Source organism: Chionomys nivalis, chromosome X (genome assembly GCF_950005125.1).
Source record: "Chionomys nivalis chromosome X, mChiNiv1.1, whole genome shotgun sequence".
In the NCBI taxonomy this organism is placed as follows: Eukaryota; Metazoa; Chordata; class Mammalia; order Rodentia; family Cricetidae; genus Chionomys; species Chionomys nivalis.
In genome coordinates, this window is record NC_080112.1 from 19,409,950 (window position 1) to 19,542,058 (window position 132,109).

Here is a 132,109-nt window from a genome sequence, read left to right on the forward strand (position 1 = left end):
TTCGGGCTGTACAAGAACAAGCAATTGATGTCCCTTCAGAGATACCAACAGCCTTGCCTTTAAAATGGTTGACTGAGAAACCAATATGGACAAAGCAATGGCCTTTAGCTGAGGAAAAGTTACAGGCTTTAGAACAGTTGGTACAAGAGCAATTAGATGCTGGACATATAGAAGAATCTACCAGCCCTTGGAATTCTCCTGTATTTGTGGTTAAGAAAAAATCAGGTAAATGGAGAATGGTGACAGATCTCAGGGCTATCAACAAGGTTATTCAACCTATGGGCCCTCTGCAATCTGGAATTCCTTTGCCCTCTTTATTGCCAAAAGGATGGCCTCTCATAGTTATTGATTTAAAGGATTGTTTTTTCACTATACCTTTACAAAAAGAAGATAGAGAAAAATTTGCCTTCACAGTGCCTACTTATAATAATTCTCAACCTTCGAGGAGGTACCACTGGACCGTCCTCCCCCAGGGTATGTTAAATAGCCCCTCCCTGTGCCAATATTTTGTGAATCAACCATTGCAAATAATACGCAAGAAATTTCCCAAATCGATAGTATATCACTACATGGACGACATTTTGTTATCCGATTCAAACATGGATACCTTGAACAGACTGTTTGAAGAAATAAAAATACTTTTACCAAAATGGGGATTGCAAATTGCTCCTGAAAAGATTCAGAAGGGAGATTCTGTTAATTATTTAGGTTATAAAATAGGTTTACAAAAAATTAAGACACAAAAGGCACAAATTCGGAGAGATCGCCTACGGACTCTTAATGACTTTCAAAGACTATTAGGGGACATTTCCAGTCTACGGCCAGCTATTGGGATAACACCTGATCTAATAATTCATTTGAACAAAACCTTGGATGGTGACAAGGATTTAAACAGTCCCAGAGAATTAACAGCTGAAGCAGAAAAGGAACTGACAATGATTGAGGAAAAATTACAACAGGCGCATGTGGACAGGGTAAATCCAGAGCTCGACTGTATTCTCGTCATACTACCATCAAAAATTTCCCCTACAGGAATTTTAATGCAGAGAGATGATATTATCTTGGAATGGATCTTTTTACCACATAAACCAAGTAAGAAACTGAAAACTTATGTAGAAAAAGTCTCTGAGTTAATTATAAAAGGCAAGTTGAGACTTCGTCAACTAGCAGGCATAGACCCAGCAGAAATTATAGTGCCTTTCACTGCTGATGAACTAAAGAAATTATGGGAAGATAATGAACCATGGCAAAGAGCTTGTGCTAATTTCTTGGGAGACATTAATAACAACTATCCAAAAAGCAAGAGGCTTAACTTCATAAAGAGAACTTCTTGGATCCTTCCTCGAATCGTCCGTGATACTCCAATAACTGGAGCCCGTACGTTCTATACTGATGCCAATAAATCAGGGAAGGCAGGTTACAAATCAGAAGACTTGGGTAAGGTGGAACAAAGTCCTTATGATTCTGTCCAGAAGGCAGAATTATATGCCATTCTTATGGTGCTAAGGGATTTTAAAGAACCTATTAATATAGTTACTGATTCACAATATGCAGAAAGAGTTATTTTACATATTGAAACTGCTGAATTTATACCTGATGATACAGAACTAACCTCTTTGTTTATCCAGGTGCAAGATTTGATTAGGAACAGGCTTTGCCCTATGTACATAACACACATCCGATCCCATACGGGTCTGCCAGGTCCTCTAGCACAAGGTAACGCAGAAATTGATCAATTATTGATTGGTAGTGTGCTACAAGCCTCTGAATTTCATAAAAAACATCATGTTAATAGCAAAGGTTTGAAGAAAGAGTTTTCTATTACATGGCAACAAGCTAGGGAGATTGTAAAGAAATGCCCTACTTGCTCTTTCTATAACCAAACGCCACTGCCTGCAGGGGCTAATCCAAAGGGCACCCAAAGGAATGAAATCTGGCAGATGGATGTGTTCCACTTTGCAGAATTTGGCAAATTAAAATATGTTCATCACACCATTGACACGTATTCAGGCTTTCAGTGGGCAACGGCTTTAAGTTCAGAAAAAGCTGATTCAGTTATCACTCATTTATTAGAAGTCATGGCTATTATGGGTATACCTACACAAATAAAGACAGATAATGGTCCTGCTTATGTCTCTAGAAAAATGAAACGGTTTTTTGATTATTACAATATCAAGCATGTTACAGGTATACCATACAATCCTACAGGTCAAGCAGTCATAGAAAGATCAAATCGAACTATAAAGGATATGTTGAACAAACAGAAAGGGGTGGAAAACACCCCCAGAAATAGGTTACATAATGCTTTGTTAACCTTGAATTTCCTCAACGCTAATGAGAAGGGAACATCGGCTGCAGAAAGACATTGGATAATGGAAAAGTCTACTGAACTAAATCAACCAGTTTATTTCAAGGATGTGCTGACCTCACAATGGAAGCCAGGAGATGTGCTGCGTTGGGGAAGGGGATTTGCTCTTGTCTCCACAGGTGAGGAAAAATTGTGGATTCCAACAAAATTGATAAAGGTTCGTTTTGATGAAGAGAAGCCAGTTGGGAAAGATAAATAACAATTCAATCACATGGATGGCAAACATACTGATGGTAAGTAATACAAATAGGTTGGGGGCAGGGTTCTCTTCTTATCTCCACAGGAAAATACCCATCTTCAAAGAATTTAAGGTACCCCTAATATTTAATTACTGATGGAGGGACTTGTTCTGTAAGTATTAATTTATATATATATATATATATATATATATATATATATGTCTTAAACTTTCTTTGCTTTTCCTCATATCTGTGTCTTTCTTTATATGTCAGTATATGTCCTTGTTGTTAATGTTTAAATTTCCCATAACAAGCAACAAATTTTCCTACAGTAATCTTTGAAGTTTCCAGGATGAAGATGGGGCCCCACAACATCAACTCCATCTGGTTTTTATGACGTCATGATTTTTTTTTTAAAAAAAGCGCTAATATTAGACCTGTTTTTTGGTACCAACTACAAGAGACAATTTCGAATGGTGCACATTTTTGACAACACTCTGGTCGGACCTTCTCAAAATGCTCTGAGACTAGTTACAATTTTCTTAGGTCAAAGGTTAATTTGGGAATTTTACCATCATTTGCTTTCACAGAACCCCCTAAGAAGAACGTCGCCCCCATGTCAGCTAGAAGCAATCTTAGAGGACGACGTCCCCTCTCCCAACAGAGTTTGCCCTCAGGGTTGGGGACATCTTTTAGTGGTTGGTTTAGGGTTGAGGGGATGGGGTGATAATTTTTTGGAAAAAAAAAAAAAAAAAAAAAAAAAAAAAAAAGAGAGAAGAGGAAGAAGAAGGGGGATTAACTGGTTTTTTGGGATGATTGGTATTTGTGAATTACTGTTTATAGAAAATTGTACTGGTACTGTTTCTTGTATACTAGAAGAAGGGGGATTAACTGGTTTTTTGGGATGATTGGTATTTGTGAATTACTGTTTATAGAAAATTGTACTGGTACTGTTTCTTGTATACTGATATGTTGAATATTGAATGTGAGTGTTCCTACCTCTATTTTTGTATGAGTATGCTTATAACTTTGTCTATATTGTATTGATACTTCTACCATATTACATTGTACATTTCTACCTCTGATACTATGACATTGTTTACAGTTGAAGATCATTGTCTTCATATATTGCACAGTTGTTTATTCTTTTAGTCTTCAAAGTTAGATAGGTATTGAGAATTATATGTTTGTCATATTTATTTTTAAGTTTATCAGGTCTTTTAGTTACATAGAGATTATATTTAGTATAGATAGTATGATCTTCAGCCTCTTCGAAGAGCTGTAGAAAATGGCCTTTAATCTAACCTAAAATTTCTATGCCAAAGAGACACAATTACTCCTGGCAACACCACTCTACTCCCGAGAGAACGTTGAGCACCAAAGACACTCCACTGGGAGTTTGTCTTCTTGGCAGAACTGGCCTTTGGGTTAAGAAAAGCCCATACCTCAACTTCTGACAAAGATACAGAATATCCCTAAGTGGATGAAACAGGATTGTCTTATCTTGCCAAGACAGGGTAGGATAGTCCTAAGAAAGTTCCTTGCCTTTAATAATGGTATGCCAGTTATGTTAGGCCTTAGCCAAATTTGGTTGACTCAACATTGCAAACGAGACTTTGGGTGATTGCCCAGGTAGTCAGTTGTCTCTGTCAATTGTTGCACATTTTGGATATCTCTCGATTGTTAAGTAATCTTTATTCCCTTCTCAGATCTTTGACGGAGTTGAAGATTATATAATTGTAGTTACTCTCTATGTTATTTAGACTCCTTGAGATAGAATGTTTAGCAAAAGTTTTGTTCTCAATATTGTTTGTTATATTTATTATTTGTTATTATTGTATATAGTTGTATTTGGTTTGGTTCTATCTTATTTAGACAAAAGGGGGAGATGTAGGGACATAGCCCCACCCATTGGGGGCGTGTTCGCCTCGGGCTAATGTTTACGGATAAATCTGCCGGGCCGGAGCCCAGCAGCCCTTTTTGTCTTTTGCTCCGCCGCGGGAACCTGTGGTCCTGTAAGTCTATTTCCTTATTAAAGCTGTATATATCTATATAATCTGTCTACATTCATTTGCTCCGCCACAGCAGATGATATGATAGTATACATAAGCGACCCCAAAAACTCTACCAAAGAACTCCTACAGCTGATAAACACCTTTGGTAATGTGGCCGGATACAAAATCAACTCCAAAAAATCAGTTGCCTTCCTATACACCAAGGATAAGGAAGCAGAGAGGGAAATCAGAGAAGCATCACCTTTCATGATAGCCACAAATAGCATAAAATATCTTGGAGTAACTCTGACCAAGGAAGTGAAAGATCTATTTGGCAAGAACTTTAATCTTTGAAGAAAGAAACTGAAGAGGACACCAGAAAATGGAATGATCTCCCTTGCTCTTGGATTGGGAGGATCAACATAGTAAAAATAGCAATTCTACCAAAAGCAATCTATAGATTCAATGCAATCCCCATCAAAATCCCATCAAAATTCTTCACAGATCTGGAGAAGACAATAATCAACTTTATATGGAAAAACAAAAATCCCAGGATAGCCAAAACAATCTTATACAATAAAGTTTCGTCTGGAGGCATTACCATCCCTGACTTCAAACTCTATTACAGAGCTACAGTATTGAAAACAGCTTGGTACTGGCATAAAAACAGAGAAGTCGACCAATGGAATCGAATAGAAGACCCTGACTTTAGCCCACAAACCTATGAACACCTGATTTTCGATAAAGGAGCTAAAAGTATACAATGGAAAAAAGAGAGCATCTTCAACAAATTGGGCTGGCAAAACTGGGTGACAATCTGTAGAAGAATGAAAATAGATCCATATCTATCACCATGCACAAAACTCAAGTCCAAATGGATTAAAGACCTCAATATCAGTCCAAACACACTGAACCTGATAGAAGAGAAAGTCGAAGTACTCTACAACACATGGGCACAGGAGAACACTTCCTACGTATAACCCCAGCAGCACAAACACTAAGGACGTCATTGAATAAATGGGACCTTCTGAGACTGAGAAGCTTCTGTAAAGCAAAGGACACTGTCACTAAGACAGAAAGGCAACCCACTGACTGGGAGAAGATCTTCACCAACCCCGCAACTGACAAAGGTCTGATATCCAAAATATACAAAGAACTCAAGAAATTAGACCGTAAAAGGTTAATCAATCCAATTATAAAATGGGGCACTGAGCTGAACAGAGACTTTTCAACAGAAGAAGTTCAAATGGCCAAAAGACACTTAAGATCGTGCTCAACTTCCTTAGCAATCAGGGAAATGCAAATCAAGACAACATTAAGATACCATCTTACACCTGTCAGAATGGCTAAAATCAAAAACACCAATGATAGCCTCTGCTGGAGAGGTTGTGGAGAAAGGGGCACACTCATCCATTGCTGGTGGGAATGCAAACTTGTGCAACTACTTTGGAAAACAGTGTGGCAGTTTCTCAGGAAAGTCGGGTTCAACCTACCTCTCGACCCAGCAATACCACTATTGGGAATATACCCAAGAGATGTCCTAACATACAACAAAAGTATATGCTCAACTATGTTCATAGCAGCATTGTTTGTAATAGCCAGAACCTGGAAACAACCTAGATGCCCTTCAATGGAAGAATGGATGAAGAAAGTATGGAATATATACATATTAGAGTACTACTCAGCAGTAAAACCAATGACTTCTTGAATTTTGCATACAAATGGACGGAAATTGAAAACACTATCCTTAGTGAGTTAAGGCAGACCCAAAAAGAGGAACATGGGATGTACTTACTCATATTTGGTTTCTAGCCATAAATAAAGGACATTGAGACTATAATTCGTGATTCTAGAGAAGCTAAATAAGAAGGTGAACCCAAAGAAAAATATATAAGCATCCTCCTGAATATTAACCTTCATCAGGCAATGAAAGAAGACAGAGACAGAGACCAACATTGGAGCACTGGACTGAAGTCTCACGATCCAAAGGAGGAGCAGAAGGAGAGAGAGCACGAGCAAGGAACTCAGAACCGCGAGGGGTGCACCCACACACTGAGGCAATGGGGATGTTCTATGGGGAACTCACCAAGGCCAGCTGGCCGGGGTCTGAAAAAGCATGGGACAAAACCGGACTCGCTGAACATAACGGACAATGAGGACTACTGAGAACTGAAGAACAATGGCAATGGGTTCTTGATCCTATTGCACGTAATGGCTTTGTGGGAGCCTAGGTAGTTTGGATGCTCACCTTACTAGACCTGGATGGAGGTGGGTGGTCCTTGGACCTCCCACAGGGCAGGGAAACCTGCTTGCTCTTTGGGCTGAGGAGGGAGGAAGACTTGTTTCGGGGAGGGGGGGGAATGGGAGGTGGTGGTGGGGAAGAGGCAGAAATCTTTAATAATTAAATAAATTAATTAATTAATTAAAAAAATGAGAGAATATGGAAACTGATTGTGGTGTTTATGGAGTTTCTTAGTTAGAGCCGTGAATATTCTAAAACATTTCATCACAATTATAATAGTTTTTATAATGTTAAAAGAAATACTGTATTGTTAGTTCTTGGAATGAAAATTTTGTTATGACCTTAGTAAATTTAATGTAAACTTCTGTTCTAATTGTACACATTGTTTGTGGGGTAGGGGTGTTCTGAAGTGTTTCCTTCTCTGTCCTCTACATTTTACTAACCGTAATTTACTATATTAGGATCCTAAAGGGCATTTGTCAAAGAGTTTCAAGTCATTGTATTATTCATTATTAGTTCCATAGTCTCAATTTACAGGAACACTATCTTATTGAAAAAAAATATTTTCCTTTTAAGAAAAAGCTGTGACTTCTTCACTTCTATTTGCTGATTCTTCTTTTTAACACAGACACCAAAGGAACTCCCTCAGAATTAATTTCACAAGTTATTACATTTTCAGATTGACTAGCATTCTCGTTTACCTTGGAAGGTAAGGGAGCACTACCAGATTTCATTGATTTGTCATTTTTGTAACTGAACACATGGAGTGCTGATTTCTTTAGCGGGATGTATTTGGAAGTATAGTCCACAGGAAACTGGGTGCTATTTAATTCATTTTTCTTTGTCAAAGCTGGCAAAACCTTGCTAAAATTACAAGGCGTGTTTTCCTCTGAGGTTTCAGATATTATTATAGGTTCTCCAGAGGAAACGCTGGAAAAACTCCAAATAAGGGTATCTTTTCCCTGTTTTTGTGTGAAGGACTTTTCTTTTCCGTTAGAGAGGCTTGAGATACTAATCGCACTATCTTTCTTTGGGGTTTCCAATGTAGTTGGTAAAGAATAAACTGTACATGAGGGTATGACATTGGCCTCTTTAGCAAGATTATCCTTAACAGAGACAGAGTCCACAAGAGGGGTCTCTGGCACCTGGATGGTTGCTCCCTGACTGCTGAGTAGAACTAGATCCTCATCTGGACTTGGTTCTATGTCCAGAATACATAAAGATCTTGTCTGTTCCCTACGTGGTTCCATAACCTGTCTAGCAGGCAACTGTACTGGATGGGAAGGCTCCTTTACTGTATAAACCCGGCTCCTCTCAAACTCAATACCAGGCATGAAATCTTCATCATCACTATCCAAAAAACACAGAGGAGTACCTGGCCGCTTTGCTTTGAGTTTATCAGAAAGCTTTCTATTTTCTTCTTTTAATTTGTTATTTTCTACAGTGAGCTCAGCAATCTGCACTAGACTTTTTTTTTTTTTTTTTTTTTTTTTTTGGTTTTTTGAGACAGGGTTTCTCTGTGGCTTTGGAGCCTGTCCTGGAACTAGCTCTGTAGACCAGGCTGGTCTCGAACTCACAGAGATCCGCCTGCCTCTGCCTCCCGAGTGCTGGGATTAAAGGCGTGCGCCACCATCGCCCGGCGGAGCTGCACTAGACTTTTTTGGTGCACGTTACTAAATTCTTGCTGTAGCATATTGCTGTATGTTTCGTTTATTAAACAGCGCTCACACAATTCTGAATCAGGGGCATTCTGTGTCTCTGTCACTCGTTTATTCTTTGCTACAGGGTCATGCTACCTTCCCTCCGTCAACCTGGCTTTCCTCATACTGCCCAATTTCATCTGTAAATGGTGAAGCTCTTTATCGTCGATGTCTTTCAGTGATAACCACGCCTTTTTAAAATCATCAGACATCACATCTCTTACACTAAGCTTAGCTTTGTCTGCCCTTGAGGCTCTCCTACCACCTCCCCCCGTCTTCGCTGCTGCTACTGACAGCCTGCATCTCCTTTCATTTACTGGGAACCAAGCGAGAAGTCTTTGGGCTTGACGGTGCCACGGACAGATTGACCAAAGAGGGAACACTTATCACTGCCTAGCGACCCGCAGCCCCACTGGCCGATCTCTTACTATGGAGCCTGGGCCAGTGGCCCCACGGTGCCGCTGACTAAATGGCAGAGGAGCCAGGCTCTGAGAGGACAGGTCCACTGACCAGAACACTAGCTCCTGAGGCCCTGCCCAGAGGCGACAGGCACGGCCGGCCTGCCCCTTTACAGACCTGCCCAGAAGTCCAGAGGAGCCAGGAGCCGGTGGAGTGGAAGACGAACAGAATGGCCCAATTTCTTTTTCCTAGAAAAAAAGTCAAAACATCTTTGTTAGGGGTGAAAGAAAAACAGAGCATGAAGGCCACCGCCTTCCAAAATGGCACCACCACCCTCTGAGGACAGGCCGAAAAGCCCGAGACTGCTGAGGAAGCCTGCACATGAGACTGCTGAGGAAGCCTGCGCATGTGCGATCACACTCCTGCTGGTTTAGGAAGCCTGTACATGCGCGACCACGCCCCCTACAGGATCAGGGGGTTTGCGCATGCGTCACCACACCCCCTACTGGTTTACTTTTTTTCCAGGAGATACCAAAAGGCCAGGTATAACAGGGGAGGATAGAATTTGCTGTCAGCTTAATCTTTTAAAATGAATCGTATTTTAGAACAAATCGTATTTTAGAACAAAACCATTTTGATGATTGATGATTAATAGTTGAGAATCATTGAAACTGTTAATATTTGTGCTTTTATAAAAAAAAAAAAACTTGGGAGTAACCTCAGGGCCATGACTCATGCTGTATTCCCAGTTACTCCGGAAGACTGACATAAGAATATTGTGGGTTTGAGACATACTATTAAAATTTCCTGGGACCCCTAGACTCCAGTTTAAAAATAAAATTTAGAAAATGCTTTATAACCTCAGCAATTGGGAGGCAGAGGCAAAGGAATTGAGAGCTTAAGGCCAACCTGAGCTACATACCAGCACCCCACCTTCACTCTGGGCCAGAGAGCTAGCTGGCAGTGACAACGACAACTGTATAACTCTAATTCGATCCCCGAAGCCTATATGTGGAAACAGAGCACTCAACTTGTAAGTTGTCCTCAAATTTCTACAAGTGTTGCAGCTCAAATATGCTCCCACACCATAAATTAGATTACTATCATACTGTACCTTTTCCGAAAATATATCAATTGACTGAGTCCTGTTAAGCAACGTCCTAGTATCTTCCATGAGATGTGCAATCCTTTTTTTGAAAAGTTCGGTATCAGTCCGGATCACTTCCAAAAGCACCTCATTCGACTGAGCTTTAGTATTCAAAGTGTTTGTATTCTCCTTCAGATATATGACCTCCTCTTTAAGAATTTTGGTACTAGTCTGTACTGTGCTTAAAAGTACCTCAGCTGACTGAAAATTGTTAGTCCTTCTTTAGGTTACCAACTTCATTTCTAAGAAGCCGGGATTCAGTCTGTAAAGACTGCATCATTTTTCTATTGTCAAACCATACTTTTAAGAAAAAATACATAGGACAAAACCAAACCCTAGGAATAGCAGTGTAGGAGGGACTTCATATGCACCTTGTAAGACCTCACACATGGTGTAAGTGAAAAGGCTATTGAAGCCTAGGACGATTAGATTGTCTGACATATTGCCATTTTTAAATCAATTATGTATTAATTATATTTAAAAATAATATCGCTTAATATCAATGGAATCAATTCACCTATAAAAAGGCACAGGTTAAGAGAATGGATAATAAAACAGAATCCAACATTCTGCTGTTTACAAGAAACACACCTCAACCTCAAAGACAGACACTACCTCAGAGTAAAGGGTTGGGAAAAGGTTTTCCAATCAAATGGACCAAAGAAGCAAGAGGGTATGGCTATACTAATATCTAACAAATATGATTTCAAACTAAAATCAATCGAAGAGATGGAGAAAGATACTTTATACTCATAACAGGAACAATTCATCTAGGTGAAGTCTCAATCCTGAATATCTGTGCCCCTAATATAAAAACACCCATATATCTAAAAGAAACATTACTAGAACTCAAAGCACACATCAAACCCCACACAATAATAGGAAATTTCAATGCTCCTCTTTCACCAATGGACATGTCAAACAGACAGAAATATAACAGAGAAATAAGAGAACTAACAGATGTAATGAATCAAATGGACCTAGCAGAAATCTATAGAACATCCACCCAAACAGGGAGGAATATATCTTCTTCTCAGCATCTCATGGAACCTTCTCAAAATTGATCACATACTCAGTAACAAAGGAAACATTCACAGATAAAAAAAAAACGTGGAATAACCACCTGCGTCTTATCAGATCACCATGGAGTAAAGTTAGAATTTAACAACAGTTTTTACCCCAGAAAGTCTAAAAACTCATGGAAACTGAAGAGACTCCTCCTGAACCACCCCTCAGTCAATGAAGAAATAAAGAAAAAAATTAAAGTCTTCCTTGAATTCAATAAAAATGAAGATACAACATACCCAAACCTATGGGACAGTATGAAAGCAGTGCTAAGAGAAAAATTTATAGTATTGAGTGACCATATAAAGAAAATGGAGAAAGCTCAAATTAATGACTTAACAGCACACCTGAAAGCTCTAGAGAAATAAACAAGCAGACTCATCCAGGTGGAATAGAAGACTGGAAATATTAAAAACTGAGGGCTGAAATCAACAAAATTGAAACACAAAAAACAATTCAAAGAATCATTGAAACAAAAAGTTGGTTCTTTGAGAAAATCAACAAGATTGACAAGCCCCTATTCAAACTAATCAAAAGGCAGAGAGAACTAAAATTAACAAAATCAGAAATGAAAAGGGGGACATAACAAAAGACACAGAAAAATTCAGAGAATCATTAAATTTTACTAAAAAAAGCATATATGACAAAAATTGAAAAATGTAAAAGAAATGGACATATTTTTAGATAAATACCATATACCAAAATTAAATCAAGACCAGGTGAACAAATAAAATAGACCTGTAAGTCACGAGGAAATAAACACTGTCATCAAAAACCTCCCAACCAAAAAAAAAAAAAGGAGAGGGCTAGATGTTTTTAGTGCAGAATTCTGCCAGAAATTCCAAGAAGAGCTAATATCTATACTAATTAATGTGTTCCACATAATGGAAACAGAAGAATCATTGCCAACCCCTTTTTATAAAGCTATAGTTACCCTGATACCAAAACCACACAAAGACTTAACCAAGAAAGAGAATTACAGATGAATTTCACTCATGAACATCAATGCAAAAATTCTCAATAAAATACTGGCAAACAGAATCCAAGAACACATCAAAAAAATTATCCATTATGATCAAGTAGGTTTCATCCCAGAGATGCGGGACAGGCACAACACATAAAAAATTTATCAATGTAATCTATCATATAAATAAACTGAAAGAAAAAATCCATATAATCATTTCATTTGAGACTGAAAATGCATTTGACAAAATTCAATACCCCTTCATGATAAAGGTCTCAGAGAGATTAGGAGTGCAAGGATCATATCTAAATATAATAAAGCAATATACAGCAAGCTGACAGCTAACATCAAATTAAATGGAGAGAAGCTCAAAGTGATGTCACTAAAATCAGGAACAAGACAAGGCTGTTCACTCTCTCCATATCTCTTCAAAATAGTGCTTGAAGTTGTAGCAATAGCAATAAAACAGCATAAGGAGATCACGGGTATTTGATCTGAAAAGGAAGTAGTCAAATTTTCCTTATTCACAGAATATATGATAGTGTATATAAGTGACCCCAAAACCTCTACCAGAGAAGTTCTACAGTTGATAAATACCTTCAGTGATATAGCAGGATACAAGATCAACTGAAAAAAAAAAAATCAGTAGCCCTCCTATACACAAATAATAAAGCAGCTGAGAGAGAAACCAGAGAAACATCACCTTTCATGATAGCCACAAATAGCATAAATTATCTTGGGGTAACACTAACCAAGGAAGTGAAGGATCTATTCAACAAGAACTTTAAGTCTTTGAAGAAAGAAATTGAAAAGGATACCAGAATATGGAAGGATCTCCCATGTTCTTGGATTGGGAGGGTCAACATAGTAAAAATGGCAATTCAAAACAATACCCATCAAAATCCCAACAAAATTCTTCACATACCTTGAGAGAACAATAATCAACTTTATATGGAAAAACAAAAAAACCTAGGATAGCCAAACAATCCTATATATAAAGGAACTTCACGAGGCATTACCACTCGTGACATCAAACTCTATTACAGAGCTACAGTAATGCGAACAGCTTGGTACTGGCATAAAAACAGAGACATTGAACAATGGAATTGAATTGAAGGCACAAATATTAATCCACAAAATTATGAACACCTTATTTTTGAGAAAGAAGCTAAAATTATACAATGGGAGAAAGAAAGCATCTTTAACAAATGGCACTGGCATGACTCAATGTCAACCTGTAGAAGAATGAAAATAGATGCATATCTATTGCCATGCATGAAACTCAAGTCCAAATGGATTAAAGACCTCAATATATATCCGTCCACACTGAACCTGATAGAAGAGAAAGTGGGAAATAGCCTGCAATGCATGAGCACAGGAGAACACTTCCTATGTATAAACCCAGTAGCACAGACAATAAGAACAAAAAATGAATAAATGGGACCTCCTGAAACAGAAGTTTCTGTAAAGCACAGGACACAGTCATTAAGAAAAAAAGCAACCTACTGATAGGAGAACATCTTCACTATCACCACATCAGACAAATGTCTGATCTCCAAAATACATAAAGAACTCAAGAAATTAGACATTAAATTTCTAAATAACTTGATTAAAAATGGGGTACTGAACTAAACAGAGAATCCTCAACAGAAGAATTTTAAATGGCCAAATGATACTTAAGGACATGTTCTATTTCCTTAGCTATCAGGGAAATGCAAATCAAAACAACTTTGAAATACCATTTACAACTGTCAGAATGGCAAAAATCAGAAACTCCAATGATAGCTTATGCTCGAGAAGATGTGGAGTAAGGTAAACACTCATCCATTGCTGGTGGAAATGCAAACTTGTGCAATCACTTTGTAAATCAGTGTGGCAGTTTCTCAGAAAATTGGGAGTCAACCTACCTCAGGATCCAACAATACCACTCTTGGGACTATACCCAAAAGATGCCCAATCATACTACAAAAGTATTTGTTCAACTCTGTTCATAACAGCATTATTTGTAATAGCCAAAACTTGGTAACAACCTAGATGTCCCTCAATGGAAGAATGGATAAAGAAAGTGTGGCATATCTACACTTTAAATTCCTACTCAGTGGTAAAAAATAATGACATCTTGAATTTTTCATGCACGTGGATGGAAATAGAAAACACTCTCCTGAGTGAGATAACCTGGACCCAAAAATATGAATATGGTATGTACTCATAAGTGCATTCTAGCCATAAACAAAGGACACTGAGGCTATAGTTCATGATCTTAGAGAAGCTAAGTAATAAGGTAGACCCAAAGAAAAACATACATAGATTCACCCAGAAACTGGAAGCAGACAAGATCGCCTGGCAAAAGTTGGGAGCATGGGGGTGGGAGTGAGGGTGGGGTGGGGGGAAGGGAAAACAGGAAGAGAGAAGGGAGAAGGGAAAGATTGCGAAGTGCTTGGTGGAGTGGGATGGTTGAGATTGAGGAAGGACAAATATGGGAGCAAAGGAGATATTTTAATTGAGGGAGCCATTTTGGGGTTGACAAGAGGCCTGGTTCTGGAGGGGTTCCCAGGAGTCCATGGGGATGACCCCAGCTAGGACCCTGGGCAGTGGAGGAGAGGGTGCCTGAACTGTCCTCTTCTTATATTCAGACTGATGACTATCATGAATATCACCATAGAACCTTCGTCCACCTATGGATGGAGACAGAGACAGAGACCCACATCAAAGGACTGGACTGAACTCCCAAAGTCCAGTTGAAGAGCAGAAAGGGAGAGAATATGAGCAAGGAAGTCAGGACCATGAGGGGTTGGTTTACCCACTGAGACATTGTGCCTGATCTAATGGGAGCTCACCAAATCCAGCTGGACTGGGACTGAACAAGCATGGGATCAAACTGGACCCTCTCAATGTGGTTGACAATTGGAGCATACTGTGGGGCCAATGATAATAGCACTGGGATTTTTTGCTACTGCAGGTACTGGCTCTTTGGCATCCTATTCTCTTTTGATTCATACCTTCCTAAGCTTGGATGTAGGATAGAGGGGCTTGGACTTCCCCCAGGGCAGGGTGCCTTTTCCTCTCTTAGGACTTGAGGGGAATGTGTAGAAAGATGTGTAGGGGAGCATGAGGGAAGTGGGAGGAGTGGAGAAAGTGGGACTTTTGATTGGTATTATTTATAAAGTAATAAAAAAGAGGAAAAAAAGAAAACATAATATGTACATAGATGAATATCATGCCCAGCAAGTTAAATGTGGGGTAGCTTCATGTCCACGATTCACTACATAATTCCAACCATAGTTCCTTTACATTTTTAGAGAAAGTTTAACATTTTTCAAATGATGTGATTATATTCCATTTATTATGGGAATGATGCTTACTGTTTGCCTAATCTATCTTTACTTTGGATTTCTTTACAACAAATGCCAGCTCTCCAAACATTTATTCATGACATTGTTTGAATGTGATTATGGCTAGTAGATTCTTATTTGCATATGAAACTTTAATTCCTACTCTAAGATTTCAAACAGATGTTCCTTTTCTTTCTTAAATTCCATTATATCATGCCTCCATCCATACTGTGATAGCCTACAAGCTCATGCCAGCACTAAATCACATAGCTGAGGATATTTCTACCAGTTCTGGTTGCCTAAGCAGAAGATTGGATGAACCACACTTCTACCTTGATGTTGTTGTTTAGAGCAGTAGTAAAACGAGGATCATGCATTGGACACTGCCAAGTTCTGCTCATCAGTGTCCTATTTCCTTTCAAAAAGCCTGTAGTACATGGACTGTTGAGGTTTTGCAGGTCTTGCACAAACCATCTTCCCCTCATGCCCCTGTGGTCAGAGCAGATGACTAGGGGAGAGATCATGTCTTCTGAGACTGCCATAGCTCTGGACCCCAGGACATTCAGTGCTGAGACTGGGAATTAGAAGCTGCTGGGGACGGGGTTTGTCATTTCTCAGTACCATTCTGTTAGGATGACTCAAGAATCACTGGTCCAGGTCTTAAATCTGCCATCTTCATGGCCCCAGTCTCATCCTTTCCCTTTCTCTTTGCTGTTATCTGTCCCCATAGCTCCCTAAGATAGCCTTCCCTCTTCTGCTCAAACTGAATTCCAGAAATGCTCACTATTGCTTGTGCTAAAGGATTCTAATTGCTACAGATTATCAAGTGAAAGAAATGTCATCAATTCCCATTTGTTTTTGGGAATAAGCAAAGTACAGAGAAGACTAAGAATTATGGAACATTAATTCATTTGTGATAGTATTCTTCCTTTCAAAAATACGTCTAGGATATGTTTAGGTCAATTATGCCTAAAACAAGTAAAATAAAATGACTCTCAATGTATGTATTCAACAAATGGAAAAACATAAGGCCTATATGTTTTAAAAAACAACTAAAAGGTATGGTTTAGAAGCTTCTATTGAACACAAAATAATTCTTAAACATCTTGACATCTATGAGGTTCATATAAATATTTGCCTAATGGCCTGAAAGGCACCAGAATGTAACAAAATCCCTGTGGATTGAAACCTTATAGTTTACAGTTGGTGGCTCCAAAGTACTCGAGGTTAAGAGGATTTATGATTTATAAATTCTTATATTGTTACCTTTTACATAAAACAGCTACACCTCACAGACTTGGTTTTAATAGGAGCTGTTCACTAGAGCCAAGTTGATACACAGAACAGAATGCCTGCTTCTATACTTTGTTCAAACTCTTTTGCCTTTCAAGCTAAGCTATCTGAAGTGGAAAAAAAAGTCAGAAATTTGGGAAATAAATTGGTCTTTAGTACATTTCCACCAGCTTGTTTTCTCCTCCTCATCCCAAAGTCCCAGTCACTGTAGAAATCTTAAGAAAGCAGAGAAAACTAATCAAGTGTATTTGTGACGTATTCCATATTTGACAGACCATTTGAATCTTGTTTTCACTTTAAAGGCACAGTGGGGTCTGGCCTGGTATGAAGTTTGACAGAGGTCTGAAACCATCATGACAGAATCATGGATACTGTCTTTTAAAAACTCTCAGTGCTCTCATTGTAGGTCAGGTTTCTTTCAAGTTCCCAGTGGTATGGGAGGCATGGCCAATATAAATCTTGTCACAAAAGAATCAGTTATAGTATATATTCAACTGCACAATACAAAACCTTTCAAATGACATTAACTTAATCCCACAAAACCAAGGAGAATCTGAGGCAAAGTCAGAGCTCTGTCCTCAAGCCACCCCCATGTGTTTAGATCTTGGATACCAAGGTCATCATATGCTTTCCAGGACTGAATATTAACAATATTAACACATATGTTAGATGAGCTAAAATATAAAGGAGAAATGAGAAGAGAGGAAAGAAACTAGCACAACATAAGTCTGGCTGATGAAAAATAGACCAGATTCCTGTCATAATTTTCCTTTTTATGTCACTGTGTAGATAGATGCCCACACCTCCTGATTCTCTTACACCACCAAGTGCTGAGAGTAATTGAAAGGGGACAATGCCTGAAGCAAGCTGGAGACTTTGCCCCTAGTACAATGGGTTCTAAGCAATGACTTTAGATGTACCCTTTGGATCATCAATGTGTAACCTCTTGAGATTTATTCATGAATAAGTCTCTAATGTTTTTACAGCATCATTAGATTTAAATGGTTAAAACAACAAGATGTCATTGGAAATCTAGTCCACAGGTAGTGCCAAATCTGTGGCAGGAAGAGTGCAGAGGAAGTTCAGTCTAGATGATTTAAGCCCTGTGATTTATAATCAGAAAGATTGTTATGGTGTATTTCTTTTAACTTTTATTCTTTCTCTGTGGGTTTCACATTTTTACATCATCTGTCCTTATTGTGCTTATCTGCATCCTCCCTTGCTTCCACTCTCTGTCCTTGCAACCTAACGCATAAAATTTAAGAGAAAAACCAAAACCAAACAAACAAACAACACCTCCCCCCAGAAAAGGAAAAGACTCTCATACTAGAAGCTGTAGTGCAGCCTGTTCAGTCACACAGTTTACAGTGTAGTCCACATATCTTTACTTGTCAGTGCTCATTGCTATTCTAGAGTCATTGGTCTTGCTTGAGGCCCCTGATATCTGCTACACTGCTGTGGGATTCTACTCTGTTTGCTGTGAATATGTTTTATTACCATTGGTTAATAAAGAAGCTGTTTTGACCTATAGCAGGGCAGAATATAGCCAGGCAGGAAATCTGAACAGAGATATAGACAGAAAAAAGATGGAGTCAAGGAGATGCCATGTAGCTGCCAAAGGATAAGGACACCAGAAACTTACCAGTAGGCCACAACCTAGTGGTAATACACAGATTAATAGAAATGCATTAATTTAAGACATAAGAGATAATTTGGAAAGAAGCTTGAACTAATAGGCCAAATAGTGCTGTAATTGATAGAAAAAAAGAAATACAGGGTAATAGATAGTCATTTATAATAGTCAAAATAGTCAAGCTTGTAGTCATGTTAGTTAGGTTTTCTAAATATATGGAGATATATTTCAGTTAGATAGATAATCTTCAAACCTTTCAAAGACTTGTGGAATGTGGCATTTAAAATGTTTTAAGAGCTTAAGACTTTTCATGACAGTGAGACACACCTGCTCCTGGCAGCACCAACTTACTTCACAAGGAAGGTGGACATCAAGCAGGCTCATCTTGGAGTTTGTTAACAATTTGGACAAGAAACTGCCCTTGCCTGAACTATTTGACTGGAATTTCAGGATCCACAGAAACATTACTGCCTAAGGTGCCTAAGGGTGAGACAGTCCATTGGGGTTCTTGCTTCATGAAAGAGTCTGTCAGACATTCTGCTGGACACAGAAGAAAGCAACTGATGAACTTTGCCAATATAAAGCATAGGAAATCTTCAGATTTCCTGCTTCATGGAAAACTCTGCCAGATACTATGGGCCTGTAGGCTGAAGATGGCTGCCCCAGTGTTACAGGAAAACTTTGGGTGACTGTCCAGGTAGTGAGATGTCTCTATCATTTCTAGAGTTTTTGAAGTTGCTTACAATGTACTTCCTGTTAACTTTGGTAATATTATATCCTTCTGCCATCTTTTATGGAGTTGAAAAATAGACAGTTCTCCTTAGTTATAAAAAATAAAATAGATATAAATATTGTAACTGTAATTCTTCTGCTTGATACCTGTTTTGTTCTATGTAAATTTACTATGTTAAAGTTAAAAACCTTTCTTTTTATTTAAGCAGAAAATGGGAAATGGTTTGGTAAGTTCTTCTGTATATGTTTTGCTTTTATTGGTTAATAAGGAAGCTGCTTTCAGCAAATGGCTTAACAGAATATAGTCAGTCTGGAAGAGATATAGATAGAGTAGGCAGAGTCAGGGAAATTTCTTGTAGCCACCCACGAGAGATAGATGCCTCCACTGAAGTCCACCAGAGCCTTGCCAGTAAGTCACAACTATGTGGAAATCTACAGATTAATAGAAATGGGTTAATTTAAGATATAATAGTTAGCCAGAAATATATTTAATCTACTGGCCAATCAGTATTGTAATTAATACAGATTTCTATGTGATTATTTCAAGTGTCTGGGCAGCCAGGGAATGAATGAGTGGCCTTCACCAACATAATATATTCTGTTTATGAGCTCTTCTTACTCTATTTCTCCAAACCTATGCCTCCATTTAAATTCAGTCCTTTTCTGTCCCTCAGTAGAAAACAAATCATCTTCTAAGGAACAATAATAAACTAAGGTAACATAAAATAAAGTAAAACAAAAGCAAATAGGAACCAGAAAATACAAACAGAAGGAAAAGAGCTCAAGAAGGGACACAAGAAACATATATTGATGCAGAAACTCTTTAGCATACTCAGAGATCCCACAAAACAGAAAACCATAAGACATAATTTATATTCTAAGGAACTGTAGCATTAAAAGAGGGAGGAAAAATTAAAAAGATAAAAGTTTTTTAAAGAAAGAAAAAGAAAATTCCCTAACATCACATTATGAGTCAAGAAACCTCCAAAGGTGATGCTGAGGTGGTTTTCCTGTTGACAATTTACTGTTTTCCATGAAGCATACTCTTAAGAGTAGTTTCTCTCCTCAGTGAGACTTCACTAGAGAAAAATAAGTTTTCATGTGTAAGTGGTTATTAATTACATAATGTTTCTGGATTAGGAATAGGGGCATCTGTCCTCTTGTCCTTTAGCTATAGAACTCATTCTGATGTGGTCCTCTTCAGGCCCTGTACATGCTGCCTCCAAATCTCTAAAATTAAATGTATCTCATTCCTGATACCTTGTTTCCTTGGTATTTCCCATCCTCTCTGAGTCTTATATTCTTTCTGCTCCTTCTTTTATAGAGTTCTTTGAGCCCTGAGGGAAGGAACTTGATGGAGACATTCCATGTGTAGCTGAGTGTCTCAAGTCTCTCCCACTCTTTACATTGTCTTGCTGTACATCTCTATACTTATTTCCATCTACTGCAGGAGAAAAGGTCTATGCTGATGGCTGAACAAGGAAGGCACTGATTTATGAGTATAAGAGAATTTCATTAGGATATATTTCATTGCTACATACTTTTAAAGAACAATATAATTTGGTTTTACCTACATACCTGAGCTATCTTGTCCCAGGTTTTTGGTCATGTGACCAGATTCATTTATATGCTGCATCTTGTGAAGTGATTGTTAAATCAAATCAGATATCACATGCTTACTCCCACAAGATTGGTGTAACCATTGTAATAGCATATCTCCCAGGCAGGACATTATTGTAGATCAAAGGTTTTGTAGCTGTTTTAGTGTTTATGTTTCTCCTTTGGTAGTAGTGTGTAGAGTACCTCCTATATCAAGAACACTAGTCCATAGGGTGAAGGCTCCAAGTTGGCACCAGCTCAACTTCTCCATGTTCAACCAGTTGTGTAAGTGATGTCTTCAGTAAAAGTATATTGCAATTAGTTTGTGGAGAGCAACCTATAGTCTTGGCAAAAGCCTGGGTAGTTTTGGTTTTCCCTTGGGACCCCTTTGGCAAACAACTTAATTAAATGTAACCTATTCTTAGTACTGGAAGCTTCATTTGTTCACAAGAGATGTTCATTGTTTCTATCTTCCCCATTATTTGACAATTTCATTTAAAACATCTTCATATATGTATATAATTTAGCAAGCTTCTACTGCATTAGGTTTCCATGTTACCTCTAAGTGACTCTTAATTCTAGTTGTTTTTTCCCATAGTCCTTCCCTCATACTACTCTTCTCTCCTTCTCCCTACTTGATCCTCCCATTCCTGGCCCATATCCATTAAATGACTATCTATCTATTTTATATTTTTTCTTAGTGAAGTTTGTTACCCCAAGCTTCTTACTGCATACTCAACTTTTGAGGTTTTAAGGACTGTAGTTAGTTTATCATTCAATGAACTAATAATTTCACATAAAAGCAAATATATCCCAAACTGTGTTTCTAGGTATGGGTTATCTCAGTTAAAATATTTTTTTCTAGTTTCAGATCTCCACCTCAGGCTAGAATAAGATTGAGGCAACAAATTTCACAGGAGTGGGACTGAACCAGCTACCTACATATGTGTGGGCCTTAGGAAGCAAGCTCCACTGGAGTGGGAGCCAGGAGCCAATCCACTCCTGGAACACTGTCAGACCAAGATTGAGCCAGTGAGTCTGGGACCTCAGAGGGAGTAGGCTTGAGCCAGGCCCTCAGTGGGTCTAGACATTGGTCTGGAACATCAAAAGGAATAGGCAGGAATCTGAAACCTCTGCATATATGAGCATGAGTCTGGGACCTCTGAGGGTGTAAGCCTGAGCCAGGTCCTCTGTAGTTCTGACCGCACTCGAGCCTGGGAAGTCAAAGACAGTAGTCTGGAACTAGAGACAATTGCAGGACCAAGTCCAAGCCAGAGACTTCAGCAGGAGGGGATCTAGACCAGGATTTACAGAAACAGATCAAAGCCAGTAACCTAGGCAAAAGTAGGCCTGAGACAACAAACTCCAAGAGAGCAGAGCAAAGCACAGGAACACTGAGCTATCTCCAGGAACACAGAGTAACCAACAGGGTAACTAGAACTGTGGCACTGAATTGCTGTGTGGAATGACCATCTGAGCTTTGGATTCATTGGCCACTAGAAGATTAATCAACAGAATCTCAGGCAGCCTCAACCACACCTATCAGAGGAAAAGATGAGTAGAAAAGGTAAGAACACATGAAACATAACAAAGAGCAACACCAGTAAAACTTAAAAACCTTACAATAGCAAGACTTGATCAACCAAATATAGATGAAGCAGAAGAAATTGACCTAAAAATAACTTTAGGAGAATGTTTGAAACTCTTATAGAGGAAATGAGAAATTCCCTCAAAGAAATGGAAGAAAAGACAAACAAAATATTGGAAGACCTCAGCAAATCCCTTAAAAGAAACCAAGAAAAACAAATCAAACATATGAAAGAAACTATTCAAGACATGAAAACTAAGAGACAATAAAAAATAAGCCAATGGAATTATGGAAACAGAAATTATGAGAAAACTAGCAGGACCCACAAACGCAAGCATGAAGAGCAGAATACAAGAGATGGAAGACAGATTCTCAAGCACCAAACATACAATGGAGGAAATAGACTCATAAGTTAAAGAAAACATTAAATCTAACAAAAACTTAACCCCAAATAACCAGGAAACATGGGACACCATGAAAAGGCCAACTATAAGAAAAATATGTATGAAAGAAGGAGAAAAAGTTCAACTCAAAAACACAGAAAATATATATAACAAAATCATAAAAGAAAACTTTCCCAACCTAAAGAAAGATATGCCTATGAAGATACAAGAAGCTTACAGAACAACAAATATACTGGATCATAAAAAAAAACCTTTTGCCACATAATAATCAAAACTCTAAACATACATAGTAAATAACATATATTAAGAGCTGCAAAGGAAAAAAGCCAAGTAGTATATAAAGGTAGACCTATCAGAATTACACATGACTTCTCATTGGAGACAAAAACAGCCAGAAGGATGTGGTAAAGTGTTATGCAGACTTTAAGAGACCATGGATGACAGCACAGACTACTATAACCAGCAAAACTGTCAATCACCATAGAAGGACAAAACAAGATATTCTATGATAAAACTAGATTTCACCAATACCTAGCCACAAAACCTAGCCCTATGCAAAATACTAGAAGGAAAACTCCAACCCAAGGAATTTGGCTACACCAACAAAAACACAGACAATTGATGATCTCATAGCAGCAAATCCAAAAGAATGGAAAAACACATAAATTAACATCACCAACAATGACAACTAAATTAACAGGAGATAGCAATCACTGGTCATTTATATCCCTTAATGTAAATGAACTCAACTCCCCTATAAAAAGGCACAGGCTAACTGATGGAGGATGGTCATCTTTCTATCTGTTGCTTTCATTGGTTAATTAATAAAGAGACTGCCTTGGCCCTTTAATAGGACAGAAAATTAGGTAGGCGGAGTAGACAGAACAGAATGCTGGGAGAAAGAAGCTGAGTCAGAGTCGCCATGATTCTCCCACTCCAGACAGATCTTTCCTGGTAAGCCAGCTTGTGGTGCTACACAAAATATTAGAAATGGGTTATATCAATATGTAAGAGCTAGCCAATAAGAGGCTGGAACTAATGGGCCAGGCAGTGTTTAAAAGAATACAGTTTCTGTGTAATTATTTCGGGTAAAGCTAGCCGGGTGGCAGGACACAGCCCCACCGCAGCCCCACACAACAGCTAACAGATTGGATACAAAAACAGAAAGCATCCTTCTTCTGCATACAAGAAATGCACCCCAACCTCAATGAAAGACATTGTCTCAGAGAAAAGGGTTTGGAAATATATTCCAATAAAATGGAGATAAGAAAAAAAAGCAGGTGTAACTATCACAATATCTAACAAAATAAACTTCAAGCTAAAATCAATCAAAAGAGACAAAGAAGGTCATTTCATATTAGTCACAGGAAAAATCCATCAAGAGGAAATCTCAACACTGAACATTTATGCCCCAAATACAAATACAACGGCACTGTCATATGTAAAAGGAACACTTCTAAAGCTTAAGTTATATATTATATCCCACAAACTAATAGTGGGAGACTTTAACACTCCCCTCTCACCACTGGACAGGTCAGTCAAACAAAAAATGAACAGAAGTAAGGGAACTAAAAGAGGTTATGACTCGAATGGATTTAACAGACATATATGGAATATTCCATTGAAACAGAAAAGAATATACCTTCTTCTCAGCACCTCATGGAACCTTCTCAAAAATTAACCACATATTTGGTAACAAAGCAAACCTTAACAATACAAAAAAATTAGAAAATCCCAATGTATCTTACCAGATCATCATGGTTTAAAACTAGAAGTCAATAGCAATACTAATTCCAGAAAACCCACAAACGCATGGAAATTAAACAATGCTCACCTGAATCATCAATGGTTCAAGGAAGAAATAAAGGGAAAAATTAAAGACTTCCTAAAATTTAATGAAAATGACCACAGAACATACCCAAATTTATGGGAACCAATGATAGCAGTAATAAGAGGAATGTTCATAGCACTAAATACCTACATAAAGAAGCTGGGAAAATCCCACATTAGTGAATTAACATAACATTTGAAAACTTTAGAACAAAAAGAAGCAAACTTACCTAAGAGAACTAGACAGCATGAAATAATCAAAGTGAGAGCTGAAATAAGCAAAATAGAAGAAAAGAAAACAACAAATCAATGAGACGAAGAGTTGGTTCTTTGAGAAAATCAACAAAACAAACAAACCTTTATCCAAACTAACCAAGAGGCAGAGAGAGAATATCCAAATTAACAGAATCAGAAATGACAAGGGGGACATAACAACAGACATGGATAAAATACAGAGAATCATCAAGTCATATTTCAAAAACCTGCACTCCACAAAATTGGAAGATTTAAAGGAAATAGACAACTTTCTGAATAAATATCATTTACAAAAATTAAAACAAGACCAGATAAGCAAATTAAACAGACCTGTAACTGCTGAAGAAATAGAAACAGTCATCAAAAGTCTCCCAACCAAAAAAAAGCCGAGGACCAGATGGTTTTAGCTCAAAATTGCACAAGGGTTTCAAAGAAGAACTAATAAAATACTGCTCAAATTATTCCACACAATAGAAACAGAAAAACATTGCCAAACTCTTTTTATGAGGCTAAAATTACCCTGATATGAAAACCATAGAAAGTCATTACTGATGGAGGAAGGTCATTGGCTAATAAAGAAACTGCCTTGGCCCATTTGATTGGCCAGCCTTTAGGTGGGTGGAGTAAACAGAATAGAATGCTGGGAGGAAGAGGAAGTGAGCTCAGATGCAGGGCAGCTCCTCTGAGAGACAGATGCCATGCTCCCCTCTCCCTGGTAGATGCGATGAAGCTCTGACCCAGGATGGACGTAGGCTAGAATCTTCCCGGTAAGCACACCTTGGGGTGCTACACACATGAATAGAAATGGGCCAAGCAGTGTTTAAAAGAATACAATTTGTGTGTTTTTATTTCGGGGCATAAGCTAGCTAGGCAGCCATGAGCCAGGCTGTGGGAAGAGGCCCACAGCTCCTACTACACATTACTAGGAAGGAGAAATACAGACCAATCTCACTCTTGAACATCGATGCAAAAATACTCAATAAAATACTGGCAAATGAAATCCGAGAACACATCAGAACCATCATCCACCATAATCAAGTCCATAATCAAGGAATGGTTCAACATATGAAAATCTGTCAATGTAATCCACCATATAAACAAACTGAAAAATAAAAATCACATGATCATCTCATTAGATGCTGAAAAAGCTTTTGACAAAATACAACATCCCTTTATGATAAATGTCTTGGAGAGAGTAGGGTTACAAGGAGAATACCGAAACCTAATAAAGGCAATATACAGCAAACCAACAGCCAATGTCAAACTAAATGAAGAGAAACTCCCAGTGATACCACTGAAATCTGGAACAAGACAAGATTGTCGACTCTCTTCATATCTAGTCAATATAGTTCTTGAGGTCCTAGACAGAACAATAAGATATCAAAAGTAGATCAAGGGGATGCAAATCAGAAAAAAAGAATCAAACTTTCACTGTTTGCTGATGAAATAATAGTTTATGTAAACGAACCCAAAAATTCTGCCAAGGAACTTCTACAACTCATAAACACTTTCAGTAATGTAGCAGGATACAAGATTGACTCAAAAAAATTAGTAGTCCTCCTGTACATAGATGATAAAAGGGCTAGGGAAGAAATCAGAGAAACAATACCCTTTGCAATAGCCACATGGAGCATAAAATATCTCTGAATAACTCTAACCAAACAAATGGAAGACTTGTATAACAAGAACTTTAAATCTTTGAAGAAAGAAATTGAAGAAGACACCAGAAAGTATAAACATCTCCCATGCTCTTGGGTAGGTAGAATTAATATAGTAAAAAAATCAATCTTACCAAAAGTAATCTATAGATTCAATGCAATGTCCATGAAAATCCCGGCAAAATTCTTCCCAGACCTCAAAAAAAAATGGTACTCAACTTCATATGGAAAAGCAAAAAATCCAGGATAGACAAAACAATCCTGTTCAATAAAAGAACTTCTGGAGGCATCACAATCCCTGACTTCAAACACTACTACAGAGCTAAAGTACTGAAAACAGCTTAATATTGGCATAAGAACAGACAGGAGGACCAATAGAACCAAATAGAAGACCCAGATATTAATTCACATACCTTCAAACACCTGACTTTTTACAGAAAGCAAAAAATATCAAATGGGAAAAAAGAAAGCATATTTAACAAGTGGTGCTGGCATAACTGGATATCAACATATAGAAGAATGAAAAGAGACCCATATCTACCACCATGCAAAAAGCTCATGTCCAAATGGATTAAAGATTTCAACATAAAACACTGAACCTTATAGAAGAAAAAGTGGGAACTACACTTGAACACATTGGTACAGGAGACCACTTCCTAAATATAACCCCAGCAGCACAAACACTGAAAGAAAAAATTAATAAATGGGACCTCATGAAACTGAAAATCTTCTGTAAAACAAAGGACACGGTCAACAAGCCAAAACGACAGCCTACAGAATGAGAAAAGATCTTCACTAACCCCACATCAGAGGTCTGATCTTCAAAATATAAAAAGAATTCAAGAAATTGGTGACCAAAAGAACACATAGTATAATAAAATAAATGGAGTACAGATATAATCAGAGAACTCTCAACAGATGAATCTAAAATGGCTGAAAGACACTTAAGGACATGTTCAGCATCCTTATTCATCAGAGAAATGCAAACCAAAACAACTCTGAGATTTCCTCTTACACCTATAAGAAAGGCTAAGATCAAAAACACTGATAACAAATTATGTTGGAGAGGTTGTGGGGGGAATAAGGAACACTTCTGCATTGCTAGTGGGAATACAAGCCGGTAAAGCCACTTTGGATGTCAGTGTAGCAATTTCTCAGAAAATTAATAGGAAAAAACCTTCCTCAAGACCCTGTAATACCACTTTTGTGTATATATCCAAAGAATGCTCAGTCGTGCCACAAGGACATGTGCTCAACTATGTTCATAGCAGCATTGTTTGTCATATCCAGAACCTGGAAACAACCTAAAGGCCCTTCGATCAAAGAATGGATGAGGAAAATGTGATACAGTTTCACAATGGAGTACTACACAATAGAAAAAAATAGCGACATCTTGAATTTCGCAGGAAAATCGATGGAACTAGAAAACATTACTTTGAGTGAGGTAACCCAAACCCAGAAAGTCAGTTATCACATGTACTCTCTCGTAAGTGGTTTTTAAACATAAAGCAAAGAAAACCAGCTTACAAATCACAACCACAAAGAACTTAGACAACAATGAGGACACTAAGAGAGACTTATATAGATCTTATCTACATGAGAAGTAGAAAAAAAAACAAGATCTCCTGAGTAACTTGGGAGCATGGGGACCTTGTGGGACGATTGAATGGGGGAGGGTTGAGGCAGAGGGGGGAGCAGAAAAAAAAATGTAGAGCTCAATAAAAATGAATGAAAGTTTTTTTCTTGTTTTATCCATTCTCTTGTGAATTCAATGATTTCGGTTTTTTTGTAAATCGTGGACTCCACTGTGCAAAAGTAGCCCATTCTCTTTATACATTAATCTGTTGAGGATATGTAGGTTTTTTTCAATTCCTGGATATTATAAACAAAGCAGCAATGAACATTGTTGCATAAATGTCTCTGTTTTAGGATGAAGTATCCTTTGGATGTGTGTCTAAGAGTAGTATAAATGGATCTTGAGGTAGATTGATTCACCCTCTTCATAAGGAACTGCCACACTGATTTTCATCATGGATGTATAAGGTTGCACTTCCACCATCAATGGATGAGTGTACCCCTTATTTCACATCTTCATTCACATGAGCTGTAGTTTCTTTTTTATTAATCTTAACCATTTTGACAAATATAAAATGAAATCTCAAAGTAGTTTGATTTTCATCTCCCTGATAACTAAGGACACTGAACATTTCTTTAAGTGTTTCTCAGCCACTGAGTTTCCTTTTTGATAATTCTTTATTCATATCTGTACCCCTTTTAACTGGATTATTTGCTTTTCTTATACAAAATTTTTTAGGTTTTTGTATATTTTGGATATTAACTCTCTACAGAATGTGTAGTTGGTTAAAAAAAAATTGCCATTATGTAGGATGTCACATTATCACAAGGATGGTGTAATTTGCCATGCAGAAGCTTTTCAGTTTCATGAGGTCTCATTTATTAATTTTTATCTTAATGCCTGTGATAACAATGCTATGTTCAGAAATTCTTTTCCTAGATGAATGAGTTTAAGCTGATTCCTGAATTTCTCTTCTACCGACTTCAGTTTATTTGTTTTTCAGTTGAGGTGTTTGATCCATCTGGAGTTGAGTTTTATGCATAATGATAAATATGTACCTATTTAGATGCTTCCTAATGAAGCCATCAAATTTGACCAGCACCATTTTATGAAAGATCCTACCTTTTTCCCAGTGTGTATATCTGGATACTTTAAATCAAAAATTAGATGTTCATAGAAGTATGGATTTATGTCTGGGTCTTCAATTCTATTCTAATGATCAACATATCTGCTTTTGTCTCAATACCATGCTGTTTTAAACACTATATCACTATTGTAAAACTTGAAACTGGGGATAGTGGATCCTTCTGTCATTCTTTTATTATTCAGTGTTGTTTTACTTAGCCTCAGTTATTTGTACTTCCATATAAAACTGAAAATGTTCTTTAAAGTGCTGTAGGAAGTCCTTTTGTTTGTGTGTTGCTTTCATTGGGTAATGAATAAAGAAACAGCCTTGGCCTAGAAGATAGGATAGAACTTAGGTAGGCAGACTAGACAGAACTGAATGCTGGGAAGAAGGGCAGAGGGGCAGATACCATGGATCTCCTGCCTGAGACAGACACTGGTTAGAATCTTGCCTGTAAGCCATAGTCACATGGAGATACACAGATTAATATAAATGAGTAAAATTAAGATGTAAAAATAGCCAATAAGAAGTTGAACTAATGGGCCAGGCAGTGTTTAAATGAATACAGTTTCTGTGTGATTATTTTGGGTGTAAGCTAGCTGGTTCCCGCTCTTACAACATTAAAGATCTGTGAAGAACGTGGTAGAATGTTGATAAGAATTGTACTGTATACATAGATTGTTTTCACAGTATGGCAATTTTTACTCTATTAATGCTATAGATCCATGATAATAGAAGGTCTTTATATCTTTTTATATCTTCTTCAATAACTTAAAATTTTAATAATACAATCTTTCACTTGCTTAGTTAGAGTTAAGTCAAGATATTTTCTATGTTTCAGTGATATCATGAGAGGTGCTTTTTTTCCCCCAGATTTCTTTATTAGTCTATTTGCGATTTGTATGTAGGAGGGCTACTGATTTTTCTGAAATAACTTTGTATCCATCTACGCAACTGAGAGTATTTATTACCTGTAGGGGTTTTCTGGTGGAATATTTAAGATTGCTTATATTATATAGATTATAATATCAGCAAGTAAAAATACTTTGACTTCTTATTTTCAAATGTGTATTTCAAACTTGTAATTCATTAGTTGCCTTATTGCTTTAGCTAAGATATCCAGTAATATGTTGACTAGGTATGGAGAAATTGGAAAACTTTGTTCTGTGTCTGATTTTCGTAGAATTGCTTTGAATTTCTCTCCATTTCAGATGATGATGGCTATAGACTTGCTGTAATAAATAAATATTGCCTTTATTATGTTGAAGTATGGTCGTGTATTCCTAATATTTCCAGGACTGTTATTTAAAAGGATATTTTCAAAGTCTTTTCTGCATCTAATTAGATAATCATAAGGTTTTTTATTTTCAGTTTATTTATATGATGGGTTACATTTATCGATTTATGTATGTTGAACATGCCCTGCATCAATTGGGTAAACCCTAGTTGATTATGGTGAATGATCTTTATGATGTATTCTTGGATTTGATTGGTAAATATTACACTGAAAATTTTTGCATCATGTTCATAAGGGAAACTGGTCTGTAAGTCTTTCTTTGTTGAGTCTATATGCAGTTTGTTTTCAGGGAAACTGTGGCCTCCAAAACTGAGCAATGTTTCTCCTTTTCCTATTTCATGCAATAATTTGAGGAGCATGGACATTGACTTCTTTTTGAAAGTTTGATCAAATTTTTGCTAAAACCATGTAGCTCTAGTGTGCTTTGGTTGGAAGACTTTTATTGAGTATTTCTATGTAGGGAACCATCAAGTTGGCCTGGCCTAGCTGCTTTGAGAGGCATTCATCATAAAATTTTCAGGTTTGAGTTTATGGCTGCTGGGACACAATGTACCTTGCATCTTCCAATTACTGAGAGACTGATGCACTCTCATAGGCAGGAAACATTCAGGTTGCTTTGTGTTTCTCTTTATGTTTCCTTAGTACTCAAGGAAGCATGAAGACTGGACAGGACAATTGGTCTTAGACATTAATCTTGTTTACCCTGTATGGCTTGAAAACTTCATTGTTTTCTGACAACTATAATTTTATTGATCATGGCAATTGACATTGTATTCTACATTTGATGAAGGTATCAAAAGTCTGATAGCTCTCAATAAAAGTGTCACAGCCTGAGTTGTGCTGTAGTCTCTCCTACACATCATCATCATTTATGCACTAGCAATACTTAAGTAAGCATAGGCATCCCATTTATGGAAGTTCTTCAGTTGTTTCTATCATGGGCAGTCCTAGTTGCTTTTCTTATTGTTACACCCAAGGTTCCACAGTCTTCCTCTATGTTATCTATCCAGTGTTTTTTGGGGTGTTACTCTTCACCTTATGCTGTGTACTCCTCCAAGCAGTGTTACCTTCAGGTATCTGCCATCATTCATTCTCATAACATGACTGAAGTATTTCAAGAACCATTGTCATATCCTGTAGTTTACTTCTTTCTGTAGGTTAAGATGTTTCTTAATGACATCATTGTGTAGCCTATTTCTTTGTGGAACACCTAGAATCCTCCTGAGACACGTCATCTCAAACACATTCAGCTACTGTTCTGAGAAGCATTTCATTGTCCAGGTTTTGGAGTTGTAAAGAAAGCAGCTCAAGATTACAAGTGTTTGAGACACTCGTCTGAGAGTCCCCTCTTATTAACCTGGTTTAATTTTGTGAGGCCATACCAGGTGACCTTGTCCAATTAAGTAGGCAGGGGCACTTACATTTCTATTTCATTAGGGGTTATAGGTCTTTTAAAATTGTTTACCTGATTCTGGTTTAACTTTGGTAGCTGGTATATATATTGAGAAAATCACCAAATTATTTTAGACTTTCTAATTTGATGAAGTACAGATTTTTAAAATATGTCCTTATGATTCTCTGGATTTTCTTATTATTTGTTCTTATATCCCCTTTCATTTATAATTTTGTTAATTTGAATAATTTCTCTCCATTTTTCATTAATTGAGCTAACCATTCATCAATCTTAGTAATTTTCTCAAAGAACTAACTGTGTTTTATTGATTCTTTGTATTGTTTTGTTTGTTTTATTTTATTTATTTTATCCCTCGGATTTTTTATGCAGTCTACTCCTTTTGACTGTAATGTCAGAGACCAGCTTCAAAAAGAATCCCACTTACTAGGATAGGAGCATGGGAATTAAAAAAGTAAGTAAGGAGAATGATGATACAAGTGAAAATATTAATTAGAAACACAAGATAATATTGGGAAGGAATTCTAGTGAATACTGAAACTTGCTCATGTTTAATTTCCATTTGCTTAAATACACTAACCCCAAAAGGAAATATAGCATACAATCTGCAAATCCAGAGCTAAAACATTCAGGAAGAGGATATGACAGCCTCTGGATAGTTCCATCAGGCACAGCCAATATTCATGCTGTGCATCTGGAAGTAGGCATTGGATAGTAGAGATGGACTTCTTTCTGTAAAACTCAGCAAGAAAATCTTTTGCAAAAGCAGCATCACCACAGCTAGACCTGAGAGTGTAGGGAGTGTGGTGGTTCACAAGGCCTGAAAGAGCACACCAGGTCAATCATGTGCTAGATCTTGGAAAACAGTGTGGAATTGAAATGTGGAGATGAATCAAGTGGGCTTGAATTTGGTTAAACTCAGCAGTGAAATCTAGTGTAGGAGTTGCCTGACTAGATGTATGTAGTACTGAAATTGTAGTTTTGAGGTCAAAGCATGACATTCCTGGGAAATACCCAAGGCAATACTATTGTACAGTTTGCCTATTTAAAGGTGGCAGAGTTTCAGAGGAGTGTCGTGAGGAGAGCTGATGTCTGATTCTGCATTCAGGTCTAGAAACTGGACTGTGGAGATTATACAGGTGTATGTGGTTCAGGGATACTTACCAGACAAAGCAACTCCATATAACTGTGTGATCACAAATAGGTCTGTGAGCACAGAGCTAGTTCTGACAGCTGAGGGTCTTGAAGCAAGTAAATCAGCTAAGTAATATGTGCATCCAGAGGTAGGTATCAGCATATTCAGGGCACTGGGCAAAACCAGTTCACATGGTACACAACAGACAATATCAGTGAATGAACTTGTGTCACCAGAGCAAAGCCAGGTAGTACGTGAATGACATAGGGCAGAAGAGGTTAAGGGAAACATCATCATGCAAATGACTGTTTGATCTGTGTTCCCACAGAGAGCACTAGGGATTATGGTGACAACACAGACATGCTTGTTTCTGATGGATCCACAGGAAAAGCTGGTGTGGGAACAATATCACCAGAGCTACTACTGGGAGTGTTAGGACTGAAATGTAGGTAACATATGGTTAAGAGCATCAGAAATATCTGATGATTGATCTGTTCATCCACAGTTAAGCCTTGCAGTGTTCATATTATTCTGATAGGCCTGAATTTAAAGGGATTTAGTGGAGAGTCCATATAGAAGTGACACAGAAGATATGTCTTTGTGTGTAAGAAGGTCCATGGAGGATAAAGTTTTGTTTGCCTAAACAGGAAAAAAAACATGGTCATAGCCATAACTACACATAATAGTACGGAGATAGCTCATGTAGTATGTGTTCCATGAGAACTCATTAGGAAAATCTTTTGTCTGCAATAAGTAAAGCCAAACTTGAGAAGGCAGAGAAGGAACATGGATGGATAGGTGGGGGTACCTGGATCTGAAGGCCTGAGAGTGTGAAAACTGGCCAAGCTCCACAATGTAGGCTGCCTTGGGTGAGCTCCCTCTCTTCTTAATTAACCATTTTTACATTATCTGTTCAAATTTCTGTTATGGCATCACATTTCTAGAGATGAGATCACCCACACCCTGGCTCATTATATGGCTTAATATGAATCTCCCTCTTTAAAATGGAGTTTGCAGTCAGGTCCTCATACATGATCATAGCCTTAAGAGTTCAGAGTGTGAAAACAAAGAAAGGAACATTTTAGAAAGATAGAGGAGGAAGTCATTTATATGGACCCAGAAAACCAAGTGATTTATTTAGAATAAATTAATGACTACATGAGTTTTGTGTATGAATAAGAAGTTTCTTCTAGGAACTTTCTGACGGATGTTGCAAATGTAGGAGTCCTCACTTCAAGCCTCTTGATAGGTCATTATGCAAGCACACTTGGCCTTCATCTGCCTCTGTAGTTTCAAAGAAATTATCTCAGAGAGAAAAATGTCACTAAAGACTGACATTATGACTGTAAGGACCCCCATTGGAAACACAGAAGTATAATGTTTGTTTATCAGGGCTTCTATTTTAACCAGAAAGTCAGGTGGAAAATCAAGAGTGATTTGGCCATAATCTATGAAGTGGTTCCAGCTCACAGAAACAGATGTGAAAAGGCAGCTAACACACAAAACTAAGACAGCGATCTTGTACCAATATATGTACATCTCAACAAATGGATCTTTCATGGAGCTAACATTAAAGAGCATTGCAGTTGAAACCGTTACTAGAGGACTTATCAAAATGGCACATAAAAAGTGATTCTCTGCCTACTGAAATTCAGGTGAAAGGGTCCAGGTAGAATTTATAGGGGTGTGCACAAATATCTTGATTATAGTCCTTGAGTCATTAAACTTTTGAGGGCAATAAGCTTCCCATAATCCAAAGGACATAAATTGCACAATGATGTCATTAAATTCCCACAGATGCTAGCACTAACTGACTGCAATAACTATTTCAAAGCAATGCTGATAGGCCAGTAAGGAGGCCACTCAACTTAAAGATGAACTTCTTCACATTGGCAAAAATGAAGATGAGATTAAACAAGTATATAGTTGAGCCAGGAACACAGGGAATGGTTGGAAATCAAAATGAATCATGCTTTGCAAAGCACTAAACTCTAAAATCTTGTCCTTGTTATCATATAGTTTCATTTAGGAAGTCTGTGTATTAAGGTCTACAGTACTACATGTAAGAGTGTAGGATGTCTTAAATTCCATGACTATGGCAAAAGTTACCTTTATAAGAGGTTTGGGTTAACAATTTCACTGAATCTGTCAAATGCTAAATTGTGCATATTTGTTAGCTAAGAATTTTTTCTTGTTTTACATATCAATTTATTTAAAATTAGGAATTATAAATTAAATGGAAAATGAATAAGACCTCTGAAATTTTTCATCCGTACTTCTGATAGGCTTCACTTCTTTTTTATTTTAATTTTTAATCTGTGATGAGCTTTTCTTTCCCATTATGAACTAAATATGTAAATACAAAAGAATTAGCAGAGTTGTTTTGAGAGGATTTAACTCTTAGGGCTCCCTATGCTGTTGGAGAAAGGTGACAAATTAGCAAAGAGCTCAAAAAATGAGGGTTATGCTGTTATTACCATGATGTTGCTTTTTATATTAAAGTCAAAATTACCATTGGACATTCAAACAATCAAACCAAATGTTTTGGTTTAAAAAAAGTTAGTTTTTCCACTAAAGGTTAAATGATATTCTTTTTTATTATTGCTTATTATTGAGCTTTACATTTTTCTCTGCTCCCCTCCCTGTTTCTTCCCTCCCAACTTCAACCATCCCCAAAGGTCTGCATGCTCACAATTTACTTAGGAGATCTTGTATTTTTTAACTTTCTACTTCCCATGTAGATTAGATCCTTGGGAAGTCTCTCTTAGTATTCTCATTGTTGTCTAATTTCTCTGGGATTGTGGTTTGTAGGCTGGTTTTCCTTGCTTTATGTTTTCAAACCACTTCTGAGTGATTACATGTGATAATTGTCTTTCTGGGTTTGGGTTACCTCACACAAAGTAATGTTCTCTAGCTCTATCCTTTTTCCTGCAAAATTAAAGATGTCATTATTTTTTTCTGCTGTGTAGTACTACACTGTATATATGTGCTGTAGTGAAGTTGGCAGGCTGCGTCCCTGACACCTGGCTAGTTTATAGCCAAAATAACAACACACAAATTGGATTCATTTAAACACTGCCTGGCGCATTAGTTTCAGCCTCTTATTGGCTAATTCTCACATCTTGCTTAACCCATTTCTAATAATCTGTGGAGCACCACAAGGTGGTGGCTTACCAGGAAAGATTCAGCATGTCTGACCTGGCGGCTGACTCCATGGTGTCTGCCTCACTTCCCTTCTTCCCAGCATTCTGTTCTGTCTACTCCACCCACCAAATTTTCTGACCTATCAAAAGGCCAAGGCAGTCTATTAACCAATGAAAGTAACACATAGACAGAAGGCCTACCTATATCATATATGTATCACATTTTCCTTATCGATTCTTCAGTCAAGGGACATTTAGGTTGTTTCCAGGTTCTGGCTATGACAAACAAAGCTGCTTTGAACCTAGTTGAGCACATGACCTTATGGCACGATTTGAGCATCCTTTGGATATATACCCAAAAGTGGTATTACTGGGTCTTGACAAAGGTTGTTTCCTAATTTTCTGAGAAATTGCCACACTGACATCCAAAGGGATTGTATCAGCTTGCGTTCCCACCAGAAATGCAGAAGTGCTCCCTTTCCTCACAACTTCTTCAGCATAAGTTGTTATCAGTGTTTTTGATCTTAGCCATTCTTGAAGGTGTAAGATGGAATTTCAGAGTTGTTTTGATTTGAAATTCTCTGCTGACTAAGGATGCTAAACATTTCCTTAAGTGTCTTTCAGTCATTTTAGATTCATCTGATGAGAGTTCTCTGTTTAGATCTGATGGAGGAAGGTCTTTGGTTAATTAATAAAGAAACTGCTTGGCCTGATAGGTTAGAACATAGGTGGGTGGAGTAAACAGAACAGAATACTGGGAGGAAGAGGAAGTGAACTCAGACACCATGCTGCTGCTCTCCAGGGCAGATGCGATGGAGCAAGCCACCAGGTCAGACATGCTGAATCTTTCCCAGTAAGACTAGTGCCAAACAGATTACTAAATATGGGTTAGGCAAGATAAGTCACTACCTCATGGTGCTACAAACATTAATAGAAATGGGCCAAGCAGTGTTTAAAAGAATACAATTTGTGTGTTGTTATTTCAGGTGTAAAGCTAACCATGTGGGAGCTGGGCCAGATGAAAAGCAGGCCTGCCCGCTGCTCTGTCAACAGAATGGCGCTCAACTGAATCCACAGAAAGCTTGAGAAAGCTTGGAAAAGAATAGAGTAAAGCATGTTTTCTTGGTAGCAGTAATTTCTTGGGTCTGCTCTGCTTGCCAGTGGCAAGCAAGCACTCTCATCTAAGAGAGGCTTCCTGACTCAGCTTTAGCTGAAAAACCCTGCAGCTCTTTTAAGAGGTTCTGCCACAAAACACTTAAACGGTGTTGATGAAAAGCTGACTGCATGCTTGTTTGTTTTCAGCCATAGCAGGAAAAAAGTTGTGCCATTTTAAAATGCCATTTTTCTGGGCCGTCCTACCTGGACAGACTCCGACTATTTTAGGCAGTCCGAATGAGTGTGGTCTGTGAGCAGAGTGCTGCAGCTTGCTTGCTGATGGGGACCTTGAAACGCCATAGACTTGTGGCAATAAACATGGCTACAGTTGGTACCTCAGCTGTGAGGCTGGAAACCTAACGAATGGGCTGGATCCAGCTGTCAAAGCCACGGTTTTAATCCTCTCTATAAACACACATGTGGTCATAAAAAGAGAGAGAGATACAGTAAAGAGAGATTCAAAAACAAAAAAAAACCTTTAAATTATTTACAGTGTGTTAAAAATATATGTAGGCTAAAAATTAAAGTTCTTAAAGTAAAAAACAAAAAAAGGAAGAGAGTAGTTGGGTGTGGTAGGACACACCTTTAATCCCAACACTTGGAAGGCAGAGGGAGATTGACCTCTGAGACTTCAAGGTGTGGTAGCACACGCCTTAAATCCCAATGCCTAGGAGGCAGAGACAGGCAGATCTCTGAGAGTTCAAGGACAGCCTGATCTACAGAGTTATTCCAGGATAAAGATATACAGAAAATCTGTCTCAAAAAGGAAAAATAAACAAAATAGAGTTAAAGTCACACAAAGATGGAAATTTTGATACTGTATGCTATTATACTCTCTTTGAATTGTTTTAATGGTGAGGAAGGAGCAACAGCTGCTAAAGGATATTTGTATATAAATGCTGCTGAACTAATCCAACACAGACATTTTGAAAATACCTTGACTTTAAAATTTGGATCTAAGGACATGATGCTTTGGAAAGGAGTTTCTTCTTTTGTTTTCACAGAGGATGAGACCCTGTGGATTGTTTCTATCCCAATATGGTGTGAAGGACCACGCCCTCCTGAAGGGTTGATGTGAACACCTTCAAAAAATTACTTCACTCGACTGCTGACTGAGATGAATCTAGCACACAGGTTATACCATGAAAGACCTGATTAACAGCGCCCCTATACAGCAGGAAGCAGTTTGGAGAGAAATAACTGCGCCCATATTCCCAAATATTGTTTATAAATGTTCTTTTACATTTAAAGGGGGATATGATATAGATATGGATAATTTACATTGGTATAAGTTTTGTTTCGTTGATATAAATTTAAGGTCAATTTTGTTATATGTATATATATATATATATTTCTGATAGTGATTAGGGTATTTTGATTGTGTAGTTCATGTAAAAATCTAATGTATATAGGTTGTTAATGGATAATAATTAATAATAATCAAGCTTATAGTCATGTTAGTTAGATTTTTCTGGATGTACATAGATATATTTCAGATAGGCAATCTTCATATCTTTCAAAGACTACAGAATATGGCATTTAATGTTTTAATAACTTAGAGTTTTTCATGACAATGAGACATGTCTGCTCCTGGCAGCACCAATCTACTTCAAGAGGAAGATGGGCATCAAAGAGGCTCCTTAGGGAATTTGATAGCCATTTGGGCAAGAAACTGCTCTTGCCTGGACTGTTGCATAAACTAGACACAAAGAACCCTCAGAAAGAGGACTGCTGAACTTGCCTAAAGGTGAGATGATCCTTTGGGGTTACTGATTCATGAAAGAGTCTGCGAGACATTCTGCATGACACAGCAGATAGTGACTAAACTTTCTTTGAAATTTCCTGCTTCATGGAAAAAGTCTGCTGGATACTATGGGCCTGTAGGCCAAAGATGGATGCCCCAATGGTACAAAAAATCTTTGGGTAACTGTCCAGGCAGTGAGATGTCTCTGTGATTTCTAGAGTTTTAAAGTTGCTTATTTCTTGTTTACTTAGGTAACATTATATCCTTCTGGAGTCTTTGATAGAGTTGAATGGATAATTATAGTTTTCCATTATTATGATAAAAGATAAAATAGATGTAAATATTGTAACTGTAATTCTTGCTTGATAAAGGTTTTGTTATATGTAATTTTACAATTTTAAAGTTAAAGACTTCTTTTTTTGTTTGTTTAAACAAAAAAGGGGTAAAGATGGAGGAATGCCATTGCATAATTAATAAAGAAACTGTTTGGCCTGATAGGTTAGAACATAGGTGGGTGGAGTAAACAGAACAGAATGCTGGGAGGAAGAGGAAGTGAACTCAGACACCATGCCGCTGCTCTCCAGGGCAGATGTGATGGAGCAAGCCACCAGGTCAGACATGCTGAATCTTTCCCAGTAAGACTGTTGCTAAACATATTACTAAATATGGGTTAGGCAAGATAAGTCACCACCTCGTGGTGCTACACACATTAATAGAAATGGGCCAAGCAGTGTTTAAAAGAATACAATTTGTGTGTTGTTATTTCGGATGTAAAGCTAACCATGTGGGAGCCGGACCGGACGAAGAGCAGGCCTGCCCGCAGCTCCTTCAACATAGGTCTGTACTCCATTTTTTTTATTGGGTTAAGTCTTCTTTTTCTGACCAATTCCTTGACTTCTTTTCATATTTTGGAGATCAGACTTCTGTCTGATATGGGGTTAGTGAAGATCTTTTTCTATTCTGTAGGCTGTTTTGTCTTGTTGATCATGTCATTTACTTTAGAGAAGCTTTTCACTTTCAGGAGGTCCTGTTTATTAATTGTTTTTGTCAGTGTTTGTGCTGATGGGGTTATATTTAGGAAGTGGTCTCCAGTGCCAATACATTCAAGTGTACTTCCCACTTTCTCTTCTATAAGGTTCAGTGTGGCTGGCTTTATGTCGAGGTCATTTATCCATTTGGTTTTGATCCATTTGAGTTTTGTGCATGGTGATAGATAAGGCTCTATTTTCATTTTTTACATGTTGATATGCAGTTATGCCAGCACCAATTGTTAAATATACTTTCTTTTTTCCATTTAATATTTTTTTTTGCTTCTTTGTCAAAAATCAGGTGTTTGAAGATGTGTGGATTGATGTCCGGGTCTACTATTTAGTTCCATTGGTCCTCTTGCCTGTTCTTATGCCAGTAACAAGCTGTTTTCATTTCTGTAGCTTTGTAGTAGAGTTTGAAGTCAGGTATTGTGATGCCTCCAGAAGACCTTTTATTGGACAGGATTGTTTTGGCTATTCTGGGTTTTTTGCTTTTCCTCATGCAGTTGAGTACCGATCTTTCCAGTTCTTTGAAGAATTTTGCTGGGATTTTGATGGGCATTACATTGAATCTGAATGATATTCTTTTTTAAGTTTATTATTTTTTATTATTTTATAAATAATACCAAAAAAAATTTCCACTTCCTGACCTCCTCCCACTCATAATCCCCCCTCACCCTCCAGTCCTAAGTGAGGGCAGGGTACCCTTACCTGGGGCAAGTTCAAGACCTACCCTTCTCCATAAAGGCTTAGGAAGGTATGCATCTAAATAGTTGGGATCCCAAAAAGCCAGTATATGCAGTAGAGACAAATGTCAGTGCCATTATCATTGGCTTCTCAGTCTGCTCCAATTTTCAGCCACCTTCAGGTGGTCCAGTTTGATCCCATGCTCATTCAGTCCCAGTCCAGCTGGATTTGGTGAGCTCCTGTTAGATCAGACACACTCTCTCAGTGGATGGACCAACCCCTCATGGTCTTGACTTCCTTGTTCATATTCTCCTTCCTTCTGCTCTTCAACTGGACCTCGGGAGCTCAGTCCAGTGCTCTGATCTGGGCTTCTGTCTCTATCTCCGTCTGTCCCTGGACAAAGGTTCTATGGTGATATTCAAGATAGTCATCAGTCTGAATATAGGACAAGGTTGGTTCAGGTACGCTCTCCTCCACTGCTCTGGGTCCTAGCTATGGTAATCCCAGTGGACTCCTGGAAAGCCCTCTAGAGCCAAGCCTCTTGACAACTCTAAAATAAGATATCTTAACGCTTAATTAAGATATCTTCTTCCCTAAATAAGAAAGTGAACCCAAAGAAAATCATATAGTCATCCGCATGGAGAGGGGGAAGTAGACAAGATTCCAGGGCAAAAACTGGGAACTTGCGGGTGAGGTGGCATGGGGCAAAGGGGAAATGGGATGAGAAATATGAGAAGGGGAGGATGGGAGGAGCTCGGAGGATTGGGATGGTTGGGATATAGGAAGGATGGATACGGGAGCAGCGAAGTATATATCCTATCTAAGGGAGCCATCTTAGGGTTGGCAAGAGACTTGACTCTTGAGGGGTTCGCAGGTGTCCAGGAATATGTCCCCAGCTGGTACCTTGGGCAACTAAGGAGAGGGAACCTGAAATGACCCTATCCTATACTGATGAATATCTTGCATATCACCTTAGAACCTTCATCTGGCGATGGATCGAGGTAGAGACAGAGTCTCAATTGGGAGCAACGGTCTGAGCTCTTAAGGTCCAAATGAGGAGCAGAAGGAGGGAGAACATGAGCAAAAAATCAGGACCACGAGGAATGCACCCACCCACTGTGACAGTGGAACTGATTTATTGGGAGCCCACCAAGGCCAGCTGGTCTGGGACTGAATAAGCATGGGTTGATTCCGGACTCTCTGAGCATGGCGGTCAATGAAGACTGATGAGAAGCCAAGGACAATGGCACTAGGTTTCGATCCTAATACATGAACTGGCTTTGTGGGAGCTTAGCCTGTTTGGACGCTCACCTTTCTGGACGTAGATAGAAGGACCTTGGTCTTCCCGCAGGGCAGGGAATTTGGACTGCTCTTCAGTATCGAGAGGGAGGGGGAATGGAGTGGGGGGAAGAGAAGAGGAGTGGGGATAGGGGGAGGGAAGTGGGGGGAGGGCAATATTTGGGAGGAGGGGAGGGAAATGGGAAATGGGGAGCAGGTGGAAATTTTAATTAAAAAAGAATAAAAATAAATAAATAAGTAAAAAAAAAAAAAGATATCTTCTTCCATGCTCCCATATCCATCCTTCCTCCATCTCAACCATCCCACTACCCCAAGCTCTCCCCAACCCTCCTTTTCTCCCTTCTCTCCCTCCCTCTCCCCTTCCCCCATCCTACCCCAACCCCCATGCTCCCAACGTTTGCCTGGAGATTTTGTCTGCTTCCAATGCCCCAGAAGATCTATATATATTTTTCTTTGGGTTCACCTTATTACTTAGGTTCTCTAGGATCATGAACTATACCCTCAATGTCCTTTGTTTATGGCTAGAATCCACTAATGAGTGAGTACATACCATATTCATATTTTTTAATTGGAGTTATGTCATTCAGCATAGTGTTTTCTATTTCTATCCATTTGCATGCAAAATGCACGATGTCATTGTTTTTACCGCTGAGTACTACTCTAATGTGTAGATGTGCCACACTTTCTTTATCCATTCTTCCATTGAGGGGTATCTAGGTTGTTTCCAGGTTCTGGCTATTACAAATAATGCTGCTATAAACATAATTGAACAAATGCTTTCGTAGTGTGATTGGACACCTTTTGTGTATATTCCCAAGAGTGGTATTGCTAAATCCTGAGGTAGGTCGAATCCCAGTTTTCTGAGAAACTACCACAATGATTTCCAAAGTGGTCACACAAGTTTGCATTCCTACCAACAATGGAATGTTACTCCACATCCTCTCCGGCATAGGTTATCATTTGATTTTAGTCATCTGACCTGTGTAAGACAGTATCTCAAAGTTGTTTTGATTTGCATTTTCCTGATAGCTAAGGAAGTTGAACATGTCCTTAAGTATCTTTTAAATTTTTATGTTAAGAATTCTCTGTTCAGTTCAGGACCCCATTTTTAAATTGAGTTGTTTAGATTTTTAATGTCTACTTTCTTGAGTTCTTTATATATTTTGAAATCAGAGCTTTGTCTGATGTTGGGTTAGTAAAGATCTTCCTCCATTCAGTAGATTGCCTTTTTCCCTTAATGACTGTGTCCTTAGCTTATAGAAGCTTCTCAGTTTCAGGAGGTCCCATTTATTCATTTTTGCTTTTATTGTCTGTGCTACTGTGGTGATACATAAAAAATGGTCTTCTGTGCCCATGTATTGAAGGCTACTTCCCATTTTCTCTTCTATCAGGTTCAGTGTGGTTGGATTTATATTGAGGTCTTTAATCCATTTGGACTTGAGTTTTGTGCATGGTGATAGATATGGATCTATTATCATTCTTCTACAGGTTGACATCCAGTTATGCCACCACAATTTGTTGAAGATTCTTTCTTCCTTCCATAGTATAATTTTAGCTTCTTTGTCAAAAATCAGATGTCCATAAGTTTGTGTATTATTATCCGGCTCCTCAGTTCAATTCCATTGGTCAACTCTTTGTTTTTATGCCAATACCAAACTGTTTGAATTACTATGGATCTGTGGTCGAATTTGATACCTCCAAAAGTTCCTGCATTATACAGGATTGTTCTGGCTATCCTGGGTTTTTTATTTTACCATATCAAGTTGATTATTGTTTTCTCATGGTCTTTGAAGAATTTTGTTGGAATTTTGATGGGGATTTCATTGAATCTATAGATTGTGTTTGGTAGAATTGCCATTTTTACTTTGTTGATTCTACCAATCCAAGAGCATGGGAGATTCTTCCATTTTCTGGTATACTCTTCAATTTCTTTCTTCAAAGACTTAAAGTTCTTGTCAAATAGATCTTTCACTTCCTTTGTTAGTGTTACCTCAAGGTACTTTATGCTATTTGAGGCTGTCATGAAAGGTGATGTTTCTCTGATTTCCCTCTCAGCTTCTTTATCCTTTGTGTTTAGGAAGGATACTGATTTTTTAATTGATCTTCTATCCTGTCACATCGCCGAATGTATTTATCAGCTATAGGAATTCTGTGGTAGAGTTTTTTTTGGGTCACTTATGTACACAATCATATAATCTGCAAATAACAATAGTTTGACTTCTTCCTTTCCAATTCAAATCCCTTTGATCTCCTTAAGTTGTCCTATTGCTGTTGCTAGAACTTCAGGCACTATGGTGAAGAGATATGCAGAGAGTAGGCAGCCTTGTCTTATTCCTGATTTTAGTGAAATTGCTTTGAGTTTCTCTCCATTTAATTTGTTGTTCAGTGTTGGCTTGCTTTAAATAGCTTGTATTATATTGAGATATGATCTTTATATCCCTAATCTCTCCAATACCTTTATCATAAAGAGATGTTGAATTTTGTCAAATGCTTTTTTAGCATCTAATGAGATGATCACGTTTTTTTTCTTTAAATTTATTTATATGATATATTACATTGATAGATTTTCATATGTTGAACCAGCTCTGCATCTCTGGGGTGAAGACTACTTGATAATATGGGATGATTTTTTTATGTGTTCTTAGATTTGGTTTGCCAGTATTTTATTGAGAATTTTTGCATTGATGTTCATGAGTGAGATTGGTCTGTAATCCTCTTTCTTGATTGAGTCTTTGTGTGGTTTTGGTATCAGGGTAACTATAGCTTCTTAAAAAGATTTGGCAATGACTTCTGTTTCTATTATGTGGAACACATTAAGAAGTATAGGTACTAGCTCTTCTTGGAACTTCTGGTAAAATTCTGCACAAAACCACATGATCCTGGGCTTTTATTTTTGGTTGGGAGGTTTTTGATGACAGGTTCAATTTCCTCATGACTTATAGGTCTATTTAAATTGCTCACCTAGTCTTGATTTAATTTTGGTATATGGTACTTATCTAAAAAATGTCCATTTCTTTTACATTTTCCAATTTTGAGGCATACAGGCTTTCGTAGAAAGACAATAATTCTCTGAATTTCCTCAGTGTCTGTTGTTATGTCCCCTTTTTTATTTCTGATCTTGTTAATTTTCCTGTTCTCTCACTGCCTTTTGATTTGTTTGGATAGGGGTTTTCCAATTTGCTGATTTTCTCAAAGAACCAGCTTTTTGTTTCATTAATTCTTTGGATTGTTTACTGTGTTTCTATTTTGTTGATTTCAGCCCTCAGCTTGATTATTTTCAGTTTTCTACTCCTCCTGTGTGAGTCTGCTTCTTTTTTTCTAGAGCTTTCACATGTGCTGTTAAATCTTTAATGTGAGCTTTCTGCATTTTCTTTATGTGGGTACTTATTGCTATAAATTTTCCTCTTAGCACTGCTTTCATAGTGTTCCATAGGTTTGGGTATGTCGTGTCTTCATTTTTGTTGAATTCAAGGAAGACCTTAATTTCTTTATTTTTTCTTTGACCCAAAGGTAGTTCACTAGTTGCCTGTTTAATTTTTATAAGTTTTTAGGCTTTCTGGGGATAGTATTGTTGTTAAATTCTAACTTTATTCCATGGCGATCCAATAAGACACAAGTGGTTATTCCAATTTTTTTCATATCTGTAGATGTTTGCTTTGTTACTGAGTATGTGATTAATTTTCGAGAAGGTTCCATGAGATGCTGAGAAGAAGGTATGTATATTCTTTCCTTTTTGGGTATAATGTTCCATAGATTTCTGTTAAGTCCATTTGATTCATTACATCTGATAGTTCTCTTATTTCTCTGTTAAGTTTCTGACAGTTTGACCTGTCCATTGGTGAGAGAGGGGTGTTGAAATCTCCTACTGTTAGCGTGTAGGGTTTGGTGTGTGATTTGTGTTCTAGTAATGTTTCTTTTACATAGGTGGGTGCTTGTATATTAGGGGCATAGATATTCAGGACTGAGACTTCACCTAGATGAAATGTTCCTGTTATGAGTATAAAGTGTCCTCCATCTCTTCTGACTAATTTTAGTTTAAAATCAATTTTGTTAGGTATCAGTATAGCCACATCTGCTTGTTTCTTAGGTCTGTTTGCTTGGAAACACTTTTCCCAACAATTTACACTGAGATACTGTCTGTCTCTGAGGTTGAGGTGTATTTCTTGTAAACAGCAAAATGTTAGATCCTGTTTTTGTATCCATTCCCTTAACCTGTGTTTTTTTATATGTGAATTGAATCCATTGATTTTAAGTGATATTAATATCCAGTGGTTGTTAATTCCAGTTATTTTTGTGGTAGTATTTGTATGTTTCCATTCTTTGAGTTGTATTGGTGGAGAGTTGCCAGATGTCTGTGCAATTGTGGGTGTTGTTGGATTTTTTGGGTTGAGGTTTTCCTTCTAGTACGTTCTGTAATGCTGGGTTTGTGGATACGTATTGCTTAAATCTGTTTTTGTCATGGAATATCTTGTTTTCTCCATCAATGGTGAAAGAAAGCTTTGCAGGGTAGAGTAGTATGGGCTTGCATCCATGGTCTCTTAGTGCCTGATTTCATGGTTTTCATTTCTGGATTTCATGGTTTCCATTGAGAAGTCAAGTGTAATTCTGATAGAATTACCTTTATATGTTACTTGACCTATTTCCTTTGCAGCTCTTCTTTCTTTATTCTGTATGTTTTGTGTTTTGGTTATTACATTGTGAGGGGATATTTCTTTTGGTCCAGTCTATTTGGTGTTCTGTAAGCTTCTACCTTCATAGGAATATCCTTCTTTAGGTTGGGAAAGTTTTCTTGTATAATTTTGTTGAATATATTTTCTGGGTCTTTGAGCCGTAATTCTTCTCCTTCTTCTACCCCTATTATTCTTAGATTTGATCTTTTCATGGTGTCTCATCTTTCCTGGATGTTTTGTGTTAAGAATTTGTTGGATTTGCTGTTTTCTTTGATCAATGAGTCTATTTCCTCTATTGAATCCTTAGCACCTGAGATTATTTCTTTTATTTCTTGTATTCTGTTGGTTATATTTGTCTCTGTAGTTCCTGTTTATTTACCCAGATTTTCTATATCCAGCCATCCCTTGGTTTGTGTTTTCTTCATTACCTCCATTTCGGTCTTCAAGACTTGAACTGTTTCCTTTACCTGTTTGATTGCTTTTTCTTGGTTTTCTTGGGTATCTTTGAGGGATTGATTACTTTCTTCTAACATTTCTTTAAGAGAGTTTTTCACTTATTGTTTAAGGATTTCCATCATTTTCATAAGGTTACATTTACAGTTGAATTTTTCTACTTCTTCTGGGTTAGGATGTTCAAGTCTTTTTGTGTGTTTGCTGGATTCTGGTGTCATCATGTTTCTTTTTAGAATGTTGGAGTAATTCTTGCATTGGTTCGTGCCCATCTCTTCCTTCAAATGAGGCCAGCAGAGACTTGGGGTCTTAGTCCAATCTTTGCTGTGGCTGACTGTGTACTTGAGAGTTTTTCTTGGTCTGCCCTTTCTTAGGTCCCCACAGCACTGGAGCAGGCTCTCAGATTGCCTCCCTCATGAAGCAGGCTGTTCTGGGGGATCCACGGACCTGCAGAAGAAAAGACAGGCTTGGGGGTAGGGTGGAATGTGATAAAGAAAGCTAGTACCCAGGAACACACCCCACTGGATGGCCAAAAAATCTTAAGGAGTTGGAAGGGGCCTGTACTCAGTTTCCTGGGACTGTCCAGCTGCACGGCCACTCATTCACCTCTCTGGATGCTCTCAGTACAGGAGCAGGACATTTTGCTAGGCTCCAAGGTCCTTATAGACACTAAGGCAGGCTTGGGAGGCAGGATGAAATGAAACAAAGAAGCCTCAGAGGCAATATACTCCTGGCTGTCTCCTTGGACCCTTCAACCCCAAAGCAGGCTGAATTGGGGGATCCAAGGACCTTGCAAATGGAAAGGAATGCTTGGGGGCAGTGTGGAATGTGGTAAAGAAAGCCAGCAGCCAGGGACACACCTTGCTGGATGACCAGAAAAGCTTAGGGATTTGGAGGGGTCTCATACTCAGTTCCCCAGAACCATCCAGCCACGAGGCTACTCACTCACTATTCTGGATGTGCTCAGCACAGGATCTGGGTCTCTGGCCAGGCTCCAAGGATCTTGCAGACAAAAAGGCAGGCTTGGGAGGCAGGGTGTAATGGAACAAAGAAGCCTCAGTGGCAGGATACTTCCTGCTGACTCCCTGTACCTTCTCCCTGAAGCAGTTTGAGTTGGGGGATTCAAGGTCCTTGCAAATGAAAAGGAGTGCTTGGGGGCAGTGTGAAAAGTGGTAAAGAAAGCCAGCATCCAAGAACACACCCCACTGGATGGCCAGAAAAGCTTAGGGAATTGGAAGGGGCCCATACTCAGTTCCCTGAGACCATCCAGCCATGCGGCTACTCACTTCCTTCTCAGGATCTGCTCAGCACAGGAGCAGGGCTCTACCCGGGCTCCAAGGACCTTGCAGACAAAAAGGCAGGCTTAAGACACAGGGTGGGATAGAACAAAGAGGCCCCAGCAGCAGGTCATTCCCTGCTGATTCCCCGGACCCCTTCACCCCGAAGCTGTCTAAGTGATATTCTTGTGGTGGAATTAAATTGTCTTTTCATTACAGAAGACTGAAATACTTTGTATTTAAAATATTTACCAGTTATACCAAGTATTTTTTAATATTATTTATACAACTTATTACCACTAGATAATAGAATAGATGTTAATAGGTTTCACCTGTAATTGCAATATTTATAATATCTTTAAACCAAGAATGAAGATTTAACCCAAATAACAAAACTAATTTTGTTCATACTTCATATTTTAAGATTGATGTGATGGGCAGCAGAGAGGGCTCAGAGTAAGAACACTGGCTGCTTTTCCTGAGATTCTGGCCCACAACCATCTGTAACTGTAGTCCTATGAGATCTGATACCCTCTTCTGGTGGATAGTTGCACACAGAGAAAGAACCCCATATAAAATCAATCAAGCTACCAATAATATTTTTTAAAGATCTGTGTAAGATAGACAGTAGTAGTGCATGCCTTTAATCCCAGCACTTAGGAGGCAAAGGCAAGCAGATCTCTATGAATTTGAGGCCAGTCTGGTTTACAGAATGAGTTCCAAGACAGCCAGGGTTACAGAAAGGAAACCTATCTCAAATATCAAAAAGAAAAAAGAAAAAAATTAATAATGTTTCATTTGTTTTCTCTTTTCCTATTTGATACACTATTTTGTTATAATGCAGTATGTAAAAGGAAATGTGATACATATTATTTGAATTAGTCTGCTAATAAAATTGCCTTAGAAATAACACTTCATATTTTCTGAATAATACTAAATCCTATTTTTTAAACAATTGTGTTTTCTTTAAGAACATTTTCTAATGAATATGGATTATATTCAGATTTAGTCAGTCTTGAAATATGAAGCCTTTCAAACACAGTATGTATTCATTTATAAATGGATATTGGATTGAAAGCAAAGGCTAACCAGCCTATAGTCCACGACCCCAGAGAAGCTAGGTAACAAGGAGAACCCTAAGAGAGAAGTACATGGAATCCCCTGGGAAGAGGAAATAGAAAATATCTCCTAAGAAAATTAGGAGCATGGAGAGGGGGAAGATAGGAGGGTGGGTGGTGAAGGGGAGGGAAGAGGAGAAGATGACAGAACAGGATGGCCAAGGTGGGAAAAAGAAAGAAAGGGAGAGCAAGTAAAGAGCTATCTTGATTGTGGGAGCCATTATGGGGCTAGCATGAAAACTGGCACCAGGGAAATGCCCAGGAATCCACAAGAATGATGCCAGCTAAAACCATAAACAATAGTGGGGAGGGTGCCTTAACTGCCCTTCCCCTGAAATTATATTGATGACTACCTAATTGTCATAGATCCTTCATCTGGCAACTGATGGAAGTAGGTGCAGAGATCCACAGCTAAGCATTAGGCCAAGCTTTTGCAGACCAGTCAAAGAGAGGGAGGAGAAATAATATGAGCAAAGAAGTCAAGAACAAGGAACAGTTGACCTGAGCTGGTGGGAGCTCACTGACTCTGGACAAATAGAGGGGGAACCTGCTTAACATCAAACTAGGCTCTCTGAAAATGGGTGACAGCTGTATGGCTGGCTTGGGCAGTCTGTGGGGCCACTCAAAATAATGTTTTCTTGCTCCACTCATATTCCTGAAAAATTTAAGATGTCATTTTTTTCTGCTGTGTAGTATTCCATTGCATAAATATACTACATTTTCCTTATCTATTCTTCAGTCGAGGGACATTTAGATTATTTCCAGGTTCTGACTATGACTAACAAAGCTGCTATGAGCATAGTTCAGCACATGTCTTTATGGCACGATTTAGCATCCTTTGGATATATACTCAAAAGTGGTATTACCGGGTCTTGACAAAGGTTGTTTCCTAATTTTCTGAGAAATCACCACACTGAAATCCAAAGGGGCTGTACCAGCTTGTATTTCCACCACCAATGCAGAAGTGCTCCCTTTGCCCCACAACCTCTCCAACATAATTTGTCATCAGTGTTTTTGATCTTAACCATTCTTACAGGTGTAAGATGGAATCTCAGAGTTGTTTTGATTTGAATTTCTCTGATGAATGAGAATGTTGAACATTTCCTTAAGTGTCTTTCAGCCATTTTAGATTACTCTGTTGAGAGTTCTCTGTTTAGGTCTGTACTCCACTTTTTATTGGATTATGTGTTCTTTTGGTAACCAATTCCTTGAGTTCTTTTTATATCTTGGAGATCAGACCTCTGTCTGATGTGAGGTTAGGGAAGATCTTTTCCTATTCTGTAGGCTGTTGTTTTGTCTTGTGGACTGTGTCTTTTGCTTTACAGAAGCTTTTCAGTTTCAGGAAGTCCCATTTATTAATTGTTTCTCTCAGTGTTTGTGATTCTGGGGCTATATTTAGGAAGTGGTCTCCAGTGCCAATACATTCAAATGTACTTCCCACTTTCTCTTCTATAAGGTTCAGTGTGGTTTATATTGAAGTCTTTGATCCATTTGAGTTTTGTGCATGGTGATAGATATGGGTCTATTTTCATTCTTTTTACATGTTGATATCCAGTTATGCCAATACCACTTGTTAAATATGCTTTCTTTTTCCATTTAAAATTTTTTGTTTCTTTGTCAAAAATCAGTTGTTTGAAGGTGTGTGGATTGATGTCCCGGTCTTCTATTTGGTTCCATTAGTCCTCCTATATGTTTTTATGTCAATACCATGCTGTTTTTACTATTGTAGCTTTGTAGTCAAGTTTGATGTAAGGGATTGTGATGCCTCCAGAAGTTCTTTTATTGGACAGGATTGTTTTGGCTATTCTGGGTATTTTCTTTTCCATTTGAAGTTGAGTTCCATTCTTTCAAGGTCTGTGATGAATTTTGCTGGGATTTTGATGGGCATTGCATTGAATCTATAGATTGCTTATGGTAAGATTGCCATTTTTCTATGTTAATGCTGCCTACCCAAGAGCATGGGAGATCCTTCAACTTTCTGGTGTCTTCTTCAATTTCTTTCTTCAAAGATTTAAAGTTCTTGTCATATGAGTCTTCCACTTGTTTGGTTAGAGTTATTCCAAGATAATTTATGCTATTTGTGGCTAATGTAAAGGGTGTTAATTCTCTGATTTCTTTCCTAGCCCTTTTATCATCTGTGTACAGGAAGGCTACAGATTTTTTTCTGTTAATCTTGTATTCTGCTATATTATTGAAAGTGCTCCTTGGTTGACTTTTTTAGGATCGCTTATGTAAACTATCATATCATCAGCAAAGAGTGAGAGTTTGACTTCTTTCCTGTTTTGTATCCGCTTGATCTCCTTTTGATGTCTTATTGTTCTAGCCAGTTCCTCTAGAACTATATTGAGTAGATATGTATAGAGTGGACAACCTTGTCCTGTTCCTGATTTCAGTGTATTCGCTGGCAGTTTCTCTCCATTTAGTTTGATGTTGGCTGTTGGCTTGCTGTATATTGCCTTTATTATGTTTAGGTATGTTCCTTTTATCCCTGCTCTCTCCAAGACCTTTATCATTAAGGGATATTGTAGTTTGTCAAAAGCTTTTTCAACATCCAATGAGAGTATCATGTTGTTTTTATTTTTCAGCTCATTTATATGGTGGATTATGTTGACAGATTTTTATATTTTGAACCATCCCTGCATCTCTGGGCTGAATCCAACTTGGTCATGTTGGATGTTGGTTCTGATATGTTCTTGATTTGATTTGGTAGTATTTTATTTAGTAAATTTGCATCAATGTTCATGAGTGAGATTGGTTTATATTTCTCCTTCTTAGGAATATCTTTCAATGGTTTGGGTATCAGAGTAATTGTAGCCTCATAGAAAGATTTTGGCATTGTTCTTTCTGTTTATATTGTGTAGAATAATTGGAGGAGTATTGTTATTAGTCGTTCTTTAAAAATCTTGTAGAATTCTGGGCTGATAAATATGGTCCTGGGCTTATTTGGGTTGGGAGACTTTTGAAGACAGTTTCTATTTCTTCAGCAGTTATAGGTCTGTTTAATTTGCTTATCTGGTCTTTATTTAATTTTAGTAAGTGATATTTATTCAGAAAGTTGTCCATTTTCTTTAAGTTTTATAATTTTGTGGAGTACAGATTTTTGAAATATGACCTGATGATTCCCTGTATTTCATCCATGTCTGTTGTTATGTCACCCTTGTCATTTCTGATTCTGTTAATTAGGATATTCTCTCTCTTCCTCATGGTTAGTTTGGGTACCAATGATTGCTACGTCCTATTAATTTAGTTTTCATTGTTGGTGATGTTAATTTATGTGTTTTTCCCTTTTTTTGGGATTTGCTGTTATAAGATCATCAATTCTCTGTGTTTTTGTTGATGGAACCATCTTCCTTGGGATGGAGTTTTCCTTCTAGTATTTTGTGAAGGGCTGGGTTTGTGTCCAGGTATTGGTGAAATCTAGTTTTGTCATGGAATATCTTGTTTTGTCCTTCTATGGTGATTGACAGTTTTGCTGGGTATAGTAGTCTGGGCTGTTGTCCATGGTCTTTCAATGTCTACACAATGCTTGACCACAACCTTCTGGATTTCATTGTCTCCAATGAGAAGTCATGTGCAATTCTGATAGGTCTACCTTTATATGCTACTTGGCTTTTTTCCTTTGCAGCTCTTAATATTCTTTCGTTATTCTGTATGTTTATTGTTTTGATTATTATGTGGCAAGAGGATTTTCTATTTGGATCCATTGTATTTGGTGTTCTGTGTGCTTCTGTGATCTTCATAGACATAACTTTCCTTAGTTTGGGATAATTTTCTTTTTTTTTTTGTTGAAAACAAAATTTTTTTCCCGCTTCCTCCCCACCTCCCATTTCCCTCCCCCTCCTCCCGCCCCTCTCCCCCTCCCCCCACTCTTCTTCTCCTCCCTCTCAAGTCCCAAGAGCAGTCAGGGTTCCCTGTCCTGTGGAAAGTCCAAGGTCCTCCCCCCTCCATCCAGGTCTAGGAAGGTGAACATCCAAACTGTCTAGGCTCCCACAAAGCGAGAATATGAAGTAGGATCAAAACCCCATGCCATTCTCCTTGGCCTCTCATCAGCTCTCATTGTCCGCCATGTTCAGAGAGTCCGGTTTTATCCCATGCTTTTTCAGTCACAGTCCAGCTGGCCTTGGTAAGCTCCCAATAGATCAGCCCCACTGTCTCAGTGGGTGGGTGCACTCCTCATGGTCCTGACTTCCTTGTTCATGTCTCCCTCCTTCTGCTCCTCATTAGGACCTTGGGAGCTCAGTCCGGTGCTCAAGTATGGGTCTCTGTCTCTATCTCCATCCATCACTAGATGAAGGTTCTATGGTGATATGCAAGATATTCATCAGTATGGTTATAGGATAGGTTCATTTCAGGTTCCCTATTCTCAGGTGCCCCAAGGAACTAACTGGAGACATTGCCCTGGGAACCTGCTAGCCATTTCAAGTTCAAGTCTCTTGCCAAACCTTAGGTGGCTCCCTTAAATAAGATATGAGTTTCCCTGCTCCCCTATCCAACCTTCCTTTATCCCCAATCACGTCGATTCCGCCAGTTCCCCTCACCCTCTCCTTCACACTTTTCTCTCCCCAACTCCCCTCACCCCATCCCACCCCACCCCCTAGATTCCAATTTTTTGCCCAGCAATCTTGTCTATTTTCCATAGCTGGGAGGATAACTATATGTTTTCCCCTGGGTTTACCCTCTTGTTTAGCTTCTTTAGGATCACAAATTATAGACTCAGTGGCCCCTATCCATGGCTAGAAACCAATTATGAGTGAGTACATTCCATGATCTTCTTTTGGGGTCTGGGTTACCTCACTCAGGATAGTATTTTCTATTTCCATCCATTTGCATGCAAAATTCGAGAAGTCATTGTTTTTTAGTGCAGAGTAGTACTCTAATGTGTATATATTCCACACTTTCTTCATCCATTGAAGGGCATCTAGGTTGCTTCCAGGTTCTGGCTATTACAAATAATGCTGCTATGAACATAATTGAACAAATGCTTTTGTCATATGATAGGGCATCTCTTGGGTATATTCCCAAGAGTGGTATTGCTGGGTCCAGGGGTAGGTAGATCCCAATTTTTCTGAGAAACCGCCACACTGAATTCCAAAGTGGTTGCACAAGTTTGCAGTCCCACCAGCAATGGATGAGGGTACCCCGTTCTCTACACCTCTCCAGCAAAGGCTATCCTTGGTGGTTTTTTTCCATATGTTATTTTTTATTAATTAATTAATTAATTAATTTAATTATTAAAGATTTCTGCCTCTTCCCCGCCACCACCTCCAATTCCCCCCCATCCACCAATCAAGTCTTCCTCCCTCCTCAGCCCAAAGAGCAAGCAGGTTTCCCTGCCCTGTGGGAGGTCCAAGGACCACCCACCTCCATCCAGGTCTATTAAGGTGAGCATCCAAACTACCTAGGCTCCAACAAAGCCATTATGCGCAATTGGATCAAGAACCCATTGCCATTGTTCTTCAGTTCTCAGTAGTCCTCATTGTCCATTATGTTCAGCGAGACCGGTTTTGTCCCATGCTTTTTCAGACCCCGGCCAGCTGGCCTTGGTGAGTTCCCCATAGAACATCCCCATTGCCTCAGTGTGTGGGTGCACCCCTCGCGGTCCTGAGTTCCTTGCTCGTGCTCTCTCTCCTTCTGCTCCTCCTTTAGATCGTGAGACTTCAGTCCAGTGCTCCAATGTTGGTCTCTGTCTCTGTCTTCTTTCATCGCCTGATGAAGGTTAATATTCAGGAGGATGCTTATATGTTTTTCTTTGGGTTCACCTTCTTATTTAGCTTCTCTAGAATCACAAATTATAGTCTCAATGTCCTTTATTTATGGCTAGAAACCAAATATGAGTGAGTACATCCCATGTTCCTCTTTTTGGGTCTGCCATAACTCACTCAGGATAGTGTTTTCAATTTCCGTCCATTTGTATGCAAAATTCAAGAAGTCATTTTTTTTACTGCTGAGTAGTACTCTAATATGTATATATTCCATACTTTCTTCATCCATTCTTCCATTGAAGGGCATCTAGGTTGTTTCCAGGTTCTGGCTATTACAAACAATGCTGCTATGAACATAGTTGAGCATATACTTTTGTTGTATGTTAGGGCATCTCTTGGGTATATTCCCAATAGTGGTATTGCTGGGTCGAGAGGTAGGTTGAACCCGACTTTCCTGAGAAACCGCCACACTGCTTTCCAAAGTGGTTGCACAAGTTTGCATTCCCACCAGCAATGGATGAGTGTGCCCCTTTCTCCACAACCTCTCCAGCAGAGGCTATCATTGGTGTTTTTGATTTTAGCCATTCTGACAGGTGTAAGATGGTATCTTAATGTTGTCTTGATTTGCATTTCCCTAATTGCTAAGGAAGTTGAGCACAATCTTAAGTGTCTTTTGGCCATTTGAACTTCTTCTGTTGAAAAGTCTCTGTTCAGCTCAGTGCCCCATTTTATAATTGGATTGATTAACCTTTTACGATCTAATTTCTTGAGTTCTTTATATATTTTGGAGATCAGACCTTTGTCAGTTGCGGGGTTGGTGAAGATCTTCTCCCAGTCAGTGGGTTGCCTTTCTGTCTTAGTGACAGTGTCCTTTGCTTTACAGAAGCTTCTCAGTCTCAGGAGGTCCCATTTATTGAATGATGTCCTTAGTGTTTGTGCTGCTGGGGTTATACGTAGGAAGTGTTCTCCTGTGCCCATGTGTTGTAGAGTACTTCGACTTTCTCTTCTATCAGGTTCAGTGTGTTTGGACTGATATTGAGGTCTTTAATCCATTTGGACTTGAGTTTTGTGCATGGTGATAGATATGGATCTATTTTCATTCTTCTACAGATTGACACCCAGTTTTGCCAGCACAATTTGTTGAAGATGCTCTCTTTTTTCCATTGTATACTTTTAGCTCCTTTATCGAAAATCAGGTGTTCATAGGTTTGTGGGCTAAAGTCAGGGTCTTCTATTCCATTGGTCAACTTCTCTGTTTTTATGCCAGTACCAAGCTGTTTTCAATATTGAAGCTCTGTAATAGAGTTTGAAGTCAGGGATGGTAATGCCTCCAGACGATCCTTTATTGTATAAGATTGTTTTGGCTATCCTGGGTTTTTTGTTTTTCCATATAAAGTTGATTATTGTCTTCTCCAGATCTGTGAAGAATTTTGGTGGGATTTTGATGGGGATTGCATTGAATCTATAGATTGCTTTTGGTAGAATTGCCATTTTTACTATGTTGATCTTCCCAATCCAAGAGCAAGGGAGATCCTTCCATTTTCTGGTGTCCTCTTCAATTTCTTTCTTCAAAGACTTAAAGTTCTTGCCAAATAGATCTTTCACTTCCTTGGTCAGAGTTACCCCAAGATATTTTATGCTATTTGTGGCTATCATGAAAGGTGATGCTTCTCTGATTTCCCTCTCTGCTTCCTTAACCTTAGTGTATAGGAAAGCAACTGATTTTTTGGAGTTGATTTTGTAACCTGCCACATTACCAAAGGTGTTTATCAGCTGTAGGAGTTCTTTGGTAGAGTTTTTGGGGTCGCTGATGTATACTATCATATCATCTGAAAATAAAGAAAGCTTAACTTCTTCCTTCCCAATATGGATCTCCTTGATCCCCTTATGTTGTTTTATTGCTATTGCTAGAACTTCAAGCACTATATTGAAGAGGTATGGAGAGAGTGGACATCCTTGTCGTGTTCCTGATTTTAGTGGGATGGCTTTGAGTTTTTCTCCGTTTAATTTAATGTTAGCTGTCGGCTTGCTGTAAATAGCTTTTATTATATTTAGGTATGACCCTTGTATCCCTAATCTCTCCAAGACCTTTATCATAAAGGGGTGTTGAATTTTGTCGAATGCTTTTTCAGCATCTAATGAAATGATCATATGGTTTTTTTCTTTCAATTTATTTATATGGTTGATTACATTGATAGATTTGCGTATGTTGAACTAGCCCTGCATCTCTGGAATGAAGCCTACTTGATCATAATGGATAATTTTCTAATGTGTTCTTGGATTCGGTTGCCAGTATTTTATTGAGAATTTTTGTGTCGATGTTCATGAGTGAGATAGGCCTGTAATTCTCTTTCTTGGTTGGGTCTTTGTGTGGTTTTGGTATCATGGTAACTGTAGCTTCATAAAAGGAATTTGGCAATGACTCTTCTGTTTCTATATTGTGAAATACATTAAGGAGTATAGGTATTAGCTCTTCTTGGAAATTCTGGTAGAATTCTGCATTGGAACCATCTGGTCCTGGGCTTTTTTTGGAAGGGAGATTTTTGATAACTGTTTCTAATTCTTCGTGACTAACAGGTCTATTTAGATCGTTCACCTGGTCTTGGTTTAGGTTTGGTATATGGCACTTATCTAAAAAAGTGTCCATTTCCTTTGCATTTTCCAGTTTTGTGGCATACAGGCTTTTGTAGTAAGATCTAATGATTCTCTTAATTTCCTCTGTGTCTGTGGTTATGTCCCCCTTTTCATTTCTGATCTAGCTGGACAGGGAGGAAACAGCATAGGATCATATTAGACCCTCTGAATGTGGATGACAGTTATATGACCGCTGGCAGTGACACCAGAATTTATCCCAACAGCTTTTACTGGGTTTTTAGGAATCCAGTATCTTTGGATGGATACCTTGCTCAGCCTAGATATGGTAGGGAGGGCCTTGGACCTTCACTAAAGCAATGGGCCTTACCCTCTCTTAGGAGTGGATAGGGGTGAGGTGGGAGGAAAGTGGAGAGAATGGGAGGATGGGAAGGAGTAAGAACTGTGGTTGGTATGTAAAATTTTTAAACAAAAATGGTTTTCTATTTCCATCCATTTGCATGCAAAATTCAAGAAGTCATTGTTTTTTACCGCTGAGTAGTAATCTAATGTGTATATATTCCACACTTTCTTCATCCATTCTTCCATTGAGGACATCTAGGTTGTTTCAAGGTTCTGGCTATTACAAATAATGCTGCTATGAACATAGTTGAACAAATGCTTTTGTAATATGATAGATCATCTCTTGGGTATATTCCCAAGAGTGGTATTGCTGGGTCCTGGGGTAGGTTGATCCCGAATTTCCTGAGAAACCGCCACACTGATTTCCAAAGTGGTTGGACAAGTTTGCATTCCCACCACCTGAGTGAGGTGTCCCAGACTCAAAAAGATGAACATGGGATGTACTCACTCATAATTTGTATCTAGCCATAAATAAAGGACATTGAGTCTATAATTTGTGATCATAAAGAAGCTAAATAAGAAGGTGAACCCAAAGAAAAACATATAGTTATCCTCCTGGATATGGGAAGTAGACAAGATTGCCGGGCAAAAAATTGGGATCTTGGGGTGGGGTGGGATAGGGGTAAGGGGAGATGAGGAGAGAAAAGTGAGAAGGGGAGGATGGGGAGAACTTGGGGAATTGGGATGGTAGGGATAAAGGAAGGATGGATATGGGAGCAGGGAAGCATATATCCTAATTAAGGGAGCCATCTTAGGATTGGCAAGAGACTTGAACCTAGAGGGGCTCCCAGGTGCCCAGGGGGATGTCCCCAGTTAGTTCCTTGGGCAGCTGAGGATAGGGAACCTGAAATGGCCCTATCCTATAACCATACTGATGAATATCTTGCATATCACCATAGAACCTTCATCTGGTGATGGATGGAGATAGAGACAGAGACCCACATTGGAGCACTGGAATGAGCTCCCAAGGTCCCAATGAGGAGCAGAAGGAGGGACAACATGAGCAAGGAAGTCAGGACCGCGAGTTGTTCACCCACCCACTGAGACAGAGGGACTGATCTGTTGGGAGCTCACCAAGGCCAGCTGGACTGGAACTGAAAAAGCATGGGATAAAACCGGACTCTCTCAACACGGTGGACAATGAGGGCTGATGAGAAACCAAGGACAATGGCACTGGGTTTTGATCCTATTTCATGTTCTGGCTTTGTTGGAGCCTAGCCAGTTTGGATGCTCACCTTCCTAGACCTAGATGGAGGAGGGATACCTTGGACTTTCCACAGTGCAGGGAACCCTGACTGCTCTTCAGACTGGAGAGGGAGGGGGAAAGGAGTAGGGGAGGGGGAGAGGAGTGGGAGGAGGGGAAGGGAAATGGGAGGCTGGGAGGAGGGGGAATTTTTTTTTCAATAAAAAATAAAAAAATAGTTTTGTTTTCTTTTCAAAAACCAAAATGAATAATAATCTAAGAACAGCAAGGATTTGGCATGAAAACAGGTATATTGATCAATGGAATCAAACTAGAAAACCAAACATAAGCCACAGACATATAAATACCTGAATTCTCACAATATGCCAAAAATATACACTGGAGAAAAGACAATATCTTCAGTCAAATTGCTGGCCTTGCAGGAGGGCTGCATGTGGATGAATGCACACACAGCCATGTTTATCATCTTGCACAAAACTCATTTCAAATGTAACAAAGAGCGCAACATAAAAGCAGAAAGCATGAATCTGATATAAAAGAAAGTTGAGAATAGACTTGAACTTGTAGGAAAAGGAAAGAAATCTATAGACAGAACAGTGATAGCACAAGCACTATGACAAACAATTAATAAATAGGACCTCATGAAGCTGAAAATCCCTTGTATAGCAAAGCACACCATCATTTTGGGTAAAGTGGCAGCCTGTAGAATGGGAAAAATCTTTACCATTTATACATCTTTAAGAGGGTATCTAAAGTACATAAAGAAAAAAATAGAAAATGACTCCCAGTAAAACCTTCAGTGCCCAGATTGTGTTGCAAGTTTTTGGATCTTAGACTTAATGGGCTTCATGGAAACCCACAAACATCAGAGGCTCTTGGAAGGACTATAGGTTACTCTCCACAAACTGAGCCCAGGGTCCTATTATTCAAGACAGTACTCATATATCCTACCAAACATGAAAAAGTTTGGTAGTATGAGTATAGTATAAGTAGTATACTTATATAGTATAAGTAAAGTATAAGTAGAAGCTTCACCCATACTCTGTAGTGTTCATGGCACTGGGACTCTACCAGAAGAGAAAGGTAATCATTGACTCAGCTAGAAACCTTGAAACTTACAAGAGCTTGAAAGATACTGGTAAATTAGTAAAACCATGTTCTGGTAACAATCAATAATATTCTGGTGGTATTTAAGGTCCATACCAGGATATGGAGCTCATCCCTGACCCTGATGAAGTGGCCAAGAACCTGTTTCATCAATTTGTGGGAAAACCAAATATTATATTTTGCTAAGGTAAACATAGTAATAAACTGACTTCTAATGACATTCTTCTATATTCATATCAGTAATTCACTCAATCCACCTCAGAAAAGTTTCTTCTTGGAGGAGATATTAATTAACAATGGCACCACAACAGGACAATGTACAGAGTGAAAGACACTGGGTTGCTCGACCCTAAATGGGATGTCTTCATCAAATGCCTTCCCTCAAAGCTTAGAGATCAATGCAGGAGAGAGGAAAGTAATAAAGATTTTTAAATTCAATGGGAGGCATATGACTCCAAGAAAGTTCTATCTTACAAATCCACAGGACTAATGCACATATAAAATCACATATAATATGTGTTCATGCACAAGACATACCAAGGCAAATGGGATCCCGGCATTAAAGGTTGGGAGTAAACACTAGCTACCAACCCAAATGGTAGCTGTCTGCAATTGATATCCACTGACAAAAAAAAATCTTTTTTCTTCAATGTCATTCTACTTGATTTATTAATAATACTTCAAGGTAAGTCCAATGTGCAGACATATTAGCCAAATCAAAATGAACTCAATGCTATTTTAATAAGTTTTGTTTAATTTACTTTGTTTTGGGAATTTTTTAACTTACCAATTTTTGTCTTATATATTTTACTTTCCGTTTTTGTATTTGGGGAAATATTTCATGTGTTGTTGTTTGTTTTTAAATAGAGGAAAAGAGCCAGGCGGTGGTGGCGCACGCCTTTAATCCCAGCACTCAGGAGGCAGAGACAGGCGGATCTTTGTGAGTTTGAGGCGAGCCTGGTCTACAAGAGCTAGTTCCAGGACAGGCTCCCTAGCTACAGAGAAACCCTGTCTCGAAAAAACCCAATAAATAAATTAATTAATAAATAAATAAAGGAAAAGAAACATAGTGGTAGCAGAATAGGGACACTGGGAGAATTTGTGAGAAATTAGGGTTAGGAAAACATAATCAAATATATTGTAGGCAAATTTACAAATAAAAGACAAATCAATAAATATCAGATCTCTTAGAAACTGAGATAAATCCAATTTGCTAATGGTGTCTGATATAATTTCTTTACCTGTGTTTATCATGGATAGATGCCTATAGCTTTCCTTTTCTGTTGTGTTGTTGGCTGCAGGAACATAATGTTGAACTTTTCTCTTTCTATTAATTAATAGACAAAATTCAATAAGACAAGGCAAAAGCCCTCACTCTCAGACTAGACAAAGCAACTCAACAGAAGAAGAGTCCCAAGAGCTGGCAAATAAGTCAAAGATAAACCTGCTATCACAGGTAGGATTCCCACAAACACTTGCAAAACACTATTCTAACACAACATATAAGAAGACCTTGTGTAAACACAACCATGTAGGCCTTGTGATTTCCAACACAGTCTTTGGGATTCCATATTCACCCTCCTGAGTTAACTGAGTGGGGCATGTTTTCCTGGTTTTCTCTATCCCCTTAGACTCTTACAATCATTCCTGCCCCTCTTCTATGGGATTCCCAGAGCTCCCAAGGGAGAGACATGGTAAAGGCCTCCTATTTAGACTCTCTCTCAGAAAAATGTTTGGCTGTGGTCTCTGTACTAACTCCCATCTGCTGCATAAGGCACTGATATATAAGTATAGCAGAATATTATTAAAAATCATTTCATAGTTCTGTTTTGTTTTGTTTAAAGGCCAGTTAAGTTTGGTTCTACAGTAGGTCTCTTGGCTATTTATTCTCTGGTTCCTGTCCACGCAATCAAGGTCAGGCATAGAATCCCTCTTGAAGAGGAAGCCTCAAATTAAAACAGACATTAACTGGCCACTCCCACAAGTCTGTGCTACCACTACTCCAGCACATCTTGCAATCATGAAAGATTGTTGGTCAAAGAAAGGAATTGTGGTTGGGTTGGTGTCCATATTTTTTCCATAGTCTGCAGAATACTATCCTGCACCAAAAAGACTAGAGCCTAGGGTTTAAGGATCCATGCAGGCACCAGATCAACTGCCCTATTTTCAATGAGCTGTATGGTTGTTGTCTGATATTATTAGAAGTCCTCACTGGAATCATCCTCATCGATTTCAGGAAATCTCAACCTCATTAGGTTTCCATACTGGTCCCTAAATGCCCCCTAATTTCAGTTATTTCTTCCCACACTCTCTCCACCCATCTCTACTCCCCAACCACCTACCTAGTGTTCCTCTTGCTCTTGTCTCCACCTGCCCCCAGTCTACCAACAAAATCTATTCTAATTCCTCTTCTCTTGAAAATTCATGATTTTGTTTTGGGTTTGTTCAAGCTGACAAATTCTTCTTGTTTTAACTTTGACTGAAGCTAGAAAGGCAATAATTTCTTTGGGATGATTTTCTTACTTAAAGGAGTATAGTCTTTTAAAGGATTCCATGAAAATTTTCTGAATTTTCTTAGTAGGAATTCTAACATTTCCTCTTTGGTTATAATTCCATAAATTATGATCCTTTTAGATTAGTTATGGAAATGATATATTGATTTCTTAAAAAAATTTATTTATTTTCCATTCAAAAATTTACACTTCCTCCCCTCCTCCCGCTCCCCCACTCACCCTCCTCCCTCCCACTCCCTCCTTAAGAGAGGGCAGGGAACCCTGCACTGTGGGAAGTCCAAGACCCTCCCCCCTACATCCAGGCCTAGAAAGCTTTGCATCCAAATAGACTAGGGTCTCAAAAAGCCAGTACATACAAGAGAAACACGTCCCAGTGGCTTTATCAATGGCTTCTCAGTCATCCCTCATTGTCAGCCACATTCAGAGAGTCCAGTTTGATCGCATGCTCATTCAGTCCCAGTTCAGCTGTATTTGATGGGCTTCCATTAGAACAGGCACACTGTCTCAGTGGGTGGACCAACGCCTCACAGTCCATACTTCCTTGATCATCTTCTCCCTGCTTCTGCTCTTCAATTGGACCTTGGGAGCTCAGTCTGTTGCTCTGATGAGGGTCTCTGTCTCTATCTCTATGCGTCACCAGATGAAGGTTCTATGATGGTATTTGAGATAATCATTAGTATGATAGTGGGGCAATGTCAGTTCAGGCACCCTCTGCTCTGTTGCTCAAGGACATAGCTGGAGACATCGCCATGGAAACCTGTGATCCCCTCTAGAGCCAACCCTAAAATGGCTCCATTAATGTAGAAATCTTCTTCCCTGCTCCTATATCTGTCCTTCCTCCATCTCCACCTTCCTACTCTCCCAAGCTCTCTCTTGTATCCTGGCACATCACTGAAGGTATTTATCAGCTGTAGGAGTTCTTTGGAAGAGTTTTTGGGGACACTTATGTACACAATCATATCATCTACAAACAACAAAAGTTTGACTTCTTCCTTTCTGATTAGAATCCCCATAATCCCCTTTTGTTGTCTTATTGCTATTGCTAGAACTTCAAGAACTATGTTGAAGAGATATGGTGAGAGTTGACAGCCTTGTTTTGTTCCTGATTTTAGTGGAATTGCTTTGAGTTTCTCTTCATTTAATTTGATGTTAGCTGTCTGCTTGCTGTATATTGCTTTTACTATATTGAGATATGATCCTTGTAACCCTAACCTCTCCAAGACCTTTATCATAAAGGGATGTTGAATTTTGTCTAATGCTTTCTCAGCATCTAATGAAACAATCATATTTTTTTTCTTTCAGTTTATTTATATGATGGGTTATATTGATAGATTTTCGTATGTTGAACCAGCCCTGCATCTCTGGGATGAAGCCTACTTGATTGTAATGGATTATTTTTTTAACGTGTTTTTGGATTCAGTTTGCCAGTATTTTATTGATAATTTTTGCATCCATGTTCATGAGCAAGATTGTTGAGTAACTCTCTATCTTGTTTGAGTCTTTGTGTGGTTTTGGTATCTAGGTTACTGTAGCTTCATAAAAAGAATTTGGCAATGACTTTTCTGTTTCTATTATGTGAAACACCTTTAGGAGTATAGATATCAGCTTTTCTTGGAATTTCTGGTAAAAAAAATAAAGAACCGCTCTTCTATTTACTTATTCTCTCTATTATTTTACTGCTATTTCATTCATTTCTGCTGTGATTTTTATTATTTCTTCACATCTACTGGATTTCCATTTGGCTTGTTCTTGTTTTTTGAAAATTCTTGAGTTGTATTATAATTTCTTTATATCTACTTTCTCATTTTAATGCAGGTGCTTAGAACTATAAAATTCCTTCCATTATTATTTATAATATGTAGCAATATTTCATTGTGCTTTTTAACTTAATCTTAGGATTTCTTCTTATTTTCTCTGATTTATTTAGTCATTATTCAGTAAGCTGTTGTATAATTTCTACAAGTATGAGTAAATACTTGGAATTCCTTTGCTATTGAATTCAAGCCTTGTTGCATTACAGGTAGGTAAAAAAAAAGTGGAGTTATTTCTGTTATTCTGAATGTGTTAAGATATGTTTTATTGGCAGCCTACAGAATAGGAAGAGATCTTCACTAGTGCCTCATCAGACAGTGGGCTGATTTCCAAAATATATAAAGAACTCAAGAAATTGGTCATCAAAAGAACAAATAACCCAATAAAAATGGAGTACAGCCCTAAACAGAGAACACTCAACAGAGCAACCTAAAATGGCTGAAAGACACTCAAGGAAATGCTCAACATCTTTATTCTTCAGAGAAATGCAAATCAAAAGAACTCTGAGATTCCACCTTGCACCTGTAAGAATGGGCAAGATCCAAAACACTGATTACCACTTATGCTGGAGAGGTTGTAGGGTAAAGGGAACACCCCATCATTGCTGGAGGGAGTGCAAGCTGGTACAGCCCCTTTGGATGTCTGTATGGCAATTTCTCAGAAAATTAGGAAACAACCTTCCTCAAGACCCAGCAATACCACTTTTGAGTATCTGTCCAAAGAATGCTCAATCGTGCCACAAGGACATGTGCTAAGCTACGTTCACAGCAGCTTTGTTTGTCATAGCCAGAACCTGGAACCAACCTAAATGTCTCTTGACTAAAGAATGGATAAGGAAGACGAGGTACATTTACACAATAAAACACTACATAGCAGAAAAGGAACTGACAATTATTGAGGAAAAATTACAGGAGGCATATGTGGATAGGGTAAATTCAAATATTAGTAGAATTCTAATCATATTGCCTTCCAGAATTTCTCCTATGGGAATTTTAATGCTGAGGGAAAATATTATTTGAGAATGGATCTTTGTACCATGTAAACAAAGTCAAAAAAATTAAACTTAAGTGGAAAAAGTATCTGAATTAATTATAAAATAGAAACTGAGACTTAGTCAACCAGCAGAGAAAACAAGATATTCCAGGACGAAAACAATTTAAACAATATGTAGCCACAAACCCAGCCCTACAGAAAGTACTAGAAGAAAAACCACAACCCACAGAATCAACAACACCCACAATAACACAAACATCTGACAACCCTCCACCACCACAATTCAAAGAAGGGAAGCACATAAACAAACAAGCAAACAAACAAATAAATAAATAAATAAATAAATAGATGGAGTTAACAACTACTGGTCATTAATATTGCTTAATATCTATGGACTCAATTTACCTATAAAAAGACACAGGCTAAGAGAATGGATATAAAAACAGGATCCAACATTCTGCTGTTTAAAAGAAACACACCCTAACCTCAAAGACAGGCACTGCCTCAGAGTACATGGTTGGGAAAAGGTTTTCCAATCAAAGGGACCTAGGAAACAAGCAGGTGTGGTTATACTAATATCTAACAAAATTGACTTCAAACTAAAATCAATCAGAAGAGATAGAGAAGGACACTTTTTACTCATAACAGGAACAATTCATCAGGATAAAGTCTCAATCTTGAATATCTATGCCCCTAATATTAAAGTACCCACACATGTAAAAGAAACCTTACTAGAACTCAAATCACCCATAAAATGCTACACACTAATAGTAGATTTCAACACTCCTCTCTCACAAATGGATAGGTCAACCAGAAAGAAATTTAACATAGAAATAAGAGAAATAACAGATGTAATGAATTAAATGGACTTAACAGACATCTATAGAACATTCCACCCAAATAAAAAAAGAATATACCTTTTTTCTCAGCATCTCATGGAACCTTCTCAAAAATTGATCACATATTCACTAACAAAGCAAACATCTACAGACACAAAACAATTGTATTAACCACCTGTGTCTTATTGGAGCTCCATGGAATTAACTCAAAATTTAGCAACAATTTTATCCCTAGAAAGCCTACAAACTCATGGAAACTGAACAGTCAACTACTGAACTACCCCTGGGTCAAGGAAGAAATAAAGAAAGAAATTAAAGTCTTCCTTGAATTCAACAAAAATAAAGGCAGAACATACACAAACCTATGGCACACTATGAAAGCAGTGCTAAGAGGAAAGTTCATTGCAGTAAGTGCCCACATAAAGAAAACTGAGAAAGCTCACATTAGAGACTTAACAACACACCTGAAAGCTCTAGAAAAATAGAAGCAGACTCACAGGAGGAGTAGAAGACTGGAAATAAACTGGGGGCTGAAATCGACAAAATAGAAACACAGAAAACAATACAAAGAGTCAATGAAATAAAGAGCTGGTTCTTTGAGAAAATCAATATGATAGACATACCCTCATCCAAACTAATCAAAAGGCAGAGAGAGAACTCACAAATTAACAATATCAGAAATGGGGGGTGAGTTTGTGACCTGACCGGTGGCGGTGGAAGCAGCCCTGGACAGGGAACTCTGAAGTTCCTCATCCCCCACCCTATACTCCCTGGGCTCCCTGCAGGGGCTCTACACCCTGCATACTGCCTCTCTCTTCTTGTCCCACCCAGCTTGCATCCAGAACCCTTCTTCCTTCTGCCCCCTTTCCTCTTTGGGCACATAACACCATCCAGCTCAGTCTGTCTGGCGCTGGGGGCAAATCCTCAGGGAAAGTAGGCAGGCGAGACCTCCTTAGTTTCACTGGCCCGCCTGCACCAACCAAGGTAGGAGCTTTGTTTACGAACTACCCAACCTGCACGGAGATCTGATCTCGGCACCAGGAGAGACAGCAGTGCGGTGAGTTTGTGACCTGACCGGCGGCGGCGGAAGCAGCCCTGGACAGGGAACTCTGAAGTTCCTCATCCCCCACCCTATACTCCCTGGGCTCCCTGCAGGGGCTCTACACCCTGCATACTGCCTCTCTCTTCTTGTCCCACCCAGCTTGCATCCAGAACCCTTCTTCCTTCTGCCCCCTTTCCTCTTTGGGCACATAACACCATCCAGCTCAGTCTGTCTGGCACTGGGGGCAAATCCTCAGGGCAAGTAGGTAGGCGAGACTTCCTTTGGTTCACTGGCCTGCCTGCACCAAGCAAGGTAGGAGCTTTGTTTACGAACTACCCAACCTGCACCGAGATCTGATCTTGGAACCAGGAGAGCCATCAGTGGGAGAGCTAATCTGGGTACCAGGAGAGCCGTCTTTGGGCACGGAGATCTGATATTGGTACCAGGAGAGACATCACTGGAGCACCAGGAGAGCTATCACTGCAGGGTGCCATCACTGGGAAAGTACATCAGTAGGCAAGGAGACCTGATCCGTTAAAAGAAGATCCATAGGGGAGCATTCGGAGAAAGAGATGGGCAGGCGCCAATGCAAGAATTCACCCAACAATCTGAAAAACTATATGAAACCACCAGAACCCAGTGACCTCACAACAGGAGGACATGAACACCTTAATCATGAAGAAGTAGATAAAATTGACTTTATGAAAGTGATTGACGCCCTTAAACAGCATGTAAAAAATGCCCTTATAGAAATGGATGAGAAGTATAACAGAAAGTTTGAAGAATTGAGTAAATCAGTGAATGATACCCTAGGAAACCAAGGAAAAACAATCAAACAAATAATGGAAACAGTTCAAGACTTAAAAACTGAAATGGAGGCAAAGAAGAAAACACAAACAGAAGGCCAGCTGGACAGGGAAAATCTAGGTAAACGAATAGAGACTACAGAAGCAAGCATAACCAACAGAATACAAGAGATAGAAGAAAGAATCTCAGATTCTGAAGATACCATAGAGAAAATAAACACGCTGATCAAAGAAAACAGCAAGGCCAACAAATTCTCATCACAAATCATTCAGGAAATATGGGACACAATAAAAAGACCAAACCTAAGAATAATGGGAATAGAAGAAGGAGAAGAAGCGCAGCTCAACGGTCCAGAAAATATATTTAATAAAATTATAGAAGAAAACTTTCCCAACCTAAAGAAAGATATACCTATGAAGGTTCAAGAAGCATACAGAACACCGAATAGGCTGGATCAAAATAAAACATCCTCTCGCCATATAATAATCAAAACACAAAGCATACAGAATAAAGAAAGAATACTAAGAGCAGCAAAGGAAAAAGGCCAAGTTACTTATAAAGGTAAACCTATCAGACTTACACCTGACTTCTCTATGGAAACCATGAAAGCCAGAAGGTCCTGGATAGATGTACTGCAGAAACTAAGAGACCATGGATGCAAGCCCAGACTACTATACCCAGCCAAGCTTTCGTTCACTATAAATGGAGAAAACAAAATTTTCCAGGATAAAAACAAATTTAAACAATACGTAGCCACAAATCCAGCCTTACAGAAAGTAATAGAAGGAAAATCACTAATCAAGGAGTCCAACAATGACCACAGTAACTCAGACATCTAGAGACCCTTTACCAGCACATCTCAAAGAAGGGAAACACACAAAATCTACTACTAAAAAAAATGACCAGAGTTAACAACCACTGGTCATTAATATCACTTAATGTCAATGGACTCAACTCACCTATAAAAAGGCACAGACTAAGAGATTGGATACGAAAACAGGATCCAACATTCTGCTCTTTACAAGAAACACACCTCAACCACAAAGACAGGCACCTACTCAGAGTAAAGGGCTGGGATAAGGCTTATCAAGTAAATGGACTAGGAAACAAGCAGGTGTGGCCATACTAATTTCTAACAAAGTTGACTTCAAACTTAAATCAATCAGAAGAGATGGAGAGGGATATTTTCTACTCATAAAAGGAACAATTCATCAGGATGAAATCTCAATCCTGAATATCTATGCCCCTAATATAAAAGCACCCACGTACGTAAAAGAAACATTGTTAAAACTCAAGGCAGCCATCAAACCGCACACATTAATAGTAGGAGACTTTAATACTCCTCTCTCACCAATGGACAGGTCAATTAGACAGAAACCTAACAGAGAAATAAGAGAATTAATGGAGGTAATGAATCAAATGGACTTAACAGACATCTATAGAATATTCCACCCAAATAGGAAAGAATATACCTTCTTCTCTGCAGCTCATGGAACCTTCTCAAAAATCGACCACATACTCGGTAACAAAGCAAACATCCACAGTTACAAAAAAATATTAATAACCACCTGTATCTTATCAGATCACCATGGATTAAGCTAGAATTCAGCAACAATGCTACCCCCAGAAAGCTTACAAACTCATGGAAAATGAATACTCAACTACTGAACCATACCTGGATTAAGGAAGAAATAAAGAAAGAAATTAAAGTCTTCCTTGAAGACAATGAAAATAAAGAAACAACATACTCAAACCTATGGGACACTATGAAAGCAGTCCTGAGAGGAAAGTTCATAGCACTAACTGCCCACTTAAAGAAAACAGAGAAAGCACACATTGGAGACTTAACAGCCCACCTGAAAGCTCTAGAAAAAAAAGAAGCAGACTCACCTAGAAGGGGTAGAAGACTGGAAATAATCAAACTGAGGGCTGAAATCAACAAAATAGAGACACAGAAAACAATTGAAAGAATCAATATATCAAAAAGCTGGTTCCTGGAGAAAATCAACAAGATTGATAAACCCCTATCCAAACTAATCAAACGGCAGAGAGAGAATTTGCAAATTAATAAGATCAGAAATGAAAAGGGAGACATAACCACAGACACAGAGGAAATTCAGAGAATCATTAGATCTTACTACAAAAGCCTGTATGCCACAAAACTGGAAAATGTAAAAGAAATGGACGCTTTTTTAGATAAATACCATATACCAAAGTTAAACCAGGACCAGGTGAACAACCTAAATAGACCTGTTAGTCGTGAAGAATTAGAAGCGGTTATCAAAAACCTCCCTTCCAAAAAAAGTCCAGGACCAGATGGTTTCAATGCGGAATTCTACCAGAACTTCCAAGAAGACCTAATACCTATACTCCTTAAGGTATTTCACAATATAGAAACAGAAGAGTCATTGCCAAATTCCTTTCATGAAGCTACAGTAACTCTGATACCAAAACCACACAAAGACCCAACCAAGAAAGAAAATTACAGGCCAATCTCACTCATGAACATCGACGCAAAAATCCTCAACAAAATTCTGGCAAACCGGATCCAAGAACACATTAGAAAAATTATCCATTATGATCAAGTAGGCTTCATCCCAGAGATGCAGGGCTGGTTTAACATACGCAAATCTATCAATGTAATCCATCATATAAATAAACTGAAAGAAAAAAACCATATGATCGTTTCATTAGACGCTGAAAAAGCATTTGACAAAATTCAACATCCCTTTATGATAAAAGTCTTGGAGAGATTAGGGATACAAGGGTCATACCTAAATTTAATTAAAACTATATACAGCAAGCCGACAGCTAATATCAAATTAAATGGAGAGAAACTTAAAGCCATCCTACTAAAATCAGAAACACGACAAGGCTGTCCACTCTCTTCATACCTCTTCCATATAGTTCTCGAAGTTTTAGCAATAGCAATAAGACAACATAAGGGGATAAAGGGGATTCAAATTGGAAAGGAAGAAGTTAAACTTGCATTATTTGCAGATGATATGATAGTGTACATGAGCGACCCCAAAAACTCCACCAAAGAACTCCTACAGCTGATAAACGCCTTTAGTAATGTGGCAGGATACAAGATCAACTCCAAAAAATCAGTCGCCCTCTTATACACAAAGGATATGGAAGCAGAGAGGGAAATAAGAGAATCATCACCTTTCACGATAGCCACAAACAGCATAAAATATTTTGGGGTAACTCTAACCAAGGAAGTGAAAGATCTATTTGACAAGAACTTTAAGGCATTGAAGAAAGAAACTGAAGAGGATACCAGAAAATGGAAGGATCTCCCTTGCTCCTGGATTGGGAGGATCAACATAGTAAAAATGGCAATTCTACCAAGGGCAATTTATAGATTCAATGCAATCCCCATTAAAATCCCATCAAAATTCTTTACAGATCTTGAAAGGACAATAATCAACTTTATATGGAGAAACAAAAAACCCAGGATAGCCAAAACAATCTTATACAATAAAGGAACTTCTGGAGGCATTACCATCCCTGACTTCAAACTCTATTACAGAGCTACAGTAATGAAAACAGCGTGGTACTGGCATAAAAACAGAGCAGTCGACCAATGGAATCGTATAGAAGACCCGGATTTTAACCCACAAACCTATGAACAACTGATTTTCGATAAAGGAGCTAAAAGTATACAATGGAAGAAAGAAAGCATCTTCAACAAATGGTGCTGGCACAATTGGATGTCAACCTGTAGAAGAATGAAAATAGACCCATATCTATCACCATGCACAAAACTCAAGTCCAAATGGATCAAAGACCTCAATATCAATCTGAACACACTCAACCTGATAGAAGAGAAAATAGGAAGTACCCTACAACACATGGGCACAGGAGATCGCTTCCTATGTATAACCCCAGCAGCACAGACATTAAGGGCAACATTGAATAAATGGGACCTCCTGAAACTGAGAAGCTTCTGTAAAGCAAAGGACACTGTCATTAAGACAAAAAGGCAGCCTACTGACTGGGAGAAGATCTTCACCAACCCCGCTACAGACAAAGGTCTGATCTCCAAAATATATAAAGAACTCAAGAAACTAGACTTTAAAAGGATAATTAACCCAATTAAAAAATGGGGCACTGAACTGAACAGAGAATTCTCATCAGAAGAAGTTAAAATGGCCAAAAGATACTTAAGGTCATGCTCAACCTCCTTAGCGATCAGAGAAATGCAAATCAAAACAACTTTGAGATATCATCTTACACCTGTCAGAATGGCTAAAATCAAAAACACCAAAGATAGCCTTTGCTGGAGTGGTTGTGGAGAAAGGGGTACCCTCATCCATTGCTGGTGGGACTGCAAACTTGTGCAACCACTTTGGAAATCAATGTGGCGGTTTCTCAGAAAAATTGGGATCAACCTACCCCTGGACCCAGCAATACCACTCTTGGGAATATACCCAAGAGATGCCCTAGCTTATGACAAAAGCATTTGTCCAACTATGTTCACAGCAGCATTATTTGTAATAGCCAGAACCTGGAAGCAACCTAGATGCCCTTCAATAGAAGAATGGATGAAGAAAGTGTGGAATATATATACATTAGAGTACTACTCTGCGGTAAAAAACAATGACTTCTCGAAATTTGCATACAAATGGATGGTAATAGAAAATACGATCCTGAGTGAGGTAACCCAGACCCAAAAAGAAGATCATGGAATGTACTCACTCATAATTGGTTTCTAGCCATGGATAGGGGCCACTGAGTCTATAATTTGTGATCCTAAAGAAGCTAAACAAGAGGGTAAACCCAAGGAAAAACATATAGATATCCTCCCAGCTATGGGAAATAGACAAGATTGATGGGCAAAAAATGGGAATCTTGGGGGGTGGGGTGGGATGGGGATGAGGGGAGATGGGGAGAGAAAAGTGTGAAGGAGAGGATGAGGGGAACTGGGGGAATCAGGGTGATTGGGGGTAAAGGAAGGTTGGATGGGGGAGCAGGGAAACTCATACCTTAGTTAAGGGAGCCACCTAAGGGTTGGCAAGAGACTTGAACCTGGAATGGCTACCAGAAGCCCAGGACAATGTCCCCAGTTAGTTCATTGGGGCACCTGAGGATAGGGAACCTGAAATGAACCTATCCTATAATCATACTGATGAATATCTTGCATATCGCCATAGAACCTTCATCTAGCGATGGATGGAGATAGAGACAGAGACCCACACTGGAGCACCAGACTGAGCTCCCAAGGTTATAATGAGGAGCAGAAGGAGAGAGAACATGAACAAGGAAGTCAGGACCATGAGGGGTGCACCCAACCACTGAGACAGGGGGGCCGATCTATTGGGAGCTCACCAAGGCCAGCTGGACTGCTACTGAAAAAAACATGGGATAAAACCGGACTCTCTGAATGTGGTGGAAAATGAGAGCTGACGAGAGGCCAAGGAGAATGGCACAGGAACTTTCATCTGGCGATGGATCGAGAGAGAGACAGAGACCCAATTTGGATCAACCGTCTGAGCTCTTAAGGTCCAAATGATGAGCAGAAGGAGGGAGAACATGAGCAAGGAAATCAGGACCACGAGGCGTGCACCCACCCACTGTGACAGTGGAACTGATCTATTGGGAGCTCTCCAAGGCCAGCTGGACTGGGACTGAATAAGCATGGGTTGAAACTGGACTCTCTGAACAAGGCGGACAATGAAGGCTGATGAGAAGACAAGGACAATGGCACTAGGTTTCGATCCTATTACATGAACTGGCTTTGTGGGAGCGTAGCCTGTTTGGATGCTCACCTTCCTGGACCTAGATAGAAGTGGGAGGACCTTGGTCTTCCTGTAGAGCAGGGAATTTGGACTGCTCTTCAGTATCGAGAGGGAGGGGGAGTGGACTAGGGGGAGGAGAAGTGGAGTGGGGATAGGGGGAGGGGAGCAGGGGGAGGGGGCAATATGTGGGAGGAGGGGGAGGGAAATGGGAAACGGGGAGCAGTTGGAAATTTTAAGTAAAAAAGAATAAAAAAAAAAGAAGAAGAAACCAAATAGCCCTCCTGGAGACAGATGTCTAAACTTTACCGGGTATGCCACAGCGTCATGTTGATAAAGAGATTAATAGAAATAAATTAAATTAAGAAGTAAGAGTTAGCCAATAAGGAGCTAGAGCTAATGGGCCAAGCAGTGATATAATTATACAATTTCTATGTGGTTATTTTGGGGCTGAGAAACCTGGAACTAACAAGCAGTCTCCTACATCACCACTCTCTTTTGTTGTTCTCTAAAGATACTCTTTATTGCTCAAAAACATTTGTTACAATCATTCTGACATAAATATGCTACTGTTTATACAAAGTATGTGTCTAAACCTTGTGTTTTACAAACTCAGAGGATTCTTGTGAGTTCCAGGGAGGCAAATTGAATCATTCACCTTAAACATGACACATACACCCCTCTCAATTACCTGGTCCTGAAAAAATTTTTTTTCCTAAACTTAACTTTGTTCTCTGCTCTCCTAACACCTTTCCAGGTCCAAGAGACACCAGATTGTTCCACATTACAAATCCTGAACAGGAGTAAAGCGACCAGCTACCCCAGCATGTGGCCAGTACTCAGTTTTCTCAGGTTCCCCACAAGAAAGACATCAACACACAAATAAACAGGGGGCAGTCTTAAAAATCTGCTGTCCCAATTCTTTCAACCTGCTATGCCTAACACCCTGACAATTTATTATAATAAAAAGATGGGCATATTATAATCTGCTGGCCTGTTCTGTCACCTGTGTACCCTGTCCCTTTAAAAGACAAGCTCTGCCTATTCCCAACCTCCTCCATTTCTTCAGAGGCAAAAAATCTCTAATCTCCAACAGTTCTCTCTCTTTCTCTCTCTCCCCTTCTTTTGGAGAAACAGTTTCTGCCTCTCTCCCTTCTTCCCTCCTCGCCACTTCTCTCCATCCCTTCCCCTCCATAACCCACTAGATAAACTCTGTACCCTAGCTCTCTCTGCATGACAAATCTGTCTGTCTCTCCCCCAGCAGCAATCTCCCACCTGCCAAGGGGACGTGCTGTGGACTCAGGTCACCTACCACCACTATCAAACCTCAGGTGGCCCACCTCTTCTGCCTCTCATGGGAATGGCCTCAGATCACCATTTTATGAATAATAACAGTGATGTCATTTGGTTAATAGTTATTTTGATTAAAATTGCCAGTGGCATGTCAGAGGAACAACAAGAAGCAACTGAACTTTAGCAGTTTGGCTCACCAGAATACAAGGTGAATTGCAAGTAGACAAGGCCCTCAAGGGCCTCAGTTCCAGAATATTTCTTGTTATTGCTCTGACTTTCCATGTTTCCTGCTGCCATTTTTCTCTGGTATCTGTCATGGTGAAAATGGGTGGGGAGATTCCCCACTGCCTTTAAGGTAATATGATTATGTCATGGAAATATCCTGTTGTACTGGATATTTTTACCTGTGAATTATTGTGAAGATGATCTTCTCTTAAACTGTACTGTTTAACTGAAGTAATGATTTTATACAATAATCATGTTAGTTTCAGTATAATTTTGATTAATGGTTTAGGTAGGATTTAGTACTGCCCCCACCTCTGATAAAGCAGGGGATACAATGAGTACAAAATAGGACCAACAAAGTGTCATACAGCTAGAACTTAATGAGTTTCTGTTGAGGACCTATATAGATTGTGGCTTAGGTTAATGATTAAGGAAAAAATCAAACCACAGGAGTTAGCCCAATTTATTTTTTATATTTGGAAATGTGCTCATGTGTTTTGATGTACATCATAGCTAAGACAAAGCTTTAAATAATAACTTCATGTAACTAAAAAACAAAAATGTTATTTTTTTTGGTTATTTAAGATAATTGGATTAGACTCTAAAATATTAAAACTGAAAATAGTGACCTGTTTTTCTGGCAAGTAAAAAATCTACTGCCTATGTAAACAGTTATGGCTGAAAGGTTCCTGATCAATAAAAACTCTCAAAGATAAATGTTTAGCTCTATGTAGGTTCATGGGAATAATTTGGTTTTCCTCCAAATATGTAATATGTAAATCTTAAATCATGTAAAAAAATGGGAAACATTTTTTACTTGTACTCATTGCAATCATTCTCTTAAAAATAGAATGTAAGCATATTGTGATTTTTATATGGTTTGAAAGATTTTGTACAAAAGAAAAAATAAGGACACAGAATAAGGAAAACATCAAGGTATAAGAATAGAAAGAAAAAGAATAGAGTATAATAAGCAAGAGAAGGAATAATAAAATGAAGAATTATGCTTTGGTCCTTGGAAATGGTTTCATATATATGTTTGTTTGTCTAGTTGTTCACCTACTCTGCTTCCCACTTCAGTCTCTCTGGCCTACTGAAGACTTGCCATCCATCAACACCCTAGGTGAGCTCCTGCCTTGTTGAGGTGTGTGTGTGTGTGTTTCCCTTTTTTACCAGCCCCAGGAAATTAACATTTTCCCCACTCACCAGCCCAAAGAATTAAGTTTTATTATCTCAAATAGAAAAGTCAGTAGAGTGATTTGTTTGCCAACTTCAAGGTTACTCTCCAATTCCTGAGCTATTGGAGGCTGGTCCTTACAACAGCACTTCTTTGTGTCTTGTGATTAGTCTCTGTTTAAAATCTATGTTGTTAAACATTAAACTATCGGGCAGAGGCACTGGCGCGCAGGCAGGCCCGGGTGGCGGAGGTACCAGCAGGCAGGCCTAGGCGGCGGAAGCACCGGCGCGCAGGCAGGCCCGGGCGTCGGAGGAACCGGCAGGCAGGCAAGTCCGGGCGGCAGAGGCACCAGAGCGCAGGCAGGCCCGGGTGGCGGAGGCACCGGCAGGCAGGCCCAGGCGGCGGAGGCACCGGCAGGCAGGCCCAGGCGGCGGAAGCACCGGCGCGCAGGCAGGCCCGGGTGGCAGAGGCACCGGTAGGCAAGCAAGTCCGGGCGGCAGTGCACCGGCGCGCAGGCAGGCCCAGGTGGCGGAGGCACCAGCAGGCAGGCCTAGGCGGTGGAAACACCGGTGCGCAGGCAGTCCCGGGCGTTGGAGGTACCGGCAGGCAGGCAAGTCCGGGCGGCAGAGGCACCGGAGCGCAGGCAGGCCTGGGTGGCGGAGGCACCGGCAGGCAGGCCCAGGTGGTGGAGGCACCGGCAGGCAGGCCTAGGCGGCGGAAGCACCGGCGCGCAGGCAGGCCAGGGTGGCAGAGGCACCGGCAGGCAGGCCTAGGCGGCGGAAGCACCGGCGCGCAGGCAGGCCCGGGCGGCAGAGGCACTGGCAGGCAGGCAAGTCTGGGCAGCAGAGGCACCCGTGGACAGGCAGGCCCGGGCGGCGGAGGCACTGGATGCAGGATAGTGCGGGCAAGAAACAGTGAAGCCCGCACTGAGAGCAGATTGTCCCGCTACAATTAAATCAAACCCAATAGATAGCATCGGTAAGAGGAGATGGGCAGACGCCAAGGCAAGAATTCACCCAACACTCTGAAAAACAACATGAAAACACCAGAACCCAATGATCTTACAACACAAGGACTTGAACACCCTAACACAGGAGAAGAGGAAAAAACTGACTTTTTTTTTTATTCTTTTTTAATTAAAATTTCCAACTGCTCCCCGTTTCCCATTTCCCTCCCCCTCCTCCCACACATTGCCCCCTCCCCCCACTCCCCTCCCCCATCCCCACTCCTCTTCTCCTCCCCCCAGTCCATTCCCCCTCCCTCTCGATACTGAAGAGCAGTCCAAATTCCCTGCCCTACAGGAAGACCAAGGTCCTCCCACTTCAATCCAGGCCCTGGAAGGTGAGGATCCAAACAGGCTAAGCTCCCACAAAGCCAGTTAATGTATTAGGATCGAAACCTAGTGCCATTGCCCTTGGCTTCTCATCAGCCTTCATTGTCCGCCATGTTCAGAGAGTCCAGTTTCAACCAATGCTTATTCAGTCCCAGTCCAGCTGGCCTTGGAGAGCTCCCAATAGATCAGTTCCACTGTCACAGTGGGTGGATGCACGCCTCGTGGTCCTGATTTCCTTGCTCATGTTCTCCCTCCTTCTGCTCCTCATTTGGACCTTAAGAGCTCAGACCGTTGCTCCAATTTGGGTCTCTGTCTCTCTCTCGATCTATCGCCAGATGAAAGTTCCTGTGCCATTCTCCTTGGCCTCTCGTCAGCTCTCATTGTCCGCCACATTCTGAGAGTCCGGTTTTATCCCATGTTTTTTCAGTAGCAGTCCAGCTGGCCTTGGTGAGCTCCCAATAGATCGGCCCCACTGTCTCAGTGGTTGGGTGCACCCCTCATGGTCCTGACTTCCTTGTTCATGTTCTCTCTCCTTCTGCTCCTCATTATAACCTTGGGAGCTCAGTCCGGTGCTCCAGTGTGGGTCTCTGTCTCTATCTCCATCCATCGCTAGATGAAGGTTCTATGGCGATATGCAAGATATTCATCAGTATGATTATAGGATAGGTTCATTTCAGGTTCCCTATCCTCAGGTGCCCCAATGAACTAACTGAGGACATTGCCCTGGGTATCTGGTAGCCATTCCAAGTTCAAGTCTCTTGCCACCCCTTAGGTGGCTCCCTTACCTAAGGTATGAGTTTCCCTGCTCCCCTATCCAAACTTCCTTTATCCCCAATCACCCCGATTCCCCCAGTTCCCCTCATCCTCTCCTTCACACTTTTCTCTCCCCATCACCCCTCATCCCCATCCCACCCCACCCCCAAGATTCCAATTTTTTGCCCATCAGTCATGTCTATTTCCCACAGCTGGGAGGATATCTATATGTTTTTCCTTGGGTTGACCCTCTTGTTTAGCTTCTTTAGGATCACAAATTATAGAATCAGTGGCCCCTATCCATGGCTAGAAACCAATTATGAGTGAGTACGTTCCATGATCTTCTTTATGGGTCTGGGATACCTCACTCAGGATCGTATTTTCTATTACCATCCATTTGCATGCAAATTTCGAGAAGTCATTGTTTTTTACCGCAGAGTAGTACTCTAATGTATATATATTCCACACTTTCTTCATCCATTCTTCCATTGAAGGGCATCTAGGTTGCTTCCAGGTTCTGGCTATTACAAATAATGCTGCTATGAACATAGTTGGACAAATGCTTTTGTCATATGATAGGGCATCCCTTGAGTAAATTCCGAAGAGTGGTATTGCTGGGTCCAGGGGTAGGTTGGTCCCAATTTTTCAGAGAAACCGCCACACTGATTTCCAAAGTGGTTGCACAAGTTTGCAGTCCCACCAGCAATGGATGAGGGTACCCCTTTCTCCACAACCTCTCCAGCAAAGGCTATCCTTGGTGTTTTTGATTTTACCCATTCTGACAGGTGTAAGATGATATCTCAAAGTTGTTTTGATTTGCATTTCTCTGATCGCTAAGGAGGTTGAGCATGACCTTAAGTATCTTTTGGCCATTTTAACTTCTTCTGTTGAGAATTCTCTGTTCAGTTCAGTGCCCCATTTTTTAATTGGGTTAATTATCCTTTTAAAGTCTAGTTTCTTGAGTTCTTTATATATTTTGGAGATCAGACCTTTGTCTGTTGCGGGGTTGGTGAAGATCTTCTCCCAGTCAGTAGGCTGTCTTTTTGTCTTAATGACAGTGTCCTTTGCTTTACAGAAGCTTCTCAGTTTCAGGAGGTCCCATTTATTCAATGTTGCCCTTAATGTCTGTGCTGCTGGGGTTATACATAGGAAGTGATCTCCAGTGCCCATATGTTGTAGGGTACTTCCCATTTCTCTTCTATCAGGTTCAGTGTGTTCAGATTGATATTGAGGTCTTTGATCCATTTGGACTTGAGTTTTGTGCATGGTGATAGATATGGGTCTATTTTCATTCTTCTACAGGTTGACATCCAATTGTGCCAGCACCATTTGTTGAAGATGCTTTCTTTCTTCCATTGTATACTTTTAGCTCCTTTATCGAAAATCAGTTGTTCATAGGTTTGTGGGTTAAAATCCGGGTCTTCTATACGATTCCATTGGTCGACTTCTCTGTTTTTATGCCAGTACCACGCTGTTTTCATTACTGTAGCTCTGTAATAGAGTTTGAAGTCAGGGATGGTAATGCCTCCAGAAGTTCCTTTATTGTATAAGATTGTTTTGGCTATCCTGGGTTTTTTGTTTCTCCATATAAAGTTGATTATTGTCCTTTCAAGATCTGTGAAGAATTTTGATGGGACTTTAATGGGGATTGCATTGAATCTATAAATTGCCTTTGGTAGAATTGCCATTTTTACTATGTTGATCCTCCCAATCCAGGAGCAAGGGAGATCCTTCCATTTTCTGGTATCCTCTTCAATTTCTTTCTTCAATGCCTTAAAGTTTTTGTCAAATAGATCTTTCACTTCCTTGGTTAGAGTTACCCCAAGATATTTTATGCTGTTTGTGGCTATCGTGAAAGGTGATGATTCTCTTAATTCTCTCTCTGCTTCCATATCCTTTGTGTATAAGAGGGCAACTGATTTTTTGGAGTTGATCTTGTATCCTGCCACATTACTAAAGGCGTTTATCAGCTGTAGGAGTTCTTTGGAGGAGTTTTTGGGGTCGCTCATGTACACTATCATATCATCTGCAAATAATGCAAGTTTAACTTCTTCCTTTCCAATTTGAATCCCCTTTATCCCCTTATGTTCTCTTATTGCTATTGCTAAAACTTCTAGAACTATATTGAAGAGGTATGGAGAGAGTGGACAGCCTTGGCGTGTTCCTGATTTTAGTGGGATGGCTTTAAGTTTCTCTCCATTTAATTTGATATTAGCTGTCGGCTTGCTGTATATAGCTTTAATTATATTTAGGTATGGCCCTTGTATCCCTAATCTCTCCAAGACTTTTATCATAAAGGGATGTTGAATTTTGTCAAATGCCTTTTCAGCATCTAATGAAACGATCATATGGGTTTTTTCTTTCAGTTTATTTATATGATGGATTACATTGATAGATTTGCGTATGTTAAACCAGCCCTGCATCTCTGGTATGAAGCCTACTTGATCATAATGGATAATTTTTCTAATGTGTTCTTGGATTCGGTTTGCCAGAATTTTGTTGAGGATTTTTGCGTCGATGTTCATGAGTGAGATTGGCCTGTAATTCTCTTTCTTGGTTGGGTCTTTGTGTGGTTTTGGTATCAGAGTTACTGTAGCTTCATGAAAGGAATTTGGCAATGACTCTTCTGTTTCTATATTGTGAAATACATTAAGGAGAATAGGTATTAGGTCTTCTTGGAAGTTCTGTTAGAATTCCGCATTGAAACCATCTGGTCCTGGACTTTTTTTGGAAGGGAGGTTTTTGATAACAGCTTCTAATTCTTCACGACTAACAGGTCTATTTAGGTTGTTCACCTGGTCCTGGTTTAACTTTGGTATATGGTATTTATCTAAAAAAGCGTCCATTTCTTTTACATTTTCCAGTTTTGTGGCATACAGGCTTTTGTAGTAAGATCTAATGATTGTCTGAATTTCCTCTGTGTCTGTGGTTATGTCCCCATTTTCATTTCTGATCTTATTAATTTGCAAATTCTCTCTCTGCCGTTTGATTAGTTTGGATAGGGGTTTATCAATCTTGTTGATTTTCTCCAGGAACCAGCTTTTTGATTCATTGATTCTTTCAATTGTTTTCTGTGTTTCTATTTTGTTGATTTCAGCCCTCAGTTTGATTATTTCCAGTCTTCTACCCCTTCTAGGTGAGTCTGCTTCTTTTTTTTCTAGAGCTTTCAGGTGGGCTGTTAAGTCTCCAATGTGTGCTTTCTCTGTTTTCTTTAAGTGGGCAGTTAGTGCTATGAACTTTCCTCTCAGGACTGCTTTCATAGTGTCCCATAGGTTTGAGTATGTTGTTTCTTTATTTTCATTGTCTTCAAGGAAGAGTTTAATTTCTTTCTTTATTTCTTCCTTAATCCAGGTATGGTTCAGTAGTGGACTATTCAGTTTCCATGAGTTTGTAGGCTTTCTGGGGGTAGCATTGTTGCTGAATTCTAGCTTTAATCCATGGTGATCTGATAAGATACAGGTGGTTATTAATATTTTTTGTAACTGTGGATGTTTGCTTTGTTACCGAGTATGTGGTCGATTTTTGAGAAGGTTCCATGAGCTGCAGAGAAGAAGGTATATTCTTTCCTATTTGGGTGGAATATTCTATAGATGTCTGTTAAGTCCATTTGATTCATTACCTCCATTAATTCTCTTATTTCTCTGTTAGGTTTCTGTCTAATTGACCTGTCCATTGGTGAGAGAGGAGTATTAAAGTCTCCTACTATTAATGTGTGCGGTTTGATGGCTGCCTTGAGTTTTAACAATGTTTCTTTTACGTACGTGGGTGCTTTTATATTAGGGGCATAGATATTCAGGATTGAGACTTCATCCTGATGAATTGTTCCTGTTATGAGTAGAAAATGTCCCTCTCCATCTCTCCTGATTGATTTGTTTGAAGTCAACTTTGTTAGAAATTAGTATGGCCACACCTGCTTCTTTCTTAGGTCCATTTACTTGATAAGCCTTATCCCAACCCTTTACTCTGAGTAGGTGCCTGTCTTTGTGGTTGAGGTGTGTTTCTTGTAAAGAGCAGAATGTTGGATCCTGTTTTCGTATCCAATCTCTTAGTCTGTGCCTTTTTATAGGTGAGTTGAGTCCATTGACATTAAGTGATATTAATGACCAGTGGTTGTTAACTCCGGTCATTTTTTAAGTTGTAAATTTTGTGTGTTCCCCTTCTTTGTGCTGTGCTGGTGAAGGGTCTCTAGTTGTCTGAGATATTGTGGTCATTGTTGGACTCCTTGGTTAGTGATTTTCCTTCTATTACTTTCTGTAAGGCTGGATTTGTGGCTACGTATTGTTTAAATTTGTTTTTATCCTGGAAAATTTTGTTTTCTCCATTTATAGTGAACGAAAGCTTGGCTGGGTATAGTAGTCTGGGCTTGCATCCATGGTCTCTTAGTTTCTGCAGTACATCTATCCAGGACCTTCTGGCTTTCATGGTTTCCATAGAGAAGTCAGGTGTAAGTCTGATAGGTTTACCTTTATAAGTAACTTGGCCTTTTTCCTTTGCTGCTCTTAGTATTCTTTCTTTATTCTGTATGCTTTGTGTTTTGATTATTATATGGCGAGAGGATTTTTTTTTTGATCCAGCCTATTCGGTGTTCTGTATGCTTCTTGAACCTTCATAGGTATATCTTTCTTTAGGTTGGGAAAGTTTTCTTCTATAATTTTATTAAATATATTTTCTGGACCGTTGAGCTGCGCTTCTTCTCCTTCTTCTATTCCTATTATTCTTAGGTTTGGTCTTTTTATTGTGTCCCATATTTCCTGAATGTTTTGTGAAGAGAATTTGTTGGCCTTGCTGTTTTCTTTGATCAGCGTGTTTATTTTCTCTATGGTATCTTCAGAATCTGAGATTCTTTCTTCTATCTCTTGTATTCTGTTGGTTATGCTTGCTTCTGTAGTCTCTATTCGTTTACCTAGATTTTCCCTGTCCAGCTGGCCTTCCTTTTGTGTTTTCTTCTTTGCCTCCATTTCAGTTATTAAGTCTTGAACTGTTTCCATTATCTGTTTGATTGTTTTTCCTTGGTTTCCTAGGGTATCATTCACTGATTTACTCAATTCTTCAAACTTTCTGTTATACTTCTCATCCATTTCTATAAGGGCATTTTTTACATGCTGTTTAAGGGCGTCAATCACTTTCATAAAGTCAATTTTATCTACTTCTTCATGATTAAGGTGTTCATGTCCTCCTGTTGTGAGGTCACTGGGTTCTGGTGGTTTCATATAGTTTTTCAGATTGTTAGGTGAATTCTTGCATTGGCGCCTGCCCATCTCTTTCTCCGAATGCTCCCCTATGGATCTTCTTTTGCCGGATCAGGTCTCCTTGCCTACTGATGTACCTTCCCAGTGATGGCTCTCTGCAGTGATAGCTCTCCTGGTGCTCTAGTGATGTCTCTCCTTGCTTGTTGCAGGCAGGCCAGTGAAACAAAGGAAGTCTCCTCTGCCTACTTGTCCTGAGGATTTGCCCCCAGCGCCAGACAGACTGAGCTGGATGGTGTTATGTGACCAAAGAGGAAAGGGGGCAGAAGGAAGAAGGGTACTGGATGCAAGCTGGGTGGGACAAGAAGAGAGAGGCAGTATGCGGGGTATAGAGCCCCTGCAGGGAGCCCAGGGAGTATAGGGAGGGGGATGAGGAACTTCAGAGTTCCCTGTCCAGGGCTGCTTCCGCCGCCGCTGGTCACAAACTCACCGCACTGCTGTCTCTCCTGGTGCCGAGATCAGATCTCCGTGCAGGTTGGGTAGTTCGTAAACAAAGCGCCTACCTTGGTTGGTGCAGGTGGGCCAGTGAAACAAAGGAGGTCTCGCCTGCCTACTTTCCCTGAGGATTTGCCCCCAGCGCCAGACAGACTGAGCTGGATGGTGTTATGTGCCCAAAGAGGAAAGGGGACAGAAGGAAGAAGGGTTCTGGATGCAAGCTGGGTGGGACAAGGAGAGGCAGTATGGGGGGGTAGAGCCCCTGCATGGAGCCCGGGGATTATAGGGTGGGGGATGAGGAACTTCAGAGTTCCCTGTCCAGGGCTGCTTCCGCCGCTGCTGGTCACAAACTCACCGCACTGCTGTTTCTCCTGGTGCCGAGATCAGATCTCCATGCAGGTTGGGTAGTTCGTAAACAAAGCGCCTACCTTGGTTGGTGCAGGCGGGCCAGTGAAACAAAGGAAGTCTCGCCTGCCTATTTGCCCTGAGATTTGCCCCCAGCGCCAGACAGACTGAGCTGGATGGTGTTATGTGCCCAAAGAGGAAATGGGGCAGAAGGAAGAAGGGTTCTGGATGCAAGCTGGGTGGGACAAGAAGAGAGAGGCAGTATGGGGGTATAGAGCCCCTGCAGGGAGCCCAGGGAGTATAGGGAGGGGGATGAGGAACTTCAGAGTTCCCTGTCCAGGGCTGCTTCCGCCGCCGCTGGTCACCAAAAACTGACTTTTTGAAAGCAATAGAGTCCCTTAAACAACATGTAAAAAATGCCCTCATAGAAATGGATGAGAAGTATAACAAAAAATTTGAAGAAATGAGTAAATACGTAAATGATCCCTGGGAAGCCAAAAAAAAACGATCAAACAGGTAATGAAAACAGTCCAAGAATTGAAAACTGAAATGGAAGCAAGGAAGAAAACACAAACTGAGGACCAGCTGGATATGGCAAATATAGGTCAACGAGCAGAGACTACAGAAACAAGCATAATCAATAGAATACAAGAGATAGAAGAAAGAATCTCAGATTCTGAAGACACCATAGAGAAAATAAACGAACTGATCAAAGAAAACAGCAAAACCAACAAATTCTCATCACAAAACATTCAGGAAATATGGGACACAATAAAAAGACCAAGCCTAAGAATAATAGGGATAGAAGAAGGAGAAGAGGCACAGCTCAAAGGTCCAGAAAACATTTTTAACAAAATTATGGAAAAAAACGTCCCCAACATAAAGAAAGATATTCCTGTGAATATTCAAGAAGCATACAGAACACCAAACAGACTGGATCAAAAAAAAAACACGTCCCCTCGCCATATAATAATCAAAACACAAAATATACAGATTAAAGAAAAAATATTAAGAGCTGCAAAGGAAAAAGGCCAAGTAACTTATAAAGGTAAACCGATCAGACTTACACCTGACTTCTCTATGGAAACCATGAAAGCCAGAAGGTCCTGGATAGAGGTACTACAGATAATAAGAGACCATGGATGCAAACCCAAACTACTATACCCAGCCAAGCTATCGTTCACTATCAATGGAGAAAACAAGACATTCCAGGATAAGAACAAATTGAAACAATACGTTGCCACAAATCCAGCCCTACAGAAAGTAATAGAAGGAAAATCAAAACCCAAGGAATCCAACATTGCCAACACTGCCTACAATAACCCAGGCATCTAGCGACCCTTCAACAGCACAACTCAAAGAAGGGAGACACACAAACTCTTCTACCAAAAGCAATAAGAATAACCGGAGTTAACAACCACTGCTCATTAATATCACTTAATATTAATGGTCTCAATTCACCAATAAAAAGGCACGGGCTAAGAGATTGGATACGAAAACAGGATCCAACAGTCTGCTGTTTGCAAGAAACTCATCTTAAACACAAAGACAGGCATCTACTCAGAGTAAAGGGTTGGGAAAAGGTTTTTCAAGCAAATGGTCCTAAGAAAAAATCAGGTGTGGCCATACCAATTTCTAACAAAACTGACTTCAAACTAAAATCAATCAGAAGAGATCGAGAGGGACACCTTATACTCATAACAGGAACGATTCAGCAGGATGAAGTCTCAATCCTGAATATCTATGCCCCTAATATAAAAGCACCCACTTATGTAAAAGAAATATTGCTAAAACTCAAGGCAGACATCAAATCACACACACTAGTAGTAGGAGACTTCAACACACCTCTCTCACCAATGGACAGGTCAATCAGACAGAAAACTAATAGAGAATTAAGAGAATTGTTGGAGGTAATGAATCAAATGGACTTAACAGACATCTATAGAACACTCCACCCAAATAGGAAAGAATACACCTTCTTCTCTGCAGCTCATGGAACCTTCTCGAAAATTGACCACATACTTGGAAACAAAGGAAACCTCCACAGATACAAAAAAAAATCAGTGTCCACCTGTGTCTTATCAGATCACCACGGATTAAAGCTAGAAGCCACCAACAATGCTACCCCCAGAAAGCTGACAAACTCATGGAAACTGAACAGTCAACTACTGAACCACACCTGGGTCAAGGAAGAAATTAAGAAAGAAATTAAAGTCTTCCTTGAATTTAATGAAAACAAAGAGACAACATACTCAAACCTATGGGACACGATGAAAGCAGTGCTAAGAGGAAAGTTCATAGCACTAAGTGCCCACTTAAAGAAAATGGAGGAAGCATACATTGGGGACTTAACAGCACACCTGAAAGGTCTAGAAAAAAAAGAAGCAGACGCGCCCAGGAGGAGTAGAAGACTGGAAATAATCAATCTGAGGGCAGAAATCAACAAAATAGAAACACAGGAAAACAGTCCAAAGAATCAATGAAACAAAAAGTTGGTTCTTGGAGAAAATCAACAAGATTGACAAACCCCTATCCAAACTAATTAAACGACAGAGAGAGAACACGCAAATAAATAAGACCAGAAATGAAAAGGGGGACATAACCACAGACACAGAGGAAATTCAGAGAATCATTAGATCTTACTACAAAAGCCTGTATGCCACAAAACTGGAAAATGCAAAAGAAATGGACACTTTTTTAGATAAGTGCCATATACCAAACCTAAACCAAGACCAGGTGAACGATCAAAATAGACTTGTTAGTCGCGAAGAATTAGAAACAGTTATCAAAAATCTCCCTTCCAAAAAAAGCCCAGGACCAGATGGTTTCAATGCAGAATTCTACCAGAACTTCCAAGAAGAGCTAATACCTATTCTCCTTAATGTATTTCACAATATAGAAACAGAAGAGTCATTGCCAAATTCCTTTTATGAAGCTACAGTTACCCTGATACCAAAACCACACAAAGACCCAACCAAGAAAGAGAATTACAGGCCTATCTCACTCATGAACATCGACGCAAAAATTCTCAATAAAATACTGGCAAACCGAATCCAAGAACACATTAGAAAAGTTATCCATTATGATCAAGTAGGCTTCATTCCAGAGATGCAGGGCTGGTTCAACATACGCAAATCTATCAATGTAATCAACCATATAAATAAACTGAAAGAAAAAAACCATATGATCATTTCATTAGATGCTGAAAAAGCATTCGACAAAATTCAACACCCCTTTATGATAAAGGTCTTGGAGAGATTAGGGATACAAGGGTCATACCTAAATATAATAAAAGCTATTTACAGCAAGCCGACAGCTAACATTAAATTAAACGGAGAAAAACTCAAAGCCATCCCACTAAAATCAGGAACACGACAAGGATGTCCACTCTCTCCATACCTCTTCAATATAGTGCTTGAAGTTCTAGCAATAGCAATAAGACAACATAAGGGGATCAAGGGGATCCATATTGGAAAGGAAGAAGTTAAGCTTTCATTATTTGCAGATGATATGATAGTATACATAAGCGACCCCAAAAACTCTACCAAAGAACTCCTACAGCTGTTAAACACCTTTGGTAATGTGACAGGTTACAACATCAACTCCAAAAAATCAGTTGCTTCCTATACACTAAGGATAACGAAGCAGAGAGGGAAATCAGAGAAGCATCACCTTTCATGATAGCCACAAATAGCATAAAATACCTTGGGGTAACTCTGACCAAGGAAGTGAAAGATCTATTTGGCAAGAACTTTAAGGCATTGAAGAAAGAAATTGAAGAGGACACCAGAAAATGGAAGGACCTCCCTTGCTCTTAGATTGGGAGGATCAACATAGTAAAAATGGCAATTCTACCAAAAGCAATCTATAGATTCAATGCAATCCCCATCAAAATCCCATCAAAATTCTTCACAGATCTGGAGAAGACAATAATCAACTTTATATGGAAAAACAAAAAACCCAGGATAGCCAAAACAATCTTATACAATAAAGGATCGTCTGGAGGCATTACCATCCCTGACTTCAAACTCTATTACAGAGCTACAGTACTGAAAACAGCTTGGTACTGGCATAAAAACAGAGAAGTCGACCAATGGAATAGAATAGAAGACCCTGACTTTAGCCCACAAACCTATGAACACCTGATTTTCGATAAAGGAGCTAAAAGTATACAATGGAAAAAGGAGAGCATCTTCAATAAATTGTGCTGGCAAAACTGGAAGTCAATCTGTAGAAGAATGAAAATAGATCCATATCTATCACCATGCACAAAACTCAAGTCCAAATGGATTAAAGACCTCAATATCAGTCCAAACACACTGAACCTGATAGAAGAGAAAGTGGGAAGTACTCTACAACACATGGGCACAGGAGAACACTTCCTACATATAACCCCAGCAGCACAAACACTAAGGACATCATTGAATAGATGGGACCTCCTGAGACTGAGAAGCTTCTGTAAAGCAAAGGACACTGTCACTAAGACAGAAAGGCAACCCACTGACTGGGAGAAGATCTTCACCAACCCCGCAACTGACAAAGGTCTGATATCAAAAATATACAAAGAACTCAAGAAATTAGACCGTAAAAGGTTAATCAATCCAATTATAAAATAGGGCACTGAGCTGAACAGAGACTTTTTTTTTATTCTTTTTTAATTAAAATTTCCAACTGCTCCCCGTTTCCCATTTCCCTCCCCTCCTCCCACACATTGCCCCCTCCCCCCACTCCCCTCCCCCATCCCCACTCCTCTTCTCCTCCCCCCAGTCCATTCCTCCTCCCTCTCGATACTGAAGAGCAGTCCAAATTCCCTGCCCTACAGGAAGACCAAGGTCCTCCCACTTCCATCCAGGCCCAGGAAGGTGAGCATCAAAACAGGCTAAGCCCCATTTCCCCTTTGCCCCATGCCACCTCACCCGCAAGTTCCCAGTTTTTGCCCTGGAATCTTGTCTACTTCCCCCTCTCCATGCGGATGACTATATGATTTTCTTTGGGTTCACTTTCTTATTTAGCTTCTATAGGATCACACATTATATGCTTAATGTCTTTTATTTTATGGTTAGAAACCGATTATGAGTGAGTACATCCCATGTTCCTCTTTTTGAGTCTGGGATACCTCACTCAGGATAGTGTTTTCTATTTCCATCCATTTGCACGCAAAATTCGAGAACTCATTGTTTTTTACTGCTGAGTAGTACTCTAATATGTATATATTCCACACTTTCTTCATCCATTCCTCCATTGAAGGGCATCTAGGTTGTTTCCAGGTTTTGGCTATTACAAACAATGCTGCTATGAACATAGTTGAACAGATAGTTTTGTCATTTGATGTGGCATCTCTTGGGTAGGGGAGGATGGGAGGAGCTCGGAGGATTGGGATGGTTGGGATATAGGAAGGATGGATACGGGAGCAGCGAAGTATATATCCTATCTAAGGGAGCCATCTTAGGGTTGGCAAGAGACTTGACTCTTGAGGGGTTCGCAGGTGTCCAGGAATATGTCCCCAGCTGGTACCTTGGGCAACTAAGGAGAGGGAACCTGAAATGACCCTATCCTATACTGATGAATATCTTGCATATCACCTTAGAACCTTCATCTGGCGATGGATCGAGGTAGAGACAGAGTCTCAATTTGGAGCAACGGTCTGAGCTCTTAAGGTCCAAATGAGGAGCAGAAGGAGGGAGAACATGAGCAAAAAATCAGGACCACGAGGGATGCACCCACCCACTGTGACAGTGGAACTGATTTATTGGGAGCCCACCAAGGCCAGCTGGTCTGGGACTGAATAAGCATGGGTTGATTCCGGACTCTCTGAGCATGGCGGTCAATGAAGACTGATGAGAAGCCAAGGACAATGGCACTAGGTTTCGATCCTAATACATGAACTGGCTTTGTGGGAGCTTAGCCTGTTTGGACGCTCACCTTTCTGGACGTAGATAGAAGGACCTTGGTCTTCCCGTAGGGCAGGGAATTTGGACTGCTCTTCAGTAACGAGAGGGAGGGGGAATGGAGTGGGGGGAGGAGAAGAGGAGTGGGGATAGGGGGAGGGAAGTGGGGGGAGGGCAATATTTGGGAGGAGGGGAGGGAAATGGGAAATTGGGAGCAGGTGGAAATTTTAATTAAAAAAGAATAAAAATAAATAAATAAGTAAAAAAAAAAAAAAAAAAAAAAACAGGCTAAGCTCCCACAAAGCCAGTTCATGTATTAGGATCGAAACCTAGTGCCATTGTCCTTGGTTTCTCATCAGCCTTCATTGTCCACCATGTTCAGAGAGTCCAGTTTCAAGCCATGCTTATTCAGTCCCAGTCCAGCTGGCCTTGAAGAGCTCCCAATAGATCAGTCCCACTGTCACAGTGGGTGGGTGCACGCCTCGTGGTCCTGATTTCCTTGGTCATGTTCTCCCTCCTTCTGCTCCTCATTTGGACCTTAAGAGCTCAGACCATTGCTCCAATTTGGGTCTCTGTCTCTCTCTCGATCTATCGACAGTTGAAAGTTCCTGTGCCATTCTCCTTGGCCTCTCGTCAGCTCTCATTGTCCGCCACATTCCGAGAGTCCGGTTTTATCCCATGTTTTTTCAGTAGCAGTCCAGCTGACCTTGGTGAGCTCCCAATAGATCGGCCCCACTGTCTCAGTGGTTGGGTGCACCCCTCATGGTCCTGACTTCCTTGTTCATGTTCTCTCTCCTTCTGCTCCTCATTATAACCTTGGGAGCTCAGTCCAGTGCTCCAGTGTGGGTCTCTGTCTCTATCTCCATCCATCGCTAGATGAAGGTTCTATGGCGATATGCAAGATATTCATCAGTATGATTATAGGATAGGTTCATTTCAGGTTCCCTATCCTCAGGTGCCCCAATGAACTAACTGGGGACATTGCCCTGGGCATCTGGTAGCCATTCCAAGTTCAAGTCTCTTGCCACCCCTTAGGTGGCTCCCTTACCTAAGGTATGAGTTTCCCTGCTCCCCTATCCAACCTTCCTTTATCCCCAATCACCCCGATTCCCCCAGTTCCCCTCATCTTCTCCTTCACACTTTTCTCTCCCCATCACCCCTCATCCCCATCCCACCCCACCCCCAAGATTCCAATTTTTTGCCCATCAGTCATGTCTATTTCCCATAGCTGGGAGGATATCTATATGTTTTTCCTTGGGTTGACCCTCTTGTTTAGCTTCTTTAGGATCACAAATTATAGACTCAGTGGCCCCTATCCATGGCTAGAAACCAATTATGAGTGAGTACATCCCATGTTCTTCTTTGTGGGTCTGGGTTACCTCACTAAGGATCGTATTTTCTATTTCCATCCATTTGCATGCAAATTTCGAGAAGTCATTGTTTTTTACCGCAGAGTAGTACTCTAATGTGTATATATTCCACAATTTCTTCATCCATTCTTCCATTGAAGGGCATCTAGGTTGCTTCCAGGTTCTGGCTATTACAAATAATGCTGCTATGAACATAGTTGGACAAATGCTTTTGTCATATGATAGGGCATCTCTTGGGTATATTCCCAAGAGTGGTATTGCTGGGTCCAGGGGTAGGTTGATCCCAATTTTTCTGAGAAACCGCCACACTGATTTCCAAAGTGGTTGCACAAGTTTGCAGTCCCACCAGCAATGGATGAGGGTACCCCTTTCTCCACAACCTCTCCAGCAAAGGCTATCCTTGGTGTTTTTGATTTTAGCCATTCTGACAGGTGTAAGATGATATCTCAAAGTTGTTTTGATTTGCATTTCTCTGATCGCTAAGGAGGTTGAGCATGACCTTAAGTATCTTTTGGCCATTTTAACTTCTTCTGTTGAGAATTCTCTGTTCAGTTCAGTGCCCCATTTTTTAATTGGGTTAATTATCCTTTTAAAGTCTAGTTTCTTGAGTTCTTTATATATTTTGGAGATCAGACCTTTGTCTGTTGCGGGGTTGGTGAAGATCTTCTCCCAGTCAGTAGGCTGCCTTTTTGTCTTAATGACAGTGTCCTTTGCTTTACAGAAGCTTCTCAGTTTCAGGAGGTCCCATTTATTCAATGTTGCCCTTAATGTCTGTGCTGCTGGGGTTATACATAGGAAGCGATCTCCAGTGCCCATATGTTGTAGGGTACTTCCCATTTTCTCTTCTATCAGGTTGAGTGTGTTCAGATTGATATTGAGGTCTTTGATCCATTTGGACTTGAGTTTTGTGCATGGTGATAGATATGGGTCTATTTTCATTCTTCTACAGGTTGACATCCAATTGTGCCAGCACCATTTGTTGAAGATGCTTTCTTTCTTCCATTGTATACTTTTAGCTCCTTTATCAAAAATCAGTTGTTCATAGGTTTGTGGGTTAAAATCCGGGTCTTCTATACGATTCCATTGGTCGACTTCTCTGTTTTTATGCCAGTACCACGCTGTTTTCATTACTGTAGCTCTGTAATAGAGTTTGAAGTCAGGGATGGTAATGCCTCCAGAAGTTCCTTTATTGTATAAGATTGTTTTGGCTATCCTGGGTTTTTTGTTTCTCCATATAAAGTTGATTATTGTCCTTTCAAGATCTGTGAAGAATTTTGATGGGATTTTAATGGGGATTGCATTGAATCTATAAATTGCCCTTCGTAGAATTGCCATTTTTACTATGTTGATTCTCCCAATCCAAGAGCAAGGGAGATCCTTCCATTTTCTGGTATCCTCTTCAATTTCTTTCTTCAATGCCTTAAAGTTTTTGTCAAATAGATCTTTCACTTCCTTGGTTAGAGTTACCCCAAGATATTTTATGCTGTTTGTGGCTATCGTGAAAGGTGATGATTCTCTTATTTCTCTCTCTGCTTCCAGATCCTTTGTGTATAAGAGGGCAACTGATTTTTTGGAGTTGATCTTGTATCCTGCCACATTACTAAAGGCGTTTATCAGCTGTAGGAGTTCTTTGGATGAGTTTTTGGGGTCGCTCATGTACACTATCATATCATCTGCAAATAATGCAAGTTTAACTTCTTCCTTTCCAATTTGAATCTCCTTTATCCCCTTATGTTCTCTTATTGCTATTGCTAAAACTTCGAGAACTATATTGAAGAGGTATGGAGAGAGTGGACAGCCTTGGCGTGTTCCTGATTTTAGTGGAATGGCTTTAAGTTTCTCTCCATTTAATTTGATATTAGCTGTCGGCTTGCTGTATATAGCTTTAATTATATTTAGGTATGACCCTTGTATCCCTAATCTCTCTAAGATTTTTATCATAAAGGGATGTTGAATTTTGTCAAATGCTTTTTCAGCATCTAATGAAACGATCATATGGGTTTTTTCTTTCAGTTTATTTATATGATGGATTACATTGATAGATTTGCATATGTTAAACCAGCCCTGCATCTCTGGGATGAAGCCTACTTGATCATAATGGATAATTTTTCTAATGTGTTCTTGGATTCGGTTTGCCAGAATTTTGTTGAGGATTTTTGCTTCGATGTTCATGAGTGAGATTGGCCTGTAATTCTCTTTCTTGGTTGGGTCTTTGTGTGGTTTTGGTATCAGAGTTACTGTAGCTTCATAAAAGGAATTTGGCAATGACTCTTCTGTTTCTATATTGTGAAATACATTAAGGAGAATAGGTATTAGGTCTTCTTGGAAGTTCTGGTAGAATTCCGCATTGAAACCGTCTGGTCCTGGACTTTTTTTGGAAGGGAGGTTTTTGATAACAGCTTCTAATTCTTCACGACTAACAGGTCTATTTAGGTTGCTTACCTGGTCCTGGTTTAACTTTGGTATATGGTATTCATCTAAAAAAGTGTCCATTTCTTTAACATTTTCCAGTTTTGTGGCATACAGGCTTTTGTAGTAAGATCTAATGATTGTCTGAATTTCCTCTGTGTCTGTGGTTATGGCCCCCTTTTCATTTCTGATCTTATTAATTTGCAAATTCTCTCTCTGCCGTTTGATTAGTTTGGATAGGGGTTTATCAATCTTGTTGATTTTCTCCAGGAACCAGCTTTTTGATTCATTGATTCTTTCAATTGTTTTCTGTGTTTCTATTTTGTTGATTTCAGCCCTCAGTTTGATTATTTCCAGTCTTCTACCCCTTCTAGGTGAGTCTGCTTCTTTTTTTTCTAGAGCTTTCAGGTGGGCTGTTAAGTCGCCAATGTGTACTTTCTCTGTTTTCTTTAAGTGGGCAGTTAGTGCTATGAACTTTCCTCTCAGGACTGCTTTCATAGTGTCCCATAGGTTTGAGTATGTTGTTTCTTTATTTTCATTGTCTTCAAGGAAGAGTTTAATTTCTTTCTTTATTTCTTCCTTAATCCAGGTATGGTTCAGTAGTTGACTATTCAGTTTCCATGAGTTTGTAGGCTTTCTGGGGGTAGCATTGTTGCTGAATTCTAGCTTTAATCCATGGTGATCTGATAAGATACAGGTGGTTATTAATATTTTTTTGTAACTGTGGATGTTTGCTTTGTTACCGAGTATGTGGTCGATTTTTGAGAAGGTTCCATGAGCTGTAGAAAAGAAGGTATATTCTTTCCTATTTGGGTGGAATATTCTATAGATGTCTGTTAAGTCCATTTGATTCATTACCTCCAATAATTCTCTTATTTCTCTGTTAGGTTTCTGTCTACTTGACCTGTCCATTGGTGAGAGAGGAGTATTAAAGTCTCCTACTATTAATGTGTGCGGTTTGATGGCTGCCTTGAGTTTTAACAATGTTTCTTTTACGTACGTGGGTGCTTTTATATTAGGGGCATAGATATTCAGGATTGAGACTTCATCCTGATGAATTGTTCCTGTTATGAGTAGAAAATGTCCCTCTCCATCTCTCCTGATTGATTTAAGTTTGAAGTCAACTTTGTTAGAAATTAGTATGGCCACACCTGCTTCTTTCTTAGGTCCATTTACTTGATAAGCCTTATCCCAACCCTTTACTCTGAGTAGGTGCCTGTCTTTGTGGTTGAGGTGTGTTTCTTGTAAAGAGCAGAATGTTGGATCCTGTTTTCGTATCCAATCTCTTAGTCTGTGCCTTTTTATAGGTGAGTTGAGTCCATTGACATTAAGTGATATTAATGACCAGTGGTTGTTAACTCCGGTCAATTTTTTTAGTAGTAGATTTTGTGTGTTTCCCTTCTTTGAGATGTGCTGGTAAAGGGTTTCTAGATGTCTGAGTTACTGTGGTCATTGTTGGACTCCTTGATTAGTGATTTTCCTTCTATTACTTTCTGTAAGGCTGGATTTGTGGCTACGTATTGTTTAAATTTGTTTTTATCCTGGAAAATTTTGTTTTCTCCATTTATAGTGAACGAAAGCTTGGCTGGGTATAGTAGTCTGGGCTTGCATCCATGGTCTCTTAGTTTCTGCAGTACATCTATCCAGGACCTTCTGGCTTTCATGGTTTGCATAGAGAAGTCAGGTGTAAGTCTGATAGGTTTACCTTTATAAGTAACTTGGCCTTTTTCCTTTGCTGCTCTTAGTATTCTTTCTTTATTCTGTATGCTTTGTGTTTTGATTATTATATGGCGAGAGGATGTTTTTTTTTGATCCAGCCTATTCGGTGTTCTGTATGCTTCTTGAACCTTCATAGGTATATCTTTCTTTAGGTTGGGAAAGTTTTCTTCTATAATTTTATTAAATATATTTTCTGGACCGTTGAGCTGCGCTTCTTCTCCTTCTTCTATTCCTATTATTCTTAGGTTTGGTCTTTTTATTGTGTCGATATTCCCTAATGTTTTGTGATGAGAATTTGTTGGCCTTGCTGTTTTCTTTGATCAGCGTGTTTATTTTCTCTATGGTATCTTCAGAATCTGAGATTCTTTCTTCTATCTCTTGTATTCTGTTGGTTATGCTTGCTTCTGTAGTCTCTATTCGTTTACCTAGATTTTCCCTGTCCAGCTGGCCTTCTGTTTGTGTTTTCTTCTTTGCCTCCATTTCAGTTTTTAAGTCTTGAACTGTTTCCATTATTTGTTTGATTGTTTTTCCTTGGTTTCCTAGGGTATCATTCACTGATTTACTCAATTCTTCAAACCTTCTGTTATACTTCTCATCCATTTCTATAAGGGCATATTTTACATGTTGTTTAAGGGCGTCAATCACTTTCATAAAGTCAATTTTATCTACCTCTTCATGATTAAGGTGTTCATGTCCTCCTGTTGTGAGGTCGCTGGGTTCTGGTGGTTTCATATAGTTTTTCAGATTGTTAGGTGAATTCTTGCATTGGCACCTGCCCATCTCTTTCTCCGAATGCTCCCCTCTGGATGTTCTTTTACCGGATCAGGTCTCCTTGCCTACTGATGTACCTTCCCAGTGATGGCTCTCTGCAGTGATAGCTGTCCTGGTGTTCTAGTGATGTCTCTCCTTGCTTGTTGCAGGCAGGCCAGTGAAACAAAGGAAATCTCGCCTGCCTACTTGCCCTGAGGATTTGCCCCCAGCGCCAGACAGACTGAGCTGGATGGTGTTATGTGCCCAAAGAGGAAAGGGGGCAGAAGGAAGAAGGGTTCTGGATGCAAGCTGGGTGGGACAAGAAGAGAGAGGCAGTATGCGGGGTATAGAGCCCCTGCAGGGAGCCCAGGGAGTATAGGGAGGGGGATGAGGAACTTCAGAGTTCCCTTTCCAGGGCTGCTTCCGCTGCCGCTGGTCACAAACTCACCGCACTGCTGTCTCTCCTGGTGCCGAGATCAGATCTCCATGCAGGTTGGGTAGTTCGTAAACAAAGCGCCTACCTTGGTTGGTGCAGGCGGGCCAGTGAGACAAAGGAGGTCTCGCCTGCCTGCTTGCCCTGAGCATTTGCCCCCAGCGCCAGACAGACTGAGCTGGATGGTGTTATGTGCCCAAAGAGGAAAGGGGACAGAAGGAAGAAGGGTTCTGGATGCAAGCTGGGTGGGACAAGAAGAGAGAGGCAGTATGGGGGGGTAGAGCCCCTGCAGGGAGCCCGGGGAGTATAGGGAGGGGGATGAGGAACTTCAGAGTTCCCTGTCCAGGGCTGCTTCCACCTCTGCTGGTCACAAACTCACCGCACTGCTGTCTCACCTGGTGCCGAGATCAGATCTCCTTGCAGGTTGGGTAGTTCGTAAACAAAGCGCCTACCTTGGTTGGTGCAGGCGGGCCAGTGAAGCAAAGGAGGTCTCGCCTGCCTGCTTGCCCTGAGGATTTGCCCCCAGCGCCAGACAGACTGAGCTGGATGGTGTTATGTGCCCAAAGAGGAAAGGGGACAGAAGGAAGAAGGGTTCTGGATGCAAGCTGGGTGGGACAAGAAGAGAGAGGCAGTATGCAGGGTGTAGAGCCCCTGCAGGGAGCCCGGGGAGTATAGGGAGGGGGATGAGGAACTTCAGAGTTCCCTGTCCAGTCACAAACTCACCGCACTGCTGTCTCTCCTGGTGCCGAGATCAGATCTCCGTGCAGGTTGGGTAGTTCGTAAACAAAGCGCCTACCTTGGTTGGTGCAGGCGGGCCAGTGAGACAAAGGAGGTCTCGCCTGCCTACTTGCCCTGAGGATTTGCCCCCAGCGCCAGACATACTGAGCTGGATGGTGTTATGTTGAACAGAGACTTTTCAACAGAAAAAGTTCAAATGGCCAAAAGACACTTAAGATCGTGCTCAACTTCCTTAGCAATCAGGGAAATGCAAATCAAGACAACATTAAGATATCATCTTACACCTGTCAGAATGGCTAAAATCAAAAACACCAATAATAGCCTCTGCTGGAGAGGTTGTGGAGAAAGGGGTACACTCATCCATGCTGGTGGGAATGCAAACTTGTGCAACCACTTTGGAAAGCAGTGTGGCGGTTTCTCAGGAAAGTCGGGTTCAACCTACCTCTCGACCCAAGAATACCACTATTGGGAATATACCCAAGAGATGCCCAAACATACAACAAAAGTATATGCTCAACTATGTTCATAGCAGCATTGTTTGTAATAGCCAGAACCTGGAAACAATCTAGATGCCCTTCAATGGAAGAATGGATGAAGAAAGTATGGAATATATACATATTAGAGTACTACTCAGCAGTAAAAAACAATGACTTCTTGAATTTTGCATACAAATGGACGGAAATAGAAAACACTATCCTGAGCGAGGTAAGCCAGACCCAAAAAGAGGAACATGGGATGTACTCACTCATATTTGGTTTCTAGCCATAAATAAAAGACATTGAGACTATAATTCGTGATTCTAGAGAAGCTAAATAAGAAGGTGAACCCAAAGAAAAACATATTAGCATCCTCCTGAATATTAACCTTCATCAGGCGATGAAAGAAGACAGAGACAGAGACCAACATTGGAGCACTGGACTGAAGTCTCAAGACCCAAAGGAGGAGCAGAAGGAGAGTGAGCACGAGCAAGGAACTCAGGACTGCGAGGGGTGCACCCACACACTGAGGCAATGGGGATGTTCTATCGGGAACTCACCAAGGCCAGCTGGCCGGGGTCTGAAAAAGCATGGGACAAAACCGGTCTCGCTGAACATAATGGACAATGAGGACTACTGAGAACTGAAGAACAATGGCAATGGGTTCTTGATCCTATTGCACGTAATGGCTTTGTGGGAGCCCAGGTAGTTTGGATGCTCACCTTAATAGACCTGGATGGAGGTGGGTGGTCCTTGGACCTCCCACACGGCAGAGAAACCTGCTTGCTCTTTGGGCTGAGGAGGAAGGAAGACTTGATTGGGGGAGGGGGAGGGAATGGGAGGTGGTGGCGGGGAAGAGGCAGAAATCTTTAATAATTAAATAAATTAATTAATAAAAAAAAGAAACCATTAAAAAAAACATTAAACTATCAACACCTACTTGTTTCCTGATGTAATTTGCTTGGAATATAATTTCCAAACTTTTATTTAAGGTGCCATCTATATTTGACAGTAAGATGAGTTTTGTGTAGATAACAGTAAGATGGATTTTGTTTCTTAACTTGTTCAATTTACATGTGGTTTTGGTTGGAGTTATAAGGTCATTACTATTTAAAGTTATTATGACAAGGTCTGTGTTGATGCTGTCATTTTGTTATTTGTTTTTATCCACGATTTTCTTAGACTTATTTTGAGTTTCCATAGTTAGAACAACATTTGTGTTCTTCTAATAATCTCTTTGTTTTTATTATTCTTGTCTTCACTTCAGATTTCCCCAGAAGTCTGGTTTGATGGGCCTGAAGGATAATGGCATATATTTAATATAATGTGAAATTTTTGTTTCTCCTATAACTGTAGCACATAGCCACTGTGCTTTGTTGGGTACAGTACTCTAGGTTGGCATTCATGTTGTTTTAGAATATGAAGCATACGACTCCATGTTCTTATTTTTTAAGTTTCCAATAAGAAAGCAGATATTATTCTGATTGGTTTATAAAACACACTCATATGTGTCTTATAGAATTTCTCTTGAGAGTCTTATCTCATTCTTCAGTCTGTGAACTTAATGTTTTCATTATTCTGTGCTAGGGGCAATTTCTTTTATGGTCTTATTTGGTATTCTGTGTGAATGATGAAGTCAACAGTGGAGCAAAAGTTGCTTGTCAGGATCCTGGACTATGCCAGTGGAGATTATAAAGTGTCCAAAGTTCTGGGAAGCTCATCATGCAAATTCTTTCATGATCTGTGTGTTCTGAACTGATTGTGGGAGTGTGGAAGTGGATCTGGTGGGTGTGATTCTTTGGATCTTACTGTACAGAGAGCATCTGAAGTTTGACTCTGTGAGAGGTCAGAAGGCCTTTTTGTTTCTTTTTCTTGTTTTATTGTTTTTGTTGAGATATATTTTTCTCTGATCCTGTCGCTTCCTTCTTCCTCCCCTTCTTCCTTCTCCTGTGAACCCATGCTCCCAATTTACTCAGGAGATCTTGACTTTTCCTACTTCCAATGTAGATTAGATCCATGTATGTCTCTCTTAGGGTCCTAGAAGAGAGCATTTTTTGAAGGAGCAACCTTACCTGCAGTGAAGGAAGAAGGATTAAAGAAGACATGGATAGAAGCTGAGCCTTGGCACTATTATGTAAGATCAGAAGCCCTGAAAAAACCTGAGGAGAGGCTATTGGAAAAGGTACAACCTCACTTGTATTTTGGACCCCAGTGTGGTGCAGATGCAAGGACAGGGTATGACCAAGGGCAGTGGCAGGTCTAGAGTGGACCTGGACTCAACAGTGAGATAACGTTTTTGGCTTTTGATGACAGAGCCAGAGTTACCTAATCTCTGTGAAGTCCAGAAGGTTGTGATTGAGTTCCATACATTGAAAACTAAGTGGTTTACCCTGCTACAGTTTTTTTTTACTTTAGTTTGATCAAACTCTTTCCTTATTCTTCGCCTTCAGACTAAGAGTGCATTTAATTTGATTTTGGATTTAGTTTTATTTTTGTCTTACAGGAGCCAAGAGATAAGAGTCTATGGACTTTTGAAGAGGTTTTAATTATTTTTAACAAAATGAAATTTTTCAGTATTTTAATTTGTTCAAACTGAAGGGCTTTTACAATTATGTATTTTTAAGTATCACAATATTAATTGAGGCCTAGGGAATAACCATGAAAGGAAATATTATGGCTTAATAGTGAAGAACGTATGTGAAGTTGGTAAGTATTCAGTGGTGTTGATTAATAATTTGCCAACTTAACATAAACTAGGGTCATCTGTAAGAAAGTAAACTTAACTGAAAAATATGTTTCTATCTGCTTGGCCTATAATGGAGATTGTGGAACATTTTCTTGATTAATGTTTGATATTTCAGAGCCCAGACAATTAGAGTTCCTATCACACCTGTTCAGGTTGTATTGAGTTATATTTTAAAAAGCAAGCTTTGTCACCCATGGATTTAAAACTAGTGACCAACTCCCCTCTATGACCTCAATGTCAGATCTTGCCTTGAGGTTCCTGACTGGAGCTGGAATGTCTAAGCTGAAATAAACCTTTTCCTCCAAAGTGGTTGTTGATCATATCATTTCATCCCATCAGTAAGTGAGGCAGCTGTGTGCTAGGGAAAACTTTCTGATGACCATTATCAGGCAAACGTTTTCATGAACTGTGCAAGTGAGAATGTTAGAATCTAGATTATGGAGATGGTCCAGGTGGTGTTGTTTTCACCAGAACTGACCAAGGAAAGCCAGTGCTGCAGCCTCAAGACTAGACAAAATCTCAAAGTGTAATGATGGTACTGGCAGTCAACCTTAAGAGGAACTCAAAAGGAAAATTTGGTGAGCAATAAAAGCACTGCAAGTAGGTCTTGGAGTACAGAGATATCCAAGAGTTCTGGATTCAACAGAACTCACTAGGAAATTTGGATGCGGGTGCCTTGAAGCTTCTTCTGGGAGAGTTGGAATGACAAAAGCAGGTGAGGTTATGTAGAGATCACCAGGAAAACTTGATGCATAATAGATGAAATTACAGAGAAGCCTTGGACTGGACAGACGGTTGAAGGAGGCTTAGTTTTGAGTGGAGGATGCTGCAGGGGAAGATCTCACCGATTCTGTGAGATCTGCTACAAAAGAGCAATGTATGAGTGTGGGGAGGGATGGTACTAGTAAACTAGGCAAGCCAGTTATATATTCTATGCATTTAACTGTGTTGGAACTAAAGACTATAGAGTATGGGTACTGGCAGGGTAGTTATGCATCAATACAAACTGGTGCATAATCTGAACTTATTGCACTAGTGTGTGTCAGTGTGGAGATGATACAGGCAGACCTGTTTCTGAAGACAAGACGAGGGAAAGATGATACAGGAAATGTTTTGTCACAGACACTGTTGGGAGTAAATGGATAACACTGGCCAGTGAAAATAGGTAAAGATCACCAGAATAATCTGATGTATGACCTGCATATCAACACTCGGAGTGTGCAGATGATACAGGTAGGCATGGCTCTGGGGAATGGTGAAGGAGAATTAAACTAAGGAGCTACAAACCAAGCTATGCCTAAGACTGTGGGGATAAAGCTGCCACACAAACTTCTGTTGAAATTTTGTTGCAAATTTGGCATAGGCAATGAAAGGGAGCTATTCCTAAAAAAGTAGATGTGGTCTACACAGCCTGGGTTCTGGAAGAGAATCAGGGAAACCTGGTGCAGGAACTAAATGGGTAGTTCTAGGCTGTGACACGCTGTGGTGGAGCTCAGAGGATCCCACCAAGCAGACCTAGTGAGAGATCTATGTTTCCAGAGCTAAACAGGATAATGTTAATACATCCCAAGTGGAAAGGTTTCTGAGGGTACTTCTTAGATAAATCCAGAGCAACAGTTGGGTGACAAGAGCTAGAAGTTGAAATGTGGGAATGGCCCTGTAGGAGCAAGTTTTGTGGCTCTCATCCAATGAAAACAAAAAGCCATTTACTCATTCTTAGCCATGCATCAGCTTTTGTTTTTCAAATATTTATATATTATGTATACAATATTCTGTCTGTATGTAGGCCAGAAGAGGGCACCAGACCTCATTACAGATGGTTGTGATCCACCATGTGGTTGCTGGGAATTGAACTCAGGACCTTTGGAAGAGCAGGTAATGCTCTTAACCTCTGAGCCATCTCTCCAGCCCCATGCACCAGCTTTTTAAATTGGGACATCCAAGCTGTTGTCTGAGTGGAACAGAGAGGGAATCACTAGGAAGAGAAAGTGCCAGAGCTGTGTGACTACAGAGAAGCCTAATAGTGCACATAGCACAGATCTTCTTGATTCTATAGTAATGTGGCATGGAAAGAAACAAGATCTGAATGAGCAGATCTAAACGTAAGAGGATGCAAGTCACAGAGGCTGAAAAGGTTCAAGGAATCTGAGAATACTATATGTGTATATCTAAATTGGCAATCCCAAATTACACATTGGGTTGTGGATTTGACATATCTCTGTACTGAGAATATTTATAAGGTATGACCACTGTGGGACATGCATTAGTTGGACTTACTCTACAGTTTTAAAAGCTGCTTCCAGACAAGGGTTTTTTTTTTCTTTTTGAGAGCAAAATATGTCCTGCTATCTGAAAACACACAGCTAGACATTAAACAAGAAAGTGTGACAGGCTGAGGGTAATTCCATCAGGCACAGCCAATATGCCTACTGTGCATCTGATGGCAGGCATTGGATAGTGGATACCATAGAGAATGTCTTTTTGCAGAACTTATCAGGGAAATCTGTTTCAGGAGCTGCATCTCCACAGATAGATCTGAGTGTCTGGGAAGCACTGATGCAGAAAGACTGAGAGAGCACACCAAGCCAATCATGTGTTAGATTCCTGCAAACACGGGGTCGAACTGAAGTGTAGAGATGGATCAGATGAATTTGGATTTGAAGAAATCTGACTGCTGGGCTCCCGGCAGAGACTCTACTCCCTGCAGACTGCCTCTCTGTTCCTATCCCACCCACCTAGCATCCAGAACCCATCTTCCTTCTGCCCCCTTCCTTCTTTGGGCACATAACACCACCTAGCTCAGACTGTCTGGGCACTGGGGACGAATCCTCAGGGCAAACAGGCGGGCGGGAGTTCCTTTGTTTCACTGGCCTGCCTGCACCAAGCAAGGTAGGCACTTTGTTTATGAACTACCCGACAGCACGTAGATCTGAGCTCGGTACCAGGAGAGACATCATTGGGGTGAGTTTGTGACGCAGCAGCAGCCCCGGACAGGGAACTCAGAAGTTCCTCAACCACCCCCATCCCTCCTGGGCTCCCTGCAGAGACTCTACTCCCTGCAGACTGCCTCTCTGTTCCTATCCCACGCAGCTTGCATCCAGAACCCTTCTTCCCTCTGCCCCCTTCCTTCTTTGGGCACATAACAACACCTAGCTCAGGCTGTCTGGGCGCTGGGGGCAAATCCTCAGGGCAAACAGGCGGACGGGAGTTCCTTTGTTTCACTGGCCTGCCTGCACCAAGCAAGGTAGGAGCTTTGCTTACGAACTACCCAACCAGCAAGGAGAGCGGATCTTGGCACCAGGAGAGCCATCATTGGGCACGGAGATCTGATATTGTCACCAGGAGAGACATCACTGGAGCACCAGGAAAACCATCACTGGGGAGTACCATCACTGGGAAGGTACAACAGTAGGCAAGGAAACCTGATCCTGTAAAAGAAGATCCATAGGAGAGCATTCGGAGAAAGAGATGGGCAGGCGCCAATGCAAGAATTCACCCAACAATCTGAAAAATAATATGAAACCACCAGAACCCAGCGACCTCACAACAGGAGGACATGAACACCTTAATCATGAAGAAGTAGAAAAAATTGACTTTATGAAAGTGATTGACGCCCTTAAACAGCATGTAAAAAATGCCCTTATTGAAATGGATGAGAAGTATAACAGAAAGTTTGAAGAATTGAGTAAATCAGTGAATGATACCCTAGGAAACCAAGGAAAAACAATCAAACAGATAATGGAAACAGTTCAAGTCTTGAAAACTGAATTGGAGGCAAAGAAGAAAACACAAACAGAAGGCTGGATGGACATGGAAAATCTAGGTAAACGAATAGAGTCTACAGAAACAAGCATAAGCAACAGAATACAAGAGATAGAAGAAAGAATCTCAGATTCTGAAGATACCATAGAGAAAATAAACACGCTGATCAAAGAAAACAGCAAGGCCAACAAACTCTCATCACAAAACATTCAGGAAATATGGGACACAATAAAAAGACCAAACCTAAGAATAATAGGAGTAGAAGAAGGGGAAGAAGCGCATCTGAACATTCCAGAAAATATATTTAATAAAATTATAGAAGAAAACTTTCCCAACCTAAAGAAAGATATACCTACGAAGGTTCAAGAAGCATACAAAACACCGAATAGGCTGGATCAAAAAAGAAAATCCCCTCGCCATATAATAATCAAAACACAAAGCATACAGAACAAAGAAAGAATATTAAGAGCTGCAAAGGAAAAAGGCCAAGTTACTTATAAAGGTAAACCTATCAGACTTACACCTGACTTCTCTATGGAAACAATGAAAGCCAGAAGGTCCTGGATAGATGTACTGCAGAAACTAAGAGACTGTGGATGCAAGCCCAGACTACTATACCCAGCCAAACTTTCATTCACTATAAATGGAGAAAACAAAATTTTCCAGGATAAAAACAAATTTAAACAATACGTAGCCACAAATCCAGCCTTACAGAAAGTAATAGAAGGAAAATCACTAACCAAGGAGTCCAACAATGACCACAATATCTCAGACAACTAGAGACCCTTCACCAGCACAACACAAAGAAGGGAAAAACAAAAAATTTACAACTAAAAAAATGACCGGAGTTAACAACCACTGGTCATTAATATCACTTAATGTCAATGGACTCAACTCACCTATAAAAAGGCACAGACTACCAGAAGCACAGACATTAAGGGCAACATTGAATAAATGGGACCTCCTGAAACTGAGAAGCTTCTGTAAAGCAAAGGACACTGTCATTAAGACAAAAAGGCAGCCTACTGACTGGGAGAAGATCTTCACCAACCCCGCTACAGACAAAGGTCTGATCTCCAAAATATATAAAGAACTCAAGAAACTAGACTTTAAAAGGATAATTAACCCAATTAAAAAATGGGGCACTGAACTGAACAGAGAATTCTCATCAGAAGAAGTTAAAATGGCCAAAAGATACTTAAGGTCATGCTCAACCTCCTTAGCAATCAGAGAAATGCAAATCAAAACAACTTTGAGATATCATCTTACACCTGTCAGAATGGCTAAAATCAAAAACACCAAGGATAGCCTTTGCTGGAGAGGTTGTGGAGAAAGGGGTACCCTCATCCATTGCTGGTGGGACTGCAAACTTGTGCAACCACTTTGGAAATCAGTGTGGCGGTTTCTCAGAAAAATTGGGATCAACCTACCCCTGGACCCAGCAATACCACTCTTGGGAATATACCCAAGAGATGCCCTAGCATATGACAAAAGCATTTGTCCAACTATGTTCATAGCAGCATTATTTGTAATAGCCAGAACCTGGAAGCAACCTAGATGCCCTTCAATAGAAGAATGGATGAAGAAAGTGTGGAATATATATACATTAGAGTACTACTCTGCAGTAAAAAACAATGACTTCTCGAAATTTGCATGCAAATGGATGGAAATAGAAAATACGATCCTGAGTGAGGTAACCCAGACCCAAAAAGAAGATCATGGGATGTACTCACTCATAATTGGTTTCTAGCCATGGATAGGGGCCACTGAGTCTATAATTTGTGATCCTAAAGAAGCTAAACAAGAGGGTAAACCCAAGGAAAAACATATAGATATCCTCCCAGCTATGGGAAATAGACAAGATTGATGGGCAAAAAAATGGGAATCTTGGGGGGTGGGGTGGGATGGGGATGAGGGGAGATGGAGAGAGAAAAGTGTGAAGGAGAGGATGAGGGGAACTGGGGGAATCGGGGTGATTGGGGGTAAAGGAAGGTTGGATGGAAGAGCAGGGAAACTCATACCTTAGTTAAGGGAGCCACCTAAGGGTTGGCAAGAGACTTGAACCTGGAATGGCTACCAGAAGCCCAGGGCAATGTCCCCAGTTAGTTCATTGGGGCACCTGAGGATAGGGAACCTGAAATGAACCTGTCCTATAATCATACTGATGAATATCTTGCATATCGCCATAGAACCTTCATCTAGCGATGGATGGAGATAGAGACAGAGACCCACACTGGAGCACCGGACTGAGCTCCCAAGGTTATAATGAGGAGCAGAAGGAGAGAGAACATGAACAAGGAAGTCAGGACCATGAGGGGTGCACCCAACCACTGAGACAGGGGGGCCGATCTATTGGGAGCTCACCAAGGCCAGCTGGACTGCTACTGAAAAAAACATGGGATAAAACCGGACTCTCTTAATGTGGTGGACAATGAGAGCTGACGAGAGACCAAGGAGAATGGCACAGGAACTTTCATCTGGCGATGGATCGAGAGAGAGACAGAGACCCAATTTGGATCAACCGTCTGAGCTCTTAAGGTCCAAATGAGTAGCAGAAGGAGGGAGAACATGAGCAAGGAAATCAGGACCACGAGGCGTGCACCCACCCACTGTGACAGTGGAACTGATCTATTGGGAGCTCTCCAAGGCCAGCTGGACTGGGACTGAATAAGCATGGGTTAAAACTGGACTCTCTGAACAAGGCGGACAATGAAGGCTGATGAGAAGCCAAGGACAATGGCACTAGGTTTCGATCCTAATACATGAACTGGCTTTGTGGGAGCGTAGCCTGTTTGGATGCTCACCTTCCTGGACCTAGATAGAAGTGGGAGGACCTTGGTCTTCATGTAGAGCAGGGAATTTGGACTGCTCTTCAGTATCGAGAGGGAGGGGGAGTGGACTAGGGGGAGGAGAAGTGGAGTGGGGATAGGGGGAGGGGAGCAGGGGGAGGGGGCAATATGTGGGAGGAGGGGGAGGGAAATGGGAAACGGGGAGCAGTTGGAAATTTTAAGTAAAAAAGAATAAAAAAAAAAAAAGAAAAAAAAAGGCACAGACTAAGAGATTGGATACGAAAACAGGATCCAACATTCTGCTGTTTACAAGAAACACACCTCAACTACAAAGACAGACACCTACTCAGAGTAAAGGGTTGGGATAAGGTGTATCAAGTTAATGGACCTAAGAAACAAGCAGGTGTGGCCATACTAATTTCTAACAAAGTTGACTTCAAACTTAAATCAATCAGAAGAGATGGAGAGGGACATTTTCTACTCATAACAGGAACAATTCATCAGGATGAAGTCTCAATCCTGAATATCTATGCCCCTAATACAAAAGCACCTACGTACATAAAAGAAACATTGCTAAAACTCAAGGCAGCAATCAAACCACACACATTAATAGTAGGAGACTTTAACACTCCTCTCTCACCAATGGACAGGTCAATTAGACAGAAACCTAACAGAGAAATAAGAGAATTATTGGAGGTAATGAATCAAATGGACTTAAAGGACATCTATAGAATATTCCACCCAAATAGGAAAGAATATACCTTCTTCTCTGCAGCTCATGGAACCTTCTCGAAAATTGACCACATACTCGGTAACAAAGCAAACATCCAGAGTTACAAAAAAATATCTGTAACCACCTGTATCTTATCAGATCACCATGGATTAAAGCTAGAATTCAACAACAATGCTACCTCCAGAAAGCCTACAAACTCATGGAAACTGAACAGTCAACTACTGAACCATACTTGGATTAAGGAAGAAATAAAGAAAGAAATTAAAGTCTTCCTTGAATTCAATGAAAACAAAGAAACAACATACTCAAACCTATGGGACACTATGAAAGCAGTCCTGAGAGGAAAGTTCATAGCACTAAGTGCCCACTTAAAGAAAACAGAGAAAGCACACATTGGAGACTTAACAGCACACCTGAAAGCTCTAGAAAAAAAAGAAGCAGACTCACCTAGAAGGATTAGAAGACTGGAAATAATCAAACTAAGGGCTGAAATCAACAAAATAGAAACACAGAAAACAATTGAAAGAATCAATGAATCAAAAAGCTGGTTCCTGGAGAAAATCAACAAGATTGATAAACCCCTATCCAAACTAATCAAACGGCAGAGAGAGAATTTGCAAATTAATAAGATCAGAAATGAAAAGGGGGCCATAACCACAGACACAGAGGAAATTCAGACAATCATTAGATCTTACTACAAAAGCCTGTATGCCACAAAACTGGAAAATGTTAAAGAAATGGACACTTTTTTAGATGAATACCATATACCAAAGTTAAACCAGGACCAGGTAAGCAACCTAAATAGACCTGTTAGTCGTGAAGAATTAGAAGCTGTTATCAAAAACCTCCCTTCCAAAAAAAGTCCAGGACCAGATGGTTTCAATGCGGAATTCTACCAGAACTTCCAAGAAGACCTAATACCTATACTCCTTAATGTATTTCACAATATAGAAACAGAAGAGTCATTGCCAAATTCCATCTATGACTCTATAGTAACTGTGATACCAAAACCACACAAAGACTCAACCAAGAAAGAGAATTACAGGCCAATCTCACTCATGAACATCGGTGCAAAAATCCTCAACAAAATACTGGCAAACCGAATCCAAGAACACATTAGAAAAATTATCCATTATGATCAAGTAGGCTTCATCCCAGAGATGCAGGGCTGGTTTAACATATGCAAATCTATCAATGTAATCCATCATATAAATAAACTGAAAGAAAAAACCCATATGATCGTTTCATTAGATGCTGAAAAAGCATTTCACAAAATTCAACATCCCTTTATGATAAAAGTCTTGGGAGATTAGGGATACAAGGGCCATACCTAAATATAATTAAAGCTATTTACAGCAAGCCGACAGCTAACATCAAATTAAATGGAGAGAAACTTAAAGCCATCCCACTAAAATCAGGAACACGCCAAGGCTGTCCACTCTCCCCATACCTCTTCAATATAGTTCTTGAAGTCTTAGCAATAGCAATAAGACAACATAAGGGGATCAAGGTCATTCGAATTGGAAAGGAAGAAGTTAAACTTGAGTTATTTGCAGATGATATGATAGTGTACTTAAGCGACCCCAAAAACTCCACCAAAGAACTTCTACAGCTGATAAATACCTTTAGTAATGTGGCCAGATACAAGATCAACTCCAAAAAAATCAATCGCCCTCTTATACACAAAGGATATGGAAGCAGAGAGGGAAATAAGAGAATCATCACCTTTCACGATAGCCAGAAACAGCATAAAATATCTTGGGGTAACTCTAACCAAGGAAGTGAAAGATCTATTTGACAAGAACTTTAAGTCTTTGAAGAAAGAAATTGAAGAGGATACCAGAAAATGGAAGGATCTCCCTTGCTCTTGGATTGGGAGGATCAACATAGTAAAAATGGCAATTCTACCAAAGGCAATCTATAGATTCAATGCAATCCCCATCAAGGTCCCATCAAAATTCTTCACAGATCTTGAGAGGACAATAATCAACTTTATATGGAAAAACAAAAAACCCAGGATAGCCAAAACAATCTTATACAATAAAGGAACTTCTGGAGGCATTACCATCCCTGACTTCAAACTCTATTACAGAGCTACAGTAATGAAAACAGCGTGGTACTGGCATAAAAACAGAGAAGTCGACCAATGGAATCGTATAGAAGACCCGGATTTTAACCCACAAACCTATGAACACCTCATTTTCGATAAAGGAGCTAAAAGGAAGAAAGAAAGCATCTTCAACAAATGGTGCTGGCACAACTGGATGTCAACCTGTAGAAGAATGAAAATAGACCCATATCTATCACCATGCACAAAAATCAAGTCCAAATGGATCAAAGACCTCAATATCAATCTGAACACACTCAACCTGATAGAAGAGAAAATGGGAAGTACCCTACAAGATATGGGCACAGGAGATTGCTTCCTATGTATAACCCCAGCAGCATAGACATTAAGGGCAACATTGAATAAATGGGACCTCCTGAAACTGAGAAGCTTCTGTAAAGCAAAGGACACTGTCATTAAGACAAAAAGGCACCCTACTGACTGGGAGAAGAGCTTCACCAACCCTGCAACAGACAAAGGTCTGATCTCCAAAATATATAAAGAACTCAAGAAACTGACATTAAAATGATAATTAACCCAATTAAAAAATGGGGCACTGAACTGAACAGAGAATTCTCAACAGAAGAAGTTCAAATGGCCAAAAGATACTTAAGGTCATGTTCAACCTCCTTAGCGATCAGAGAAATGCAAATCAAAACAACTTTGAGATATCATCTTACACCTGTCAGAATGGCTAAAATCAAAAACACCAAAGATAGCCTTTGCTGGAGAGGTTGTGGAGAAAGGGGTACCCTCATCCATTGCTGGTGGGACTGCAAACTTGTGCAACCACTTTGGAAATCAGTGTGGTGGTTTCTCAAAAAAATTGGGATCAACCTACCCCTGGACCCAGCAATACCACTCCTGGGAATATACCCAAGAGATTCCTTATCATATGACAAAAGCATTTGTTCAACTATGTTCATAGCAGCATTATTTGTAATAGCCAGAACCAGGAAGCATCCTAGGTGTCCTTCAATGGAAGAATGGATGAAGAAAGTGTGGAATATATACACATTAGAGTACTACTCTGCAGTAAAAAACAATGACTTCTCAAATTTTGCATGCAAATGGAAGGAAATAGAAAATACTATCCTGAGTGAGGTATCCCAGACCCAAAAAGAAGATCATGGGATGTACTCACTCATAATTGGTTTCTAGCTATGGATAGGGGGCCTCTGAGTCTATAATTTGTGGTCCTAATGAAGCTAAACAAGAGGACAAACCCAAGGAAAAACATATAGTTATCCTCCTGGCTATGAACCTTCATCTAGCGATGGATGGAGATAGAGATAGAGACCCACACTGGAGCACCGGACTGAGCTCCCAAGGTCCTAATGAGGAGCAGAAGGAAGGAGAACATGTACAACGAAGTCAGGACCACGAGGGGTGCACCCACCCACTGAGACAGTCAGACCGATCTATTGGGAGCTCACCAAGGCCAGCTGGACTGTGACTGAAAAAGCATGGGATAAAACTGGACTCTCTGAACATGGCGGACAATGAGAGCTGACAAGAGGCCAAGGACAATGGCACGGGGTGTTGATCCTACTTCAGGTTCTGGCTTTGTGGGAGCCTAGACAGTTTGGATGTTCAACTTCCTAGATCTGGATGGAGGGGGGAGGACCTTTGACTTTCCACAGGGCAGGGAACCCTGACCGCTCCTGGGACTGGAGAGGGAGGAGAAGAGGAGTGGTGGGAGGCGGAGAGGGGCGGGAGGAGGGGGAGGGAAATGGGAGGCGGGGAGGAGGCGGAAATTTTTTTTTTCAATAAAAAAAAGAATAAAAATAAAAATAAAAATAAAAGAAATCTGATGTAGGAGTTGCATGACTACTGGTTGGGTTAGAAGTGTGGTTTTGAGGCTGTGAAGTGTTATTCTTGGAAAATTCCCATGCAAAGCCAATGTACAGTTGGCTAGTCCAGAGATAGCAGAGGTGAGTTGAGTGTCATGAGGAAAACTGATGACTGATTCTGCATTCAGGTCTAGGGCTTTGTATTTGGAGACAAAGGAGGTGTATATGGAATAGGGGCACTCACAAGGCAAAGCAGTTACATAACTGTGTGATCATAAATAGGACTGGGGACATCAAAATAACTCTGACAGCTGAGGTTTTTGCAGCAGGAAAATGGCTTAGCAGAGTGTGTATTGAGAAGTAGGTATCATATCAAGGTACTGGAGCAAGATCTTTTCTTATGATACATGGCAGAGAAAGCCAGTGAATGAACTTGTGTTACCAGAGCAAAGCCAAGGAGTATGGAAATGGCACAGAGCAGAAGAGGTTATGGGGAAAATCATCAAGGAAATTAGTGCTTAATCTGTGTTCCCACAGATAGGACTTGGGACTTTGAAGAGGACAAGAACATGAGTTTATGTCTTATGGATCCATCAGGGAAAGCTGGTATAGAAACTATATGATGAGAACTACTATTAAGAGCATTAGGATTAAACAGAAGAGTAAGATATGGTCAAAAGCAACAGGGAATTCCAATGTATAATATACTCATCCACTGTGAGGACTTGAGGATTGCAGATTATTCTGGTAGGCCTGGCTTTAATGGGATTAAGTAGGGAATCCATAGAGAAGCAGAGATGCAGGAAATAGGTCTTTGTGGTTAGACATAGCCCTGGTGAATAAAGTTATGTAAATCTAACAAGGAAAATCAGAAACCCTAGGCCTTCTGTGTACGTGTGTGTGTGTGTGTTACAGCCATGTAGATTGGTCTTCTTGTGGGACTCCTATCAATGGCAACAGGGGCTATCTCTGATGCTGTTGCCTACTTTTGGGACCCTTCCTGCCTACCAGATTACCTCATGCAGCCTAAATAAAACAGGAGATGCCTAGTCTCACTGCAACTTGATATTCCATGATTGACTGAAATCCATGGGAGGCCCACCCTTTTCTGAAGAGAAACAGAGGAGGAAGAGTGAATGGAGTACAAGGCATGATGGAGAGGAATGGGTTACCTCATAGATTGCTGGGAGTTTTCATTTTACTAGGTTTATAGCTCATCCCAGAGATGTCCCAGAAGCCAGTTGTCGTTCTCGGTACTCTCTCTCCATTTTCCCCTTACCTGATCCATCCTGTTCCCATTCCTTGCCCCCATCTAGACCCCTCTCCCATCCATCAGTGATATCTATTCTATTACCCTTTCACAGTGAGGTTCTCAAGCCCCATTGTGACCCCTTGTTAATTAGCTTCTCTCTGAGCCTGTGATTGTAGCATGGTTATCCTCTCTGGGCCTGTGATTGCATCATGGTTACCTTACAGCTAATATTCACTTATAAGTGAGTACATACAATAATTGTCCTTCTGGGTCTGGGTTACCTCACTCAGGATGACCTTTTCTAGTTCTACCCATTTGCAAGCAAATTTCTTTTACTTTATGAAATGGCCTACATTCTATGAATGCCAAGCATGGGATATCCTTATGTGAAATAGGGTATGTTTGAAGTTAATGAGATTGCCCAGTGACTATGTAAGCTTGCCACCAAGCTTAATGTGGGTTTGAACCCAGTGTTTCAGAAGGTAAAAATAAGAAAAACAACTTGGACAAGCAGCCCTCTGATCTTTGCACCATATTTTCTACCAGAGCACACAGGGAATGCTTGGCAATTTGTGGTACTCACAAACAGAAAGACATTCATGACTGTCCAGTGTACAGCATAGTCTTCCTACTACATGACAAGGGCACACACTATCTGCAGAGCTAACACTATGAAGTTCAGCTCTGCCTTCCGGAGACCTGAGTTTCAGAGTGTCTCCAGACAGAATTGTGTAAACTTTTCTGTTTATGTGTCAGTTTCCTTACAAACCTTCTTTCACTTGATATTTATCCTATGATAAATATCTTTGCAAAATGCATTTCACCATTACTTTTCCCTGCTGCTGCCTGTCGGAAATATCTGAACGCATGATCATGGCCTTCAGAGATTAGGATACGAAAATACCCAAAGAAAGAAACAGGTTAGACAGAGGAGGAAGTCATTTAGAAAGACCAAGAAAATAAAGTTGATGCTTTATTTAGAACAAGTTGAGAACTACAGAGTTTTTATATGAATAGGAACTTTCTTCTAGGAACCTTCTGACAGATGTTGCAAATGTAGTTCTCACTTTATATCTCTTGATCAGCCACTATGGAAGCACACTTGGCCTTCACCTGATTCTTTCGTTTCAAAGAGTTTATCTCAAAGAGAAAGAATATCACACCAAAGAGTGACATGGTGGCAATCAGTGCCCCTATTGAGAACACAACAGTATAGTGTTTGTTTATTAAGGCTTCTTTTTTAACCGGAAAGTCAGGTGGAAAGTCAAGAGTGGTTTGGCCATAATGATCTACAAAGTGGTTCCAGCTCACAGAAACAAACGTGAAGATGCTGCTAACACACAAAACTAAGGCAGCAACCTTGTAGCAATACAACTGCATCTCAATAAATGGGTCTTTCATGCAGCCAAACTTAATGGCGATTGCACTGAAAATCAGAACTACAGGCTTCATCAAAACAGCCCACATTATCAGGGTCTGTGCATACTGAAATTCAGGTGAAATGGTCCATGTTGAATTGATAGGGGTGTGCACCAGAATCTTGGTTACAGTGCCTGAAACATTAAATTCTTGAGGGTAGTAAGCTTCCCACAGTCCAAGAGACACAAATGGCACAAACTTGTCGTCGAATTCCCATAGGCGCCAGAATTGGCTGTTTGCAATGACTATTTCAAATACCAAGGCTGATAGGCTGCAAAGGAGGCCACTAAACTTGAAGATGTACTCCTTCGCATTGGCAAATCTGAAGATGAAATTGAACAAGTATACAGTCAAGTCAGGAACACAAGGGACAATGGAAAACAAAATGAGTCATGCTTTACAGAGCAATAAGTTCTCATACCTTGTCCTTGCTGTCACATAAAGTTGTATTTAAGTAATATACCTATGGCCAAAGTTCCCTCTATAAGAGGTTTTGATTAGCAATTTCACTATATCTATCAAATGCTGAAATGTGCAGATTTGTTAACTAAACATGTTAATGCTTGGAATTAATACTCAATAATTTACAACACATGTTAAATGATGTTTAATTAAGCAGTGTTTACAATACATAAATAAGATAAATAGCTTAAATGAGAGGTATAAGCAGAAGAATGCACAAATATTTATAAATTATGGTAGTGAACGTATACAAATTTAATTCACCTATACTGTCTGCTATATTTCTACATGTGTATGCTAGTGTATGTGTCATGGGAAAACATACTGGAAAACCTGAAGTATTATTATGTAACCAAAATTAAAATCTGTATGTGAAACATGAGCCCTCATGAATATTTCAATCAATTCCCATGACTTACTCAAACATACACATTAGAAAATGACCTTCATTTCATTGCTGAATATGAAGTATCCCAACTGTCTTATGTGAGCAACTATCTTCTCCAGCACCAAATTAATACTATACACTTACTGTATGCACCAACTTAATTAGATCACATATTGGTTCATATCTTTGGATGTAGGGTTAATGTTCATGAATAACTATGCCCTGAAGGATGTCACTATGTTCTTGAGCATAAATAAAGTTCAGGCATGTACATGATAACATTGCCACCTCCAGTGCAGAAGGTTTGAGTGCACTACAAACTGTACCTCCTTGCCACAAAAATTTCCCTACCAGCTTCCCACTATTCCACATTCTCTGTGGAATGTACTTCCTAAGAGGGTGAAGGCAGTAGCTCTACTAAATTGGGAAGTCATATCAGCAAGGTGACTTTAAAATCTAGTATGAATTGAGTAGCACCCTACCTGTAGGGACATAGCCACACCCATTGGGGGCGTGTTCGCCTCGGGCTAATGTTTACGGATAAATCTGCCGGGCGTGAGCCCAGCAGCCCTTTTTTCTTTTGCTCCGCTTTTCCGGTACACCGCGGGAACCTGTGGTCCTGTAAGTTTATTTCCTTATTAAAGCTGTATATATCTATATAATCTGTCTACATTCATTTGCGCCACCACATTTGGCGCCCAACGTGGGGCTATTTTGCCCCCGACCCGGCACAGGGGGGGCGCAAGCTCCACCTTTCCCGGCTAGTTGCCTGAGCTCAGGAAGGCGATTTACGGCGCGCTCCCTGCTCGCTTTCCCTTCCCCCACTCCAGGCCACTACAGTCGCAGAGCAGCGACCCCCCACAGAGCAGTTAATAGCTCCCTGCTTCTTCCAAACCCTCACTGCCTGATTTAAGTGAAGCACCCGCGGTTTTGAAGTAAAAGCCACCAACCCCTTCCCTTAACAGGCAGTACAATAATTTTTGTTTTGAGTTAATTGTTTCAGACCGGCTCTGGCTTAGACCACGTGGACTCAGGTGCATTTCTTTAGCCACCACTGGCAGGAAAACTTCATTACAGGTACATAATTTTCTTTTATAAATAAAAAAAATGTCTAAAAACATTACCATTCAAGACTTTAACAGCCTTTTCAGTTGTACCATGTGGGAGATTTTACAAAAAGTGTCTGTCAGCCCACAGATATGGATCTTTCTGGGATTCGTAGTTTTCCTTGGTACTGTATGGTTTGATAATAAAAATATGATAAAGTCTTTACGAGACGAGGTTAAACGCTTAAAAACAATTAAAAATGACAACAATCTTCTCAAAAATCAGTTTGAAGTTCTCCAGACAAAAAACAGATCTTTGTTTAACACAACTCAACAAACTAAAAAAAATTTAAAAGAGGTACAGGCTAATGTTAAAAAAAAATTCATTACTATGGAAGAGGGAACAGCTGATTTGGATCGTAAGCTTCAGTCCCTTTCAGTAAGAACTAAAATATTAACGGCTAATATTAAAAAAAATTTTATTACTATAAAAAAAAAACAGCTGATTTAAATCGTAAGCTTCAGTCCCTTTCAGTAAAAACAAAAACATTAACTAAAAAAATCGGGGTAACTGGTTTTTTGGGATGATTGGTATTTGTGAATTACTGTCTATAGAAAATTGTACTGGTACTGTTTCTTGTATATTGATATGTTAAATATTAAATATGAGTGTTCCTACCTCTATTTTTGTATGAGTATGCTTATAACTTTGTCCATATTGTATTGATACATCTACCATATTACATTGTACATTTCTACCTCTGATACTATGACATTGTTTACAGTTGAAGATCATTGTCTTCATATATTGCACAGTTGTTTATTCTTTTAGTCTTCAAAGTTAGATAGGTATTGAGAATTATATGTTTGTCATATTTATTTTTAAGTTTATCAGGTCTTTTAGTTACATAGAGATTATATTTAGTATAGATAGTATGATCTTCAGCCTCTTCGAAGAGCTGTAAAAAATGGCCTTTAATCTAACCTAAAATTTCTATGCCAAAGAGACACAATTACTCCTGGCAACACCACTCTACTCCCGAGAGAACGTTGAACACCAAAGACACTCCACTGGGAGCTTGTCTTCTTGGCAAAACTGGCCTTTGGGTTAAGAAAAGCCCATACCTCAACTTCTGACAAAGATACAAAATATCCCTAAGTGGATAAAACAGGATTGTCTTATCTTGCCAAGACAGGGTAGGATAGTCCTAAGAAAGTTCCTTGCCTTTAATAATGGTATGCCAGTTATGTTAGGCCTTAGCCAAAGTTGGTTGACTCAACATTGCAAACGAGACTTTGGGTGATTGCCCAGGTAGTCAGTTGTCTCTGTCAATTGTTACACATTTTGGATATCTCTCGATTGTTAAGTGATATTTATTCCCTTCTCAGATCTTTGATGGAGTTAAAGATTATATAATTGTAGTGACTCTCTATGTTATTTAGACTCCTTGAGATAGAATGTTTAGCAAAAGTTTTGTTCTCAATATTGTTTGTTATATTTATTATTTGTTATTATTGTATATAGTTGTATTTGGTTTGGTTCTATCTTATTTAGACAAAAGGGGGAGATGTAGGGACATAGCCCCACCCATTGGGGGCGTGTTCGCCTCGGGCTAATGTTTACGGATAAATCTGCCGGGCGTGAGCCCAGCAGCCCTTTTTTCTTTTGCTCCGCTTTTCCGGTACACCGCGGGAACCTGTGGTCCTGTAAGTTTATTTCCTTATTAAAGCTGTATATATCTATATAATCTGTCTACATTCATTTGCGCCACCACACCTACCCATGCCCTCTTCCTTGTTAAGGCAGATCTGAGTCTTTTGATGTCAGAATCAGTGAGTTCTGAAGCACAACCAGAATCAGGGTGGAAAATTCTGTTGTGCAAGACAAATGACCTAGCATGGCAAGATTTAGTTTTGCCCATGTCTGAAACCCATGGAGGAGGTGCTTATGCTTCATAAAGATTCAGTTTGAAACCCTCCATGAAGTTCATCTTAAGCTTTTACCTTTGTTTATCAAGGGGGAAGAGATCCATTTGAGAAATGTCGAGATCATAAATATCTTCCAAATAACAGGAAATCTTGAACAGACAGGGAGTCGCACAAGAGTTGAATCACCTTCAGTAAAAGAAGTTCTGTTAGGCAGATATTTCAGCTCAGAACGGTGTCTCACCATCAACCCCTGGTTCACACAAACCAACCCATTCCTCTGCTTTGCTTAGTTGAAACCTCATTTATACTCTTCAGGGATATTAGCCCATCTGATAGTCCTGACCCTCAATGAGATTCACGCAATCATTACCCCATTATATAAACAGAAAAAAACATAGAAAGTCTAATTCACATACTCAGTTTCAGGAAACTACAAGTGTATAAATGTCAATACAGGCTACAGAGCCTTCACAGCTACACAGGGATTCCCAGTACTTATATTCAGTAGGATTTACTGACATAGAAATGACATCGACAAAAAGTTGAATCTTAGGTCATTGACTTCTTTGACCTTCTATGTCTCCTGAAATTGAAAGCTTTTAACAGAAACCATGTAGAAAACATAAAATACTTGCCTCTCTTCCCTTCTATGAAGGCCAAATGCTAGTGACTGCCCAGTATAAGAGAGTGACTTTAAAAATTCTTGTTTCCGTAGCTACCAGAGATGAATTATGAGCAAAGAATCAGAGTCAAGACATATAGTGTTAAAGGGCCAGGGTGGTTAATGTCCCTCTCATATGTGCAAACCTTTAGAGATATAATTAATCTATTAAAGGTATAAATTAATCTAGGATTAATGTGAAAAAATTCTCATAAAATAAATTTATCATGATTTCTCCCTTCAACAACGTTTTCTACTCCCTTTGTTTCCCACATCTCTACCTGCCCACCTGTTCAGTCTTTGCTTTCTCTAGCTCTCTGAAAAAATCTTAATACTAGAAAGACGAAAATACAAAATGAACACACGGCATAAGGTTTGCATTGGCCAGCTACTGCTAGTTATGAAGCCTACACTGGAATGTATTGAGTGTTCCCAGTTATATTCCTTTGAACAAAACTGATTTTCGTTTTATTTTTTTCTAGGCAAAGAATTTTATTAACCCTTTTCCAAACTTTATTCCCAGGCTTCTTCAGCTTAATTTGCTGCAAAGAATGAATTGTGTTTAAGCAAAAACTGAAAAGAGCTGCAGTGCCCAAGGGGCTTGGGCTTAAAAATATTAGCGATCTAGATTTGATCAGATCCATAAACAAAAGGCCTTTAAAAAGCAGCCATGATATAAAATAGCAGCTCCTGTAACTTCTGCAAGTGTCTCTTCAGAAGTCACCTCCATTCAGTTTGTCTCGTTCTTAGAAGCCTCATCAAAATTCTCCACCAGGTCTGGGACTTCATCATCATCATCCTCTCCAGTAGCAAGGGGTGCTTTTCCATCCACAGATTGTTTGGGCAGAGCTTCAGCCAGTCTCCTTAAACTAGTCAGACTGTCTGCCCCAAGCTGGTTTAGAATGCTGGGAAGCATTTCTCTCAGTTGCTTTGTCTCGGCGTGGCCTGTAATGGTGAAGGTGTTTGCTGCCAGAGACGCCTGAACTTTAGGGTTGTTAAAATGGATCACTGTTCCTTGGTTTGTAAACATGTTCACCTCTTCAATACCAGAAATATTGTTCACCCCTAACTTCTTTAAGGAGAACTGCAGTTTTTTATCATCTGCTGTGGCTGTTCTGTGAACCACCTTCTTTCTGCGAGCAGTTCCTTTCCCACCAATGCACACTTGTGCCTGCAGCTTGGCCAGTTTTTCCTGGCTCATGATCTTTTCTTTCATCTTGTCGGAGTGGAAATGGGGCCCGCGGGGGACTAGGGTTCGCGCTCAGGGGGTCTCGGGCGGACCAGCTGAGATAAGGCGCACACATGCGGGAACACAAGATGGCAGCTCTGATTTTCTTCTTCCAGCAAGTATCAATTGCAAATATTTTCTTGGTTAGTGGAGATTTTTTTTGTGTCTACTACACAGTTAGTAATACTGGCATATAGTCTGGTTTGAATGAGTATGGGTCTTGTTTGTCCTTTCAAAGTCTCCTTCAGTTCTCATGTGGTATCCGTCTTGTGTCTCCAGGACACTGTTTCCTAAGAGTCATCCACTAACTCTGACTCCTACAATCTTTCCCTCTCTTCTACTGTACAGATCCCTAAGCCTTGAAGGGGGAAATCTGATGAGGACATTCCATTGACGACTGAGTATTTCAATGTCTCTCATATTCTGCACATTGTCCAGTTGTGGGCCCCCGTGTTAATTACCATCTAGTACAAGAAGTTTCTATGATATGTGTAGGGTAGAGTGGGGCAGAAATCTATGGAAATAGTTCTTTAGAAGTCATTTTATTTCAGTATTCCTTTTTCTGAATAATAATAATAATAATAATAGGAGATTTAATATCACCTATCTAATCCCAGGTTCCTTTCCACTTCTACAGGTTCCATTTCATGGAGTGGGTCATAAATTCAATCAAAATTTCATGGGGCAGAGTGGTAAGTGCCTGCCTACCAGGCAGGCCTCAAGTTCCCCCACAAGGGAACGTGGGCACCTTCAGCTTGTGCTGCAGGGTCTCCTGTGTTCTACTCAACCCCACATTCGCCCTTTTGTCCGCGGGTCCTTGGGCTACCAGGCGTCCATGTTTCATTGCTGAGGAGTTCCATTTGGAGAGGTGAATATGTGTTATCCCATGGCGGCCTGTCAGGGAAGAGAGCACAACCTCCCCTCCCCGAGCTCCTGCTGCAGGGGTGTCTTTGGGCTACCAGGCATCCCTGTTTCAGTGCTGAGGAGTTCCATCTGAACGGGTGAATGTGTGCTATCCAGGGGCAGACTGTCCCGGAAGAGAGCACAACCCCCCATCCCCCAGCTCCTGCTGCAGGGGTGTCTTTCAGTTTCCCGCTCCTGCACTAAGGCTACCCACTCAGAGGGGTGAGTGCCTGCCTACCGGGCAGGCATCAAGCCCCCCCCCCCCCGCAAGGGAGGGCAGGCACCTTAAGCTTGTGCTGCAGGGTCTCCTGTGTTCTACTTGACCCCCGTCTGCTCCCCATGTTAGCCCTTTTGTCCGCCGGTCCTTGGGCTGCCAGGCATCCCTGTTTCAGTGCTTAGGAGTTCCATCCACACAGGAACAGTTCCTGCTTCTACACTGAGGAGATTCACCCAGAGAGTCAGTCACAGCAAAGACTGGACCAAGACACCAGGCCTCTCCTGGATCCATTTGAAGGAAGAGATGGGCAGGCACCAATGCAAGAATTCCTCCAACAACCTGAAAGGCAACATGACATCACCAGAATTCAGGGATCCCGAAACAAGAAGAATTGAACACCCTACTCCAAAAGAAATAGAAGAAATCGACTTTAAATGGAACAATATGAAAATAATAGAGGATCTTAAACAGGAGGTGAAAAACTGCCATAAAGAAATAGAGATGACAAACAAAGAGGTAGAGGAAATGAATAAATCTCTCAAAGATACTCAAGAAATGCAAGAGAAACAAGAAAAAGCAATCAAACAGGTAAGGGAAACAGTTCAAGACTTGAAGAATGAAATGGAGGTAATGAAGAAAACAATACCCGAAGGAAGGCTGGAGATAAAAAATCTGGCTAAACGAACAGGAGCTACAGAGACAAGTATTACCAACAGAACACAAAAGATAGAAGAAAGAATCTCAGACACTGAAGATACCATAGAGAAAATAAACACACTGATCAAAGAAAACAGCAAATCCAACAAATTCTCATCGCAAAACATTCAGGAAATCTGGGACACAATAAAAAGACCAAACCTAAGACTAATAGGGATAGAAGAAGGAAAGTACAACTCAACAGTCCAGAAAATATATTTAATAAAATTATAGAAGAAAACTTTCCCAACCTAAAGAAAGATATTCCTATGAAGGTTCAAGAAGCATACAGAACACAAAATAGACTGGATCAAAAAAAAAAAAAAAACCATTTCCTCGCCATATAAAAATTAAAAAACAAAACATACAGAATAAAGAAAGAATATTAAGAGCTGTAAAGGAAAAAGGTCAAGTTACTTATAAAGGTAAACCTATCAGACTTACACCTGACTTCTCTATGGAAACCATGAAAGCCAGAAGGTCGTGGATAGATGTACTGCAGAAACTAAGAGACCATGGATGCAAGCCCAGACTACTATACCCAGCCAAGCTTTCGTTCACTATAAATGGAGAAAACAAAATTTTCAAGGATAAAAACAAATTTAAACAATACATAGCCACAAATCCAGCCTTACAGAAAGTAATAGAAGGAAAATCACAAACCAAGGAGTCCAACAATGCCCACAATAACTCGGACATCTAATGAACCTTCACCAGCACAACTCGAAGAGGGGAAACACACAAACTCTACTACCAAAAAAAAAAAATGACCGGAGTTAACAACGAGTGGTCATTAATATCACTTAATGTCAATGGACTCAACTTACCTATAAAAAGGCACAGGCTAAGAGCTTGGATACGAAAACAGGATCCAACTTTCTGCTGTTTACAAGAAACACATCTCAACTACAGAGACAGACATCTACTCAGAGTAAAGGGCTTGGAAAAGGTTTACCAAGCAAATGGACCTAAGAAACAAGCAGGTGTGGCCATACTAATTTCTAACAAAGTTGACTTCAAACGAAAATCAATCAGAAGACATGGAGAGGGACATTTTATACTCATAACAGGAACAATTCACCAGGATGAAGTCTCAATCCTGAATATCTATACCCCTAGTATAAAAGCACCCACTTATATAAAAGAAACATTACCAAAACTCAAGGCAGTCATCAAACCACACACACTAACAGTAGGAGATTTCAACACTCCTCTCTCACCAATGGACAGGTCAATTAGACAGAAACCTAACAGAGAAATAAGAGGATTAAGGGAGGTAATGAATCAAATGGACTTAACAGACATCTATAGAACATTCCACTCAAATAGGAAAGAATATACCTTCTTCTCTGCAGCTCATGGAACCTTCTCAAAAATTGACCACATACTCGGTAACAAAGGAAACTTCTACAGTTACAAAAATTTTAGTAACCACCTGTGTCTTATCGGATCACCATGGATTAAAGTTAGAATTCAACAACAATGCTACCCCCAGAAAGCCTACAAACTCATGGAAACTGAACAGTCAACTACTGAACCATGCCTGGATCAAGGAAGAAATGAAGAAAGAAATTAAAGTCTTTCTTGAATTCAATGAAAATAAAGACTCAACATACTCAAACTTATGGGACACTATGAAAGCAGTGCTAAGAGGAAAGTTCATAGCACTAAGTGTCCACTTAAAGAAAATGGAGAAAGCACACATTGGAGACTTAACAGCCCACCTGAAAGTTCTAGAAAAAAAAAGAAGCAGACTTACCTAGGAGGAGTAGAAGACTGGAAATAATCAAACTGAGGGCTGAAATTAACAAAATAGAAACACAGAAAACAATCCACAGAATCAGTAAGACAAAAAGCTGGTTCTTGGAGAAAATCAACAAGATTGACAAACCCCTATCCAAACTAAGCAAACAGCAGAGAGCAAACACGCAAATTAACAAGATCAGAAATGAAAAGGGGACATAACCACAGACACAGAGGAAATTTAGAGAATCATTAGATCTTACTACAAAAGCCTGTATGCCACAAAACTGGAAAATGCAAAGGAAATGGACATTTTTTAGATAAGTACCATATACGAAAGTTAAACCAAGACCAGATGAACAATCTAAATAGACCTGTTAGTCGCGAAGAATTAGAAGCTGTTATCAAAAACCTCCCTTCCAAAAAAGCCCAGGACCAGATGGTTTCAATGCAGAATTCTACCAGAACTTCCAAGAAGAGCTAACACCTATACTCCTTAATGTATTACACAATATAGAAACAGAAGAGTCATTGCCAAATTCCTTTTATGTAGCTACAGTTGCCCTGATACAAAAACCACACAAAGACCCAACCAAGAAAGAGAATTACAAGCCTATCTCACTCATGAACATCAACGCAAAAATTCTCAATAAAATACTGGCAAACCGAAACCGAGAACACATTAGAAAAATTATCCATTATGATCAAGTAGGCTTCATTCCAGAGATGCAGGGCTGGTTCAACATACGCAAATCTATCAATGTAATCCACCATATAAATAAAATGAAAGAAAAAAAAACCATATGATCATTTCATTAGATGCTGAAAAAGCATTTGACAAAATTCAACACCCCTTTATGATAAAGGTCTTGGAGAGATTAGGGATACAAGGGTCATACCTAAATATAATAAAAGCTATTTACAGCAAGCAGACGGCTAACATTAAATTAAACGGAGAAAAACTCAAAGCCATCCCACTAAAATCAGGAACACAACAAGGATGTCCACTCTCTCCATACCTCTTCAATATAGTGCTTGAAGTTCTAGTAATAGCAATAAGACAACATAAGGGGATCAAGGGGATTCATATTTGGAAGGAAGAAGTTAAGCTTTCGTTATTTGCAGATGTGTACATAGTCGACCCCAAAAACTCCACCAAAGATCTCCTACAGCTGATAAAAACCTTTAGTAACGTGTCAGGATACAAGATCAACTCGAAAAAATCAGTTTCCCTCCTATACACAAAGGATAAGGAAGCAGAGAGGGAAATCAGAGAAGCATGACTTTTCACAATAGCCACAAATAGCATAAAATATCTTGGGGTAACTCTGACCAAGAAAGTAAAGTATCTATTTGACAAGAACTTTAAGTCTTTAAAGAAAGAAATTGAAAAGGACACTAGAAAATGGAAGGATCTCCCTTGCTCTTGGATTGGGAGTATCAACATAGTAAAAATGGCAATTCTACCAAAGGCAATTTATAGATTCAATGCAATCCCCATCAAGGTCCCATCAAAATTCTTCACAGACCTTGAGAGGACAATAATCAACTTTATATGGAGAAACAAAACACCCATGATAGCCAAAACAATCTTATACAATAAAGGAACTTCTGGAGGCATTACCATCCCTGACTTCAAACTCTATTACAGAGCTACAATATTGAAAACAGCTTGGTATTGTCATAAAAACAGAGAAGTAGACCAATGGAATCGAATAGAAGACCTGAATTTTAACCCTCAATCCTATGAACACCTGATTTTCGACAAAGGAGCTAAATTTATACAATGGAAGAAAGAAAGCATCTTCAACAAATGGTGCTGGCACAACTGAATGTCAACCTGTAGAAGAATGAAAATAGATCCATATCTATCACCATGCAAAAACTCAAGTTCAAATGGATCAAAGACCTCAATATCAATCTGAACACACTGAACCTGATAGAAGAGAAAGTGGGAAGTACTCCACAACATATGGGCACAGGAGATCACTTCCTACATATAACTCCAGCAGCACAGACATTAAGGGCAACATTGAATAAATGGGACCTCTTAAAACTGAGAAGCTTCTGTAAAGCAAAGGACACAATTAATGAGACAAAAAGGCAACCTACTGACTGGGAGAAGATCTTCACCAACCCTGCAACAGAGAAAGGTCTGATTTCCAAACTATATAAAGAACTCACTAAACTAGACTTTAAAATGCTAAATAACTTAATTAAAAAATGGGGCACTGAACTGAACAGAGAATTCTCAACAGAAGAAGTTCAAATGGCCAAAAGACACTTAAGATCCTGCTCAACCTCCTTAGTGATCAGGGAAATGCAAATCAAAACAACTTTGAGATACCATCTTACACCTGTCAGAATGGCCAAAATCAAAGGCGTTTAGAGTGCCTTCCTGGAGAGATACCCTATCTGCTAATTTATCATAACTTTTTTTTTTTTTTTGGTTTTTTCGAGACAGGGTTTCTCTGTGGTTTTGGAGCCTGTCCTGGAACTAGCTCTTGTAGACCAGGCTGGTCTCGAACTCACAGAGATCCACCTGTCTCTGCCTCCCGAGTGCTGGGATTAAAGGCGTGTGCCACCACCGCCTGGCTTATAACTTTTTAACAGATTTTGATTGTCAAATTCAACAGCATGAATTCTTTCCAATAATTTCTCAGCACCCTTTGACAAGGATTGAATTTTGTCTCTCAAATTACTGTTAATCTAGAGCAATTAAATCTATTATGTACATAGAGTTTTTTGATGGCCAGAATATCAAGGCCAGAGCTCACGAGCAAGGAACACAAACCGAAAGCTGCACAAGTCACCACATTGCAGGGAAACCAGCAGGGGTGGAGAAGCATGTGCAATCCCAGGAAACTGCCAAGCCACCAAGGGTTTTTTTCCCCCCCAAACCTCTTAGTAGGTGAAATCAAGCCAGGTGGGTAGTGTTGGGAGACCTTCTGGGTCACAGAACTTTTGGGGCTATCCTGGTAGGTGTGGAGTTGGGATTCATGTGGGCAACAGATAGACACTATACTGTAACCCCACACTAATTCAGAATTGAGTATAATAAAGGGTTCTTTATTCAGGGGCAGATGCACAGATCACAGCCCTCTGCACAAATGGGGAACAGGAACTGAATACAGCAGCCGAGAGAGAGCATGCAAACTTTATGGCTGTATTTATAGTATGAGACCACGCCCAAGTGGGCTATTGGCTGAAGAAGTTCCCACAGCATAGCATGTAGGGACTGGAAAGATGACTCAGCAGTTAGGAACTGCTCTTCTAAAAGACTCATGTTGAATTCCCAACACCCATAAGGTAGCTCACTACGGTCTGTAACTCCAGTTCCAGGGCATGGAGCAACCCTCTTCTGGTTTCTGTGGGTAGTAGGCTTGCATGTGATGCACAGACATACATAAAGGGTAAACACTACCCATACACATAAAATAACATCAAAGTGCAAAGCTGAACAGACTTAACAACTTACATATCTCAAATCAAGGAACTTGTGCTCTGGAAAGAAACATTTTCAGGTGCCAAGCAGAGAGGATGAGATAGGCCCTGTGAGTCATAACTAACACATGCTATAGGGGAGAAGATGAACAGAGGAAGCCACAAGGACATGGGAAGTTTTTTGATATTTCTTCCAAGTGTCTAAGTGTTAGAAATGAGGAGAAGGGATACTAACACATGTCTAAGACTGGCCTTGAACTATAAGGTCAGAATGGTAGATTTGGATGCAGGAGAATGAAGGGTGAGATAGGAAAGCATTGAAGGTTGTGAAATTCCTAAAGGAACTACCCTGGACAAAGAGGGTAAGAGGCTACTGTAGACTGATAATAGAAATCCCTCCTTTATGCTCGAGCAGTCCTGCTGAGGAACAAATTTATAACCATCCTCTTTGGCTGATTAATCATGAACAAATTATTTTTGTCTGTTTTTGCAAATTGGAGCTAGGTTCCCGTGCATGCTAAGAAAGAACTCTACTAAGCTAACCCAAGGAGGCCTTAATTTTGTAATTCTTCTCAGCCTGCAGAGTAACTTGGATTACAAGCATCTATCATAAAGCATGGACAAAAAAAAAAAAAACCAACACCTATTTTTGAAAGGAAGGCCTCTTAAAGATTTCTACTGTTATGATAAAACACCATGATCAAAAGTAAGTTGGAAAGGTTTATTTTTATTTACAGTTGTAGTTTATCATCCAGGGAAGTCAGAGCAGGAACCGAAGGAGAACCAGGGAGAGGTGCTGCTTATTAGTTTCCTCAGATTGCTTTCTTAGAGAACTCAGGATAACCTGCCCAAGGGTGGCATCACCCCACATCGGGCTGGACCCCCCCACATCATCAAATAGAAAAATGTCCTATAGACTTGCCTACAGACCACCTGATAGCAGCTCAACTTGAGATTCCTCTTCCCAGATAATTCTAGCTTGACTCAAGTTGACCAAAACAAAACACACACACAATCCAAACCAAAAACAAAACACCAAACAACCAGGTCTGCTAATATAAGCAGCAGATGGTTAGAAAAGTTAAGAGTGTAATTGAGTGTGAATAATAGTGTATATATTTCTTCTGAGATAGTCGGAAATGCCTGTCCCATTATAGGATTGACAAAAAGTGGCTACATGGAAAGCATCAAACTTGTGTTTGAAGACGAAAATTTAAGTCATGGAAGTGTGGGCTAGATGCATTCTCACCTGGAAGCCTTTGTTACCCAGAGTATCAGGCAAGCTAGATAACCAGGCTTGACAAGAATGAACATTAACTCTTGAAATAAAATGAAAGGCTGCTTCTGAAGTCCTAAGATGAGCCAGGTGGGGGATAACACTCTGCTCAGACAAAAATCTACACCAGACAAGGTACTTAATGCTCAGCAGACATCATATTCAGCAGAAAACCTATGTATCCAAGACCCACTCCTTCTGCTATAACCACCCAAAGAACCCCATGTTTCTAGCTTCATGTGCCCAGTAAGGTGAGAGAGAAAGGTGTGGGAGTTAAGCCAGATTGCAAGAGATTGGTAGAATGGGTAGGTCATGGCCATGATGGGGACTAAACAGATCAGAAAGGCTGCTCAGAAAGTAGTAGTATAAAGGACAATGTCATGAATTAAAAAGAGTTGTTGTGGGTATACTAATGCACTTAAGATGTTAATATCTCATTGAATACACTCAACATACATGTTGTTCAATTGGTTTTTAACCACCAGGAAACCATTCATGTTAGCACACATTAATTATCACCACTGATTTTTGGTTAGGCCAAAGAATTATGACAAATATGATTGAATGGCCATACTGTTGACCTACAAGGACAAAATACACAGCAGCCCGCACCTAGCTAAATCACAAGAATCTTGCCTACCATGCCAATTAGGGATGTGTTTGGCACCTGTATACATAAGGAACACTATGCTGTGGGTCCAGCCATTTGCCACTCCACCAAGGGCTGGGCTTACAGGCGTTTGCTACTGTGTTTGTTTTAGGAATTTTTTTTTTTTTTTGGTGGATGATACTGCTGGTATTTGAACTCAGCACTATGCTCATACCCTTGCCCTTGGACTACACGCCCATCACTGGTATTTTTATTTTTATACAAGCTATAATATAGGAAATAAAGACATTTTTCTTTCATTTGAAGAGAATTTATTCGTTAAAGTCAAGCAAGAGGATCGGTTGACAAGTGGTAAGCATCAAGTACAAATGTACATTTTTTTTCCAGGGCAGAGTTCAGGGTAACACCACAAAAACCGACCACAAGCAAAGTCAGTGTGTATACAGAGAGTTCCACAACTGTACCCACGCCTATGCATGCCAAGGACAAACCATTAGCACCAGATTGTTTCTTATGCAATAGTATCAATAGTCACAGACATATGTACATGAACTCTCTGGAATTCTTCGATCCCTGCTAATCAGACATGGAACAGGCAAGCAGGGAATGGACAAGAATGTCATAATTGCTATATATTTTAGTACAAGCATGCTAGAGCACTACATATTGTTTTCCATAACAGACAATCCTGGAACAACACGAAAAGCCAGGTTACAGACAAACAAAATTCCACTATTCACAGTTTACACACATATCAAATTTTCACAACATTGTACTTGGGGATAAAGAACCACAGGCAAATAGCCTGGTGTAAATTAAAAACAAAACAGTCTGAAATTCCTTGAAAAGTATGTGGACAGTGAACATTACATTTTCTGACATGACCCACATTCACAGCAAGGAATGACCAAGTGGAAAGAGGACGCTGCAGTGACAAATCAGGGACTTCAAAAGGTAGAAGTAGCTTTCTTTAATAGGATTCAATACGTTTGCAAAGGTTTTCTTCCAGCCAACGAGTGATAAGATTGTCAACAAGGCCATCTGTGCTCTGCAGTACAGAAGCTTGCCTACCTCGACTCAATTGTACAGTGTCAACCTCTGTTCCTCTGGCTCAGGAAGCATGGATTCTGGTCCTTTAAGACAACTGTGTATGGGAGTGTGAGCTCATGCATATACACATGGATCTAAGTGTGCATGTGTATTCTGGAAAGGGTGTGGTTATTGGCAAAAGGGAAATCTTTGCATTTGCTGCAATCTCAAGGGAAAACAAGAATTAAATAATCCCTTGATAGAACAAAGACTAGTGATGCCTAAACATCAAGTCACTAGAGGGACTTGCTCATCTTTCACCATGCATTTAGTTACATAAACATCTCTTGAACTACACCAAACCTACAACACATTTAATGCAAGTTATACACGCCATTGGTGCCTGAACATTTTTCATGTGTTTATCTGCCATACATACATTCTCTTTGGTGAAGTGTCTAGTCAAGTCTTTTGCCCACTTTTTCCAAATGGTTTGTTTTCTACTATTGGGTATTGGGAATTCTTTATATAAATCTTTTATCAGATGTATAAAACCATGGAAGTGGGGTATGCTAGTAAACTCAGAACTCAGGAAGTGGAGGCAGGAGGATCAGGAGTTCAAGGTCATCAGGACTACATAGGGAGACTGAGGCTAATCCAGGTTATGTGAGACTCTTCTAAAACAAATAATAATAAAAATAAAATGAGTAACAAATCAGACACATGATTTACAAATACTTTTTCCTAATCCCTGTCCTGTTAACTGGAAATCAATAGAATGACAGTGTTGCTTTAATGAGTAACACTCCATTTATCCATCTTTCCATTTCAACTGTTAAGGACAAGGAATCTTGAAACTCGATTTCAAATGTAAGTACTAATCACTCCATAGGATCTCTGACAAACTAGAAGACGGAATCTTAAGTCTTAAGGTACATGGTATGTGGCTCATGGTAACAGACAGAAATGTAAAAAGAGACAAGCCACCAATTATCATTAAGGATTGCATACACAAAGTAGTGTTTTGGGGGAGA

General features: G+C 39.8%; 3 protein-coding genes and 1 pseudogene across 5 annotated transcripts in view; all 4 read right to left on the reverse strand.

The window, feature by feature from the left end:
• Nucleotides 1-34,160: 34,160 nt before the first annotated feature.
• On the reverse strand, nucleotides 34,161-114,899 carry LOC130867534 (uncharacterized; annotated as a pseudogene).
• A 193-nt stretch (nucleotides 114,900-115,092) lies between these two features.
• LOC130867535 (uncharacterized) lies at nucleotides 115,093-119,372 on the reverse strand. The gene is made up of 2 exons (XM_057759576.1): nucleotides 119,344-119,372; nucleotides 115,093-115,765 (listed from the first exon to the last, which is right to left on the reverse strand). Exons 1-2 carry the CDS (start codon nucleotides 119,370-119,372, stop codon nucleotides 115,093-115,095), a joined length of 702 nt encoding a protein of 233 aa, XP_057615559.1.
• Nucleotides 119,373-120,659: 1,287 nt separating this feature from the next.
• LOC130867924 (transcription factor BTF3-like) lies at nucleotides 120,660-121,145 on the reverse strand. Its single transcript, XM_057760146.1, has one exon. It carries the CDS (start codon nucleotides 121,143-121,145, stop codon nucleotides 120,660-120,662), a length of 486 nt encoding a protein of 161 aa, XP_057616129.1.
• A 9,214-nt stretch (nucleotides 121,146-130,359) lies between these two features.
• Nucleotides 130,360-132,109, reverse strand: part of Shroom2 (shroom family member 2) — a 119,778-nt gene continuing 118,028 nt past the window's right edge. For all 3 annotated transcript variants that reach the window (XM_057759749.1, XM_057759751.1, XM_057759750.1), the window contains one exon: nucleotides 130,360-132,109. This exon is cut by the window's right edge and continues 1,038 nt beyond it. The gene's annotated coding sequence lies outside the window, so the exon portion shown is untranslated.

Excerpts from the sequence above, each read along its gene's own strand:
- LOC130867535 (XM_057759576.1), bottom strand. The coding sequence starts at position 119,372 with ATGGATCTCTTCCCCCTTGATAAACAAAG. Across the intron at positions 115,766-119,343 it reads TTCCCCCTTGATAAACAAAG|ATTTGCCAATGCGAAGGAGT; the intron begins GTAAAAGCTTAA and ends TTTCATCTTCAG.
- LOC130867924 (XM_057760146.1), bottom strand. The coding sequence starts at position 121,145 with ATGAAAGAAAAGATCATGAGCCAGGAAAAACTGGCCAAGCTGCAGGCA.